The sequence below is a fragment of the Rhinoderma darwinii genome, chromosome 5, assembly GCF_050947455.1.
Source record: "Rhinoderma darwinii isolate aRhiDar2 chromosome 5, aRhiDar2.hap1, whole genome shotgun sequence".
Classification (NCBI taxonomy): Eukaryota; Metazoa; Chordata; class Amphibia; order Anura; family Rhinodermatidae; genus Rhinoderma; species Rhinoderma darwinii.
This window is the reverse complement of record NC_134691.1, coordinates 158,061,270-158,197,604: the sequence shown is the minus strand read 5'-3', so window position 1 is coordinate 158,197,604 and position 136,335 is coordinate 158,061,270. Positions and strand designations below refer to the sequence as shown.

Sequence of the window (136,335 nt, the reverse complement as noted above, 5' to 3'; positions counted from 1 at the left end):
CGAGCATTTTTGGCCAAGTTATGACCATTTTTGTAGTTATGCAAATGAGGCTTGCAAAAGTCCAAGTGGGTGTGTTTAAAAGTACAAGTCCAAGTGGGTGTGTATTATGTGCGTACATCGGGGCGTTTTTAATACTTTCACTAGCTGGGCGCTCTGATGAGAAGTAACATCCTCTTCTCTTCAGAACGCCCAGCTTGTGACAGTGCAGATCTGTGACGTCACTCACAGGTCCTGCATCGTGACGGCCACATCGGCACCAGAGGCTACAGTTGATTCTGCAGCAGCATCAGCGTTTGCAGGTAAGTCGATCTTACCTGCAAACGCTGATGCTGCTGCAGAATCAACTGTAGCCTCTGCTGCCGATGTGGCCGTCACGATGCAGGACCTGTGAGTGACGTCACAGATCTGCACTGTCACAAGCTGGGCGTTCTGAAGAGAAGAGGATGTTACTTCTCATCAGAGCGCCCAGCTAGTGAAAGTATTAAAAACGCCCCGATGTACGCACATAATACACACCCACTTGGACTTGTACTTTTAAACACACCCACTTGGACTTTTGCAAGCCTCATTTGCATAATTACAAAATGGTCATAACTTGGCCAAAAATGCTCGTTTTTTAAAAATAAAAACGTTACTGTAATCTACATTGCAGCGCCTATCTGCTGCAATAGCAGATAGGGGTTGCAAAATCTGGTGACAGAGCCTCTTTAAGGTAGGGGTGACCACACAAACTTCTTTCACAGGAGCCTTTTGCTGTCAGTGTCCACCCCTGATAGTGGCACATGTGCAGCCAACTTTCTTGTCCACTCCTCTTAGTTCCAACATGCATAGAAGGGAAACTAAATGCCCAGCAGGCAGACCTCCATGATATACTTGGTCAAGTGACAGCTGTTTTGTTTTTTTTCCATAGGTGAGAGTCAAAGAAGTAGTGCCCGCACATATCTTGCATGGACATGCCATAAACGTTAAACATTATGCCTGCTGAGATTCTTAAGACCGTGACTACTCACCTTTCCCTTAGCACAAATTCCTCTGGGGGTTTTGTGATTGCACAGTAAGGGCTCGTCCACATGTAGCGGAATTGATGTGAATTTTCCGTCCGGAATTGCAGAAGGGAAATACGCAGCAGAATACATTCGCAGCAAAGTGGGTGAGATTTAACAAATCTCATACACAAGCCGCGTCAAAATTCTGAGCAGAAATTGACCTGCGCTGTGTATTTTTCGGACCACAGCATGTAAATTCCTGCTACGGAAAGTGGACTGAATTGCTGCGTTTTTAAGAGGAGATGTCTCCGTCTCCCAGCATTGAGAAAAACGCAGCAAAATACGCACCAGATTTTTTGCAGTAAAAGATGCAGGAAATGGTGTGTTTTTTTTCCGCAGCAGAAAGTCTGCTACTATCAACGGAATTGCTGCAGAAATTTTCTGCAGCACTTCAGTTGCGTGTGGACAAGTCCCAAAAGAGAAGACCGTGTCCTTGAACCTCTTTATTAGATTAGTAACCGGTACTAGATTCAGACAACTAAATTGTTGTAACTCCTGTGTTGACCGTGCTTAGTCACACACCACTCAGATCCTACTTGGGAGGCTACCACCTACCGCGTGGGCTACCAGAGCTGTAGGGCGTGATGCACTGTGTGACTAGCTTTCGTTTGGGCCATCAGTCTGCTAAATGGCAGTAGGAAGTGTATATTTAGTAGCAATCGCTGCTAAATTATTGTTTGATTGTGGAGCATCTGCAGATCGCAATACCATCGATATTAGCACAGTAATTTAGGGTGGTATTAAGATAATTTAACAGCATAAGCTCAGGCAGACACAGAAGGAAGTTGGGGGGGGGGGGGGAGCAAAACAAGTGTGGACAGGAGGCCACCTTCACATGGAGAGGGATAGGACACCACTGCTGCATATTGTTCTAATACCGGAGGTCGGCTGGCTGAACACTGCCGTCAGAGGGGGACTGTGTAGTCGGATGCAACTGCTTCAGTCTCGTCTTCCCTGCGGGGCAGGTTATATCATTCATCGTGCGAGGAACAGGCTCTGCCCCCATCACATCCAGGTGTTACCAGTCACTCACAAGCTCCGGTTCTCTGCAGTCCTCAGAGGCTGGGCAGAAAGGCTTGTCTTGAGGGGCAAAGGTGCAAGGCTGCCCGATCCTACCTTCCCACAACATTTGCCATCGGGGAGTGTCGAACACCCCCATACACATTAAATGGTCGGCCGGTCCCGCCAAAATCGACTGGTTCGGTTGACACATCTAATGTGCATGGGCACCTTTTAGTTTCTAGGTATTCAGAGCTTCCGCAGTAAGCATCTGATATCAGAAAAAGCAACTTAAAAATACCATTGAGCCGTTAAAGAAATTTCTCTTCTTTTTTTCTGTAAAAACAGGCAGACACAGCAATGTAGAGAAAAATAGCATTATACACAAACCCAAAGTCTAAATTCAAACCGCAAAGGCAAAATTCCACAGCAGAAAATGTTCTGCAAAACGTGTAATTTTTTTCAATGGGTTATGCTATAGGTTTTAGCCATTGCATTCAGAACCAGATATTTACCTAGCCACACCTTAATTCATGTATGTCTTCATACATGTTTGTCTTATTTGTGGTTTGCTTCTCACAACATTTTAGTACCCTTTGTAGACTTTATATATGTCTTCCTTTCAGCAGGGTAGATTAAGGGTACAATGAGCCCTGTCTGTAGAGTGTGGAGGCCTCTTAACCAGAGCCAGCCTAAGGCGGGATTCACACGACCGGGTCCCGCCCGAGCCGGTTTGCATAAAGTTTTGCATCCGGGCCGGGCAGATCTGGACAGTGACATCAGCGGCAACTCCTGAAGGGGAATCCCCATGTGTTCGGGGATTCCGCTTCAGGAGTTTCCCCTGATTTCACTGCCCAGATATGGACAGAGACATCAAGCGCTCTGTCCAGGAGCGGAATCACGGGGATTCCGTTCCTTCAAGGAGCTAAAGTGGGGCTAGCACATAGCAGAGCGTGGAGATGCCTCCCTGCTCTGCTATAGTGGCATCGCTACAGTAGTAGTAGCAGCAGCTGCTAGCGGCGCCATGGAAGGTGTCGCCGGGCCAGGGCGCTTTTAAAACAAGCAGGGGAAGGGAGCCAGCGCAGCGCTCCCTCCACCTGCTGTACACCCCGTCCCTGCCACACAGTGTACAGCGCACAGCCATTCGTCCGAATGGCATCAACTCCTCCTCACATGCACTCTGCGCTGTGAGGAGGAGGAGATAGAGCGCAAGTGACGGAAAACCCGGCCATCACTCGGGACACATTCCGGTGATGGCCGTGCATTACCCGGCCCCATAGACTTCTGCTGACCCGGCCGAAAATAGAGCATGTCCTATTTTTTGATGGCCGGTTCGTGTGAATAGCCCCATTAGGGATCTATTATTCCTAATGCAGCCGGGTGGCGGACGATTTATGAACGGGCGGCACCCGGCCGGGAAACCCTGTCGTGTGAATGAGGCCTAAGTGGTGCGCGACCTGTGCGGTGGTACAATGAAGGGGTTGCAGGCTTCCCTGCAGGTCCCATCTGCTTTCATTCATCCCTCTACATATTCTCCTAGGTGTGCTGCACTGAAAGTGGCCACATATAATTCTCAGGGGCAATCCAAACATGCAACAAACTTCCATTGTTTCATGTACATTGCATAGAACCTCCCACCTCAGTGTATTGAGAAAGGAGTTCCCCACCACATGGAGTGGTCAGAAGCATTCAGCAGATGGCTCCTAAATGCATTAAAGTTATGCCCAAGTATTGACATGCCTACCAAGCGGGTGGATGTCAGTGTTTGTGTAACTATGGGTATGTTCACACGGGCTATTTTCAGTCGTTTTTCGGGTCGTAAACGTTCCAAAAAACGGCTGAAAAATCGAAAGCAGATCGCCTACAAACATGTGCCCATTGATTTCAATGGGAAATACGGCGTTCTGTTTCGACAGGTGTTTTTTTTTTTTTTTTTACCCCTTTTCGAAAAACGGTGCATAAAAAGTGCATGTCACTTGAGCCGTTTTTCATTGACTCAATCGAAAAACAACTCCAAAAATGGCCGCAAAAAAACGCTAGTTAATAAAAAAAAACGGCTGAAAATCAGGAGCGGTTTTCCCTTGAAAACCGCTCCGTATTTTGTTAAAGAGGCACTGTCACCACATTATAAGTGCCCTATCTCCTACATAATCTGATCGGCGCTGTATTGTAGATAACAGTGGTTTTCATTTTGAAAAACGATCATTTTTGAGCAACTTATGAGCAATTTTAGATTTATGCTTATTAGTTTCTTAATAGACAACTGGGTGTTTAACTTTTTACCAACTGGGCGTTGTAAAGAGGAGTGTATGACACTGATCAATCAGCGGCATACACTTCTCTCCGTTCATGCCCATTTGTACTCAGCACAGCGTGATCTCGCAAGATCACGCTGTGCTGTCACATACACCCACATTAACTTTACTGATGTGTATTGAAGGTGAATAGACATTGCCTCCAGCCAGGATGTGATCTCGCTGTGCTGTGTGATTAAGTCCCACACAACTTTACTGAAGTGTCGGGAGTGTGAATAGACATCGCGTCCTAGCTGGAGGCAATGTCTATTCACTCTCAAGACACCTCAGTAATGTGAGATCACGCTGTGCTGAGTACAAATGGGAATGAATGGAGAGAAGTGTATGACGCTCATTGGTCAGTGTCATACACTTCTCTTTACAACGCCCACTTGGTAAAAAGGTAAAAAACGCCAAATTGTCTATTAGCTCCGCAGCCATTTTTCAGATTTTCACTTTTGTTTTTTCCTCCCTACCTTCCAAAAGCCATAACTTTTTTATTTTTCCATCAATATTGCTGTATGAGGGCTTGTTTTTTGCGGGATGAGTTGTAGATTTTCACAGCACCATTTGTACCATATAATGTATTGGGAAACGAGAAAAAATATGTATGTGGGGTGGAATAGGAAAAAAACAGATTCCTCAACATTTTGGGTGGTTTTGTTTTTACGGCATTCACCGTACGGTAAAAATGGGATGTTAACTTTATTCTGCGGGTCAATACGATTACAGCGATACCAAATTTATATTTTCTTAGTTTTACTACTTTTACAAGGAAAAATTTGAGTTTTGTCGCCACATTCTGAGAGCCATATCTTTTTTTTATTTTTCTGTCGATTTAGCGGTGTGAGGGCTTATTTTATGCGGGGCGATCTGTAGTTTATATTGGTACCGTTTTGGGTTATGTGAGACTTTTTTTTTAATAAATTCTTTTATTTTGGTTTTTAAAGCATAAAGAAAAACAGACAATACACTCCGTACACACCAAGTCGGTATTGACATCGGCCTCAGGCCAGTAACTTGCATAATAAAAGTGCGTAACATTACAATGAAAGGCAGTATACTGCTCGTAATATTATCGAAAGAAAGGCAAGTATGCACCGTGAACCTGCAGCGATGCATAGTACTCCGTACTTGAGCAGAGATAACAGTATGAGAAAGAAAGAACAGGGACAAAGGGGGAGAGGGACAGGGACAGGGAGAGGGAGAGGAACGCACCTGACATAATTGGGCCTATAGAAGAGGTCAAGAGGCCATGATGGCCTTGTATTCCACTGAGGTTTGAAACTGGATCCATTCACGCCAGGTTCTGAGGAAGGCTGCATGGGACCCTTTCATTGAAGCCGTGAGGTCCTCCATTCTCATAATCTCCTGGATCTTGCCAAACCACATGCCCACGGATGGGGGACAGGTTTGTCTCCACAACGTGGGAATACATGCTCTGGCCGCATTCACCAGGTGGCGAACAACTGAGCGCCTATACATGGACAACGGCATCTCACACAGGTGGAGCAGGAAAAGGTCTGGCGATCTCGGGAGGGGGAAATCTGTGAATTTAGAGGAAATGCTCCACACCTCGGACCAGAAATCAGCCAGGAGGGGGCAGTCCCAAAAAATATGCAGGATTGTACCCACTTGGTCTCCACATCTCCAGCACAGAGGTGAAACCGCCGGAATCATTGCATGCAATCTGGAAGGCACCCTATACCAACGAGACAGAATCTTGAACCCTGCCTCCTGATATCTACTGGCCATTGAGGACTTATGTGTCATGGTAAACAAACGCTCTCGTTGTTCGGGGGTGAATGATAGACCCAAATCCCTTTCCCAACTGAGCAGATAAGATGGGGAGGGCAGGTTAGAGGGCGAGATCAGAAGAGCACAGAGTTTAGACAGTGAATGGCGCACCGTGCCTGTGCATAACAGTTCAAATGGGGAGCTCTCCAGCGAGTACGCCGCCGGATTAGCTATGGACGCCAGGTAATGTAGCTGGGTGGCCTGCCATGCAGAAAAGGGGACAGGGTCTGACAGACTGTAACTGTGCCCCCGACATCCATCTCTCCTCCTGCAGAAAGTGTACCGCACGTCCCTTACCTGCCCTCAACCAAAGCAGGAAAGGACCACCTTCCTGCCCTGGTGGAAATGCAGGGTTGCCCAAAATCGGGTACAGAGGGGAGGGGGATGGGGAGATCTCCGTTCTAGGAAAGAGCCGTGCCGCCACTGCCAGGGTGGGCCCGATCGTCGGGTGTGACCGCGCAGCCAAGGGAGTATGTCTACCCAACCACGATAAGGCCTGCAGAGGGACTGCCAGAAAAGCCTGTTCCATGGACACCCACTCCTTAATCTCGCTGTGTCTAAACCAGTCTAGAATTCGTGTCAAGTGGGAGGCATGGTGGTACGAAACAAAGTCCGGGAGACCAATACCCCCTTCGCACGAAAAAGCATGGAACGGGCAATACGCGCAGGTTTCCCCGCCCAGATGAATTTGTGTAGAAGAGACAGCAGAGATTGAAAGGATATTCATTTTAAATGTGGCGCACCTTCCAAACCAGGTGAAGGTACCGGACGTCCAAGAATCCAAGTCGCTCTTTACACGCTGAAGAAGCGAAGGGAAGTTCACCGCGTAAAGGCGAGAGAGATCACCGGGAAGCCGCACCCCCAAGTATTTAAGCGAGTCCCTCGCCCATTTAAATGGAAAGGACTCGGATAGGTCATCGACCAGGGTCTGTGGCAATGAGATGTTAAGTGTCTCAGACTTCTGGTAGTTGATCTTGAAGTTGGATAATTTCGAGTATCTACTCAACTCCGCCATCAGGTTGGGCAAGGAAATCCTGGGAGCCGTGAGAAAAAAAGAGCAAATCATCCGCGTAGGCAGCGACCTTATGGACCCTACCGCCCAGGGTTATGCCCGCAATGTCTGGATTGGAGCGAATGTGGCATAGGAAGGGCTCCAGACATAAAATGAAAATTAATGGGGACAAGGAGCAGCCTTGCCTTGTGCCATTGGTGATTGCAAATGAGGGCGAATAGTGCTCATTGACCTTAACCTGCGCCGATGGAGAGGAGTAGAGACCCGAAATCCAATTCATCATGTGAGCCCCCAGGCCCACTTGCCGCAAGGTTGCCTGCATGAAGTCCCAGTTGACTCAGTCGAAGGCCTTCTCTGCGTCCGTCGACAGAAAGCAAGTGGGAGGGGTCGCAATAGCTGCTTGGTACATTAAGTTAATCGCTCGTGTAGTATTGTCACGAGCCTCACGCGATGGCATAAAGCCCACCTGGTCGTTGTGTATCACGTTGTGTAGAAGTGGAGTCATCCTCTGTGCCAGGATCTTGGCAAATAGCTTTAAATCCACGTTAAGTAGAGAAATGGGACGGTAATTCTGGCACAAGGATGAGTCCTTCCCCTCCTTGGGTATGACCGTGATATGGGCACTTAAGGTGTCTCGGGGGATGGGGTTCCCCTCAGTAATAGAGTTGAATGCCTGGAGGAAGTGGGGCGTGAGCAAGTCCGGATAGGCCTTGTAGTATTGCAGGGGCAGACCATCTGGGCCCGGTGCCTTACCCGTGGGTGAGTCCTTCAGTGCCCATGACAGTTCTTCCGGGGAAATGGGTGCCTCCAAGGTCGCTATAGCCTCAGGAGGGATACATTTCATCCCTGATGACCGAAGATACTGCTTGATCTTCTCCAGGTGACCCCCGCCTTCCGAAGAAGAATGGGGTGCCCATGGAAGACTATAGAGAGTGTGGTAATAGGCACGGAAGGCTTCTGAGACATCCTGTGGAAGTTGGAGGCGGTTGTTGTGTGAACCCAGGGCATAGGGGACATAGGTACGTGAGCGGGTCTTCCTAAGTGCTCGGGCTAAGGTCCTTCAGGTTTATTACTAAATTCATAGAAGTGTCGTTTGCATTTGACTAGGGAGGCCCTCACCTTTGCAAGGCAGAGTGAACGCACCTGTTCTCTCAATTGTCCCAGCTCCGCCTCCACTACCTGATCCTGAGAAGCCTTATGCGACTGTTTCAGGCGATGTATCCGAGTCAGTAAGTCCCGGAGGTGTGCCGACCGTTCTTTTTTAAGTTTGGTGCCCACGCGGATAAAGGCGCCGCGCACCACACATTTGTGTGCCTCCCAGATACAGAAGGGGTCTACCCCTGGTGTGGCATTTATTGCAAAGTACTCCACTAGATCTCTGCGTATTTCAGAGATCACCGTCGGATCCTGTAGGAGCGATTCATTCAATCTCCAAAAATCGGAACGCCTCCTCCAGATCGTCTGGGGACCGGACCGCAAAGGATTGTCCCTTTCTGCGAAGAATAATGTGAAAGGGATGGCCCCATCTGTAGGTTGCGCCTGACGCCTTCGTCGCTTCCAGTAAGCGGCGGACAATTCTGCGCATAGAGAGTGTCAATCTCGAAACATCTGGCAAGACTGTGATCTCGGCTCCATTGAAGGGAACAGACCCCTTCTCCCAGGCTCTCCGAGCAATCTCTTCTTTCTGTTTGTAGAAGTGCACTCTACATATCACATCTCTGGGACGGTTGCCATCTCTATTGCGGGGGCCCACCAATCTGTGAACTCTGTCCATCTCAATGGGCATATCACGCGGTCGGTCCAGGAGCTTATTAAAAATGTGTGTCACAGCCTCATAAAGTCCATCTGGGGGTATGGACTCTGGTAAACCTCTCAGCTTCAGGTTGTTACATCTCCCCCTGTTTTCAACATCATCCAGGTGTAAGGAGAAGTCCCGTAATTGCGTAGCTTGGGTGACCAAGGACTGTGAGAGGTCCGAGATATCTACTGAGGATATGGAGTGCTGGCATTCCAGGGTTTCCACCCTCGTGGCTAGCGCACGCACCTCCTGTGTGACCGCGCCTATGGTCCTGTCGTGTTTCTCCTCTAGCCGGGCAAGATGGATATCCAAGTCGGATTTTGTGGGCAATACTTTGACCATCTCCCAGAGTTCTGCCAGGGTCCGCTCCATTGATAGTGGGGGGCCCGGGGATTGGCCTGTCTGTTGTTCCCCTGAGTGTGTCGACGTGACCATAGACCCCCTGAAGATGGCCGGCGTGTCCTGGCTCAGCACACATGGCTGTGGTGGGAAGCGCTGGCGCACGGCCGCTGAGAATGGCGCTTCTAGTGTCACATGGCCGGGTGCTACCTGGGGTAGAATAGGGGGGAAGGCCTCAGCCTGGGGTGGGCGGGCCGACCCTAGAAAGGCCTGCCACACACTGACCTCCCTCCTGAGACGACATCTCCCCTCCAGGGGCACGAAAGCAGCAGCCGAGCAGCGCCTGACGAGCGAGAGGGGGAGGCGGCGAGGTCCCACGAGGCGATGAAGGTTGGGTGCGGCCTACAGGAGGTGAGGAGGAAGAGCGCGGCGGTGTGCCGTCCAAGGAGGACCGAAGATACCGGCCGATGGATGGAGTGCCCGAGGCGTCCGGAAGGTTCCTGCGGCTTCTCCCCTTAGTCATGCTGCGTCGGGGATCAGTAAGTGAGCCCTTAACGGGCGATTTCTGCGGGGTGAGTCCGGAGCTCCGAGCGAACACGTCCTCACACCGCCATGTCCAAGCCACGCCCCATGTGAGGCTTTTTTGATCACTTTTTATTCTATTTTTTTTGTAGGAGATGAAGGGACCAAAAAACAGCAATTCTGATGTTTTAAATTTTTTATTTTTTAAGACGTTCACCGTGCGGACTAAATAATGATATATTGTAATAGTTCAGACTTTTACAGACACGTCTATACCAGTTATGTTAGCTTTTTTTTTTTTTTTTTTACATTGTGCTTGAGGGAAAATGGGAAAAGATTTTTTTTTTTTAGCTTTCATTTAAGTTTTTTTTTTATTTGTTAAAGAAAACTTTATTTTACATTTTTTTACTTGTTTTTGACTTGTCCCCCTAGGGGACTTTTAACCAGCGATCATTAGATCGCTTGCACAATATACTGGAATACTAGTGTATTGCAGTATATTGTGATTCTGACCGTCCCCTATGAAGCCCTGCATAGGAGTACAAAGATGGCGGACCTGGGGGACTTCGTCAGGCCCCCAGGCTGTCATGCCAACCAATTGCACCCCCTGATCGAATTTAAATCGCTATTGAACGCGGCATTTAACGGGTTAAACAAGCGGGATCGCGCTTGAACGGCATCCCGCTTGTTAACCCTGAAGTGTCGGCTGTAACACACAGCCGACCATCTAGCTCTATGGTGCGGGCTCAGCCCGTGAGCCCGCTCCATATTCCCCCACCCGGCGTGCGCCGTATATATATGGCGGATGTGGCGAAGGGGTTAAGAAACTAATTAGCATAAATCTAAAATTGCTCATAACTTGCTCAAAAATTTATCGTTTTTCAAAATAAAAACCACTGCTGTTATCTACATTACAATCTGGTGACAGAGCCTCTTTAACCGTGTGAACATACCCTATATGTCTGTAGAGCTATCTTTAAATATTACTATAATATAGTTGTTCTCCATTGTTATAAATGCATTTATAGAAAGGTGGGGCAAACTACTGTTAGGGTATGTTCACACGGCCTATTTACGGACGTAATTCGGGCGTTTTTGCCCCGAATTACGTCTGAAAATAGCGCCTCAATAGCGCTGACAAACATCTGCCCATTGAAAGCAATGGGCAGACGTTTGTCTGTTCACACGAGGCGTATATTTACGCGCCGCTGTCAATTGACGGCGCGTAAATAGACGCCCGCGTAGAAGAAGTGACCTGTCACTTCTTTGGCCGTAATTGGAGCCGCTATTCATTGACTCCAATGAATAGCAGCGCTAATTACGGCCGTAATTGACGCGGCGTTCAAGCGCCTGCACATGCCGGTACGGCTGAAATTACGGGGATGTTTTCAGGCTGAAACATCCCCGTAATTTCAGCCGTTACGGACCCCCGCCGTGTGAACATACCCTTACTGTTTTGTTTTTTGTTTTTTCAATCAGGGATGATCACACGTACAAAAGGAAGTGGCTGACAATTACGGGGCTGTTTTCAAGGTGCTTTTTGAAGCTGAAAATGAAGGTTTTTTTTTTTTATTTGAAGCTTATTTTGATGCTTTTGCGGAGACTAGTGTCAATGGAAAACCAGCTCCAAAAACACCAAGAAGTGACATGCTTCTTTTTAGAAAGATTTTTTTTTTTACGAGGCGTTTTTGAATTCAGCAGCGTAAAAATGCACCTCATGTGAACAGCACAGTGTATTTCCCATTGAAATCAATGGGAAACTGTTTGCAGGCTTATTTCAAGTATATTTTGGAGCGTAATACAAGCCTTTAGGCTGGGTTCACACGACCTATTTGCAGACGTAAACGAGGCGTATTATGCCTCGTTTTACGTCTGAAAATAGGGCTACAATACGTCGGCAAACATCTGCCCATTCATTTGAATGGGTTTGCCGACGTAGTGTGCAGACGACCTGTTATTTACGCGTCGTCGTTTGACAGCTGTAAGGGTATGTTCACACGCTGAGAGGCAGTTACGTGTGAAAAGACAGACTGTTAACAGCTGCCTCGTTTCACACGTAAAAGCTCCTCCTCGTAATTTACGAGGCGTCTGAGACGCTCGTAAACCTTGAGCCGTGCTTCATTGATTTCAATGAAGAACGGCTCAAATTACGTGGCAAAGAAGTGCCCTGCACTTCTTTGCCGAGGCAGTATATTTACGCGTCGTCGTTTGACAGCTGTCAAACGACGACGCGTAAATTACAGGTCGTCTGCACAGTACGTCGGCAAACCCATTCAAATGAATGGGCAGATGTTTGCCGACGTATTGCAGCCCTATTTTCAGACGTAAAACGAGGCATAAAACGCCTCGTATACGTCTGAAATTTGGCCGTGTGAACATACCCTCAAACGACGACGCGTAAAAATACAGCCTCGTCAAAAGAAGTGCAGGACACTTCTTTGGACGTTTTTGGAGCTGTTTTCTCATAGACTCCAATGAAAACAGCTCCAAAAACGGACGTAAAAAACGCCGCGAAAACGGCGCGAAAAACGTCACGAAAAATGCGAGTTGGTCAAAAAACGTCTGAAAAGCAGGGTCTATTTTCCCTTGAAAACAGCTCTGGATTTTCAGACGTTTTTGGTCACTACGTGTGCACATACCCTTAGGGTATGTTCACACGGCCTATTTACGGACGTAATTCGGGTGTTTTTGCCCCGAATTACGTCTGAAAATAGCGCCTCAATAGCGCTGACAAACATCTGCCCATTGAAAGCAATGGGCAGACGTTTGTCTGTTCACACGAGGCGTATATTTACGCGCCGCTGTCAAATGACGGCGCGTAAATAGACGCCCGCGTCAAAGAAGTGACCTGTCACTTCTTTGGTCGTAATTGGAGCCGTTATTCATTGACTCCAATGAATAGCAGCGCTAATTACGGCCGTAATCGACGTGGCGTTCAAGCGCCTGCACATGCCGGTACGGCTGAAATTACGGGGATGTTTTCAGGCTGAAACATCCACGTAATTTCAGCCGTAACGGACGCCCTCGTGTGAACATACCCTTAGGGTATGTTCACACGGCCAAATTTCAGACGTATACGAGGCGTATTTTGCCTCGTTTTACGTCTGGAAATACGTCTCAAATACGTCGTCAAACATCTGCCCATTACTTTCTATGGGTAGAACGCTGTATTGTCCACACGACGCGTAATTTTACGCGTCGTACGGCAATTACGACGCGTAAAATTATGCCTCGTAAAAAGAAGTGCAGGACACTTCTTTGGACGTTTTTGGAGCTGTTTTCTCATAGACTCCAATGAAAACAGCTCCAAAAACGGACGTAAAAAACGCCGCGAAAACGGCGTGAAAACGCAGCGAAAAATGCGAGTTGGTAAAAAAACGTCTGAAAAGCAGGGTCTGTTTTCCCTTGAAAACAGCTCTGGATTTTCAGACGTTTTTGTTGACTACGTGTGAACATACCCTTAGGGTATGTTCACACGGCCAAATTTCAGACTATACGAGGCGTATTTTGCCTTGTTTTACGTCTGAAAATAGGGCTACAATACGTCGGCAAACATCTGCCCATTCATTTGAATGGGTTTGCCGACGTACTGTGCAGACGACCTGTTATTTACGCGTCGTCGTTTGACAGCTGTCAAACGACGACGCGTAAAAATACAGCCTCGTCAAAAGAAGTGCAGGACACTTCTTTGGACGTTTTTGGAGCTGTTTTCTCATAGACTCCAATGAAAACAGCTCCAAAAACGGACGTAAAAAACGCAGCGAAAACGGCGCGAAAAACGTCACGAAAAATGCGAGTTGGTCAAAAAACGTCTGAAAAGCAGGGTCTGTTTTCCCTTGAAAACAGCTCTGGATTTTCAGACGTTTTTGTTGACTACGTGTGAACATACCCTTAGGGTATGTTCACACGGCCTATTTACGGACGTAATTCGGGCGTTTTTGCCCCGAATTACGTCTGAAAATAGCGCCTCAATAGCGCTGACAAACATCTGCCCATTGAAAGCAATGGGCAGACGTTTGTCTGTTCACACGAGGCGTATATTTACGCGCCGCTGTCAAATGACGGCGCGTAAATAGACGCCCGCGTAGAAGAAGTGACCTGTCACTTCTTTGGCCGTAATTGGAGCCACTATTCATTGACTCCAATGAATAGCAGCGCTAATTACGGCCGTAATTGACGCGGCGTTCAAGCGCCTGCACATGCCGGTATGGCTGAATTTACGGGGATGTTTTCAGGCTGAAACATCCCCGTAATTTCAGCCGTTACGGACCCCCGCCGTGTGAACATACCCTTAAGGGTATGTGCACACGTAGTGACCAAAAACGTCTGAAAATCCAGAGCTGTTTTCAAGGGAAAACAGACCCTGCTTTTCAGACGTTTTTTGACCAACTCGCATTATTCGCGGCGTTTGTCGCGCCGTTTTCGCGGCTTTTTTTTACGTCCGTTTTTGGAGCTGTTTTCATTGGAGTCTATGAGAAAACAGCTCCAAAAACGTCCAAAGGGTATGTTCACACGTAGTCAACAAAAACGTCTGAAAATCCAGAGCTGTTTTCAAGGGAAAACAGACCCTGCTTTTCAGACGTTTTTTTACCAACTCGCATTTTTCGCTGCGTTTTCACGCCGTTTTCGCGGCATTTTTTAAGTCCGTTTTTGGAGCTGTTTTCATTGGAGTCTATGAGAAAACAGCTCCAAAAACGTCCAAAGAAGTGACCTGCACTTCTTTTGCCGAGGCTGTATTTTTACGCGTCGTCGTTTGACAGCTGTCAAACGACGATGCGTAAATAACAGGTCGTCTGCACAGTACGTCGGCAAACCCATTCAAATGAATGGGCAGATGTTTGCCGACGTATTCTAGCCCTATTTTCAGACGTAAAACGAGGCATAATACGCCTCGTTTACGTCTGAAATTTGGCCGTGTGAACATACCCAAAGAAGTGTCCTGCACTTCTTTTGACGAGGCGTATTATGCCTCGTTTTACGTCTGAAAATAGGGCTAGAATACGTCGGCAATACGTCGGCTGTCAAACGACGACGCGTAAATAACAGGTCGTCTGCACAGTACGTCGGCAAACCCATTCAAATGAATGGGCAGATGTTTGCCGACGTATTGTAGCCCTATTTTCAGACGTAAAACGAGGCATAATACGCCTCATTTACGTCTGAAAATAGGTCGTGTGAACCCAGCCTTAGATGGGGTTCACACAGTGTAAATACTGCGGATTTTCCCCAAAAGATTTTGTTGCGGAAAATCCGTAGCATAATGCAGTAGCAGCCGAGTGGATTAGATTTGAACAAAACACATCCACATGTTGTGTAAATAAGCGGAAAAAAACACTCAGAAATTAACCTGCAGATCGGTTTTTAATGCGCAGCATGTCAATTGTATTTGCGTAATCGCTGCTTTTTTGTTGCGATTGTTGCGCCGGAAAAGCTGAGATTCAGCCGCAAAAATCGCAACTTAGAATACTTACCCAGAACTCTGCTTCTTCGTCCAGGCCAGCCTCCTGGGATGATGTTTCATCCCATGTGACTTGCAACCAATCACAGGCTGCAGCGGTCACGTAAAATGAGACATCATCCCAGGGGGCTGGGCTGCAGGATGGTCGCCATGGCTAAGGGATATTCCGGCAGAAAAACTGCACCACAGTTTGGTGCGGTCTTTCGGCCGGAATTTCCTACGGCGACCAGGGCGAATATTTGAAGTGCTTTTACGCAGCGTATCTGCTCTGTGTGACAATACTCTTACGCTCCAAATTAAGTCTGCAAATAAGCCGTGTAAATAAACACTTAAATTTGGATTGATTTTCTGTATAGAAGCGCTTAAAGGGGTTTTCCACCTTCTGACAACTGATGACCTGTCCACCAGAGCGGCAATAAAGCTACTCGGCCGCTATTCCGTGGCTGGAGCCAACTGCTTCCGGCATGTACGTCCGGTACACAAAGGCACTGGACCAGCTGATCTGTGCGGGGTCCAGGGGTCGGGCTCCCATAGATCATGTACTGATGACCTATCCGGTCATCAGTTGTCAGAAGGTGGAAAAACCCTTTAAAGAATGTATATCTATAAACTATGTGAATTGAGGTTTTCATTGCTACCATTGGGGTACATAAGACTTTTCGATCATTTTTTTTTATTGGGAGGAGGGATGAACAGAAAATTGTTCCTTGTGCGTGATAAATATCATGATTATTTTGTAGTTCCGATCATTACAGACGTGGAGATACCAATTATGTGTACATGTTTTGTTTTTTTTCATAAATCAGCACTTAGAAGGGGAGAAAAATGAGTTTCTTATTTTTTTTAATTTTGTTTTAACCTAGGGTTTTTTTTTTCATAAACTTTTTTTTTTTTTTATTCCCATACAGTTCCACACTCAGACAGCATGAGGACGAGACCGAAGCTTTTCTGGTTAGGGCCTAACATTTTTGTACTATATAGTACACTATTTGGGCACTGTACAGCGGTATTATGTTTGGTGTTATAATTTCAGTACTATGTGGCACAGTGGATGTGTGAATTATTTGGGTCCAGTATGCCATATTATTTTTGGCACTGTATACTGTTATGTTTGGATATGGTATGTACGGTATTATTTAATATTTAGACACTGTATAACATATTATTTGGGTACATTACAGCAAAAAAACAGTAAAAGCTACTTTTTTAGCAAAAAAATATGGTGAAAGCCCTGGAAATACTGCATGAGTTAATCTATGTTGTCTCGATGTGTTTTTCCAAAGCATCTGTGGTGCGCTTTGTGCTAGTCTCTGAATACGCAGCATGTTCCAACTGTTCTGTATGGGTACCCTTTGTAGCCTATAGAGGTCAATGGGTTGAATTAAAAAATTCATCTACCCTGTTTGCGTATTTTACATGTGCGTATCTATTCCTTTTTTTTGTCATCCGTATTTCTGCAATATTACACAACATTACAAAAACCAGGAAAAAAAAATAGTTGAAGGGTACAGTTGTTTCAGCAAACTTTTTTTATTTATTTTTATTTTTTTACGGCGTCCACTATGCGGTTTAAATAAAGTGATCATTTTATAGTTTGTCGTTACAGACGTGGCGATATCAATTATATACATTTTTTCTTTATATTTTTTATACATAATAAAGAATTTTCTATGTGGAAAAAGTTTTTTTCATGAACTTAGATGTAATCGTTATTAGCTGGATCCAGCCTTCACCGGAACAGTCAGTTCAGCTGACCTGATGGAATCGGCTTTGACGGTGGGAAACCGCTCCTGTGAACACAGGATACATAGACAGGGGCGTAGATAAAGGCTCATGGGCTCTGGTGCAAGAATTCAGCTTGGGGCCCCCAACCCCTTCCCAACAGCACCAGACCCCTGCCCACGCCCAGCCGCCTTTCCCGACAGACCCCAAAAATGCCTCCACAGTATAATTCTCCTCATAGCTGACCCCACAGTATAATGCCCCTCATGGCTGCCCATACAGTATAATGCCCCCTGATATCTGTCCCCACAGTATATTGCCACCCATAACTGCCCAATACAGTATAATGCACTCCATACAATATAATGCCCCCATACAGTATAAAGCCCCCATATCTGTCCCATACAGTACAATGCCTCCGTAGCTGCCACATACAGTAAGGCCCTACATAGCTGCCGCATACAGTATAATGCTCCATACAGTATAATGCCCCCCATAGCTGTCCCACACAGTATAATGCCCCCATAGCTGCCCCATACAATATAATGCCCCCCATAGCTGTCCCACACAATATAATTCCCCCCATAGCTGTCCCATACAGTATAATGCCCCTATAGCTGCCCCATGCAGTAAAATGCCCTCCATAGCTGCCACATACAGTGTAATGCCCATACAGTATAATGCCCCCATACAGTATTATGCCCCATAGCTGTCCCATACAGTATAATGCACCCCATACAGTATAAAGCCCCCCATAGCTGTCCCATACAGTATAAACCCCCCTATACAGTATAAAGCCCCCCATACACTATAATGCCCCCCTCAGCTGTCTTATACAATATAATGCCCTCAATATAGTATAATGCTCCCTCAGCAGCTACCATATGAGCCCCCCTCCAATACCCAGTATAATTCCCCCATATGTACGTACCTAATAGAAAAATAACATAATAGTTACCGATCGCCGTTCCCATGACGGGTTGAGAATCTTATTCCTCCGGTCGCCTGCCTGCTCCAAGCCGCTCGCCCTGAGGACGCAAATACAGTTGGAAGCGTGGACAGCCCTGTGTGGCAATTGGCGCCCGGTCGCAACTGCGACCGTTGCGACACCTATAGCTACGCCACTGTACATAGATGCTGTATCTTTAAAAGTTGTCTGAATTTGGTTCAAATGTGTGCCGTTAAGGCTATGTTTAAGGCAAATGAGACAGATTTCGTCAGATTTTTTTTTAAACAATATCTGCTCGAATCTCCATCAAAATCTATGTTTTGGAGTATGTTGTGGATTTCATTGCGGATTTACAGGAGGATTTTCTGCATAAAATCCACCCAAAGTGAGCAGAACCTAAAGAATTGCCCCCACCATGACAGCAGCTAAAGCTTTATGTATTACCAATGGGCTATTGCAATAGTTTGGTGCTATAGTGGAAGAGTTCTGTCACTGCTATGTCTAGAACACACTTAATATTTTTAGTGAATTTCTTGTATTGGCGTATGCGTTGGGAAAGCTCCCGACCAGGGCCGCACCTGCCATGAGGCGAGGTGAGGCTGCCTCTTCAGGTGGCACCACGGGGATAAAAACAGGGGGCGGCATCTTGTGGATACGGGCAGGGCCAGGGGACACGTGTGAGGATGGCAGGAGAGAGTACTTTATCTAGCAGACGTGCGGCACGACAGGCGCACGACTGCTAGTACACTCCCCCTCTGACGCTGCACGCGCCGCCAGAGAGGAGCATAGAGAAGCTGGAGATCTGCAGGAGGAGCGGCCGAACGCTCTCCCCTGAAGAAAAGAAGAGAGCGGCAGGTAAGTAATGAGGTGAAGGCAGGAGGCTTGGTCGTTGTTAAAGACTATAGAGGCAGAGTGCTGCTTACTGCGCTCAGCCTCCAGCCCTCACTAATTTAAAAGTGATGGGCAGACGCTGTGTGTGTGCCCCCCTCTCTCTCATAGCTATCTATCTTATAGCTATCTATCTATCTATCTATCTATCTATCTATCTATCTATCTATCTATCTATCTATCTATCTATCTATCTATCTATCTATCTCATATCTATCTAGCTATCTATCTCATATCTATCTATCTAGCTATCTCATGCCTGTCTGTCTCTCTCATATATATTGAATATAGTCAGTACCAGGCTGGGGCTACACGACGACTTTGGCCACGACCATGGCCAAAAATCGCTTTGTCCAGTAGCCTACATCGCAAGTTAATGACTGCTACCATATTCATTGTCATTACTTGCCATGTAGGCTATGGAACATAGTGATCTTTGTCTGTGCGACCTATGTCGCCATGTAGCCCCAGTTTAAAACTATACTATATATCAATATATATGAGATAGATAGATATGAAATAGATAGATATTAGATGGATAGGATGGATATATGATAGATCGATAGATATATGATAGACAGATTGATAGATCGATAGATATATGATAGACAGATTGATAGATAGATAGATAGATAGATAGATAGATAGATAGATAGATAGATAGATAGATAGATAGATAGATAGATGATAGACAGGAAAACTTTCCAAAACAAAAAAAGTTAATAAAAGCTAATCAATAAATTACATGTACCCCAAAATGGTACTCTACAAAAATACAACTTGTCCCGCAAAAAACAAGTCCTAATACAGCTATGTTGACGCAAAAATGAAGAAGAAAAAAAATAACAATAAATAAAAGTTCTAGGTCTTTGAATGAGACTATTGAAAAACATAAAAAATAGCTTGGTTTTTAAGGCCTAAAATGGGCTGGTGATTAAGGGGTTAATGTGATTCAGAGTAGTGAATAGGAGCTAGGAAAGGAGAGAGGGACTGATGTGGCTAGAATTTTCCAAAGGCCTAAATGCACGGTAGAATTGTAAGCAAACAACTGCTACAACAATGAGTGAGGCAATGAACATGCTGTTTTTTAGGAAAATAGATAAAATGTTACATGTAATACTTATAATATTTGCAAATTTGTTTGTTTAGTCCACATAGCTTACCTGTCTCATGCCATGTATAACTGCCAGGACACTTTGCCAATATGACACCAACGATGACTTCGGCCCTCATGCCACCCCTGCACGAGTGCATTCTCCTTAGGAAAAAAAGGAAGAAATGATCCAGCGCTGAGTCGTGCTTAAAGTTAAAAAGGAAACGATATTCCCACCTTTATTGGAGTATAGAGGTTAAAAATTTGTGGGGACACGCCGTCCCAGAACGAGTGTGAGTAGTAGGCAGTTGTGCCTTGGCCTACGCGTTTCGAGCACCTCCTGTGCTCTTACTCATGGCAAAAGAATGTGAGGACACTTGCTACCTTGCCTGCTTAATATATGTGGATAATGAGTGCAGAAAATACAGGTGAGTCATTAACCCCGAGTGCTGATTACCACCGCAGGTGAAATATATTTGCGGGAAGAAACGGCATGTCTAAATATAATCAGTAGGTTATATGCTGTATACTGGGAATTACATAAATCTATCTATTCCGTATAACAGACATTGACTACATTTGAGTAAAACTATTCAAAAAGATAGTATTTGCATTAGATAATCCATATAGCAGGCAGAGTGGTATTGTCCTCACAATACATACACAAAATATATATATCACGGGTGTTATATATGTGACATAGGGAATTAAAAACAACATCGTATGACATATAGTACATAGTCTGGCTTGATTCTGATTGCTACATATACGGGTTGATATACAGGAGTGTTTATAATATACGACACCAATATGCATACAAATCAGAAATAAATTTAAAAAACAATATAAGAAACATAATGATTGTTCTTAGTATAAAAAATAAAGTTTAAATATACATGTATGACCAGGGGAACACTGTGTAGACTGTGAATATGTAATGGTTATATATCATGAAAACGCCCGAATTTATCATAGAATCACAAAGGATTGAATGCTGAGCCGTAAGTGCTTAGTTGAAAATGGTTAGGGAAACTTAAAATTTGGACATGTCTGAATGAGGGTGTATAAGGTTCATGCGACTATCCCGAATGTATAAGGGATTTAACTTGATGTTTTCTATATTTATTCTTTCATCATTTTAGAGAGAAAAGCCATTCTTACAGTATATCTCCATATTTTATATATTTGTTCAGATTTATGACTCAATACATTATTTGAGATTCTTTTTTTGATAATTTGAGCTTTTCCCATAATCTCAATTGGTTGATGGAATCTGCTAAATAATGTAAACATTTATTGTGAAGATTGTTATTTGACGTGTTGTAATATAAACAATAAGGTGGATGGTTGTCAAGTAATTTATTCATTATTACTATCCGAATGTACGAACTTCATTCCGTCTCGGGATATGTAGGCTGCTGACAGCAGTGTGTTACTGGAGATGTAGAACCTGTCGAGTGGAAGAAATTCGTATGAATGATATCTGCCTTAAGACCAATCTCCTATTAGGTGACTGGAGTATAACTCCCAATCTGCTGGATCCGACTTATGAGTTAGATATATACCCCTAGTTGTTGACGGCACTGTCCACGGTGCTGAATGTGTTCAAGACTAAGGCGTTCGATCAACATGTGTTAAAGGCATACCTCAAATTGTTGACAGCGCTGTCCACAGTGAGTAGTACTGAATGTATTTATACCTATAGTGTTTAATCCCCAAATGTTGCATATTAAAGGCTTTCCTCAAATTTTTAGCGGTGTTACCATTGTTGTATAACGTGCAAATTTCAGACTATAACATGTAGTGCCCTTTAGAAGTGGTTGCCTCAGTATCTAGTTGGAAAAAACCCCATGAATGCTGTTCATAGTAAGTTGGACTAAATATGCTAAAACCTATAACAATCCGTGTCATTGGTGGTGAATAATTTTAAATTGAAACTTGAGGGATAAAATCCCCTTCTATCGGTATATCTCCCTGAAACAGTGTTGGTATGGTTTGTTACGGTAACTCGATCTTATGTGGGGAATGACCCAGTACTGCTTCACATTCTTATTATTGCTGTCCATAGTGAGTGGTGCTGAAAATACTGCAACTTGTCACGTTCAATACTGTATTAGGTGGATACTTTTGAAGTCTGACCCCCAAAATGAGTCTCCCCTGATTGGAACAACTCTGCTGCCTAAAATAATATTCCCATTCCCAATCATTCTAATAAAAAATGTATATAGAATGTTTGAGAAAATGTAACCTTTGACTCAAAGCTCTGTCCACACTGAATGGTGCTAAATGTGTCGGTGGACTATAATGAGCAGTACACTATGTGGAAAAATTTTTAGGGAATATTAATGATAATCGATTAGTGTTCCAAAGTAGGCAAAATTGGCTGTGTGTGTATATCCCTTGGTTCAGTAATGGAACATGAGTTCCTTCCTGATATTAAGACCCAGCGGAAAGCGAGTTTCCAGGTTATAGATCCAAAAAGCCTCTCTCGTTAAAAGACGGTGTCTGATGTTGCCCCCTCTTATGGTACCCCTGACCTTCTCCACTGCATAACAGCAAAATGTATTGGTGCATCGATTGTGTTGAGAGATGAAATGTCTAGCTATGTTAGAGATGTTCACAATGTTGGGGTTCCTGATGTAACCCAGATGTTCTAAGACTCGAAGTTTGAATTTTCTTATTGTGCAACCGACATATTTTAGATTGCATGTCGTGCATTCGATGACATAAACTACATTGTTGCTGTTACAGTTGATGTATGATTTAATTGGAAAATTAATGTTTCCTATGGAGTTTGAGAACTCTTTGGTGATCTTGGAGAAACTGCAAACTTTACACGGTTGTGTTCCGCACTTGTAATACCCTTTGTGGGTTAACCATGTGGGTTTGGGGAGACCGATTGTTAATAACGAGGGGGCTAGCATGTTTCCAAGAGTGGGAGCTCTCCGTGACACCACTCTACATCCGTTACTAAGAACCTCTTCCAATTTAGCATCTTCATATAACAGAGGGATGTATTTGAGTACCATATTTCTAATGAGATTAAATTGATTGCTATACTGCAGTACCAGTGTAGGTGTATTAGGGTCCGTTGCACCGTATTTGATGGTGTCTGCCTGGTGTTCGGTGGACAGGAGAGAATCTCTATCTTTGTTTTTAACAATGGTTTTGGCCCTCTCAAGAGTCCACTTCCTATACACACGGGTCGCAAGTCTATGGCATATTCTAGATTCCTCTCTGGTATAACCTGACTCGGTGCTACAATTCCTCTTAGCTCTCGTCAGCTCGCCCACAGGTATTGCCGAAATTGTGTGCTTGGGATGACAACTAGTAGCGTGTAGTAAAGTGTTGCCTGATATGGGTTTGTGGTAGATCTCAGTGCAAACCCTAGATCCAATTTCGGAGCTGAACTTGATATCCAAGAAATTCATGGTTGTGTTACTGTAGTTATACGTGAACCTGAGGTTTAAATCGTTGTCATTGATGAAGGCCATGAATTCTGGTATGACAGATACATCGCCCTCCCATATGAATAAGAGGTCGTCGATGTATCTGCCATACCAGTGGACATGGTCAGCATATGGGTTGGCGGTCGAGAACAAGGTGGATTCCTCCCACCAGGCCATGACCAGATTGGCCAAGGACGGAGAAAACTTAGCCCCCATGGACACCCCTCTCTGCTGGAGATAAAAGGTGCCCGCAAAATTAAAATAGTTGTGTGCCATGAGAAAATTCGTTACATTGACTATAAAATTTTGCAATATTAGATCATATCCACTGTATTTGCGTAAATGGTGGATAAGGGCTTTATTAGCAACCGAGTGTGGAATGCTAGTGTAGAGAGAGACCACATCGGAACTCAGCCATGTGTGGTCTCGACTCCAGATTTTATTCTGAAAGATGGAAAGCACGTCCTTCGTATCCCTCAAATGGCCGGGCACCCTCAGGACGAGTGGCTGTAAATGGCAATCAAGCCATTCAGAGATTCTCTCCGTCAGGGACCCTATACCGGATACTATGGGCCGCATCGGGGGAGGGGTAATGCCCTTATGTGTTTTCGGTAGGGCATGCATTATTGGTACCACCGGAAATTCCACATATAAATAGTCATACTGTTTTTTGCTCAATAGGCCCTGATCCAAACCCTCATCTAGAATATGTTTTAATGCATTGGAGAAATCTTTAGTAGGATTATCACACAATTTCACATAGGTGTTAGTATCATCTAATAGGAGGTAAATTTGACCCATGTACATATCCTTATTCATAATTGTGATGGAACCTCCCTTATCCGCCATTCGAATTACAATTTCCTCATTATTTCTCAAGGACATTATGGCCTGTTTTTCTGTTGTGGATAGGTTTTGGATGGTTTTGTCGGGTCCCATTTGGTTTTTGATTTTATGTAATTCTCTTTCTATGATCGATTGGAAAGTGTCCATGGATTCAGTCCGAGACTGTGTTGGATAAAACCTCGGATTCTTTGTTGTGAATTTGGGCACTTGGCTGGACTTTGACTGTTGTGTTTGTTCATCAGCGAGATCTTCTAGGCAGAGCAATGTCCTTTGTTCCTGGAACATAAGTGTTCTGTAGTTGTTACTATTGATTGTGGGATCTGGTGTGCGTTCATCAGTTACTGCTTCAGAGATCAGAAAGTGCCTTTTCACCGTAAGATTGCGGATGAACTTGTTAATGTCAAGTAGGGTGGAAAAAACGTCGAAATTTTGATTAGGTACAAAATTGAGTCCTCGTGATAAGACCTTAAGTTGTATAGGGGAGAGAGGTGTGGACGACAGATTGATCACATCTAAGTTCTTCTGAGGTTCCTCAACCTTCTGGGTTGGATGGTATCCATTTGGTTTGTGCTTCCTGCCCCCCCTCTTCCCCCGTTTTTTGGAAAGTCCCGCTTGTTGTCATAATGGGACTTGAATGTACGTGTCCCTTGTGTTGTTTCGGGATCCGATTCTCCCTCCGCTCCATCAGTTGTTTCGGGTTCAGTCGAACTAAAACTGACCCTGTGTGGACTGGAGTTGGATTTATATGAGGTGTTCCGTTTTCTTAAGATGGATCTAGTACCTCGTCGGTTAAAATTCCCGTTATTCCATGTATAAATTTCGTTGTTCTTATAATCTTGACTGTCCCGCATGAATTTCGTTTTCTTGGTGTCTGCAATGGATTTCTCCAGTTTTTCTAAATGGTCATCCATTCTTCTCTGCAGCATATCGTAATCTGGTGAGCTGGTTGACAAGCTAATTTCCTCCCTAATTTTAGTTAGGTCCGTTTGAAGCTCTGTGAGCTTAATCTCCTCATGTTTGGTGATGAGTGTCATTAAATTTATAGAACAATCTGACAAAATCTTGTTCCAATCTGTCAGGAATTCCTCCGAATATTTGTGTGTCGGTACTTTGCATTCTCCTTAGGCCGGATTCACATGAGCGTGTGCGTTTTGAGCACGCAAAAAACGCGGCGTTTTGCGTGCGCAAAAGGCACTTGACAGCTCCGTGTGTCAACACCATATGATGCGCGACTTTTGCGCAGCCGCCATCATTATGACACTCCGTTTAGATGTTTGTAAACAGAAAAGCACGTGGTGTTTTTCTGTTTTCATACATGCTTTTCAGTGCTGTTGCGCGAATCACGCGCGTCCCACGGAAGTGCTTCCGTGTGGTGCGCGTGATTTTCACTCACCCATTGACTTCAATGGGTGCGTGATGCGTGCGAAATACGCACAAAGAATGGACATGTGACTTTTACGCAGTGGACTCACGCTGCGTAAAAATCACGCAACTGTCTGCACGGCCCCATAGAATAATATAGGTCCGTGCGACGCGCGTGAAAATCACGCGCGTTGCACGGACGTATATCACGTCCGTCTGAATAAGCCCTTATGCTACAACTAAATTTATAGGGGAGCTCAGATCTAGGCCAAATTAAGCTCGCTCAGATATTAATCAAATAAACGAGGACTGCATGCATGACCATTTAAACCAGGGGACTCAAGCACGCGGGCCGCATTCGGCCCCTGAGTATGTCATCTGCGGCCTGCGGGACACAGAGCCGCTAAAACAGGCTCCGCTCCAGGTCTCTGTGGAATTCCCGGACATCGCTGTCCATATATGGACAGTGTTGTCAGGGTCTTCCCCAGAGCGGAGTCCCGGGCAGAGCGCTAGTATATGCTCTGCTCTAAGATTCTGTGGAATTCCCTGACGTCGCTGTCCATATATGGACAGTGTTGTCGGGGTCTTCCCCAGAGCGGAGTCCCGGGCAGAGCGCTAGTATATGCTCTGCTCCGGGACCCTGTGGAATTTCCTGACATCGTTGTCCAGATATGGACAGTATTGTCAGGGTCTTCCTCAGAGCCGGATCCCGGGAAGAGCGCTAGTATAGGCTCTGCCCCGGGACTCTGTGGAATCCCCTGACATCGCTGTCCACATGGACAGTGATGTCAGGAGCACAGCTGGAGTCCCAGGCAGAGTGCTAGAAGCGGCTCTGCTCCGGGACTCCAGCTCTGGCCAAGCCCCTGACATCACTGTCCATATATGGCACTGTGGCAGCATCTACAGAGGGCACTGTGGCAGCATCTACAGAGGGCACTGTGGCAGCATCTAAAGAGGGCAGAGTGGCAGCATCTACAGAGGGCAGTGTGGCAGCATCTACAGAGTGCACTGTGGCAGCATCTACAGATGGCACTGGCAGAATCTACAGAGGGCACTGTGGCAGCATCTACAGAGGACACTGGCAGCATCTACAGAGGGCACTGTGGCAGTATCTGCAGAGGGCACTGTGGCATTATCTGTGGGTGGGTGTGTGGCAGCATCTACAGAGGGCGCTGTGGCAGCATCTACAGAGGGCACTGTGGCAGAATCTACAGAGGGCACGGTGGCATTATCTATGGGTGTGTGTGTGGCAGTATCTACCAAGGGCACTGTGACAGTATCTACAGTGGGCACTGTGGCAGTATCTACTGAGGGCAGAGTGCTAGTATATGCTCTGCTCCGGGACTCTGTGGAATTCCCTGACATCGCTGTCCATATATGGACAGTGTTGTCAGGGTCTTCACCAGAGCCGGAGTCCCGGGAAGAGCGCTAGTATAGGCTCTGCTCCGGGACTCTGTGGAATCCCCTGACATCGCTGTCCACATATTGGCTTACCCAGAGCTGGTCAGTGATGTCAGGAGCACAGCTGGAGTCCCAGGCAGAGTGCTAGAAGCGGCTCTGCTCCGGGACTCCAGCTCTGGGCAAGCCCCTGACATCACTGTCCATATATGGCACTGTGGCAGCATCTACAGCGGGCACTGTGGCAGTATCTACAGAGGGCACTGTAGCATTATCTATGGGTGGGTGTGTGGCAGCATCTACAGAGGGCACAGTGGCAGCATCTACAGAGGGCACGGTGGCATTATATACAGAGGGCTCTGTGGCACTATCTTAAAAGGGGCTGCCCAATCTTGACATTTGTGTGTCTGCCAAACGCTACGCACTGAGCTGCTGGACTGCATTTAGCGACACTTAAACTAGAAAACTGGATTGTTGAAATGCGGCCCGTCAACTTCTCATTTTTCTATATGTGGCCCACTTACCCGGCCGAGTTTGAGACCCCTGATATAAACCATCTATATTTTGCTAGGGATAAAGTACCTTAATATAACTTGACACAGGACAGCATAGATCTGGGGTCGGCCACAGCTTTTATTATTAATTTAAAAGTTAAAATGTAAACATATAAATAACTTTAGGTAAACACCCGTATGCCAGCCTACAAACATCTGTGGGAAACCTCCCTGACTTATTTGGGAATCCAGCTCACTCCCTCTTATACATCGGTTTACAAGGCTAATTTCCCTTCTCTGTTTGCTGAATTGCGTAGACTTATGGCCAGGTGGGATCCTCTCCCCATGTCCTTTTTTGGACGCATTTCTGTGGTCAAAATGACCCTGCTCCCTAAATTATTGTACTTCTTTGAGACCCTACCAGTGGCAGTACCTATGAGGGAATTACGGGCTATGCAGTCTTCCATCCTCAGGTTCATATGGCATTCCGGCAGACATCGAATCCCGAAATCGGTTTTATTGTCTGGTCGATCTGCGGGAGGGTTGTCTGTTAGTGAAGTACTACTGGGCGGCCCATCTCTGCCGCTTACCTTGTTGGGTGTCCCTACGGGCATACAATAAGTGGACTGAAATAGAGAAGTTGTGGATGGCCCTGGTTCACCCAAACTCTTTGTTATGGGGCGACCCGATGGTTTTGCCGTCTTCATCTCTGTTGGGTCCCATGCGCTTTCAACAGGAGGTATGGGAAACCTGTAAACAACGCTTTCATTTGGCGTCGGGTTGCCCGCCCTTGACCTCGGTACTCTACACTCCCACTATCCCGGGCGGTACTGCCTCCCGGGTGGTCCGATTGTGGACGGGGATAGAGGTATTCCATTTGGCCAATATGGTTGATCCTCACACACTAGAGCTTCACCCGTTTTCATATTTCCAACGGCATCATAACATCCCCTCTTCTACATTTTTCCACTATCTTCAGATCAGACATTACATGCAACAAACTTTCGGATCCACGCGGGTCACTACACCTACAAGCTTTGAAAGGTTGTGTCGGCACACTACCACTAATAAAGGGCTTATATCCGCTATTTATGCCACCTGGGCATAGATATATGTTAAAATGGGAGATCCTGTTGAATAAACCTATCCCTCTCTCATTGTGGCAGATTATCTGGTCACAAGCAGCTAAAACTGCCATCTGCACTGCATATAAAGAAAATCAATACAAAATTCTTATGTTTTTGTACCATACCCCTGCCTTTCTGCATGGCTTCAATCCGGGTATTCCTTTGGATTGTTGGCGATGCAGAGATCAGAGAGGAGACCTATTCCATATTTTTTGGAGCTGCTTACAGGTGCAACAGTTTTGGCTGGAGGTTAGGAATTCGGCGAAGGCGGTGTTACAGCATATATTCCTCTAGACCCTCTTCATTATCTCCTGAATGTCCCTCCTAGGTCATTGGAGAAGCCTCTAGCTCGACTTTTTCGACACTTTCTCACTGCCGCTAAGACTTTGATAGCTTGGAAATGGAGACAGACTGTCCCTCCTCACATCGACTTACTGACTAGAATTAGGGAAATTCACACTATGGAGCATATGACGAACTCAATTGACAATACGCTGGACAGGTTCAAAGTGGTGTGGGATCCGTGGGATAAGTATTGGCTACCGATATCTCAGGGTTAGGCCGTAGATTGATCTCTGATTGTCCTTCCCCCCCTCCCCTTTTGTTTTGTCCGTTTGGATTTACTGCTATGTCAAATGTGTTGTATGGCCTGCCCATTCGTCCTGATGTTATGTGTGTATTTTGAAAACTCTCAATAAAAATACAGTTGAAACCAAACATCTGTGGGCATGTAGGTAATCCGCCTTATACAACCGCCAGCTGTGACAAATAACAATACCACAAAATGTACATGCATAAACAAAAACAGCCCGTGGGCACTAATGAGCAAAGCGTAACAACTTAAGAAATCACATGCACATAGCACACATAAATTAACGTTCATTACCAGGTACCTCCAAATTTGTGCGTGTTCGGTATCCCTTTTATTTTTTATTTTTTATATTATTGTATTTGAAAAGCGCTTATGTAATTGTACTTGAAAACAAACCAGGCGGGAGGGACAGAGGTTTCGGCCAAAGAGGAGGAAGCGCAGGAATCCATTCGTTTTAACAAAGGGGAAAGAGGGGGGGGGGCTTAATGACCGCCCATAGAGGGTATACAGGCCAATAACTACGGCCTATGTTTTAACCTACGACAACCTGGGTTTTACAAAAAAACACTGACACTCATTTATCGCACACTTGTGAGCACTTAGTTCGCCACTCCCCTCAAGACTAGTGGGAGGGGCTATCACTATTTAATGCACCCTCCTTCTGCAGCATTTTTTGACCTGTCTGCGTCCTGCTGGGAACGGGTTTTCACCCACTTACGCACTTAGTTAGTATGGCCTTTTTTGTGGTTTTACAAAAAAACTTGACCCCTAGCTAAACCTTACTAAATTTAACCCCTTGCTGACTGCTACAGTCCCAGACCCAGCGGCTATATGCCTACGGGTCTACAAACACATGAGGCGCAAATACTATGCAGAGATAAACAAACAAACCAACTGGTTTGGTGGGATTATAAAACATATCAAACAGCTTGACAAATTTTATAGAGATAACAGGCGAGGAGGAACACGGGAAAACAGAATTATATACCATCAAATAAACTTGCAGTGTAAAAAATGAAGTTTCAGCAGAGAGACTGGTTGCCGCTTTCTTGTGACGTGCTTCTTATCGGGATGGCTTATGGATTGAAATCTGAAGGGAGTGGAAAAAAACACAAAAGGGAGTGGAAAAAAACACAAACAATGATACCACACACTATCTCTCACATAAGTAAAAAAACATGTGGCAGGGGAGGCATCAAACCTCAAATCAGACTTGTAAATTAATTCAGGCCTCAGACAGACTGTAAGGCTGGGTTCACACAACCTATTTTCAGGCGTAAACGAGGCGTTTTACGCCTCGAATTACACCTGAAAAGACGGCTCCAATACGTCGGCAAACATCTGCCCATTGCTTTCAATGCCTTTGCCGATGTACTGTGCCGACGACCTGTCATTTTATGCGTCGCTGTCAAAAGACGGCGCGTAAAATAACAGCCTCGTCAAAGAAGTGCAGGACACTTCTTGGGACGTAATTGGAGACGTTTCTCATTGATTCTAATGAAGAACTGCTCCATATTACATCCGTAAATGACGCCTCGCAAAACGCGAGTACGAGCAATTACGTCTGAAATGCAGGAGCTGTTTTCTCCTGAAAACAGCTCCGTAATTTCAGCCGTAATTGTCGATATCGTGTGCACATACCCTAAGAGTCTATGGTAGATATAAATGCAATGAGATGAATTTGTAAAATGCAACAGAGTGAAATTTTTTATTTGAAACAATTCATTGCGATGTCACAATGTGCCATCTCTGGTAATAAATTCAGCTCTGCTTCATATACATGCACCTATAATGGACATTCTGTTCTTTAATTGTGTCTATCCAAAATACCACACAGAATGCCCATCATAGGCAGATGTAGCAGAGCTAAATTTGTTACCATAGATGGCGCATTGTGATCTCACTATATCATTGACCGCACATCTGATATCGATACTAAACCTGGCAGCCATACCACAGTTTACACATAGGGCACCTGCGCCTGCCTTCCATTAGCAGTAAAGAAATTATGAGCATAGAGGAGACAGGGGGCCAATAGGAGAGATTAAAAAAAATGCTCCCCACGTGGTGCAGGGTCGTGCCACCACACATCTTTAGTCAAAAAGATGGGGAGTTGTGGAGGTATGGCCCAGCATTCCCCTTTCCATCTTATAGGGCATATTCAAACGTAGCGGTCAAGTCATGTTTTTTTCACGCAACTACTGCAAAATTGGGTCAAAACGCTGCGTTTTTTCTCGGATTTTGGAAAAAGCATGTTGTTGTGCAGTGATTTTTTAGTATTTCTGGCAAGGGCCGCTACATCTGAAAATAACTTTATGTGACATTAAAACTACTGGATCCTTGCACCACTTCTTCACTTTCTTGTTAGGTAGCATTGTGGTGCCCCACCTTAACCACGTATGAATAAGGGGCCTAGGGTTTATGCTGCTGCAGATCACATCCTAAATGGTTAGGGTATGTTCACACGGCAGCGTCCGTAACGGCTGAATTTACGGTGATGTTTTCAGGAGAAAACATCCCCTTAATTTCAGCCGTAACGGCATGTGCAGGCGCTTGAACGCCGCCTCCATTACGGATGTAATTGGTGCTGCTTTTCATTGGAGTCAATGAATAACGGCTCCAATTACGCCCCAAGAAGTGACAGGTCACTTCTTTGACGCGGGCGTCTATTTACATGCCGTCATTTGACAGCGTTGCGTAAATATACGCCTCGTGTGAACAGACAAACGTCAGCCCATTGCTTTCAATGGGCATATGTTTGTCAACGCTTTCAAGCCGCATTTTTCGGACGTAATCCGGGGCAAAAACGCCCGAATTACGTCCGTAATTAGTGTGTGTGAACATACCCTGATACTTATACACCAGCCTTATGTACATCTGCCTATCCAGAAGGCAAGAAGCGGGACTGAGCTTACATAGCAGGGAAACAATCATCAGAAGAAAGTTTCTTACCGAGTTTAGCTATCTCTTGTGATTTTACAGCCACCTCTCTGCTCTCTTTGCAGCTCGCTGAGGCTGAGCTGCATCTGCCCACTCGTCGCTTAGTTCACTGCTGGCACCGAGCAAGATGTAGAACGTCACACATGACGTTAGTGAGACCCCTTCTCCATCATTTTACAGGCCCTGTGCACTAGAAACAACACTACATACTGTCTACACACAGGGCCGTATTTAGAGTTTGTGGTGCCCTAGGCACTTTTAGGGCAGACGCAGGCGATAACGCAGCTTTTCCGCCGCAAAAAATGTGCTAATTGTTGCAGCTTTTACCACCCCATTCAACTCAATAGGGAAAACTTGCAACAGAAAACCAGCGATTCCACAACATAAATTCACATGCTGCGGATTAAAAAAAACGCACCGCAGGTCAATTTATGATTTTTTTTTCGGTGGGTTATTTACGCAGCGTTTGGATGAGATTTGTTCAAATATCATCCACTCTACTGCTACTGTATTATGCGGCGGATTTTACGCATTGTTTTTGGGCTTTCCCAGCCTAATAATACGAGCCTGTTGCCACCCCAGTGCCCGACCATCACTTCAGATGGTCAGGTACTGGATTGTACCCGGCTCTTCCCGACACCCCTGGTGGCAGTGGGTACTGGGGTAATAATAGAAGGTTAGTGTTAGCCTCGGCACCAGCTTACACTATGCCCCACCTTAGTAATGGACGCCGTCTATCAGACAGCCACTATTACTAAGGCAGTAATAATATAGTTTAAAAAAAAAAAACAGACACAGAAAAAATATTTTATTGAAATAAAAACCCCTACACAACCCTCTTTAATCAATTTATTGAAAATAAAAAACGCCATCATAGAAGTAGTCCTCGAATCCAAGAGAGTCCAACGACCGAACCTGTAAAAAAAAAACAAAAAAAAACAAAACATTAGTAACATTAATAAGTACAAAAGCAAAACCATTATTATACTTGCCTTCCTGGGTCTGTGACATCAAAGGTGATCCTGTGTCACTTACAAAGCTTAGTAAACTAAGCAGTGACAGCTCTAAGCTGTCATTGATTCATTTACATCATGTGGTCCCAGGTTACCTCAGTTCAATGGCCTACTTTTAAAAGTAGGCCAATCAACTTAGGTAACCGGCCACCACATGATGTAAACTAACCAATGACAGCTTAGAGCTGTCACTGCTTAGTTTACTAAGCTTTGTAAGTGACACAGGATCACCCGAGATGCGCCAGAATTTTGGCGAATCTCGGGTGCGTGTGCCACTATAAACCTAGAGCGGGGACTCCTTCAGATACAAAGGAATCCTCGCACTAGGAGTTACTAGCGTCGGCGGGGCTCAGCAATAAAGGCTCCGTTGATGCAATGACATCGCATCGCCTGTGCCACAAGAAAGCGTCAAATGATGAGGAAGGGAACTAATGGTTCCCTTGCTTCACCTGCACTTTTAACTGTATCCGCTTCCTAAGGACGCGGATAAAATTTAAGTAAGTACATTACATTAGGGTTGTCACGATACCAGAATTTGGACTTCAATACCGATACTTTGTGTAGTATTGCGATTCTCGATACCAAAACGATACTTTGCCAACAATAATAAAAAAGTTCTTCCATTTTCTGATGTGACGCACGTGGTGTAATGAATTTTGAACCTCCGTGTGCCTAACAGTAATAGTAATTAACCCCATCGTGTTTCTCAGTCATAATGGACAACATTGGGTTAATGTGTGAGGTACATGATGGGGCTAATTACTATTAATGAGAGGCACATGGAGGTTCAAAATTCATAATACCTCGTGCCTCACATTAATAAGTGAAAGAAAGCAGTTTTTATTTAATTTTTTTATACTGTACACATCATAAATGACACAATAAATTTGTTGTGTAGGTTATTACGGTCGCGACAATACTGAATGTGTGTATGTTTTATGTATTGAGCCCATTATTTTATGGTTTATTGTAAAAAATGGGCGTGTGTATTTTTTTAAATTGTTTTTATTGAACATTACTTTCTTTTTACTTTTTTATTTTTAAGCTTTAAAGGGGTATTCCAGTTACAACAAGTTACTCCCTATGCCGTCCGTAAGCCACATCTTCACCAAAAGAAGGAAAATGACAGTCAGGGACAAGTATATACTTCCTATACTCTTAGAGTCCAGGAGAAGTGTATGCGAACATAAAATAAGAATAAATATAACCAATAATACTGGCATATAGTGCCATATCCGTAGGGTAAGGGGTAACTTGCTGATCGGTGGGTGTCAGACAGCTGGGACCCCCACCGTTTACGAGAACGGGCGTCCCATAACCCTTGTTTGAACCAAGCGGCAGGTCGCTCATGCGCACTGCCACTCCATTCGTTCTCTATGGGAGCGCTGGAGATAGGCGAGTACAGCGTTTGGCTATTTTCGTCGCTGCCATAGAGAATGACGTGATTCAAGGGGCATCCCCCTTTGGATTTTCGCCTTGAATGCTGCGCTCAGCTTTGATCGCAGCATTCAGGGGAATAGCGGCAGAGATGAGAGGTTTCTCTGATCTCCGCCGTTAGAGCAGCGCTGTGGCTGTGTGATACAGCCATTGTGACGATGTGACCAGTGCTGTACTAATGAGTGGCGTTGCTGGCCCTGAAGACAGAGAACATAGGGGTTTTTCAGTGCGCCCACCATATTCGCTGACTTCAGTGCCAGCATTCATTTTGTGCAGCGCCGGCCGCATCACCTCATGCTGACCACGCGCACACACTTGTCAGGAGCAGGGCAATGACTGTATTACACAGCCGCAGCCCCGCTCACTACATTCATGTATAATAATACTAAGCTGTGCGGCTTACTATCGCAATACATTAACGGTATTGAACCGTTTGAGGGTGCACGGCATTGAAACAGTATCGATGCACCGTGCTAACCAACCCAACACTACATTACACTAAGAATAATTAGACGAAAAAGTCTCACAGGACACATAAATATCAGGGTGGGAAGCAGAAGTCTCAACCACCCACTACATTTATTAGAGATAAGGACTCCAAAAAATGGTATATAGAAACTAGAGAAAAGGAGTCCAGAAATATTAATATTGAAAAAATTTGAAATCTTTATTATTAACCAAACATTGAGAATCTAAAACAAGTCTATTACTGGATCAGAATAAATGTACACTTTGTCAGAAATATGTACAAACAGTATATGGCATGAGAAGTCACATATTTGTTATATCCCAGATCAGGGATATATACATATAGGTAGGCATATGTCAGGACAGGAAGAAGAAAACAAGTGAAGAGCTCAGATGAGAGCTTGCGCCTGATAAATGTAACCAGTGCAATAAATATATATAGGACCCGACAGAACCTCAATAGTATGCTTACCCATGCTCAGTAGCGTGGTTGCGTGATCCAGAGGATAAAGTGACACCCCGACGCGCGTTTTCGCGTGTAGCTTTTTCAAGGGGTAAGCACACTATTGAGGTTCTGTCGGGTCCTATATATATATTTATTGCACTGGTTACATTTATCAGGCACAAGCTCTCATCTGAGCTCTTCACTTGTTTTCTTCTTCCTGTCCTGACATATACCTACCTATATGTATATATCCCTGATCTGGGATATAACAAATATGTGACTTCTCATGCCATATACTGTTTGTACATTTTTCTGACAAAGTGTACATTTATTCTGATCCAGTAATAGACTTGTTTTAGATTCTCAATGTTTGGTTAATAATAAAGATTTTCTATTTTTTCAATATTGATATTTCTGGACTCCTTTTCTCTAGTTTCTATATTACACTAAGAATGTAGCAATACTTACCTGACTTGCTGCGGTGCCCTCCTGTCCTGCTCTGTCGTCCGTTCCCCCTGCAGCGCTTCTTAGATTGAGTCTAAGACATGCCCACAGCTGCCCTGGCCAATCCATTAACAGTGGGCATGTCTTACAGACTAAGGCCTCATGCATACGACTGTATTTTTGTCCACCCGTAAAAACTGGCGTAAATACGGGTCCTTGGTCACACGTATTCGACCCGTATTGCACCAGTATGTACGGACCCGTGCCCGTATATACGGGTCCGGTGTCACCCGTATTCCACCCGTATTTACGGGCAGGTTTTTGGCTGCAAAATTGCACTGCAGTAATCGGCAGCCCTTCTCTCTATCAGTGCAGGATAGAGAGAAGGGACAGCGCTTTCTGCAATAAAAGTAAAAGAAATTCATACTTACCCGGCCGTTGTCTTGGTGACGCGTCCCTCTCTTGACATCCAGTCCGACCTCCCTGGATGACGCGGCAGTCCATGTGACCGCTGCAGCCAGTGATTGGCCTGTGATTTGCTGCAGCGGTCACATGGGCTGTAACGTCATCCCAGGAGGCCGGACTGGAGGAAGAAGCAGGGAGTTCTGGGTAAGTATGAACGTCTTTTTTTTTTTTTTTTACATCTTTATCTATATTCTGATCGGTATTCACTGACCAGGGTGCTGAAACAGTTACTGCCGATCGTTTAACTCTTTCAGCACCCTGGATAGTGAATATTTACTTACGTCGCCTATCAACGCTCCCGTAATTACGGGTGCACACACACGTAGTCACCCGTAATTACGGGAGCCCCATAGACTTCTATGGGCTGCCCGTGCCGTAATTACAGCCTTAAACAGAACATGTTCTATCTTTTTCAACGGCACGGGCACCTTCCCGTAAGCATATGGGGAGGTACCCGTGGCCAATAGAAGTCTATGGGCCCGTAATTACGTGCCCTAATTAAGGCCCGTAATTATGGGAGTTTTTACGGTCGTGTGCATGGGGCCTAAGGAGCGCTGGTAAAGCGCACACCCACCCCACCCCTGCCGCCCTGTGAGTGACCTGACCACTAACCGGTCAGGTCATGAGTTACATTTTTAATTTTAAAAAAATGATCCCCCTGCCCCCTTCCCTGTTGAACGCCCTAGGAGCTGCACCCCCGGGGCTAGTGCCTAGTGGTAAATATGGCCCTATCTACACACACTACACAAGCATTTGAAAATATGTAAGTCACATCTTCACCAAAAGAAGGTAAATGACAGTCAGGGACAAATATATACTTCCTATGCTCTTAGAGTCCGGGAGAAGTGTATGCGAACATAAAACAAGGATAAATATAACCAATAATACTGCCATATAGTGACCATATAGTGGTCAATTACCAGTCCTACACATCTGCTCTGCAGAGTATCATCACGCTGCGGACTACACAAGAGAATACAGCACTGATCAGACAGTCACAGACACTGGTGACATGTTCTCTGACCGTTGATCTCTCTTCTTTTCTTCTTCACCTGGCCCAGGCTGCGATAACAACTTCTCTGGACGGCTGTAGAGTTTGTTGCCCAGTCATCTGTGGTCTCTCGCTTCTGCAGCCCATCCTCACCTTTATGCTACATAATCCCTCCCATTCTGCTGTTCCCTTTAAAGAGGCTCTGTCACCACATTATAAGTGGCCTATCTTCTACATAATGTGATCGGCGCTGTAATGTAGATTACAGCAGTGTTTTTTATTTAGAAAAATTATCATTGTTGACGGAGTTATGACCTATATTAGCTTTATGCTAATGATTTTCTTAATGCCCAACTGGGCGTGTTTTACTTTTTGACCAAGTGGGCATTGTAGAGAGAAGTGTATGACGCTAACCAATCAGCGTCATACACTTCTCTCCATTAATTTATTCTTCACATAGTGTTCTTATTAGATCACTATGTGCAGCCACATACACACACACTAACGTTACTCAAGGGTCCTGACAGTGAATAGACATTACCTCCAGCCAGGACGGGATGTGTATTCAGAATCCTGAGACTTTGCTAACGTTTGTGGTTGATTTACATCACAGCAGGCGTAGTATCGCGAGATTACGCTGTAAGCTGTCATTTACAGCAAGACTATTTTTTAGTTAGGCCAATGTTTAGCTAGAATATTGGAAACATCACCACTAAAGACACTGTATGTGGAGATTAAGGGAATTTATTTCGGTGTAGCCCATTTAGATTTATCAAAGAGTTCCTCCCTTGGTATATATTTAACCTTCTTTCTGTGTGACTATCAATCGTTTAGGATAGCCCCTCTGTAAAATATTCGAAGTCATTGTCTCAAGTGATCGGTCCAAATCCGATTGATCATCGACTATACGTTTCACCCTGATCATCTGACTATAAGGCAGTGATCGTATAGTGTTTTTTGGATGACAACTTTCAAACCTTAAAAGAGCATTTCAATCTGTGTCCTTTTGTATGTAGTTTAGTCTTAAATTTATTGTAATCGATCATAACCGTGACATCTAAAAATTGGATAGTTTCCATGGAATAAACCACGGTGAATTGTATATCATCATTTAATGTATTAAGGTATTGATGAAAAGATACCAAAGATGTCTCAGTATCTGTCCAGATGAGGAAGATGTCGTCTATGTATCGCCACCACCTCAGAACATGTGAGATGTGGTGGGATACATAGATCGACATCTCCTCTATCATATCCATAAAAATATTGGCACATGACGGCGCCATGTTGGACCCCATGGCTGTCCCAATGAGCTGTAAGTAGTATCTATTTTCAAAAGTGAAATAATTAGAGGTCAAGATCAATTCCACAAGTGATATAATAAACTCACAAACTCTCAAAATTTGTAGTTGAGCATCAGATAATATACGTGACGATATAAGGTCAGAAGACCCCATACAACAACAGCAAAAAGAACTTCCACAAACAGAGGTAAATATATCTTTACATATATTATCTCATGCTCAACTACAAATTTTCTGTGGGACTTAATAACAGCACAGCGTGATCTCGCGAGATCACGCTGTGAATGATATAATAAACTCACAAGCTGGTACTGTATAATCAGAAGTGTACAGTCTACACCTGACTGCTTCCATGCCTTTGCTATAACTAATAGAAGTATACAGGGATACCACATCGAAGGACACCAAAACGGACCCCCGAGGTGGTATCAAGACCAAGGACATGTATTATGTGTATTAGTACAAACATAACAATTACTGTATTAAATCAAAGGTTCGAATTGATGTCCTTCAACAACTTGACAGTGTCCTAAGCGAACGTAAAACGTGTCGATAACGTTATTTATAACATCTGGTGTGATTGAATTCGAAACGTTCACTATTCTTTCCCACTGCTCGTCTAAGTTTGCGATCCTAGTCTCAGACTTTACTTTTTAAATACCCCCAGTAAAACAAGTCTAATGGGGTCAGATCTGGCGATCTCGGTGGCCATTCTATCGGGCCGGTATCACTTGGTTTCTTAGCAAATTGCAGTCATTTTCTGCATTTATGTTTCCTTCAATGAAAAACAGTCTTACAATATGATTGAGCAATATTCCGGCCCAAATGTTAACCTTCTGAGAATACTGGGTATGACTGTCTCACATCCAATGTGGATTTTCATCTGCCCAATACCTCATGTTCTGTCGATTTACAGAAGCGTTTAGTTCAAATGTAGCTTCATCCGAAAAACCGGTCCAGTTGAAAATCTGATGATCATCAAATCGTGTCATCATTGTATCGCACAATTCCACTCTTCTGTCATAATCATCTTCGGATAGCTCCTGAACTAGACGTATTTTATAAGGATGATAATGATGCCTCTTAAAAATTTGACGGACTGATGTGGCGCTGATATCATTTTGTTATGCTCCACTCGAGACAGATGTATGAAGATTATCATGTACAGTGAGCGGAACATCTAAAGCTTTTTCATCATTACAAGCATGTTTGGGTCTTCCGGATCTTGGTGCGTCTTTAATTGGACCGGTTATTTCGAAACGATGAACAGTTCTTTTAACCGTTGATAATGAAATTGGATCACGGGAAGGATAAGTGGCATTGAATAAAGCCACTACTTCTCGATAGGATCTTATTTTTTCTTCGCCATACCCTCTCATAATCAATAAAGTGATCCTTTCCATTTCGGTCAAATGCATTTTGTGATATGACAATAGAAATGTACAAAAATGAAAATGACTCTCTGAATTAGCGCTCTCTGAAATTCACAAGCAACTACCGAAATGTGTACACATGACATGTTACAATCGTAGACAAGGTGCATTTTGTATCGCCGAGGCCGGTTGCAATAATACGTAATTTAAAGTCACCTTAATGTGACATTCCCAAGCTCACACATACACACGCACACGCGCCCACACACCATTAGAATTTTCCCCCCGCGCGATACATCTTGGGTAATGCCAACAACGGCGGTAGCCGATAATGAAGATGATAACTTTAAAGTTAAATATCTCAAAATCGATTGCGGCACTGTTTTCGTATTGAAAAGAGCTTTCAAATGAGCCCCCACTCGACCCCCTCCCCGTGCCCTTTAAGATTTAGGTGACCCCTGGTGGGGGTGTTTTTTTGTTGGCGTTAACTGGTAGTTTTTAGGACCTCATTAAATCCCACCAAGTTTCAAATCTCTACCTCGAGCCGTTCAAAAGTTATGAGGGTGTGGGGGCGTGGCTTAGATGCCGAACAGAGCGGTCGCATCTCCTTGAGCTCCGCTCTGAGATCTCCGAGCTACGACCTTAGCGACATATAATACCCACCGGATTGCCAGTCCTACTATTCCCGACAACACGGTAACATGATGACCCGGACGAAGTCATCGAAAACGGGGCCCAAGCGTCTCACCGACTTCTTCTCCGCGAAGGAGAACAAATATGGCGGCGAGGCGTCGTCCACGGCCGGAGTCCCGCTCGCCTCTCCTTCCTCGTCCGGGGGAGATCTGGATGATGACACGTCCAGGAGGACAGCCGAGGGTGAGTCTGTGCCCTGTGGGGACGGGGATTCAGAAACGCCAAGCACAGCTTCCATGGGGAAGGGACGCTCTGTTGCAATAACAGCTATCCCCATATCTAAAATGGCGTCCTCCCCTCAGGTATCAGAGGTGTCTCCTCCCCCCAGCCCTGCAGGCCTTACAGTAACACAGGTTCCCAGTATTGAAGATACGTTTCCACACATTGTGGCCTTAGAAGATATACCATCATCAGAACAAGCTGCTTCAGAAGCTTTTATAAAAAATGTGGTATTAGCCCTCAGAGGTTCTTTTCACAGCGATTTATTGGGGTTCTCCACGAAGCTTTCTAATGCTATTGACGACTTGGGAGACAGAGTGGACCACGTGGAGTCTAAAAGGAATGAACTCACTAATGCACATAACGATATAGTGGATGCTCATGGGTCTTTGGAGGAAGAAATGCAAACTTTAAAATACAAGTTGGCTGACTTAGAAGATCGCAATAGGCGGAATAATATCAAATTTAGAGGAATCCCGGAGGCGGTCCAACCTTCCAATCTAACCGCATACTTGCAGCAACTTATCAAGGATGTGCTACCCACTTCCAAACCTGAGGATCTTATAATAGACAGAGCCCATAGGCTTCCTAAACCTAAATCTATCTCTGCTGAATTACCAAGGGATGTGATTGCAAGGATCCACTTTTTTCATACCAAAGATTCCCTCATGTCTGTTACACGACGAATGCCGGCTCTTCCTGCACCTTACGAGAAGATACACATATATGCGGACCTTTCCCAAGTAACGCTGCAAGGAGGAAATTTCTGCCTCTTACATTGGCGTTGAGGAAAAACGACGTGGGAGACAGATGGGGATTTCCTACCAAATTACTGGTGTACAGGAATGGAGTCCTGCACACTATGGCGGATGTAGAGGAAGGAGCTGCCCTACTTCATAAATGGGGACTCGCACCTATATCGCCCTCCACGGCCCCTACTAGAAGGTCCCCTTCGAGACTTTCGCCGGAGTGGATTGGGAAATCTCGACCTTGATCATTTCCGGGGTATTGGCCGCTAATTGGAGATCGGGATGGTGTCCAAGTAGACTCTTTCCCCACTTGTCTTAGGTGACTCTCAGCCTGGTCGTTTGGCGTAGTCACTTTCTCACTAAGTGATGTTTATCTTGCTACAGTTTTTCAGTTTCTCTTTTCCTTCCCTGTCCTCCTCCCTTGAAATTGCTGCTCTAAGGCTGGATTCACACGAACGTTGCGTTTTTGCGCGCGTGAAAAACGCGCCGTTTCGGTTGCGTTGGAGTTGCGTGTGGCATCCGTTTGGGCAGCGTGATAGCGTATTTAACGCGCGTATGGCATGCGTTTTTTACGCGCGTCAAAACAACGGAGGATGGAGTAATGGAGAGGGCAGCCTACAAAAAGACACCTTCTCCAACACCTGCTTGCTGTGAGCACATGTTCGCATCAAGATTTCACGTTACCTCACACTTTGGCCCGTGTTTGTTGTTTTTGGGTGGTTTTACAGGTTAAAAAACTACTATTGCTGCAGATGTCAGTTTAAACTGTGCGCATGTGCTCAGAAAGTGAAAAGCCACTTCCTGGTTTGTAGTTGTTTTGTCTAGTCTGCTCAACTCATTTACATAGACTTAACAAGTGTTGCGTGAAAAACGCTGTGCGTACGGAGGTGCTTCCGTGTGCCCTGCGTTGTTTTCACGCACCCATTGACTTCAATGGGTGCGTGATGCGTTGAAAACGCTGAATCAACGGACATGTCGTGCCTTTTTGGCAGCGGAGCAACGCTGCGCAAAAACCACGCACATGTCTGCACGGCCCCATAGACTTATATAGGTCCGGGCAACGCGAGTGAAAATCACGCGCGTTGCACGCGCGTATTTTACGTTCGTCTGAATAAAGCCTAAGATTATTGTTATTTATGTCCGTCACGATATGTTCATATACGAGCAAGGCTCTAATACCGTTTTTGTTACATATAGCATACTTTATATGTATTATGCAAGGCATATGACCGAAAAGAGAAAAGATGCAAGACAAGAACATATGAGAAAATAGAAAAGTACTTTAATGAAAATTGCACATAAATACACAATAATAAAAAGAATCCATCAACCAACAGGTTAAAAAAGACATGCACGCCATGCACTATACAAGATAAGTAACGTCTAAAGTAGACAAGAAGTATAATCTGGTAATGAGGGTACGTCGGTACATAAATATAAATGAATGCAAAATGACTACAAATGTATGCCAGATGAAATGGTCAAAGGAGAAGTACTCAAAGATATAAAGAGAATACCATAAATGGATAACATCAATATATGAACAAATATGAACAGCATATGATGATAGAACACGTACCCATTAAACATCCAGGTGAGTGCACGGCAATGTGTCTGCCCCAACGCGCGTTTCGGCGCAACTGCCTTCGTCTGGGGCCAGTGTTCTATCATCATATGCTGTTCATATTTGTTCATATATTGATGTTATCCATTTATGGTATTATCTTTATACCTTTGAGTACTTCTCCTTTGACCATTTCATCTGGCATACATTTGTAGTCATTTTGCATTCATTTATATTTATGTACCGACGTACCCTCATTACCAGATTATACTTCTTGTCTACTTTAGACGTTACTTATCTTGTATAGTGCATGGCGTGCATGTCTTTTTTAACCTGTTGGTTGATGGATTCTTTTTATTATTGTGTATTTATGTGCAATTTTCATTAAAGTACTTTTCTATTTTCTCATATGTTCTTGTCTTGCATCTTTTCTCTTTTCGGCCATATGCAATGCTTTAGGATGCTTTATGGGTATACACCCCAGGATCTGGTTCATAATTGAATACATGCTTGCTGACGGCTGCATCTTTACTCTATCTGAACCATTTTAGATCCATGCTGTGCTTTTCGGTTATATTATATTATGCATGGCGGTTAAACTTATGTCTCTGAACACCAGGGGGCTTAATTCTCCCTTTAAGAGAACATCGGTATGGAAGGATGCTTTGACTTCTAAATCTGACATTGTATGTCTACAGGAGACACATTTTGCCAAGTCCCATTGTCCTAAATTTACCCATCACAAATTTCCGGTAATCTACACATCTAATGCAGAAAAGAAAAGGGCGGGAGTGCTGATAGCCTTTAAAGGAACAGTGTCATCACAAATAATTTTTTTATATGTTAAAGATGTTAGTGCTTTAATAAAAACGTTTATATTCATTTGTGTGTTTGTGTTTTACTGTTTCTTATTTTTACACTTTTTCTTCCCTATGGGGGCTGCCATTTTTTGTTCCATTTCTGTGTGTGTCGATTAACGACACACACAGACATGGAATACGGCAGCCACAGTCCCATAGGGACTGCGAACGGCTCCCGTCCCATTGACTGCCGTGTACGGCGTCTGTGTGGGAACTGCGCATGCGCCGCTCCCACACAGTCCTATTCGAAATTGGCGCCGTCCGGCGCCATTTTCCTGTGGACCGGAAGTCGCGGCCGGACAGTAATATTACTACTTCCGGTCGCGGCTTCCGGACTTGTGCACATGGAACAGCGGCAGCAAACGGAGCGGACGGGCCGGAGGGAGCCGCGGCGGCAGGAGCAGGTAAGAGATTTCAATGTATGTTAGTGTTTGTGTGTGTTTACTACTGTATGTAAACCTACTACACTGTGGGTTACCTCAAAAAATGGCGACACACAGTGTAGGTGGTTAAACCTTTCAAACCCCTCGTTTATCCCGGCACTAGCCAGGATAAAGGAGGGGGGGATGCTGAGAGCTCACTAGAGCGAGGGCTTTTAACCCAATGTTGCAATGCTGCAATTTTGGGAACTAGCTCCATCTAGTGACCAAAAATGGGTAGTATTATAAATTAGAAAAAATTTATAATATTTCCTGACTCGCGAAAAAAATAAAAAAAATTTGAACAATGTTTAATCACCCACACACTAAATGTTTAATTTTTAAAAAAAAAACATGTTTTTCTGGCAACACATTCCCTTTAAGGACACAGTGTCCTTTCAAATGCAGTCTTCTCTTATTGATGAGCGGGGGAGATTTTTAGTCCTGGTGGGTTTGCTCAACAACTGTCCCGTCACTATTGCTAATATATATGCTCCTAATGCATCCCAAATACGCTTCCTCAACAAAACCATGCGCAAAATCCGCAGAATTATGCAAGAGAATCTTATAGTTTGTGGAGATTTCAACATAATCCCTGACGCCAAATGGGACTCTACTAACCAGGACAGAAGGTCTCCCCCAACTCTAACCTCTTGGTTACTTAAGGTAGAGTTATATGACACATTTAGATGCTTGAACTCATCTTCTAGAGAATTCACCTTTTATTCCACAAGACACCGATCATTTTCCAGAATAGACCTTTTTTTAGTGGATAGGAACTCTATATCAGGGATTAAAGCTTCTGAGATTGGGCAAATAACTTGGTCAGATCACGCTCCCGCATATCTCCTTTTCTCTTTAGGACCTACCCTCTCGCCAAGAGTTTCATGGCGGATCAATAATTTTCTTATCAGTCTTCCCGAGTATAGGGAGAAAATCTCCTCTCAATTGCAGGAATATTTTCTTTTGAATGAATCCTCAGATCTAAGCCCATTCACTTTATGGAATGCACATAAAGCGGTTATGCGGGGGGTTTTTGATACAACAGGGGGCAAGATACAAAAAAATTGAAAATGGCCGCCTTGGCATCTTTACTGTCTAATTTGCGTTCTGTGGAACAAGAACTCCAACAAACTCAGTCTCCCTCCCTGCATGAGAAACTCATGTCCCTTAGAAGGAATTTGAAAGCTCTCCTCATAGATGAATTCGATAAAAAGATTGCTGCCTTAAGAATAAACTACTATACTTCCTACAATAAATCTAGTAAACTAATGGCTCGTAGAATGAAACAACGCCAACTAAAAACTAAAACCACACATCTAGTCTCACTAACAGATGGGTCAAAGATCACCAACCCCCAAACTATAGCGGACCAATTCAGCTCTTACTATTCTAAATTATATAATTTAAAGACTGATTCCCAAACTCCACAACCCTCGGATAAAGATATTCAAACCTTTTTAGAGTCGGTTCAGTTGCCTTCTATATCTCAGGACCAATTATCTAGTTTAAACGCCCCTATTTCTCTTTTAGAAGTGTCCAAAATAATTAATTTATCTAAAACCAATAAATCTCCTGGCCCAGATGGGTTCTCCAACGAATACTACAGAACCTTTAACCCCATTCTGGTTCCCTATCTCACGACAGTCTTTAATAAAGCAATGACGGAGGGAAGTTTACCCCAGGAAATGCTGGAAGCCACGATAGTAACGATCCCTAAACCTGGAAAATCCCCTACAACCCCGGCCAATTTCAGACCCATCTCCCTTCTTAACTGTGATACTAAACTTTACGCCAAACTTCTAGCTACCCGATTATTAGACAATCTGCCCACAATAGTCCACACTGATCAAGTTGGTTTCACGAAAGCGAGGCAAGCTCCTGACGGTACTAGACGAATAATTGATCTCATAACTAAGGCAGGCCAATCGCAAGCGACTTCTCTCCTCCTTACCCTGGATGCAGAGAAGGCGTTCGATAGAATACACTGGGGGTTTGCATTTTCGACTTTGACGAAGTTTGGATTCGTGGGTAACATACTTAAAGGAACAGTGTCATCACAAATTATTTTTTTATATGTTAAAGATGTTAGTGCTTTATTAAAAACGTTTATATTCATTTGTGTGTTTGTGTTTAACTTTTTCTTATTTTTACACTTTTTCTTCCCTATGGGGGCTGCCATTTTTTGTTCCATTTCTGTCTGTGTCGATTAACGACACATACAGACATGGAATACGGCAGCCACAGTCCCATAGGGACTGTGAACGGCTCCCGTCCCATTGACTTCCGTGTACGGCGTCTGTGTGGGAACTGCGCATGCGCCGCTCCCACACAGTCCAATTCGAAATTGGCGCCGTCCGGCGCCATTTTCCTGTGGACCGGAAGTCGCGGCCGGACAGTAATATTACTACTTCCGGTCGCGGCTTCCGGATTTGTGCACTTGGACCAGCGGCAGCAAACGGAGCGGACGGGCCGGAGGGAGCCGCGGCGGCAGGAGCAGGTAAGAGCTTTCAATGTATGTTCGTGTTTGTGTGTTTACTACTGTATGTAAACCTACTACGCTGTGTGTTAGCTCAAAAAATGGCGACACACAGTGTAGGAGGTTACACCGTTCAAACCCCTCATTTATCCCGGCACTAGCCAGGATAAAGGAGGGGGGGATGCTGAGAGCTCACTAGAGCGAGGGCTTTTAACCCAATGTTGCAATGCTGCAATTTTGGGAACTAGCTCCATCTAGTGACCAAAAATGGGTAGTATTATAAATTAGAAATAATTTATAATATTTCCTGACTCGCGAAAAAAATAAAAAAAATTTGAACAATGTTTAATCACCCACACACTAAATGTTTAATTTTTTAAAAAAAAACATGTTTTTCTGGCAACACCATGCCTTTAAGGCTATACAAGCGTTATATACTCATCCTACTGCTAAAGTTCTTTCTAATGGTTTCCTGTCTACCCCCTTCCATATTACCAATGGCACCAGGCAGGGATGCCCATTGTCCCCCTTGTTATTTAATCTGGTTATGGAACCTCTAGCAGAATCGATAAGATCTAACTTGCTGATTCGTGGTATTCCAGTGGGGTTTAGACAACATAAGATTGGTTTGTTCGCGGATGACATTATTTTGACTATTACTGACCCATTGCCCTCCCTAAGGGAAATTTCTCAACTTATTTCTAGCTTTGGATTAGTATCCTATTATAAGGTGAATGCAGCTAAATCTCAAATTCTAGGGCTCTTTATCACCCCGTCCCTGAAACAATCTATACTAACTGAGTTCCCATATCAATGGGAAAACTCTTCCATTCCTTATCTGGGAATCCAAATAGGTTATCCTTTGTCCCGACTTCCCAAAATAAATTTTGAACCTCTTCTAACTTCCCTACAGAAAGAATTGGATCAAATTGCTTCACACGAACCCTCATGGCTAGGACGCAATGTGTGTTACAAGATGTTCATATTGCCCAAAGTATTATATTACCTGCGTACGCTGCCAATCCCTATACCGCACATATGGCTTTTTAAGTTCCAGAAGCAACTTCAGAATTTCCTGTGGGGAGGAAGGAAACCTCGGATTGCAGTGTCCCTCCTGATGAAGAGGAAGCATAGAGGGGGGCTGGGAGTCCCTAATCTCTTATCCTACCAGAAAGCAGTAGTAATTAAACAATCTGAAAAATTGTTTACTTCCTCTACGGGAGTTAGCTGGCCATCGATTGAACACCATTTAATAGGGGGTCAACCTTTATCTAATGTACTATTGGCCCATGCCTTAAAACCTGACCTTCCTCTTCCCAATATCCCCACCGTTAAGGTCGCAGTGCAATGCTGGCTTCAATTCATCGCACAGTCCACTGGAGCTCCTGGGAGCAGAAAGATACAGATACCGATAGGGGTGCTAGAAATAATGATTCCCAATTTAGGAATCAAACATTGGCCGTTGACAGGCATCCACTTTGTCTCTGACCTATTCTCGGGGAAAGATATTAAGCCCTTTGCCATCATTCAGGAACAGTATCAGGTCTCAGATAGAGATATTTATAAGTATACTCAGATTAAATCTTACTTAGCGGCTTCACCTCTGACAGAGCTTCAAATGCCCCTATCTACTAGTGCACTTTTCTCCGGGTCTGGTTGGGGGGTTGGGAACCTTACGGCCAGAATATATGATGTACTGAATGGGGATGTGGAGACTTCTAGGCGAGCTCATTTCTTAAACTGGGAGAGAGACATGGGTAAATCTTTCTCTCTGGCACAATGGGAAACAGCAATTAAATGGACTTTGAAATCATCAGTTTGTATGAACCTTTTGGAAGTTTTCCATAAGGTTCTGTTGAGGTGGTATTACACTCCGTCCAAATTGGCTAAGATATATCCTCAAACTTCCAACCTATGTTGGCGTAATTGTGGCCATGAAGGCTCGATATATCATATATTTTGGGAATGTCCCCGCCTGGTAGACTTTTGGACCAACATTTTTAGGTTACTTTCAGAGGTTATGGGGATTCCGTTTCTCCCAGATCCAGGGCTAGCATTGCTATCTTTAGAAATAGAGAGGATCCCGCCTGTTTATCAACGCCTAGTGTGTCATGTTTTGCTTACAGCTAAACTACTAATAGCTAAGGCCTGGAAGTCTCCAAGATCACCCACATGGGAAGAGGTGGTGGCCAAGGTGTCAACACATTGTGTATACGAACGCATTTTCTATCTTAGACAAAATAGATACGCTTCTTATACTGCCTTTTGGAATCCCTGGATAATATTTCATAAAGTGGAGGTGGAGATAACACAGATTTCGGCAATTTCCTCCCCCCCATGCCTTCCTTCCTGATCCCTTCCTTTATTGTTTTTTTTTTGTTCTTTGTTGATATGTTATGTGAACGGAATAGATCACTGATGTTAACATTGTTGTAATACTAGTGTATGTAACAATACACCTTTATGTCAAATGTTGTTTATATGGAAATCTCAATAAAAATTTATTGTTTAAAAAAAAAAAAAAAAAAGTTATGAGGGTGTTCCGGAACTTTTGGTGGGCACTGTATAGAAAAGCTCAATGGATGGTTGACAGTTTTGCAGAAGCTGTTGGCAATGTGCTAAATAAAAGTAGCCGGCACACTTCTCTGTAAAATCATTTTCCATTGGTGGAGCCATAATACAGATAATAAAGTCCTTAATCTATTTTCTTTGTGTTTATAGACACCAGAAGAGGAGAAGGTTGTACAGAGCAGAACAGACATCTAAGGGCGGATTTACACAAGCGTGTGAGTTTTGCACACGCAAAAAACGCTGCGTTTTGCGTGCGCAAAAGGCACTTAACAGCTCCGTGTGTCATGTTCATATGGTGTGCGGCTGAGTGCTTTTCACGCAGCCGCCATCATTATGACACTCCGTTTGGATGTTTGTAAACAGAAAAGCACGTGGTGCTTTTCTGTTTACATTCATTTTTTTACTGCTGTTGCGCGAATAACAAGAGCAAGGGCCAGGATTGCTCCCATCATGCATCGAATTTTTGGTTTAAATCAGTAGCATGTTATATTGTATGTCCCTATTTCACTTTACAAGTAAAGTAAGATCACAGGTTATCATAAAAAATAAAATTAAAATAAATTATATATATTGTGAAAGTGATTAGAAAATGTTTAAAAGATAACATTTTGCATGGACTCCATTTTGTATGGTGGCATCCATTTTGGATCGCTGGAATCCATCTTTTGGCCTGAAGGAGCCATTTTGAGATTAAAGAGGCTCTGTCACCAGATTTTGCAACCCCTATCTGCTATTGCAGCAGATAGGCGCTGCAATGTAGATTACAGTAACGTTTTTATTTTTAAAAAACGAGCATTTTTGGCCAAGTTATGACCATTTTTGTAATTATGCAAATGAGGCTTGCAAAAGTCCAAGTGGGTGTGTTTAAAAGTAAAAGTCCAAGTGGGCGTGTATTCGGTGCGTACATCGGGGCGTTTTTAATACTTTTACTAGCTGGGCGCTGTGAAGAGAAGTAACATCCTCTTCTCTTCAGAACGCCCAGCTTGTGACAGTGCAGATCTGTGACGTCACTCACAGGTCCTGCATCGTGACGGCCACATCGGCAGCAGAGGCTACAGTTGATTCTGCAGCAGCATCAGCGTTTGCAGGTAAGATCGACTTACCTGCAAACGCTGATGCTGCTGCAGAATCAGCTGTAGCCTCTGGTGCCGATGTGGCCGTCACGATGCAGGACCTGTGAGTGACGTCACAGATCTGCACTGTCACAAGCTGGGCGTTCTGAAGAGAAGAGGATGTTACTTCTCATCAGAGCGCCCAGCTAGTGAAAGTATTAAAAACGCCCCGATGTACGCACATAATACACACCCACTTGGACTTGTACTTTTAAACACACCCACTTGGACTTTTGCAAGCCTCATTTGCATAACTACAAAAATGGTCATAACTTGGCCAAAAATGCTCGTTTTTTTAAAATAAAAACGTTACTGTAATCTACATTGCAGCGCCTATCTGCTGCAATAGCAGATAGGGGTTGCAAAATCTGGTGACAGAGCCTCTTTAATAAGTAAAAAGTAAATGTCAGCAGATGTCTTGAAGCAATTCTATGTTATGTGTTCTTGAATTGAATGTTTTATTACTCTTGTAAGGAGCAGATCAAATAGCCTTGGCCGAATGAACAATGACATTGTTTACCATGAGGGAAGGGGATTCAGCCCTCTGTTTAAATGATTTAAACTTATCTGCAGTCTCCATTCTCTAGTGAGATAAGAAGTAGAGACAAATTTTACTTGTGTCTCTGAAATGTGTGTCTTCCCATGGGACAAGGGTGAAGAATTATTATAATGCATTGAAATATTCTGATTGACTGAATCAGAGTCATTATCATAATGTAGATGATCGTCTGAAACCAAAGCCTACACCTTTCCTGTCATTATACTTATATACTTGTTTGGATCAATAAAGATCAGAGAAGGATTTTGAGCATACAAGCATGGTCTCTTGTGTCATCTTTTCTCTCAGATATATATATATCTATCACCTATGATTTGGAAGCTGGATAAATCACTGGAGGGCGGGTATCGGTTGACATACCCATTACAAATTTCAGTCTAATATATTTTGGCCCATGATTGCGTTAACAGTTTTTGGTGCCGAAAACGCGGGAGATTGCTCGTCTGATACGCTGTCGCTGGAGGCCTGACGGCAGTTGCATCAGTGAATATCAAAAACCGGCCGGTACGTAAGAAGCTTATTGTTACAAACATGGTTCACTCATTCATTGCCGAGGCCGGAATTAGCGGTCATGACGTCACATCTCCTGATACGCAGTGTTTATCCAGCAGGTATGTTGAACGCTTTTAGGCCTCATTTACACGAGCGTGTGCGTTTTGCGCACGCAAAAAACGCAGCGTTTTGCGTGCGCAAAAGGCACTTGACAGCTCCGTGTGTCATCAGTGTATGATGCGCGGCTGCGTGATTTTCGCGCAGCCGCCATCATAGAGATGAGGCTAGTCGACGTCAGTCACTGTCCAGGGTGCTGAAAGAGTTAACTGATCGGCAGTAACTCTTTCAGCACCCTCGACAGTGAATTTCGATCACAATATACAGCAACCTGTGAATAAAAAAAAAAAGACGTTCATACTTACCAAGAACTTCCTGCTTCCTCCAGTCCGGTCTCCCGACCGTTGCCTTGGTGACGCATCCCTCTCTTGACATCCGGCCCCACCTCCCTGGATGACGCGGCAGTCCATGTGACCGCTGCAGCCTGTGATTGGCTGCAGCCTGTGCTTGGCTGCAGCTGTCACTTGGACTGAATTGTCATCCCGGGAGGTCAGACTGGAGGAAGAAGCCGGGAGTTATCGGTAAGTCAGAACTTCTTTTTTTTTTTACACGTTCATGTATATTGTGATCGGAAGTCACTGTCCAGGGTGCTGAACCAGTTTAACTCTTTCAGCACCCTGGACGGTGACTGTCTCCTGACGTCGCGTACGGGAACATTTTTTGCCGGGTTCGGTCAAAACGAGTTCGGCCGAACCCGGTGAAGTTCGGTTCGCTCATCTCTAAGACACTCCGTTTGGATGTTTGTAAACAGAAAAGCACGTGGTGCTTTTCTGTTTACATTCAGAGTTTGGCAGCTCTTGCGCGAATCACGCAGTTCGCACGGAAGTGCTTCCGTGCGACCTTCGAGGTTTTCACGCACCCATTGACTTCAATGGGTGCGTGATGTGCGAAAACGCAGAAATTTAGAACATGTCGTGAGTTTTTTTCAGCGCACTCACGCTGAGCAAAACTCACGGACTGTCTGCATGCCCCCATAGACTTGTATAGGTCCGTGCGACCCGCGTGAAAAGCACGCACGTCGCACAGACGTATATCACGTTCGTGTAAATGAGGCCTTAGTGTGATGAATGATTGCAGATACGTACGTTATCTTGAGTTGTTGTACAGATGTGTGAATCTTGGAGGTTCATGGTATGGGAGAATTTTTGCCGGCATTGAACATTGAAATTGTTAAGATTGAGAACAGAAGCTGTGAGGAGTGAGAGCATGACCCCCTCCTGTGAAATGTGATGACGTAGGAAAAAAAGAGAGAAACTTGTGTAGAAGTAGTGTGAATTCATGGCGTATATCTGTCTGTGTAAGACGAGGAAGCTGAATGCTGTGTAGTGAACCTGCAATGAACTGTGAATTGTTATAGGTCTGTTGAAAATTGTATTTATTATTTGGCTGTTGTGTAGAAACTGTTAAGGATCAAATGGGAATGTTTTCCTGTTGCCTGGTTGTTCTGAGGGAGCCGAGTATCAGGGACGCCTGACTTGGCAACTGTCCGAATAGACAGACTGCGCGTTTATAGCAGAGAGTTGCGAACATCGACAGACTGCGCGAGTATAGCAGAGAGTCTGGGACAGAAAAGTTGGATATTCAGAGGTGATATCCAGTAGTATCATTAGGACTTCTTCGGTTAAGTCCTGATAATGGAGAACTTGGAGCAACAGGGGAAGCTCCGTAGTTTGACGTACAGCCAAAGATTATTGTGACAAACAGGGTAAGACGCTATAACAACTAAAAGGGGTTCTGTAATAATCAGGTTCTTTGTAATAATAGGTTCTTTGTCAGGATTGTAGTAGTCAAATGAATATATATGAAAGTGCATGTGAGACGTGTGATAAGGGTGTATGTACCAGTACCCAGTGCAATAGGGAAAACTTTGAATGTTGTTTTGAATGATCATTGATACATTTTAAGCACACACTGCCAGCTTGTAATATTATGTGTAAGGGTCCTTAACAACAACAAGTTGTATGCATTGTCAGACTGGCATAAGGTGGGGATCAGTACCAGTGGCGGATTAAGTAGACCATGGGCCCTGGGCTGTTACCCAAACTTGGGCCCCCCTTCCTCACCGCGCCGTAACTATTTTTAACACGACCTTTTTGGGCAAGCATTAACAGTGTTACGATTTCCCTTGTCACAGCACGGTGTCCCTACATACTGACAGGATCACACTGTGCAGGGACACAACCTCCTGACAAGGGGAATTGTCTATCAGTCCTGGACTGCAGAAAGACTTTTTGTGAAATACAAGGATTTCCTATAATAAACATGTCAGGAGAGGTGACAGATTCTCTATAAATCTAGTGACTCACAGGTGACGACGTCTCAGATTCTAGTAGTTTTTTTCCTCTTTTCTTCTCCATCCGGTCCAGCGCTCATGACGACTTCTCCCGGCCATGACTCATTTCTGCAGAATTTGCCACTTAGACGTCTCCTCACTTTTCCAACATTTCCACACCTATAAACGAAAATAAAGTTATCATGGTGCCACATAGTGTACCCCTAAATATAATAGCACCAAACACTGCACGCCTGAATATAATAATACCACACACTGTAAAACACCACATACACACAGCCCCCTGTACATAGTGCCACACACAGCCCCCTGTACATAGTGCCACACACAGCCCCTGTAGATATTACACACCCTCATAGATATCGCCATACACAGCCCCCGCTATATATCACACATCCCCCTCGTAGAGAGCGTTACACACAGCCCCCTATAGATAGTGCCATACAGCCCCCCTGTAGAGAGCGCCACACAGCCCTCCCCCTCTTGTAAATAGCACGAAAAAGCCCCCCCTATAAAGAGCGCCACACACATACCACTGTGGATAGCACTACACAGCCCCCCCTTGTATATAGTGCCACACAGTGCTCCCCCTTGTATATAGTGCCACAATGTTATGTACACATTTAAAAACTTTATATTATAATTATATATATATATATATATATATATATATATATATATATATAGCAGAAGAAAATTTGCAGCACTCCAACATGAAAAAAATGGTGGTTTATTCAATCCAAACTAACAGCAACGTTTCAATCCTACAATAGGATCTTTATAAGCCTATCAGGCTTGATAAAGATCCTATTGTAGGATTGAAACGTTGCTGTTAGTTTGGATTGAATAAACCACCATTTTTTTCATGTTGGAGTGCTGCAAATTTTCTTCTGCTATATATCATTATACGTCCTAGGATCGGGACGTTTTGCTGGGCACCTGGTCGATTATTCATTAGTGAGTGCTGCTGTCTTCTTGTGTGCTATATATATATATATATATATATATATATATGGTATGTCTGTGTATCAGTGTGATTGATTGATTTTATTAAAAAATATTTTTACTTTTTGAGATACAGCTGCTTTGTATCCTGTATCCGTCAGGTCAGCAGGACTGACAGGATCAGTGACACGCAGGATCCACCTCAAATCTATCACATCTAAGATTATAATTTAGCGCAGGGCCCGTTTCACTGATCCCGTCAGTCCTGCTGACCTGACGGATACAGGATACAAAGCAGCTATATCTCAAAAAGTGAAAATATTTTTTAATAAAACGTAATTACAAAGTTGCCCCAAACACACATTTTTATTAAAAAAAATATAAAACCGACGTGATTTTTGCGAAGTTTTTTCCGTAGACAATGCAGGTTTCGTTTTTTTAGCGTTTTTATACACACCTTTTTTTCTATTTTAGAATTTTTATTCATAAAGTTTGAAAATAATAGTAAAAAAATAAGCTTTTTTACGTTTCAGCTATTTTTTTTGGGTAATAACATTGTTTTACCCTAAAATAGACCTTTTATTTGTGATCGTCATTGTCTACCGTAAATTTTAATATATTACATGTCTATATTAGGGTAATTGGGTCAGCGCTAGCGTTACAACAATGATTGGCGGGGGGGTGGACGTTTTTTTTGGGGTGGGTATTATATGTGTATTTATTATTTAATTTTTTTTTGCACTTTACTATTTTTTATTACTATGGTCTGATCCTCAAAGGTCAAAAAAGACTTTTGGGGAACTTTATATATTATTTTTCTTTGTTTTACACCATGTTTTTCCACTGTAACTGGAGCTGCACAGCAGCCCCAGTTACAGGGGAAATCAGCCCTCTCATAGTGACGATTGTCACTAATAGGGCTGTGCTGGGTCTAGTAAGACCCAGCAACAGTCTGCCACTAACGGCACCCGGCGATCATGTGACCAGTCACATGATCACCGGGAGGAATAGAGACAGCGCCGCTGCTGCTGTCTCTATTCCTTTACACAGCGTTCATTGAGCGCTGTGTAAAAGAGATCAGAGAAGACAGAAGCAGCGAAAGCTGCTCCTATCTTCTCCTCAGGGTCCCCGGCAGTCACTGACAGCCGGAGACCCGACATTCAGCTGCCTGATCGCACGGGCAGAAAGTTAAAACCCGAGCCGTAGAAAGTCTATGGCTCGGGTTTTAAGGACCCGTCCCTGACCGCTGGCCGTAAAAATACAGCCAGCGGTCGGGAACCAGTTGGGCAGGAGGATAAGCTTGTACTGACCTCAGCGCCAGTGACCGCCCGCCCGGCTCTTGTCTTGCTGCTTTGGAGTAACAGAACAGCCGTCCGTCGCTGTTCTGTTACTCAATGGCGGCGGCCCGCACTTGTCAGGGAGGCGTGTCCTACCTATTTCCCGGCCAATTCCCTGCTCCTCCTCATCTTCGGCCGTTAGCAGCGCTAGCGCGCTGAATAGATTTAGGAGATGATGTGCGTTTCGGGCTGCCATGGGCCCCCTGGGAGCCTCGGGCCCCGGGCGGCCGCCCGAAACGCCCATATGATAATCCGCCACTGATCAGTACAGACTGATTTCTAGCACGCATTTGATAATCTGGCATGGACTTTTGATGTAGTATAACATCCAAGTCAGTCAGTCTGTATTAATATAACTCTAGTGGAAATGTATACCATTGTAACATAACAATCTGTGTTCAAAGCAAAGAATGACACACCCAGAGTGAATGGCTGAGTGGGGAGGATGAGATAAAAGTCAAATGAGTTGATTTTTCAAAAATATAGGTGGATGTTAATAAATGGCTGTTTGTGAATAGACAGAGACAGAAAATTAATCTGGAGTGCTGCATATAAGGAATTGATGATGATGATGACTAATATAGATTGTGATGGGGAGGGGGGCTGTGTGATGTAACATGTGTGTGATGTAACATGTGTGTGATATAACATGTGCAGTGTGAAGTCTGAAAAGCAGACTGATATAAGCTTATATATAGAGCATGGACTGATGAGACAAGTAATTACAATATTGCACTGATTTTAGATCTATATTGTATGTTCTCATTTTTAATAGCAGTACTGTGTAAAAGTTTTAGTGTTTTGTGTATAGGGTTAAATTGGAGTCATTTTAGAAAAGCATTGGCCTGAAGAAAAGGGGGGTTATATGTGTGACAGGAGAAGGCCGCTCGCTGGTTGCAGTGGTTAGGAATGTTTCTTATCTTTGCGCATGCGCTGTTGTCCATAAGTACCGAGTGTGTAAAATATTATGTCAGAATTTGTCTGCATAAAAGATAAAAGTTACGCTGCATATTTATGTGTTATGATGTGATAAGATTTAATGTCGTAATGTTTTTAACTTAATTCAAATGAATTAAAATACAGATATTGTGAGACATGGGGTCTTGAAGATGTATGTACCCCTACTGTTCCCTACTCTCACATAGAGTTTATTGGTTTGCAGTAATTAATATTAGCAGATATATTATTTTCTGTTTTATTGGATAAAGAATTATAGTCGTTTTTGTTTTTACATATGCATAGGAAGTGCTATAGTACTGACTAAATGTCATTTTTGAAAATGTATGAGGTTTTAAAAGTAAATGGTTGCAAGGTATCTAAAAGAACATGCGGTTTTGCCAGGAGAAAGTCACTTTTGTTTTAGGCTATTGAGTATTATAGGGGGCCAAACGAGTGCCGCACAGATAGAGTGCCCAACCTTATTATGTTGAGATGTAGTTTTGAACCCTGCTACATTACTTTCGCAAAGTCCAAAAAGGAGGGAGTAGTGAGGGGACTGATCAGGTACAATTTTATTTTGTTTGGAATTAATGAATTTGGTTTGAGGAGGTCTACAAAATGTGTATGAGACCCCAATGAGTAATCCACATTAAATGTGTATAAGAGTAACCTAAATGTTGAGGTTTTTGTGTGTAGATTTTTCCAGAGTGGTAAATATGGCACTGGGTATGCTGTGCTGTAGTCTCCACTCAATATGAGGTATTGTGTAAGAGACCATGTGTCTTTACAGATTTAGTTGGGAAGGAGGAGAAAATTATCTGAACATTGTTAATTTTATGCCAGATTTTTAGTAAAAATATTTTTATTGTGGTATTAATCAGGTATCTATAGGATCTGATGGGGGTGAGATTCTCAAGTCTGCTAGGTTATCAGATGAGTGTGGAGAAGTGTATAATATTTGTTTTTATTTTTGAGAATGAAGATGCCACCCCTTTGAAATGTTCTATCTATATGTGACATGGGTTTTTTTTAATGTAAATTTGTAATGTAGAAATACTTGATCATATACAGTATGTACAAGACAGGATACGAGGCACGAGGTAAATTATCCAGAAATTACTCTCATCTTCTTGTTCATCTCAAGGAGCGGAGCTGGAGGTGCTCGCTGAGGCTTGTAACCTGGCAGAAGGTAAGATGACCGACATTTACACTGACTCTAGGTACGCTTTTGGCATCGCCCACAATTATGGGCCCATTGGTAGTAGGAACTTTATTGGATCATCGGGTAAACCAATTGAGAGCGTAAGAGATGACAGACCTGGCAAATAGAGTATGTGCAGCCAGGTGTCAGTAAATTGGCTTGTCCCTGGATACAATAATGCCACCACTAGGTTTGTAGCAGCCGGCATGATGTGCGCACGGCATGACATAGGTAAAACAGCAAAGGTACCTGTGAAAAGTGCAGCACGGCCAGATTACCCGTCCCAGCGACTGCAGAACATACAACTACCCGAGGTAGAAGTGTATGACGCGGTACTCGTGTGTGTAGACCTGTTCTCAGGGGGGCCTGAAGCCCGGCCTGTATCTTCCCCACTGCAGAAGTTGTGTGTAGTGACAGGGGAATCGTTTTCATCCCAAGTATTGAAGTGGTGTTTGTACAATAAGATATCAGCAGTTCTCTAGATGTTATTCCAAATTTAGTTTGTTTAATAAGGGTATTCAAGTAGTGTTGTGGGAATATTAAATACTGAGGTTAAGTTTTATGTAAAGTTCTGGACCAGCGTGCCTTAAAATTGGACTATTGGAGGCGTCAGTATTATGTTTGTGTAAATGATAACTTCTCAGTGCAAGTAGATTCCCATTTGAAAATATTTTTGTTGTGAAAGGAAAATTTTAGAGCAGAGAATTCTGTGCAGTATATAGATATATAAATAAAAAGAAGAAGAATCAGTTTGTATGTATCAGTTTTACTTACTGCCCAGTGTGAACGTTTAACATAAATATGTAATTGTTGATCAGATAATTCAATTGAAGAAAAATATTAAGATCAATTAATGATTATGCAGTGAAACAGAATGTGGACGGAAAGAGGAAGGTGAACCGGTAGCACCCAAGGCACTCTTGATGGCACTTGTATTGATGGTGTATGACCTCACATATGCCCCAAGACTGCAAGGATCGACGTGGTAAGATCTAATTGGTATGTCCCAGGCTTTACAGCTGTTGCTGCTAAATTCTGTTAGAGCTGTTTGATTTGCCTACAGAACAGTCCTGGCAGACCGATGCCAACCTTATCATACCCGCCTCCCACAAAGAGAAGAGACCTGGAGAGGCCTTCCCAGGTAGAACAAACCAGAGTAGGAAAAAATTGGTTTGAGACACTTGTCAGATAAAACGTATGGTATCTGTGAATATTTCTGTGAGTTGGAGCTGTTAAAGGTAATCAGCTGAGAATAAGGTATAAATCCTGCTGAAAAGAGTAACACCAAGTGCAAATGCAATGTACCCAGTAAATACATATTTTCTAGGTGCACTGTCCAGTGGAACAGAGAAGTTTTTCTTACATAAAGGTATTTGTTTGATGTACTTTAAGGGCATGACATTGTTATTGTATGTACATATGTGATGTTATCACCAGATCAAGCATTTATTTTAACAATTGACAAGGGTTGGGGGTCCCCAGCAACTGCCAGTAAATAGGAACTATTTTATATGATGAACTCCATCACTGATATGCGGCAGGAGCAGCCTGAGCCAATACAACGTGCCTGTCCTGAACTGACGGCAGTGTCACAATTCTAAGCAGCCGTGCAGGCAAGTAACTTACCGGAGGAAGAGGAGAGATGCGGAGGGTTTGTGGTAGTCACAATAAAACTCCACTAATCCGTCTACGTGGGAACTCACCCCAGGCTCACAGCATGAGGTGCTATGTACAGCCCGGTGACGTATACTAAAAGAGACGGTGTCAGACAGATGAGAAGGACCAAACCAAGTCCTGATGATATCAGCAAAGTTCAAAGTAAAGATCAAAGACCTGAGTGAATCCGTCAGCAGTAGCAGAAGACAGAAGAAGAAGAGGACGATGATGTACAGGACTTGCAATGAACTGATGGGACCCAAAACCTGAAGGGTGATAGGATGAGATTGGTGATAGCATAATATTATTAATTGAGGCCCTATTGTTTATATTGTCTGAGGTTTATAATTATAATGTATGTAAACATGCCACGGTATTGTGAATAACAACCTGAGAAAGTTTATGTGGAGTTATGAGGTGAAGGTCACTGGTTGTTGTCACTCATATGTAAGAAGTACATGGCAGCAATGAGAGCCCTGAGGTCATGTGACCTGGTTGTCTTTAGGTTTGAGGAAGATGCTGCCCATGACCTGTTATATCTGCAGGGGTAAAAGTCCCATTAGGACAGTAAGTGACCGTGCGACAATTATGACCAATACAAGTACCGTAGAGGAGAAGTTTGGATTATTGCCAATATTAGAAGATTTAACAGTAAAAAATGCTCATAATATAGAGAAAGTAGCCGACAGATTGGACACAGTTACAGATTATGTGTTTGATGTTTTGAATGCTGCCCAAGGGGGTATGTGCATGTGCCAAGTAGTTGATACAGCCTGTTGCCATTATATAGACCCGACTGGCATTATGCAGGACAAGTATGACCGTAGATAAATCTGAGAAAATAAAGGAAGAGTTCAGGAAAGCCAATTCTAAAGATAATTGGAACCTGGAGTGGCCGGATTGGTTGTCATGACTCAGAGTGTCCTGCAGGTTGTGTTATTATGTATTACATTATATTTGCTTCTGAGGCTCATATTTTGAGGCCTGACAAAACACTTGCAATGCTTCCCAGCAAAGGTTAAAATGATTACCCAGCATCCTGGATCTTTTGATTAAGTGTACCCTATGAGTGAAACAATTATGGGAAGGAATTTTGTTGACATGCCCAGGGGATGAGTTGAAACGGTTAGGTAAGTCCTCAAGGGGAGAATAAGCCCTCCTTTAAGTACCTGGCGTGGATGCAAAATATCCTCATATAAACAAAAGGAGGGAAATGTGAAAGTGATTAGAATATGTTTAAAAGATAACATTTTGCATGGACTCCATTTTGTATGGTAGGCGTCCTTTTTGGATCGTTGGAATCCATCTTTTGGCCTGAAGGAGCCATCTTGAGATTAATAAGTAAATGTCAGCAGATGTCTTGAAGCAATTCTATGTTATGTGTTCTTGAATTGAATGTTTTATTACTCTTGTAAGGAGCAGATCAAATAGCCTTGGCCGAATGAACAATGACATTGTTTACCATGAGGGAAGGGGATTCAGCCCTCTGTTTAAATGATTTAAACTTATCTGCAGTCTCCATTCTCTAGTGAGATAAGAAGTAGAGACAAATTTTACTTGTGTCTCTGAAATGTGTGTCTTCCCATGGGACAAGGTTCAAGCCACCTGGGGCTTGGAGGGTGAAGAATTATTATAATGCATTGAAATATTCTGATTGGCTGAATCAGAGTCATTATCATAATGTAGATGATTGTCTGAAACCAAAGCCTACACCTTTCCTGTCATTATATTGATCCAAACAAGTATATAAGTAAAGATCAGAGAAGGATTTTGAGCATACAAGCATGGTCTTGTGTCATCTTTTCTCTCAGATAGATATATATATATATATATCACCTATGATTTGGAAGCTGGATAAATCACTGGAGGGCGGGTATCGGTTGACATACACATTACAAATTTCAGTCTAATATATTTTGGCACATGATTGCGTTAACAATATACATACATACACATATATATACACAGGCACACAACATTTTTAAGATAGAAATAAAATATATTCTGTATATATAACATAAAGGGCCCTCATCCAGTGTCATCACTACAGTGAACCAGGGATTAGCCGATCGCCAATACTTGGGGTCAGGAAGGAACTTTTTTTTTAATGTTTCGCCTTCCTCTGGTTCACACCGTTTATTCAGTAAATCTTTCATTCAGTAAGAATGACCGTTTATTCAGTAAAAATGTCCTGGATCGTAAAATTAGCATAGGTAATAATTGTTAGTAATAAAAACAATTTAATTCTATTCATTCCGTCTGTTTCTTCTTTTATGAAACCTCCTGAACACTGATAATAAATGCTGTATTAGTGTGGTCTCTTATTTTACACATGTAACATAGAAACAACTACAATACAATTCCTTCAACCTGTCACAGAATGCTCCACAAAACCAGTTAATCCGGTGTCCAATATTTTCTTTTCAGCATGCGCCCCTCCCCCAGGGCCTATAATGGGCACAGGACTACTGTGTCTATAGGTAAATTTTGTCCTGGAAGCATCTTCGACATGGTGAGAGGTTCATTTGGTGTGATAACTCAACACACAGGAAGGAAGTTTTACACAACTTATTAATATGAGATGCACAAAGATTTTCAAGAGTTTGATACAGATGTAGCAGAAAAGTGACGTTCTAGGACATTAGGCTGTTAGACAGGTGTGTAGCTCTCTTGAACAGAAAGTTATGATGTCATAAATTAAAAACGAACACATTTCCATAATAGTGCTAGTCTGACTGTAACCACAACTATAATAAGGGTCCTGTATAAAGACTGCCAGATGGACAGAGTTATGCTAGCCTGGGAAGGAACGTAGTGAGGGCTAAATTCCAAAATACTATGTAAGCATGTTCTGGAATACAGCCCTCACTACTGGACCATACCGTCTCACCCGGCTTTATTCACTGCAACTGCCGACGGAGTGAAGAACACAGTAAATAAGTCACATTGTTTTTTACTGACACCTATTTTCTTTATATAGACTCAGCACCTTTTTCTTTCAATACAATATGCTCCTCAAATTATATTACTAATCACAGATCCTAAATAAATTGATTTAAAATAAAGTTTTATATCAAATCACAAAATGTTCACAACATTTTTTTTTTCAATTCTGTCTATACACTATCTGGCCAAAAGTATGTGGACACCCGACCACCAGACCTACACTCCTCAACATTGAAATTGCAACACAGAGAAGAGCACGCCGTAAGGTTAATCAAATTGAGGAAGTAGCAGGTGTCGCTAAGATCTGCAAATGATAAAATTTTCAAGCAGCTAGCTCCAATCTGTGCCACGTGGGAGGAGCATGAAAAAGTTTTTGGGCCACATGAAACTTCAAAAATCAGATCATGTGGTGTGGGATGATTGTGCGATGCCTCATGTTCGTCGTGCCAGTTATCGCCACTTGTCGTAAACTAAGAGGACAGAATCCTTTAACTGAGACACCTTGGTTTATCACTGCAGCATATAGCTACGCGCCAAGGCCAAGATGTTAGCAGTGATTAACATTGAGTGTCCCAAAGGTTGGGAGAACAACAAAGAACAGGAATGACAGTAAGAGGTGCACGGAGGTGACCTCTGCATCGACGGATTGTCTGATTGGAAGAATGGCGCGTAGTGATCCATTCTGTACTGCAAGTGAAATTGGAAGTCAAATCCCAAGCCTAGGGCGGCAACCAGTGTTGATACAAACCATCAGAAGGCATTTGAATGACATTGGGCTACGAGCCAGGCATCCAGCTACTGGTGTTCCATTGACCACACGCCACTGCTCTCAAAGGCTATCATGGTGCACAGCAAGACCAAAATGGAGGCTGGAATGGAGGTCTATCCTCTTCACCAATAGGTACCGCTTTTGTCTCTGGCGCAATAATAGCTGGAGATTGGTCTAGAGACCATGTGGGCAACGCCATATAGAACAATCCCTATATATATATATATATATATATATATATATATATAGAGAGATTACCATATAAATCCTACAATAACATATTAGTACATCATAGGTACCATGCAAAAATATTTTTATTATATCTAATCACAAATAGTAAAAACAATCGCCAACACAACCTAAAAATTACAAACAAGTTTAAAACAACATGGTGGTGGTGGTGGGGGACTACAACATACAGAGCAGCTTATCACACCAGTATAGTACAAAAAAATAGCACAAAATAGCAAAGAGTATCACATGACATGGCAATACATATTGCACAAGGAGACAAGAAGTGTATACACTCAATACATTACTGTTTGTCAGTGCTGTCTCAAGGAATGAAAAAAAATGTATAAAACATGGATATCACTAGGTTAAGATACCAACCACTGTGCTGCAGTGAGCCCCAAATATCACCAAACCACCACCACAGAACCCCGACACGCGTTTCGCCGTCAGCTTTTTCATGGGGTGTTGTGTGGTGGGATGGATAAATCTTTTATAGGATGTATCTGATAGGGAGGAGCTATTATTGGTCAGAACACTGATATAGGAAGGAGCTGTTATTGGTCAGAACACACATGTAATATAATGACCTCTGACTTGAATGCTAGCTAAAGCTAAAATTATTCACCCACCTGAGTCTAATATATTCAAGACACCGCTGTCTACATGGCGCCTGTCAATGGCGGACACATGACATGCACAATGGCGCCTGCATGACACGCACAACTGGAAATAGAGGAGCTGGGATGGTGCATGCGCCATACACAGGCACACCCTGGCCGCCATTTTAGTTCAGGGAAAAGGGGAAAAATTGAGCCCATACGGCAAAAATACGACATATCAAGCAAACAAAATAATAAATAAATAGGGAAAACACATAATCAGTTCATGATATCGAAGCCTTTACAATGGAACGTCACTCCGTTCTTACTCCTGGGATTATGGTGTGGCATAATATACGGTAGCCGGCCCCCTCTAGTCTTCATTTCAGGTACACTAACAGCTCAGCGTTACATTGATTTGGTCGTGGAACCAGTAGTACGGCCATTTCTCCAAAGTGACCCAGAAGCCGTCTTTCAACAGGACAACGTCAGACTGCATGTTGCTCGAGCTACTATGAGCAGCCGGAGTGGCCTAAACGTGCTACCACGGCCTGCAGAGTCTCTGGACCTGTGTCCTATCGAGGACATCTGGGACATCATTGGTCGGCAATTGCAAAGGGAGCTGCCAGCAGACAATCTTGAAGATTTGTGTGCCCCGTGCATTTAGCAATGCATAACATTCCCCAGACAACCATTAATAACGTCATTGATAGCATGCCAAGACATGTAAGTGCGGGTATTTCTGCGCATGGCGCTCATACTCTATACTGAATAAATCAAGATGTTTGGAATATTTTGTTTCCATTTTTTTATCATTTGGATATCATTAACATGTCTATAGTTCCTGTGATTTCCACAATTCCAAAACTTTTCCCTCTTGGTGTTGCAATTTCAATGTTGTGGAGTGTATGTAAGCTTGTTAGTCATCGCACTCCCAAACTATGGGAGTTGATATTGAGTTGAGCCCCCTACTGCATCTATAACAGCCACTCCTCTTCTGGGAAGACTTTCCACAAGATTTTGGGGTATGTCTGCAGGAATTTACGCCCATTCAGCCAAAAGAGCATTTTTGAGGCCAGACACTGATGTTGGATGAGGTCTATCTCGCAATCGGCATTTGAATTCAGCCCTAAGGCAGGGGCATGTGCCCTAGGCGCAAATAGAATGTAGGAATGGGGGGGCGCCACTGGGACAGCTGCCGCTGACATAGGTCCTAACCGCCGGATAGTCCAGGTTTCTTACCGCTGTCCAGGGGCAACTGAAAAATGTTCTGCTGTGCTTCCTGTCGCCAGCCAGCCACTGCCCCATGAGCTGCCTGCGCACAGCGGGACCACGTCACTAGGACGCTGGGCATAACAGCGTTCTGAGTGGAGCGACGGAGCAGGGCGTTAAGCACCACGACACCAAGCGGAGCAAAGTAAACACAGTGGTGAGTATAAAGTAAAAGCAATTTAGTGCCTGGGAACACTAGTGTTTCTAAAATCATAAAATAAATGACATTTTATGATTTTAGAAACGCTAGTTAAAAGGGGTTGTCCCACAACCACATGCATCCCCCATCCACTGTATAGGGGATACATCATACAGTGGTCAGACCGCCAGCGAGGAGAACAAGGGACCGAAATTCCCCTGAATGAGAATTCTTTCATTTATTTTTATTGAGCTGCAGGAGACAGTTGTCCCATGGAAATGAATTGAGCGCTGGCTACTTCAGGGGAAATTCAGTCCTTAATTCTCATCGCTGGGGGCGCCAGCAATCACACATGTGCAGGGGCGTAGCTAGGCGGGGCAGGCGGGGAATGTGCCCGGGCGCAACTAAGAGGGAAGGTGGGGGGCACCAGAAACGCACCGTCCATAACGGCGGCCGCTCTGAATCCACCACCCCCTTCTGCACTGTAGGCGATAAATGGCCGGGGACGTTCCATGCCTTGCCATTAAGCCCCTTTCAACTACTCAAGCAGCGCGATTACTTCTTTTTCCGCCGCTTGCGTCTTTGAAAGGCGCTGATTGACAGGGCAAGTCATAGTGTCCTGCCAATCAGCGCCTAAGGCGCAAGCGGCGCGATGACGGCATCGCGCCTTAGTCTATGAAAGGTGCTGATTGGCAGAGCAGAATGACTTGCCCAGTCAATCAGTGCTTTTCAACGATGCAAGCGGTGCGAGGACGTCATCGCGTAGCTTGCGTCGTTTAACCCCAGCAGACCTGCTCAGAAGAGAGCAGGTCTGCATTGCCACCGGATGGCGCGGGAACAGGATTAAGGGGAGTATGTAAAGTTTTGTTTTTTTGTACCCTAATGAAAATGTGAGTGATATTATCTAGAGGGGAGGCTCTAGCTACAGTGGGGGCTATATACAGGGGGGCTCTATCTACAGAGGTCAGCTCTATCTACGTGGGGGCTATATACAGAGGTCGACTCCTTCTACAAGGGGGGGCTATATACAGGGGTGGGCTTTAGTGGAGCACTATATGGGGAGCTATATGTGAGGCACTATATACAGGGGTTGGCTATATGTTGGACACGGTCTACAGGGCTGTGCCATATGTGGAGCACTATCTACAGGTGTGGCTATATGTGGGACCCTATCTACAGGGGAGGCTATATGTGGGACCCTATCTACAGGGGTGGCTATATGTGGGCACTATCTACAGGGGGCTGTATGTGGAGCACTATCTACAGGGGCTATACGGGGGTCACCATCTACAGGGGGATCTATGTAGGCCACTATCCACAAGGGGCTCTATGGGGGGCACTATCTACAGGGGGCATGGGTGTGTGTGTGTGTGTGTGTGTAACACAGTGTATGGTGCTATTATAATTAGAGGTGCAGTGTATGGTGGTATTGTATTTAGGTGTGCAGTGACTGGCTCCATGATAACTATCTTTGTTTATAGGTGCAGAAATGTTTGAACAGTGAGAAGCTGAAGACATCTGAGTTGCAAACTGCAGAAATGGGCTGTGGCCAGAAGTCATCATAGAGGTCTGGACCGGATGGAGAAAAAGAACAACAAGAATCTGAGATCGTCACAGGTGAGTCACTTAACGTAAAAGGTTTATTCTGCCTCTAATCAGCACTGAAGTAATTATATGATCTGCAGGATGAGGGGTGGTATGATTTTTATTTTTTTGTGAAACAGCAACTCCCAGCATATCCTTATCATTGTTTGGGCCATGCTGGGAGCTGTATACAATTTAGTGCAACCCTATACTATACGAGTTGCACTAAATTGAGATGTATTTGTGCTGGTGTTTTATTTATGTACTGAGCTTGGTTCTGGCACTGTATGTATGTACTGAGCTTGGTTCAGGTTTTGTATATATGTACTGATCTTGATTCTGGAGCTGTATATATGTACTGAGCTTGGTTCTGTAATGAGCTGTGTTCTGGTGTTATATATATATATATATATATATATATATGTACTGAGCTTTGTTCTGGTGCTGTGTATATGTAATGAGCTTGGTTCTGGTGTTTTATATAGAACTATATTGCTTGCAAAATGTAGAAATGGTTTTATGCTTGGGTTACATAAAAAAAAAAATTGGAAAAAAAATATATGACACCTCATTGATTGTTAGGGAAAACAAACTTGGCGAGGGAACTAAATCTTTGCCCCGGGTGCTGGAGAACCTAGCTACGCCTCTGCCTAAGGTGTTTGGTGGGGTTGAGGTCAGTGCTCTGTCAGGTTACTCAAGTTCCTCCACACCAAACTTGTCAGGCCAGGTCTTTATGGTCCTCGGTTTGTGCACGCTTAGCCGATTGCCATTATTCATGGTGATCTTAGCCTTTTGACCATGGAAACCTATTTACCTGAGCTGAAGTCACTTCCAGAGGCAGTTGGGAACTCGGTAATGGGCGATGCAATTTACAGGTGATTTTTTACGTGCTTCAGTATTCGGTGGCCCGGCTCTGAGTTTGCATGGTTTAGTGCTTTGTGGCTGACCTATGGTCACTTTCACGTCACAATAATAGTACGTACAGTTGACCAGGGCAAATCTAGACCATAAGAAATTTCACAAACGGACGTGACAAAGATGGCATCCTAAAGCAGTGAGACATTTAAAGTCATTGAGCTCTTCAGTAGGACCCATACTACTACTACTACCACCAATGTTTGCCTATGTAGATTACATGACTGTGTGCTTGATTTTATGCACCCGTTTGCAAAGTGTGTGACAAACACCTGAACTCAAGAATTCAGAGGGTAATGCATTAGTGTGACATCAATGTGATATGGTGTGAATTACATAATTTTGCGTGCAGTGTTAGTCAGAGGCGTAGCTAGGTTCTCCTGCACCCGGGGCAAAGATTCAGATTGGAGCCCCCCCCAATATCCCGACATCTCCTTCCCCCTCGCCATGTTTTCTTTCCCTACCAATCAATGGTGTCATTTTTTTAATGTAACTCGAGTATAAAAGCAATTCTACATTTTACAAGCGATGTAGTTCTATAATGTAATTAACATAAAAATAAATTAAGAAAATAAATTAAAGAGGCCACACACACACAGCCCCCTGTAGATAGCGCCACACAGCCCCCCTTGAAGATAGTGCCACACACAGCCCGCTGCCCCTTTGTAAATAGCACCACATTCCCCCCATTGTACTTAGCACCACACTGTGAACAGAGCGGTAGCCTACCGCTACCACTCTCCGCTCTGCCTGGTGTGACTTACCAGAGGAGCCGAGGAGGTCATTCGGCGCAAGCAGTGACAGAGTTCCTCCTGGCTAGGGTTGGTCACAGCCAGTTCCGGCCTTAGCTTGGATGGCGCCCTGTGCGGGACTCTTTTGCCGCCCCCTACACAAACCAAAAATTAACCACATATATGGACACGCAGGAACATATATACTGTACATACATAAAGATAGATATTTAGACATACAGGCAAATATATATATATATATATATATACACACACACACACATATACATACATACATACATACACACACACACACGTAAATATATAGACGTACAGACACACATACATACATACATACATACATATACACACACACAGATAAATATACAGACAGGAACATATACAAATACATAAAAGGCACAAATATACAAGCACAAAGACACATTCACAAACAGACCCATATATACACACACACAGACAGGCACATATATACACAGCACAGATAATGTAGCAGATGTTACCTGCAGTCCTATGTAACACCACAGATAACAGTGATAACTCTGAGTACAGATAATGTAGTAGATGTTACCTGCACTCATATGTAACATCACAGATAACAGTGATTGCTCTCTGATTACAGATAATGTGGTAGATGTTGCCTGCAGTCCTATGTAACACCACAGATAACACAGCGATAACTCTGTACAGTACAGATAATGTAAGAGACAACACATGCAGAGACACAGACAGACACACACTAACATATACACATACAAACACAGAGACACACACTGTATACACACTACACACACACAAACTCACCATGTCTCCTTGCTGACAGCATCACAGGTCAGGACGGGCTGTGGGCGGAGCTTAGTCGCTGCTTCTCAGCATGTGTAACTTCAGAGCTGGAAGGCTGCAGCACGGGAGTGGACCTGTCCCCTGACCACGTCACTGATGTGAGGTCAGGTGACAAGTCAAGTGACTGGACGGGTCCACTCCCTGGCCGTCACAGACCCCAGTCAGAACGCCGTAATTTCCTGGCTCTTCCTAAAGCTGCTGCAGGTGTCCGACATACGGGGCGCCTGTCAGCAGCGATCAGCTGCTCTTCGGCGACCCCCCCACCTTCCCTATCCTCCGGGTTGCGCCCGGGACACATGCCCCGCCTGGCCCCCCCCCCCTAGCTACGCCCCTGTGTTAGTGACAGTCTAAATGACATTGCAGTTTTTGTTGCATTACTGCGTTTGTGTATCGGATGTATTGAGAATAATAATAGATAACATATTCAACAAAGTAGGTAAGGTATGGTTTTTTGTTTTTTTTTTTAACAGGCAAGAATAAAAGAGCATGAACAGATCCGCTTACAAAACGTGCTCTAAAGAGGCTGATTAAATCACAGACACACACAATGTATCAGTTATGAATGATATTCAAGTGTTAAGTATGCATGACATATTATAAATATAGTGTTGATAAGGTCTTAGACAGCACCTAGAAAAGTTCATTAAATGTACAACTAGTAATCAATAGTAGGAGCCAATAACTCAGTAATAACCCTTTAGTCTCATTTGCAGGGCCCTGACTTCAGAACCACTTGCTCTCTAAACTTGACTGAGTAGCACTACAGTATATCGCGACTGAAAGTACTATTTATATTGGCACAATCTGTACACATTATTTTTTAAGCCATTGTATGACATAACAATATTATTTTAGGACTGTGCTCCTATTTTGGTTTTGTATAGGAGAATTATAATAGCACAGTATAGCAGTACTGTTATTTTTAAGAAACAGAACAAGCCAGGCAAACCAGCCATAAAAACGTGTGTGTGGTGGTTCATTAAGCTACACTAATAGGCCAAAAGTATGTGGAAACACTTCTTAATTATTGAGTTCAGGGGTTTCAACCACACCCATTGCAAATCAAGCACACAGCATCAATATCCCGTCATCGATAAGTGTTAGACAGTTAAGGCTGGGTTCACACAACCTATTTTCAGACGTAAACGAGGCGTATTATGCCTCGTTTTACGTCTGAAAATACGGCTACAATACGTCGGCAAATAAGTCATTTGAATGGGTTTGCCGACGTACTGTGCCGACGACCTGTTATTTACGCGTCGTCGTTTGACAGCTGTCAAACGACGACGCGTAAATTGACTGCTTCGGCAAAGAATTAACCATTAAATGCAGAGTTCACAATCGAGCACCGCATTTAGGGGGTTTGTAGCACATCAGCAGCCCCCATGCAATTGTGGGGGCTGCTGATGCTTGTGATGGCACCCGGGGGGCAGACAACGGCCTCCGGGTCTGCCATGTATGGAAGCATATGAAGACCAGCCTCTAGCTGGGCCTCGTAAACTAACTGTCAGAGTGACTGTGACATCACACTGACAGTTGGAATACATTACACTACCTAGGTAGTGTAATGTGTTCTAGCAGCGATCAGACCTGCAGTTAAAAAAAAAAAAAAAAAAAAAAAAAAAGAAGAAAGTGTAAAAAGTAAAGAAGTTAATAAAAAGGTTTCACAAAAGTGTAAAAAGAAGATTTTTTTTTCCCTATAAGTCTTATAGGGAAAAAATGAAAACGTTAAAAAACAGTACACATATTTGCTATCACCACGTTCGTAACGACCCAATCTATAAAACTGTTATTTTTACCACACGGTGAACGCCGTAAAAAAAAACAAACAAAAAAAACACTAGAAAGAATGCCAAAATCACTATTTTTTGGTCACCACCCTTCCCAAAATATAGAATAAAAAGTTTTCAAAAAGTCGCATGTACCCCAAAATAGTACCAATAAAAACTACAAGCCGTCCCAAAAAAAAACAAGCCCTTACACTGCTTTTTTGACTGAAAAAAAAAAAAGTTACGGATCTCAGAATATTGTGACAGAAAATTAATTTTATAAAGAAGTGATTTTATTGTGCAAACGCTGCAAAATATTAAAAAAAAACTGATATACATATGGTATCGGCGTAATCGTACCGACCCGCAAAATAAAAGTAAAATTGTCATTTATAGTGCATTATGAACGCCGTAAGAAATAAATTTAAAAACGCCCAATTCACTGTTTTTTGGTCACCAAAGCTCTAAATAAAAATGTAATAAAAAGTGATCAAAAAGTTATGTACCAAAAAAATCGTACCAATAAAAACTACAGCTCGCCCCGCCAAAAATAAGCCCTCATACCACTCAATCGAGCAAAAAATAAAAAAAAGTTATGGCTCTCATTGTGCGGATACAAAACAATTAATTTGTTTAAATAATTTTTTCTTTGTAAAAGTAGTAAAAAAATAAAAAAATAAAGTGTATATATATATATATATATATATATATATATACATATACATATACACACACACACACACATACATACATACATACAAAATATATACATTTGGTATCACCGTAATTTTATTGACCCGCAGAATTTAAGTTGCCGTTATTACCGTACGGTGAAAGTGGTAAAAATGAAACCCAAAGAGCAATGGAGGAATCAGATTTTTCCAATTTCACCCCGCAAAGAATTTTATTTTTGGTTTCCCAGTACATTATATGGTGCTTTAAATGGTGTCAATAAAAAAAAAGAGGATCAGTCCTGCAAAGGTGAATTAATTTCTATTAAAAAAATAAAATTACCACATGTGGGGTATTGTCATACTCGGGAAATTTAGGGTGACTTTTTCTCCTTTATCTCTTGTGAAATTGAAAAAAATTCAACATTTTAGTGGACAAAAATGTTTATTATTCATTTTCACTGCCTAATTCTACTAAATTCTGCAAAAAACCTGTGTGGTATAAATGCTTACTATACCCCTAGAAAAATTCCTTGAGGGGTGTAGTTTCCCAAATGGGGTCACTTTTGGGATGTTTCCACTGTTTTGTTCCCTCCAGGGCAACAATTGCGACATGGCAGTGAAAACCCATCCAGCAAAATCTGCGCTCCAAAATCCAAATGGCGCTCCTTCCCGTCTGAGCACTGCTGTGAGTCCAAACATCAGTTTATTACCACATATGGGGTATTTCTGTAATCGGGAGAAGATTCTTTACAAATTTTGGGATGCATTTTCTTGTTTATTCCTTGTAAATATTACAAATTTCTATGTTTTTTCAGAAAAAAAAAAAAAAGTAGTAGATTTTCATTTTCACAGACTTGCTATATTTATTGGAGTTAAATACCTGTGGGGTCAAAATGCTAACTATACCCCCTAGATAAATTCCTTGAGGGGTGTAGTTTCCAAAATGGGGTCACTTTTGGGGAGTTTCCACCGTTTTGGCACCACAAGACTTCTTCAAAACCGACATGGTGCCTAAAATATCATCTAAAAATAAGCAGGCCCCAAAATCCTGTAGGTGCTCTTTTGCTTCTAATGCCGGCGTTTCGGTCCATTAGCACACTAGGGTCACATGTGGGATAGTCCTAAAAACTGCAGGACCTGGGCAATAAATGGAGTTGCGTTTCTCTGTTAAAATAAATTCTGTAACACAGAAAGTTTTGTTACAAATGAATTTCAGCAAAAAAATAAAAATAAATAAATTTGTAAGGGTATGTTCACACGGCCTATTTGAGCGTTTACGCAAAACGCCTCCAAACATCTGCCCATTGATTTCAATGGGAAAACAGCGTTCTGTTCCCACGGAGCGTTTTTCGCTGCTTTTTTTACGCGTAAAAAAAACGGCCACGAAGAAGTGCAGGACATGTCTTGGGACGTTTTGGGGGCAGTTTTCCATAGATTATTGAAGAAAGCTAAAAAAAACGGCCGTAAAAAACGCCACGAAAAATGCGGCGAAAATCGTGAGTGGCACAAAAAACGTCTGAAAATCAGGAGCTGTTTTCTCTTGAAACTAGCTCCGTATTTTGAGACTTTTTGACTCTGAATGTGAACATGCCTTGAATTTCCCCTCTACTTTGCTTTATTTCCTGTGAAACGCCTAAAGGGTTAAAAAAACTTTCTGAATGCTGTTTTGAATACTTTTTCGGGGGGGGGGGGGGGCAGTTTTTAAAATGGGTGATTTATTGGGGGATTCTAATATATAAGGCCCTCAAAACCACTTCAGAACTAAACTGGTCCCTGTAAAAATAGCCTTTTGAAATTTTCTTGAAAATTTGAGAAATTGCTGCTAAAGTTCTAAGCCTTGTAACGTCCTAGAAAAATAAAAGGACGTTCAAAAAATGATGAAAACAAAGTACACATGAGAAATGGTAACTAGTGACTATTTTGTGTGGTATTACGATCTGTTTTACAAGATACATTTAAATTTAGAGAAAAAAATTCACATTTTTGCAAACTCAAAATTTTGGTGTATTTCAAGAATAAATATTGAATTTAAAAAAAACAAAAAACACATTTTTCCACTATCAAAGTTCAATAAGTCACGAGAAAAAACTTCAGAATCGTTTGGCTAGGTATAAGCATTCCCAAGTTATTACCACATAAAGTGACACATATCCAATTTGGAAAAAAAAAATAAAAATCGGCTGTGTCACAAGGCCAAAACAGGCTGCGTCCTGAAGGGGTTTAAGTGATACCCGCTACTAAAATATAAACGCAAAAACATACAAACATTTATTTCATATCTCAATGTTTTATTGGAATATATTTTCATAGTAATCAATTTTATGTTTCACTTTTTTAGTGTCTGGATGACAAGTTCAGAAACATTTTACTAACCAGCGAATGAGTCGAAGTGGTTTGCCTGTCTCTGAATGAGTCAAAAGGCTGGAGCTTCAGTAAAGGCTATGACCAATCACATTTACTGTTACTTAGAAGTACATGGGAGGTCACGTGACAGAGCAGTTAGAGAGACCGAAGAGGAAACTGCAAAATTGTGTATTCTAGGAGGGCTAATCAGAGAAAAAAAAACCCTAATGAATACTTATGAGCAGCCTTTTTGATGGATACTCAAATTAAATTCAGGAGAATCGCAGTACATGTTACATGAAAATATAATACTCCCATAGTGCAAAAAGATATATTTATTACAGGATTCAAAAATAGCCATGCACATCAGAGAACTGTCACCAGATCCCTTTGATGCATGCGCTGACAATCTAATGTAACGAATGTTAATGGGACTACAGTGAAAATTTGGGTTACGGAATGCCTTATTGGACTGAAAAGAAACATTACAGATTTGCCTTCCTTTGGAAGAATTGTTTTATAGCGTTGATAGAGTCCTCTGAATTTGCTCTTTTAGCAAGAAGTTCAAACTCCTTATCACAAACAGCATGCAGTTTCTCTTTTCCCTCGGAGCGAATCAGTTGTTTGGACAGGGCCAAGCACTAAAGGAAAATACATTATTAATTAAAATGTTAATTGTTAATGTTCTCAAAATATGACAAATGCAATTTAGATTTAAGTGGCATTAACCATAAGAGTGTGTGAGTATGTGTGTACACAAACAATATTCCAGACATCTTGATTTATCCAGTAGAGTATGAGCGCCACACGCAGAAATACATTGGCATTGTTTTATTTTTTGATACCGTAACTTTTGTTTTACACGTAACCAAATGCGGTTTGTATTTTTGATACTATTGTAATGAGCTTGATTGCTTGTATTTGATGCACACTATATAAACCATGACTGTTGTACACACCATTATGCTTGAAAAAAGTCCTAATGTTGGACTGAAACGTCGCACCTCTGTATGTTGGCTTGAATAAATCAGTTTTTTTCATTCATCCTGTTGGAGTGCTGCAAGATTTTTCACACACATATACATATATATATATATATATATATATATATATATATATATATAAAATCTCAATTTAGATAACCCATGTTATAGTATTGTATGGTTTGCAATATAAAATAGTGACCGGTGACATTATATACACTATTAGGATCCATGCACACGACCGTGCCCGCAATCACGGCCCGCGATTGCGGGCACGGCCGGCCGCTGACTGACAGCCGCATTTTCGGGCCGTGCTCCCATACAAAGTATGGGAGCACGGCCCGCAAAATGCGAAAGAACGGACATGTTCCATAATGCCCGGAACATTTCCACGGCACTGACACCCTTCCGTAGTGCTACGGAAAGGTGTCAGTGTTCAATGAAAGTGAATGGCTCCGTTTTTGCAGACCGCAATTGCGGTCCGCAAAAACGGAGGTTTTTTACGGTCGTGTGCATGGGGCCTTAGTCTGCTGATATTTACAAACACACTTAACTAGTTCTTGTTATTTTAATATTTGCATCGCATCTGAATACATCTAAGAAATAATGCATCACTGGAAATGTTACACATTTGTACGAATAATAATAATTGGATTATTTATACAGTAAGTTATAATTATTTATAACGTTTTTTGTTCACAATGCTCTAATGTAATAACTAATATAATAAACCCATTGCAATAGGCTATAATATGGAGAATGTCCTGCCTGGATGAATTAAACACAGGGATGGGGGCTCTGACAGATGTACCACAGGTTTATTATTGCTGTTGTTCACTCCACAATTCTGTGCTGATTTTATAATGAATCTGAATATAAATTATCTGTGTCTCTGACTTGATCAGTGAAATAAAATTCAGTCTAACATATTAAAGTACATTTATGCAATTGTAATTATGAAATAATAAAACTCCCTATTCTGTAAAAAACATGAAAATCTACCTACATTTTTTGGCAAAGTAGCATAAATGCTCAGCCTGGACCAAACTTCTTTTTGGAAAGTAGCGTCAGGAAAGACTTCAGTGACCAGGCCTACATTACAAGCTTCCCGGGCAGTCAACATCTTGTTGAAAAGAAGAACCTCAGTAGCCTAAATAGTGAATGCATACAAAAGTAAATACTTATATTTTCCTGAACTTGATTAGTCAATTTATTTCATTCTAATTGTGATCTGTTAACATAAAACATTACACATGTACAATTCATGTGAGTTTATATTTAAAACAGATATACAGAATATAGAAGTGGTTTGGCCCACTTACCACTGGATTTCTAGAATAGGAGACTCTAGCCCTATTTCCCCAACTGCGCCCAGTGGATAGGTAAAAATATTTGCAGCTAAAATAACCTTTTAAGGGTATGTTCACACGTAGTGTTTTCAGACGTTTTTCCAGCCGTAAACGTCCTGAAAAATGGCTGAAAAATTGGAAGCAGAACGCCTCCAAACATCTGGCCATTGATTTACATGGGAAAAACGGCGTTCTGTTCCAACGGGGCGTTTTTTACGCAGCCATTTTTCAAAACTGCCGTGTAAAAAAACGGCCACGAAAACGTGCATGTCACTTCTTCAGCCGTTTTTTGGCGCGGTTTTTCGTAGACTCTGGAAAAACAACTCCAAAAACGGCCAATAAAAATGCAGTGAAAAAACGCGACGGATTAAAAAACACGTCTGAAAATCAGGAGCTGTTTTCCCTTGAAAACAGCTCCGTATTTTCAAACGTTTTTAATTTTGTGTGCACATACCCTTACATTTAAAACTTAAATACTTAAGGAGCCTGTGATATCTTCCCACAATGTGCTACTACTAATTCCATGGTATTGAACGGTTTAAATTAGAATCATGTTTTTCTACAACTGGCTACGGTTTTAAGTCATGTTATAGGTTTATTCACAAATACCCTTTTATCGCATGAGAAAAAAAACTGTACCAAATACGCAAAATGTGAATTAGGCCTTACTGAAAATAGGTTTATTACCTTAAAAGAGGTTAAAAAAAAAAAAAAGGGTATCCGTACTTTCAAATTTTTTTTTCATATGTCAGAGACATATATCAGAAGTCTTGATCGGTGTGGGTGAACCCTCACCATCCCTAAAAGAAGGACTCTTAGATGCTGTATATGAGCCTGTCTTCAGCCGGACATGGAGCACCAATGACAGCAGAAACTGCAGAGCGCTCAGCTGGGCACTCCTGAACCTTAATTTCAGAGAGGGTGGGGGTGGGCACCCAGACTTCCACTGCTCAAAACTTCTAAAATATGTGTTTCATGGCCCAACCATAGAACTCAATAGATCAGTTTTTAAACGGACGTTTTTCAGGAATCAATCCTTGTGACAGCCGTTAAAAACAGATCCTGGCCCTCACAAGAGGATCAAAAAGTCACATCTACTCCAAAATGGTACCAGTTGAAACTACAAGTCATCCTGCAAAAAAATAAAAATAAAAAAAAGCCTTCATACGACTGCATCGGCGGAAAGATTTAAAAAAAAAAAAAAAAAAAAAAAAAAAAAAAAAAAAAAAAAAAAAATTGCTCTTCAAATATGGAGACACAAAAAAAAAGTGTTTACTGTGTAAAAGTAGTAAAATGTACAAAAACGAAACAAATGTGGAATGGTTGCAACCCGTTGAAAAAAAGTTAGTGTTATTCATACCACACGGTGAATGGTGTAGATTTAGGACGCAAAAAAAAAAAAGAAGTGACGAAATTTGATTTTTTTACATCCCCCCTGCCAAAAAAAAAAGTTAATAAAAAAGGTTAAATCAATAAATATGTACCCCAAAATTATGCTATTAAAAAATACAACTTGTCCCGCAAAAAAAAAAGACCTTATACAGCTATGTCGATCCAAAAATAAAAGAGTTATAGCTCTTCGAAAGGGACGATGGAAAAACGTAAAAAATGGCTTGGTCATTAGGGCCCAGAATGCAAGCAGGGGGAAGGGGTTAAAGGCTATGTAAACCTTTGAAAGGCAATATACCTTGTTATTAATATATATAAAATCTATCTCTATCCATCTGTGTTGTGTAACTTTGTAAATACTTTATTATAAATTTTCCTTTTTTTTTCTTTTAGATACAGCTGCTCTGTATTCTCTATACAGAGCAGCTGTATCTAGCGCTATTCATTGAATCCATCAGTGCCGCGGACCTGACAGGTTCAGTGTCGGCGGGTCCTCCGTCCTATGTGATAGCTTACAGGTGAATCCTGCAAGTCTCTGCCAACACTGAACCCATCAGGTCCGCGGGACTGACCGACTTGCTAGATACAGCTGCTCTGTATAGAGAATACAGAGCAGCTGTATCTAAAAAAAAAAAAAAAAAAAAAGTAATAATTTTTGATAAAAAAAAGTATACAAAGTTACACAAAACAATTTTGCCTTTCAATGGTTTACATAGCCTTTAAAGTAAATCTCCACCATTTATCATTATATAGTTTAACATTTTTATAGCAGTAAATACGCTTAATCTCCTGAATAGACAGATGTAAAAAAGAGAACATCCCCTATAAAAATATATTCTGAAACAATTTAGAGCAGCATTCTGGGCCTATATGGAATTCATAAAACGAAAAAATAGATTAAGTTTATTTAAATTCCAAGTTTGTTTGTATAAAATGTTACGTTTGTATTAAATTCTAAATACAATTAAACTACAATGAAAGGAAAGCAGAAAATAAAATACAGAAATCTCTTTTTAATTAAATTACTCTATAGGTACAAGTTGGCTGCTTACACCTAAAAACTGGGACTTACCTTTGCCAAACCCATAATCCTAGGGAATGTATAAGAAGAACATCCCTCGGGATGTTGTCCTAACTTGCTAAATGGCGTATTAAATGTGGCCTAAAATCAGAGAAAAAAAGATTAGCAAATGTCCCAAGTGTGATAGTTCTATATGTATACATAAACTAATTGTGCATCAGTGTGATTAGTGCAAGTTCCTATATACATTTTATTAGAAATTCTTTTTACTTTGAGATACAGCTGCTTTGTATCCTGTATACAGAGTAGCTGCATCTTGCACGGATTCCTGTATCTGTCAGGTCCACGGGAGTGACTGGTTCAGCAACAGTGGGTTCTGCGTGTTTGTCACGCAGGATCCACCTGTAAATCAATCACATTCGTTATGAACTTAGATGAGATCATTAACAGCTCAATCCTGCTTGTAAGGCTTCATGGCCACTTCAGTCTTTTCCTTCAGGGTGCTAGCAGTTTTTCTGACGGCTAGCTCCCTGACCCATGCATTTCAATGGGTCCATGCACACTTCAGTTTTTTTGACGGTCCCGTTGCTCCGTTACGCCAAAAGTAGAGCATGTTCTACTTTGGTCCAAGATTCCGTGACCGTGAGGCCTATGCAAGTCAATGGGGCCGTCAGAAAAACTGAAGGCACATGGAAGGCATCTGTGTGCCGTCCGTGTGTGACGGAGCCGTTGCCTGGCAACGGCCGGGCAGAAGTAGATTAGAGAGATTACACTAATCGGCAGCCACTTCTCTATCAGTGCTGGACAGAGAGAAGAGGCTGCTGATAAAAATAAAATAAAAAGCAGTTCATACGTACCCCGGTCGTGGTCTTGGTGACGAGTCCCTCTTCTTCCGCCAGTCCGACATTCCTGTATGACGCGGCAGTCCATGTGGCCGCTGCAGCCTGTGATTAGCTGCAGAGGCGGTCACATGGGATGAAGCATCGGCCTTCTGGCGTCATCCAGTCCAGCCTTCTGTTATGACTTTTATCCTATGTGACCGCCACTATAGCCTGTGATTGACTGCAGCGGTGACATGGGATGAAACGTCATCCGAGGAGGCCGGACAGGAGGAAAAAGCAGGGAGCTCTGGGTAAGTACGAACTTCTTTTTTTATTTTTTATTTCATTAGCATTGTATTTTGTGAACGCCGAGCATGGTCATTCTTCAGCGCTAGTCAGTGTCCAGGGTGCTGAAAGAGTTACTGCCGATCAGTGCAGCCCATTAACTCTTTCGGCACCATATACAGTGACTAGTGCTGAACAACCAGGCTCTTTCAGCACCCTGGACAGTACCATGCTCGGCGCTCGGAAACACGGAGTGCACACGGATAGCAAAACAGGAACACTGATCCGTCAAAAACTGCCACTAAAACGGTGAAGGAAGTGTGCATGAGACCTTAGAGACACACCAGGACCTGCTGACACTGAACCAGTCAGTCCCGCGGACCTGACAGCTCCAGAATTCAGTGCAAGATACAGCTACTCTGTATACAGGATAAAAAAGAAAGCTGTATATCAAAAAGTAAAAATAATTTATAATAAAATGTATTTAGGAAGCTGCACCAATTAAACTGATGAACAATTTTATTTAAATAAAATATAATATATACGTCAAAAGGTGTACATATTCCTTTTACTAAAGTAGTAAAGGGATTGCACAGTCGATTGTTACGCAAACACAAAATCTAGGAATTTGAGCATGAGATAGCTTGACGAATTTAGATCATCATGTACCAAACTTTGACATGAAGAGCAGTCATAATTTGCATTAATGCAGTGGACATATACATTTTCTCCAAAAAAAAAAAAGCTATGTACACGTTTAAAAGCTTTTTTTTTTTTGCATTAAAAATGTGCATCAGTGTGTGAATGTATACAAAATACAAAGTTACACCAAAGTTAAAATCTAAAATGTAATTACAAAGCAGCTGTATCTCAGAGCAGTTGTATCGTGCGCTGAGACCTGAATCTGTCAGGTCAGCGGCACTGACTGGTTCAGTGACTAGGGGTCCTGTGTATCTCCGGCACGCAGTATCCACCAGTTATCGATCACGTATAAGTTATGAATATCTGAAACTGAAATATTGCATTGACCCAAGTATTCAGATCCGTTACTCAGTACTTAGTTGAAGCACCTTTGGCAGCGGTAACAGCCTCCAGTCTTCTTTGGTATGATGCCACAAGATTTGCACACCTGGATTTGGGGATTTTCTACCATTCTTCTCTGCAGAACCTCTCTAGCTCTGTCCGGTTGGATGGGGACAGTTGGTGGATAGCCATTTTCGGGTCTCCCCAGAGATGTTCCATTGGGTTCAAGTCAGGGCTGTGGCTGGGCCACTCAAGGACAATCACAGAGTTGTCCCTAAGCCACTCCTGTGTTGTCTTGGCTGTGTACTTTGGGCCAAAGGTACACCTTCAAACAAGACAATGACCCGGTCTGAGGTCCAGAGCACTATGGATCAGGTTTTCATTAATAATATCTCTACTTTGCGCCATTCATCTTTCCTTCAACCCTGACCAGTCTCCCTGTCCCAGGCACTGAAAAACACCCCCACAGCATGATGCTGCCAGCACTATGCTTCACTGTAGGGATGGTATTGGGCAGGTGATGAGTAGTGCCCGTTTCCTCCAGACAGGACGCTTAGAATTAAGGCTGAAAAGTTCAATCTTGGTTTCATCAGACCACAGAATATAGTTTCTCACAGTACGAGTCCTTTAGGTGCTTTTTTGCAAACTCCAGACGGGCTTTCATGTCTCCTTTACGGCGGAGGGGTTTCTTTCTGGCAACTCTGCCCTAAAGCCCAGATTGGTGGAGTGCTGCAGTGATGGTTGACCTTCTGGAACTTTCTCCCATCTACACACAGGATCTTTGGAGCTCAGCCAGAAAAACCATTGGGATCTTGGTCACCTCCCTTACCAAGGCCCTTCTCCCCTGATTAGTTAGCTTGGTGGAGCGCCCAGCTCTAGTAAGACTCCTGGTTGTTCCAAACTGCTTTCATTTAAGAATTGTGGAGGCCACTGTGCTCTTGGGAACTTTCAGTGCAGAAGAATTTTTTTAGTCTTCTCCATACTTATGTCCGTGTGAAATTTTAGTTTTTTTCATTTTTAATAAAATTATCAAAAATTTCTAAAATTCTAAAAATAGAGTGCAGAATAATGTGGAAAACCTTGAATATTGTTTTATTTTAGCACAAGGCCTCAACATAACAAAATTTGAAAAAAGTTAAGGGTCTGAAGACTTGCCGAATACACACACTAAACAAAAAATGTTTATATATATATATATATATATATATATATATATATATATATAAAAAAAAAATAAAAAAAATATACGAGCGCATGGAAGCAGCACCCAACAAATGCACCGTTTCACTTCCTCAATGGAAGCATTTTCAAGTCAGTGCTGTTTCCATGCTCTTGTCTTTTTGTTATACATCATATGGGGAGAAGTCACTCCTATCATTTGAAGCTTAGCACCGACCAGTTATTTGGGGACACACACCTCAAGATCGATGAAAAAGGGTGGATTCATTTACCTCAAGTGAGCAGCAACGTTTCGGTCCGTTACAGAACCTTTGTTCTGTGACGGACCGAAACGTCGCTGCTTACGAGGTGAATAAATTCGCCCTTTTTCAATCAATCTTGAAGTCCTAGTGCCGTTACTTTATCCTATGGTTTTTGTATATTTCTAGTTGGGGAAGCGATTCATCCTCTGGTAAACGTGCACATAGCCTAATATATAGTTTTTTTTGGAGTGCTGTGTTCATTTGCAATTGGACTATATACACATACATCTATCTATCTATCTATCTCTCTCTCTCTCTCTCCAAAGGAGAGCAGCACTATAAGATTACAAAAAAGTGGGTGCACACCTCAGCCTCCAGTCCTTTTTTAGGTAAACAGTATCCAAAAAGGAATAGGCAGCACTTCATATAGAGAACCAAGTGGAAAAAGTAACGTTTTATTCACCAATCATGAATTAACGTTTCAGCCCCCTCCTTGGAAAAGGCCGAAAATGGGGGCTGAAACATTGCATAATTATGGGTGAATAAAACTTTACTTTTTTCACTTGGATCTATATGGAGTGCTGATATTAATGGATTTGAATATAATTAATATCAAAAAGTTTATTTCAATAATTAAATTCCAAGAGTGACTCACATTATATAGATTCATTACACACAGATTGATCTATTTCCAGCATTTTTTTCTTTTAATGTTTATGATTATGGTAACCGTTAATGAAAACCCAAAATGTAGTCTCAGAAAATTAGAATATTAAATAAGCCCAATTTTAAAAATAATTTTTAATACCACAATGTTGGCCTACTGAAAAGTATGTTCAGTATATGCACTCAATACTTGCTCTGGGCTCCTTCTGCATGAATTACTGCATTAATGCGGCGTGGCATGGGGGTGATCAGCCTGTGGCACTGCTGAGGTGTTATGGAAGCCCAGGTTGCTTTGATAGCGGCCTTCAGCTCGTCTACATTGTTGGGTCTGGTGTCTCATATTCCTCTTGACATTACCACAGATTCTCCATGATGTTTAGGTCAGGCGAGTTTGCTGGCCAATAAAGCACAGTGATACTGTGGTTATTAAACCAGGTATGGGTGCTTTTGGCAGTGTGGGCAGGTGCCAAGTCCTGCTGGATAATGAAATCAGCATCTACATAAAACTTGTCAGCAGAAGAAAGCATGAAGTGCTCTAAAATGGTAGACAGATGCGTTGACTCTGGACTTGATATAATACAGTGGACCAACACCAGCAGATGACATGGCTCCCCAAACCATCACTGACTGGAAACTTCACACTGGACCACAAGCAACAAGGATTGAGTGCCTCTCCAGTCTTCCTCCAGACTCTGGGACCTTGATTTCCACATTAAAATGCAAAATTGACATTCATCTGAAAACAGGACTTTGGACCACTGAGCAACAGACCGGTCCTTTTTCTCCTTAGCCCAGAAAGATGCTTCGGACGTGGTCTCAAGGAATACGACAGTTGCAGCCCATGTCCTGGATACGTCTGTGTGTGGTGGCTCTTGAAGCATTGACTCCAGCCGCAGTCCACTCCTTGTGAATTTCCCCCAGATTCCTGAGTTGCCTTTTCTTGACAATCCTTTCAAGGCAGCGGTTATCCCTGTTGCTTGTGCACCTTTTACTACCACACTTTTTCCTTCCTCTCAACTTTCCATTAATATGCTTGGATACAGCACTCTGAACAGCCAGCTTGTTTAGCAATGTCCTTTTGTGGCTTACCCTCCTTGGAGAGGGCGTCAATGACTGTCTTCTGGACAACTGTCAAATAAGCAGTCTTCCCCGTGATTGTGTATAGCCTACTGAACCAGACTGTTAAACCATTTAAAGGCTTAGGAAACCTTTGCAGGTGTTGTGTTGATTAGCTGATTAGAGTGCGATACCCTGAGCATACAATCTTCAACTTTTACCCAATAGACTAAATTTTGGGTTCTCATTAAGGGTATGTTCACACGCACTATTTAGGGACGTAATTCAGGCGTTTCACGCCTGGAATTATGGCCGAAAATACTGCTTGAAAGCGTCGCAAACATCTGCCCATTCATTTGAATGGGTTTTACGATGTACTGTGCAGACTGTCATTTTTTTACGCGCCGCTGTCAAAAGACGGCGCGTAAAAAAGATGCCCGCGTCAAACTACAGGTCACTTCTTGGGATGTAACTGGAGCAGTTTTCCATTGACTCCATAGAAAAACAGCTCCAATTACGTCCGTAATGGACGCTGCGAAAAAAGCCTGCACTTGCCATTACGTCTGAAATTCAGGAGCTGTTTTTGCCTGAAAACAGCTCCGTAATTTCAGCCGAAACAGACGTGCACGTGTGAACATACTCTGTTAACCCGAATCAACATTAAAAATAAAAAAATAAATAAATGCTGGAAATAGATCACTGTGTGTAATGAATCTATAGAATATAGGAGTTTCCCTTTTTGAATTTAATTACTGAGATAAAATTAACTTTTTGATATTATAAATCATTGAGAAGGACTAGTACACACACACCACCATGATCTGAGTCAGAAGAGAGTTCTGATTATTATGGTCCTAACTCAGCACTGTGTTGCGGCTTACCTTCTTTGCGACACCCCTCCCTAACTCCAGGGATGGCGGGAGCCGCTTTATGCAGGGGCTCTGCACTTTGACTAATAGATGGGCAAGAGGGGCTCCCCTCTATTATGTCGATATGATCTTAGAGAACGCGGATAGGGGGGTGTCCTAATAGTACAAATTCTTTAAACATAAATATAGCAGAAGTGAATACACTAGTACAATAATGGTTACACTTGGGAAACCATAATGGCAATATTTTAAATTAGTTTCTGCATGGATACACACTGCATGTTGTCACCTTTCAGATCATACAGATTACCTTGTCAGAAGCATACACAAGGTCAAACAGACCAAGAATAGTTGTGGCAATCCCAATGGCAGGCCCATTTACCATAGCGACAAGAGGTTTTGGAAAATCAATGACTTTACACACCAAATTCCTATTAAGACCAAGAATATAGTAATGTTCAAAAATCAGACAAAAAAATAAATATATCTTTATACATACAAAGCGATTCAAAATTATGCTAAACGGTACACACCTGCAAACTAAATCATCATGTATGGCTTATCAGGCATTATGGAGTCATAGTATGGAAAGTAAAATACCTCACTAACCCGGTGGTGTCTTTCACCATTTCTTCAAGGCTTCCGGTGTAATTTCGAAGATAATTATTTAAGTCATTGCCACTGCTAAAGTAGTCACCTTGTCCTGTACAAAAACGGAAAACGAAGATGCTTACAAATCGACATTAAACAGGATCATAATGAGTTTTATTTTTTGGGAAAATATTATGTCCAGTTACTCAAGTGAAGATGCAGAGCTGGGATAACGCCTAAAATATTTTCAAGAGAAAAAAAGAAAAACCATATCAATGAAATAGTCAAACTAGTGTGCAAGCATGGTTTATCTCATGAATATATTTTAATCAAAATGTGAATCAATGTTAAAAAACAAAATAGCATTAAACACTTCCCACTTTGGACCTTCCTGACAGAGCCTCATTTTTCTATGTAGTGTAATGTATTAGATCTGTCAGTCATTCACCGACAGCAAGCCGATTAGGCTTCGCCTCTGAGCAGGGCCTAATTCGGCTTCCATAATGGCAGAGCAGGAGGCCATTGTTAGGCCTCCTATTGCCATAGCAGCAGTCGGCAGCCTTGCAATTGCATGGCAAGGCTGCCGATCTGCTACCAACCTCTAGGATGCAGCGATCACTTCATCTAAGGGGTTAATGGCAGGAATCGGTGCTAGCTCTCGTTCCTGCCATTACAGGTGGAGGTCAGCTGTAACATACAGCTGACATCCAGCGCGGAGGACGCCGGCTCAGCTCCTGAGCCGGCACCATCTTGCCAGCGGCTACGGTAGCCTTTTAGGCCCACATCCAGGCAGGGCCTGAAAGGCTTCCGTACTGTGCATACCGGAAGGCTAGTGTTAGGCCTTCAGTTGCCTTTGCAGCCACTGGCACCCCGGCAATTTCATTGCTGGGGTGCCGATGAGCTGCCAACCCCTTAAATGTAGTGATTGCTTTTGACCGCTGCATTTAAAGGGGTTAATGGCCGGGGATCGGAGCAAACTTCGGTCCCGCCATTACCCCTGGGTGTCAGCTGTAACATACAACCGACACCCAGGGATGGTGTCCACCATTTGTCGTATGGATACGGAAAAGTGCGGGAAGCACTAGCTTTCCATGACATATCCATACGACAAATGTCGGGAAGGAGTTATCCAGGCTTTTCAATCAGTGCACTATCCTTAGCAGAACCCAGACCCTCAACGATCCTCCGAGTGAAGCAGTACCTTTGTTGTTTATGCAGGTAGAGCACCATACATACAAATGTGGTTGTGCCCGGTACTGAAGCTCAACCCATTGAATTGAGCGGTTAAAGTCCTTGGCATTGGACCCCCACCGATTCTAAGGATAGGCCATCAATTAAAAATATTGAACAACGCCTTTAAGAACGTGGCCTATTTTGGCCTTCAGAACCGCATTCCGAGAGCCATAACCTTTGTATTTTTCATGTCCTTATAGCTGTATAAGGCCACCATATATTTATTTACACTGTTCATTGTATGGTATAAATAACATTGATTTTAGTCTACGGGTCATCACGTTTAGGCCGATACCAGATTTGTATCGGTTTAAAAATAAAATATATATATTTTTTTTTTTACTACTTTTAACCCCTTAATGATGCGCCTAGTTTGGGCCTTAAGGCACAGAGTCCATTTTTCAAATCTGGCATGTGTCAAGTTTTGTGATAATAACTTTGGAATGCCTTTATTAATCCAAGCGATTCCAAGATTGTTTTCTCTTGACACATTGTACTTTAGGTTAGTGGTAAAATTTGTTTATTTGTGGGAAAAAAAGCTAAAATGCTGAGAAAAATTTCAAAAAGTAGAATTTTTCTAAATCTAAATGTATATGCTTGTAAGACCGGATGTTCATTAGCAACTATTTTGTGTGGTATTCCCATTTCTCATGTCTACTTTATGTCAGCATCGTTTTTTTAACTTTTTTTTCTAGGATGTTTCAAGGCTTAGAACTTTAGCAACAATTTCTCACATTTTCAAGAAATTTTCAAAAGCCTTTTTCTTTTTAGGGGCCAGTTCAGTTCTGAAGTGTCTTTAAGGGGTCTATATATTAGAAACCCGTATAAGATCACCCAATTTTAAAAACTGCACCCCTGACAGTATTCAAAACAGCATTTAGTAAGTGTCTTAACCCTGTAGGCGTTTCACAGGGATTAAAGCAAGGTGGAAGTGAAATTTACAAATTTTGGCTTTTATTCCATTTTTTTTCTGTAACACAGGTTTATTACCAGAGACACACAACTCAATATTTATTACCTAGATTCTGCAGTTTTTAGAAATATGCCACATGTAGCCCTAGATGAACTTAAGCACATATCACAGAAGAAAAAAAAAAAAAAAAAAAAAAAAGAGAAAAAAAACACACCAACATTTGAAAAGCAATTTCTCCTGATTAGGTAAATACCCATATGTGGTCATAAACTGCTGTTTGGCACACGGCAGGGCTCAAAAGAGAAGGAGCACCATTTGCTTTTGGAGCTCAAATTTAGCTAGAATGGTTTTCGGGTGCGATGTCACATTTGCAATGTCCTTGAGGGACCAAAACAGTGGAAACCACCCAAAAGTGACCCCATTTAGCAAACTACACCCCTTAAGGAATCTATCTAGGGGTATAGTGAGCATTAAGACCCCACGGGTCTTTTGCAGAATTTATTGGAATTAGGCCGGGAGAATGAATATCAAATTTTTTTACCATAAAATGTTGAATTTCTCATTTTTACAAGAGATAAAGGAGAAAAAGCACCCCAAAATGTGTAATTTAATTTCTCCCGAGTATGACAATACCCCATATGTTGTCTAAAACTGCTTGTTGCAATTTGGCATGTAGATTTTGTTGGATTGGTTTCTGGGTTGCATGTCGCATTTGCATAGCTTCTGAGGTACCAGTACAGGGGAAACCTGTAAAAATGAACTCCAATTTGGAAACTACACCCCTAGAGGAATTTATTTAGGGGTATAGTGAGCATTTTCCCCACAGGTTTTTCATATATTTTATTAGAATTAAAGTAGTGAAAATGAAAAATGTTATCTTTTCCAAAAACAGGTCGTGTTAGCTCCCAATTTTTCCATTTTCACATGGAATAATATGAGAAAAACCACACAATTTGTTACTCGATTTCTTGCGAGTACAGCAATACCGATATGTGTCCCTAAACTTCTGTTTGAGCACTTGGCAGGGCTCAGAAGGTAAAGGAGCGCCATTTGGCTTTTGAAGCCAGATTTTGCTGAATTGGTGTTCGGGAATCATGTCGCATTTACAAAGCCCCTGAGGTACCAGAGTCCAGTGGAAAACCCCCAAAAGTGACCCAATTTTGTAAACTACATCTCTAAAGGCATTTATCTTTATCCTGGACACACCCCAGAGCTCAAGAGTGAAAGAGCACCATGCGACATGGCCTATTTCGGTGATTTTCACAGCATTGACACACAATTGCAGGGCTCTGACGTCAAATAGTAAAACAAACCCACAGTGAGTATTTGACCCAAAAGGTGTTTTTTTTTTACTAGAAAATAATGCAAAGTGGATTTTCCACTGATACGCCATTTTCGTGCACATTATTGGCTTGTGCCACTGATGACCAATATGTCAAACGGTTAAGCGAGTTGTCCCTGGTTATGGGAATGCCATATACATGGATGTAAACTGCTGTTTGGGCACAGTGTAGTGCTCAGAAGGGAGGGAGCGCCACTTGGCTTTTGGAGAGCAGATAATAATGGGGTAAATAAATAATCCACAGATGTGGCCAGTGTCGCACTAATAAATGGTACCAGATCTTATCAGCTTTTGGAACACATTCTGCACATTGTGTCGCCATACTTTTTCCACTGAGCTGTGTAAGGGATAATTTTTTGCGGGGCAATCTGTATTTTTCATTGGTACTAATTTAAGTTACATGCAACTTTTGATCAGTTTTTATTCTATTTTTGAAGAGGCGTGGTGACTAAAAAACAGCAATTCTACTATAGTTTATAAAAAAATTTTTTACAGCGTACGCCGTGCGCTATAAATTACATTTACTTTATTGTGCAGGTCGATGCAATAACAAATGTTTCGGTTTTTTTCTGTTTTATGGCATTTGCACAATAAAATACCTTAAAATAAATTTTCTTCTTGTGTTGTCATATTCTAAGAGCCATAACTTTATATTTCCATCAAGAAAACTGTGAGAGCTTTATTTTTGCGGAACGAGCTGTAGTTTTAGTTTTGATTAGTATTATATTTGGGGACTTTATCTCTTTTTATTCCATTTTTTGGGAGAAGTGAACAAAAAAAAAAAAAAAAAAAAAAAAGCCATTCCAGTATGGTTTCTTTTTTTTACGATGTTCACCGCGTGGGATAAATAAAATACTTTATAGTTCAGGCTGTTACGGACGTGGCGATACTAATTATGTATAGTTTATTTAAAATTTTTAATAAAGGACTGGATAAGGGAAAAACGGCAATTTATACTTTTAGAACTTTAATTTTTAGACAACTTTCTTTGCGTTTTTTTTTGTCCCACTAGGGGACTTGAAGGCATGAAGTCCCGATTTCTATTCTTACACATTGCACTGCATACATAGTGCAGTGTATTAGAGCTGTCAGTTACTCATTGACAGCAAGCCTAGTGTGTCCTGCCTTAGGCGGGACCTAGTAAGCTTCCGTAGATGGCAGACCCAGAAGCCATTGTAGAAGATTGTATACTAATGGGGTAAATAAATAATCCGCAGATATGTGGCCAGTGTCGCACTGATCGTGCCAGATCTTATCCCCTTTTGGATAAGAAAAAAAAATATATATGTCTTTGTATTGCCACAGCTTTTTTTATTTTTCATTCAATGTAGCTGTATGAGGCTTTGTTTTTTTTTACGATAAAAGTTATGATTTTCAATTCTGCAATAGTAGATTAAATAGATGTTACGTTTTTTTTTTTTGGGGGGGGGGGGGATATAAAAAAATAAAAATAAAAAAGTTCTGTCAAAGTTTTTTCTGATTTTTTTTTTTTACATTGTGGGTGTAATTAACAGTTTAGATACATGTAGATTGTTTTTACATATTTTGTATCCACGTACACTGCACCTGGTATATGAAAGTACGATGGTACTTATGCACTTTGAACTGTTCCATAATATGGGTTGAAAGTTAAGTATACACTTGATTTTTGCAAATTGTACATCAATTGGTTTTATGTTAATTATTGGATGTACCTCCTATTTATATCGGACAATGTGTGTAGGGTTGTACAGCTGGAGAAAGGTTCGGTGACAAACTGAAACGTCGCTGCTCGCTGGAGGTGAATAAATCCACCCTATTTTCATCTATCTGGAAGTCCTGGTGGCGTTATTTTGTCCTATGGTTTCTATAATAATAATATATACACTACCGTTCAAAAGTTTAGGGTCACTTAGACATTTCCTTATTTTTGAAAGAAAAGCAGTTTTTTTTCAATGAAGATAACATTAAATTAATCAGAAATACACTCTATACATTGTTAATGTGCTAAATGACTATTCTAGCTGCAAACGTCTGGTTTTTAATGCACTAATAGGTGTATGGAGGCCCATTTCCAGCAACCATCACTCCAGTGTTCTAATGGTACATTGTGATTCCTAACTATGTTAGAAGGCTAGTGGATGATTAGAAAACACTTGAAAACCCTTGTGCAATTATGTTAGCACCGCTGTAAACAGTTTTGCTGTTTAGAGGAGCTATAAAACTGACCTTCCTTTGAGCTAGTTGAGAATCTGGAGCATTACATTTGTGGGTTTGATTAAACTCTCAAAATGGCTAGAAAAAAAGAGCTTTCATGTGAAACTCGACAGTCTATTCTTGTTCTTAGAAATGAAGGCTATTCCATGCGAGAAACTGCCAAGAAACTGAAGATTTCCTACAACGGTGTGTACTACTCCCTTCAGAGGATGGCACAAACAGGCTCTAACCAGAGTAGAAAGAAGTGGGAGGCCCCGCTGCCCAACAAGACAAGTACATTAGAGTCTAGTTTGAGAAATAGACGCCTCACAGGTCCTCAACTGGCAGCTTCATTAAATAGTACCCGCAGAACACCAGTGTCAATGTCTACAGTGAACAGGCAACTCCGGGATGCTGGCCTTCAGGGCAGAGTTGCAAAGCAAAAAAGCCATATCTGAGACTGGCTAATAAAAGGAAAATATTAATATGGGCAAAAGCACACAGACATTGGACAGAGGAAGATTGGAAAAAAGTGTTATGGACAGACGAATCGAAGTTTGAATCACACAGAAGAACATTTGTGAGACGCAGAACAACTGAAAAGATGCTGGAAGAGTGCCTGACGCCATCTGTCAAGCATGGTGGAGGTAATGTGATGGTCTGGGGTTGCTTTGGTGCTGGTAAAGTGGGAGATTTGTACAAGGTAAAAGGGATTTTGAATAAGGAAGGCTATCACTCCATTTTGCAACGCCACGCCATACCCTGTGGACAGCACTTGATTGGAGCCAATTTCATCCTACAACAGGACAATGACCCAAAGCACACCTCCAAATTATGCAAGAACTATTTAGGGAAGAAGCAGGCAGCTGGTATTCTATCTGTAATGGAGTGGCCAGCACAGTCACCAGATCTCAACCCCATAGAGCTGTTGTGGGAGCAGCTTGATCGTATGGTACGCAAGAAGTGCCCATCAAGCCAATCCAACTTGTGGGAGGGCCTTCTGGAAGCATGGGGTGAAATTTCTCCCGATTACCTCAGCAAATTAACAGCTAGAATGCCAAAGGTCTGCAATGCTGTGATTGCTGCAAATGGAGCATTCTTTGACGAAAGCAAAGTTTGAAGGAGAAAATTATTTCAGATAAAAATCATTATTTCTAACCTTGTCAATGTCTTGACTATATTTTCTAGTCATTTTGCAACTCATTTGATAAATATAAGTGTGAGTTTTCATGGAAAACACAAAATTGTTTGGGTGACCCCAAACTTTTGAACGGTAGTGTGTGTGTGTATATATATATATATACACATACATACACAGTGAAGGAAATAAGTATTTCATCCCTTGCTGATTTTGTAAGTTTGCCCACTGTCAAAGACATGAACAGTCTAGAATTTTTATTATATAGCACCTTATGGTATGCTAAGAAACAACGAAAGTGCAATACCTGTTACTACTGTTAATACGGAATCATCTTGTCCAGCGTCATCCAGGGCAGAAACAGTTTCTTTGTACATCTGCAATTAGAGACAGTTTATGGTTTGTGCCCTATGTACAAAGTTCAGAATTCCTAAAAAGATGTGCTTGATATTTCAATCCACCTTCCAGTTACAGTTGGCAATTGAAGGTCATGATTTGTATCCTATATTAGTTTTATTCTAGTCTGATTAATAATAATCACATATACAAGAAGTCTGATATGGAAGCTGCTATAGGTAGTGCTGCTGATAATGTGATGGCCGGTGTGAAGAAGAGTGGTAAGGGGGTTAAAAAGAGTGAATATGTCAAGTTACATTGGTTAAAGAGGCTCTGTCACCAGATTTTGAAACCCCTATCTGCTATTGCAGCAGATAGGCGCTGCAATGTAGATTACAGTAACGTTTTTATTTTTAAAAAACGAGCATTTTTGGCCAAGTTATGGCCATTTTTGTATTTATGCAAATGAGGCTTGCAAAAGTACAACTGGGCGTGTTGAAAAGTAAAAGTACAACTGGGCGTGTATTATGTGCGTACATTGGGGCGTGTTTACTACTTTTACTAGCTGGGCGTTCTGATGAGAAGTATCATCCACTTCTCTTCAGAACGCCCAGCTTCTGGCAGTGCAGATCTGTGACGTCAGTCACAGGTCCTGCATCGTATCGGCACCAGAGGCTACAGTTGATTCTGCAGCAGCATCAGCAGGTAAATCGATGTAGCTACTTACCTGCAAACGCTGATGCTGCTGCAGAATCAACTGTAGCCTCTGGTGCCGATGTGGCCGACACGATGCAGGACCTGTGAGTGACGTCACAGATCTGCACTGCCAGAAGCTGGGCGTTCTGAAGAGAAGTGGATGATACTTCTCATCAGAACGCCCAGCTAGTAAAAGTAGTAAACACGCCCCGATGTACGCACATAACACACGCCCAGTTGTACTTTTACTTTTCAACACGCCCAGTTGTACTTTTGCAAGCCTCATTTGCATAAATACAAAAATGGCCATAACTTGGCCAAAAATGCTCGTTTTTTAAAAATAAAAACGTTACTGTAATCTACATTGCAGCGCCGATCTGCTGCAATAGCAGATAGGGGTTGCAAAATCTGGTGACAGAGCCTCTTTAAGATGTTTTAGGTACAATAGGGTTAGGTTTTTTTTTTTTTACATCTTATCTCTTTTTGTGGTCTCCTTTGTTTGGGACACTTGAATTATAACGCCTCATGCACAAGACAGTGTGCGCCGGCAGAGTCCAGCCAGTGATCCGTGGAAAGATAGGACATGTCCTATCTTTCCACGGATCGGAGAATCGGGTCAGTTTTCATGGACCCGATTCACCTGCTAGAGTGAATGGGTCCGTGAAGGATCGGGTGTCACTCGGATGCCGTTAAAAACGTGACACATTGGTTGTGTGCAACTGGCATTAGGGTGCAGTCACACGTGGCAGATTTTGTTGACAAATTTTTCCGTGACTGAAAATCCGTTCCATGCATCTGAATGGGGCTGTTTTTGCAGCAGGTACATGGATTTCTGCAAATTTCATTCAGATATATAATACACCGCAGATTGCTCCTCTTTGCCACTGCAAGCCCAGTATCTACTGCCAAAATTATACTCTAACTTCACCTAGTACAGTAATTTTATTTACCCTGGAAATCTACAGAGGCTGCCTCCATTAGAGAATTAGTCGCTGAATCAATATTATAATGCATACAGAAACTGATCTACATTTCTGTGCCTGCGACACTGTTGAATGGAGTACAGAGTTGAATTTGCAAATTGGCTTGAAAATAACACCCATGGATAGGTTAATAAGAAGCAAGCACACCGCAAAAGGCAACATCCCCTTCCAGCCTGTCCCCTTTTCCACCTGCTCTTCTCTTGTCTTCTCCTCCTCATTCCTCTCTGATGATTTTAAGCTTACTCCTTTTCTTTACCTATGAAGTTCTTACATTATTTTGTTGGTGCTGGCTGGTTCACATCATTTATGTGCTTATAGATTTGAGATAGATAGAAAAAAAAAAAAAAAAAAAAGAGATGTCAGTCACCATCTATTCTGGTTATGTATAATGCTATTACATTGTTGCAATCTCTTTTTTGTAGTTCAGTTTCTTGAAAACTTCAATTAAAGTCAGAAGATCGAAAAAAAAATATAAAAAAAAATGGGATGTGTACATAGTGTTATAATACTGCATAAATGTGGTTAGGTTAAACACTAGCTGTAGGATCATCATCATTATTATGAATATGGATATTGCAGTAGCTGGAAGAACAATACATTACCTGAAAGCTAAAAGCATTTTTTTTCTCTGGCCGTTTCAGTATTATTTTGGTGATGTTATCTAGGTAGACAACTTCAATAGTTTCATATTTTGAATGACTGTTTTTCCTTGATTGTTTGGTAGGATCAGAAGACGCCATACATGGTACCAGGTGGATATCCTGTTTTTCCTAAAATACAAAACAAACAAAAACGGAATCCAATCCTTATGAATTAACAAGAAACAAAGGCCGCAGTTAAATCACATAAAGCACATTGCTTACTATAGAGGAAAATGGTAAGTACAGCTGGTTGCAGGGACACCTCTGAATGTAGAAGAACAAATATTAATTGAATTCAAATGATGTGGAGTTGCCACAGCTACAGGGCCGGCCTTAGGGTAGATGGCGCCCCATGCGAAATTATCTTTAGGCGCCCCACGCCATTATAAAAAAATACCTCATAAAAAAAAGCATAATTCCTCCCCACAGTATAATGCCCTATATAGCGCCCCCACACAGTGTAATGCCCCTTTAGTGCCCCACAGTGTAATAATATAATATATTATAACGCCTTCAAGGACACAGTATTTTGTCCTCTAATTGTGCCCACACAGTGTTATGCCCCCTAAGGGCCACACACATTATATTGCCCCCTGTAGTGCCCCTACACAGTATGATGTCCGCTTAGTGGCCTCCACAGAGTATAATGCCCCCACAGCCCCCCCCTTGTAGAAAGTGCCCCCTGTAGATTGTGCTGTACAGCCTCCCTGTAGACAGTGCCATGATCCCCCACCTCCTCCTTGTAGACAGTGCCATACAGCCCCCACCTCCCTCGTACAGTGCCCCCCACCTCCCCCTTGTAGACAATGTCATACGGCCCCCATCCCCCCCTTGGAGTGCCATACTGCCCCCCACCTCCTTGTAGACAGTGCCATATAGCCCCCACCTCCTTGTAAAACGACCATCAGCCCGCCACTCACAGATGCCCCCTGTAGATAGTGCCACACAGCCCACTTGTAGGTCCTGCCACACAGCCCCTTTGTAGGTAGTAGGGATGTCACGATACCTGAATTTGGACTTTGAATTTGAAGTTCTTCCATTTTCTGATGTGAGGCGCATGGTGTGATGCTGAATCTAACATCCATTTGCCTCACATTAATAAGTGAAAGAAGTTGTTTGTTTTTTTACAGCGTACACAAAAAAAAATTGTTGTGCAGGTTATTACGCCCGCGCCAATACCGAATAGGTGTATGTTTTATGTATTGAGACTTATTTTAATGTTTATTGTAAAAAAAAAAAAAAAAAAAAGGCGAATGTGTATTTTTTAAAATGTATTACTTTATGTTTTTACTTTATTTTTAAACTTTAATATATATATATATATATATATATATATATCAGATATGTGCCAGTACATTAGCCGGTGTATGTATAGTACACAGGCAGTTGTTAGGACATACCCAAGTATGCCCCAACAGGAAATATGGTAAGACAGCCCTGGGGTCCTTCAATAGACCCTGGGCTGTTTGCCCATATATGGTATGGCCCTCGATCGCATCACAGGAATGCCCTGTGACGCGATCCAGGGGCATCCCCCCCATCTCACTTTCCCCTGAATGCTGCAGTCAGCTTTAATCGTAGCATTCAGGAGAATAGCGGAGGAGATAAGCGGTTTCTCTGATCTCCGCCGTTATAGAGCGGGGCTGCGGATGTGTAATACAGTCATTGCCCCGCTCCTGACATTAAGTGCGCGCGCGGTCAGCATGAGGTGATGCTGCCGGCGCTGCACTAATGAGCTGCAGCGCAGGCACGAAGACAGAACACGGGGGTGTTTTGCAGTGCGGCCACCATGGTCTGTCTTCAGTACCGCCGCTCATTAGTGCAGCGTCGGCCGCATCGCATCATCCTGGCGGCACGCACATTTCAGGACTCAGGAGCGGGGCAATGGCGGTATTACACAGCCGCAGCCCCGCTCTCATACATTCATGTATCACTATACTTCGCTGAGCGGCCGCACAGCTTAGTATCGAAATACATTAAACAGTATCGAACCATTTGGGGATGCACAGTATCAAAGTTTCGATGCATTGTGCATCCCTAGTAAGTAGTGCCACAAATACCCCCCCTTGCCGCACAGCCCCCTTGTAGGTAGTACCACACAGATCCCTTGTACTGCCACACAGGCCCCGCGTAGGTAGTACTCCCTTCCTGTAGATAGTGCCACTTTAGCTCCCTGTGGCTGGGGATTCCACTCCTGGACAGAGTGCATTATGTGTGTCCATATATGAACAGTGACATCAGAGGCAACCAACTCCTGAAGCGGAATCCCTGTCCACAGCGTTGCCGATTCCGTGGCCGGGGATTCCACTCCAGGAGAAACCCCTGACTTCTCTGTGCATTTAGTTGGGGGGGGGGGGGGGGGAGGGTGCTATCTACAGGGGTTCTGTAAAAAAAAAAAAAAAAAAAAACTCCCCCTCCTCCTCACATCCACTTCGCGCTATGAGGAGGGGAGAAAGCACGTCCGTGGCAGTTGTCCAGAGGAGTGTCGCGGCACCCCTGGAGGGTTTTCATGGGAACTTCATGTTGGGAACCACCAGCCTAGTAGATCGCAGAGCAGGGAGATACCTCTCGGCGCTGCTATAGTGTTCAATAGTATCTGCGTCTTTAGCAGGGCCGTATTTACAACTCACGCTGCCCTAGGCACTAAGCGTGAATATACCCCCATTAAAGGCCTATTTAGTTTAGCCAATCATCATGATTTGCTAGTTTCTGACCAATTATAATGACATTTGGTCAGTGTTAAAGGAGATCAATGATAAAAGCTTTGCTTATCGTTAATCTCAAATGAGAAAAAATAAAATAAAAATTAATACACCCGGCCGAAGTCATAGCGATGCGTATTCTGTTCTGAGTGTAGCCCGGCCTCCAGGGATGACGATTCATCCCATGTGACAGCTGAAGCCAATAAAAGGCTGCAACAGTCACATGGACTACAGCATCATCGCAGGAGGCCTGGCTACAGAGACACACAGAGACACACACAGAGACAGAGACAGAGACAGAGACAGAGACAGAGACAGAGACAGAGACAGAGACAGAGACAGAGACAGAGACAGAGACAGAGACAGAGACAGAGACAGAGACAGAGACAGAGACAGAGACAGACAGAGACAGAGACAGAGACAGAGACAGAGACAGAGACAGAGACAGAGACAGAGACAGAGACAGAGACAGAGACAGAGACAGAGACAGAGACAGAGACAGGCTACGGTTGGGAGTATTAGCTTTTTTAAAAAAAAATTCTGCAGCCTTTCCGCCCAAAAAAACTGCACCAAAATTTGGTGCCGTTTATCAGGTGAAATTTCCTGCGGTTCTCAGGACGTATACACTGTGTAGTTTTACGTATCCACCCTGTGTGTAACTTGTAATTTGCAAAATCATGCGGCCATAAAGGGTGTATTAATTAATGGCCGCACGATTTTGCAGATAAAAGGGACGGTTTACCCGCGTTAACGTGCGGCCATGAATTAATACACCCTTTATGGCCGCACGATTTTGCAAACAACAACAACTTACCCCCTATTCATTCTCTATGGGAGCGCCGGAAAAAGCCGAACACTGCACTCTGCTATCTCCGGCGCTCCCTTAGAGAATGAATGGTGCGGTAGTGCGCATGCGAATGTAAGCGGAATACCCCTTAACGAGGTATTTGACAGCCACTCCTACATAGTGCCAGCGCGGTTGTTGGCCGCGTTGCGACAGTGTGAGGGCCGCTCCGTGTGGCCGTACCTTAAAGAATCCTCTCTCACACAACGCCAAGTTCCCCTCCCCATGATTCATAATAAGCTCCTACACCACAAAATATACAGAAGTCCCCCTCCCCACAAAATACATTTATAAAGAATCCCCCCCATACTCCTATAGCATTTAGGGCAATGTCCCCTCACCTTCAAAATCGATCTGTAAAGAATCCACACACAAAAGCACCTATAACCTAGTCTCTCCTCCCCCACAAAATCGATCTTTGCAAAAAAACAAAAAACACATCACTTAAAGGAACAGTGTCACGAAATTATTTTTTTTTACATCAGTTTGGTTTTAGTGTTTTATTAAAATCTTTTATATTTGTGTGTTTGCGTTTTACTTTTTTTTTGATTTTTACACTTATTCTTCCCTATGGGGGCTGCCATTTTTTTTTCCATTTCTGTATGTGTCGATTAACGACACATACAGACATGGAATACGGCAGCTACAGTCCCATAGTGAATGCGAACGGGGCCCGTTCCATTCACTATGCTGTACGCCGTCTGTGTGGGAACGGCGCATGCGCCGCTCCCACACAGTCCAAGTTGAACTGCGCGCCGTCCGGCGCCATTTTCCTGTAGACCGGACTTGTGTACTTGGAGCGGCGGTAGCGGACGGACCGGAGGGAGTGGCGGCGACTGGAGCAGGTAAGTTATTACTATGTATGTTCTTGTTTTACTGTGTGTTTACTACTGTATGTTAACCTACTACACTGTGTGTTAGCTCAAAAAATGGCGACACACAGTGTAGGAGGTTTGACCGTTCAATCCCCTCGTTTCTCCCGGCACTAGCCAGGATAAAGGAGAGGGGGAATCTTAGAGCGAGTGAGTTTTCCCAAATTTTGCAGCATAAAGCAATGTGGTTGCTTTACCACATGCAATGCTGCAATTTTGGAAATTGCTCCATCTAGTGACCAGCACTGGGAAATATTATAAATTAGAATCTAATTTATAATATTTCCTGACTAGTGAAAAAAAAAGGTAAAAAATTAGAACACTGTTTAATCATCTTTACACTAACTGTTCAATTAAAAAAAAAAACAAAAAAAAAAAACCTCGCAACACATTCCCTTTAAAGCTCCCTCTTTCCTCCTCCCTCACACAGCACATAAATAAACATGGATTAACCTAAAGCTGCTGCTCTTACCGGACTCCGGAGCTCCGTGGAGGAGTCTTCACTGTTGCAGCAGCACAGCAGGAAGGAGCTGCGGGAGGCTCTGAGTCTCGGACTGTGCAATACAGGCTGTGCTGATTGGTGGAGCAGACAGAGGACCCTGCTGCTCCTCCAATCAGCACTCACTTCACACAGCAGTGGAGAGGAAGGGACATTTCTCCTCTCTGATGTGCGGCTCGTACCCGCTGGTGCCCCCCTTACAGCATGGCGCCCGGCGCCCTGTGCGACCACACGTGTCGCACATAGCTAAGGCCAGCCATGCACAGCTAAACCACTATTTGGAAGAAATTGATCAATTTCAGGCTACTTTTAACTCCTTAAAGGGCAATTATAATGTGGTGACAGAGCCTCTATCTCCTATATAAGGAGATCGGCGCTGTAATGTAGGTGACCGTAATGCTTTTCATTTAGAAAAACAATCTATTTTAAACTACTATGAGCGATTTTTAGCTTTATGCTAATGAGTTTCTTAATGCTCAAGTGGGCGTGTTTTTACTTTAGACCAAGTGGGAGTTGTACCAGAGGAGTGTATGACGCTGACCAATCACCGTCATGCACTTCTCTCCATTCATTTACACTGCACTAGCGATATAGATAGTTATGTGCAGCTACATACACAAACATTACTGCAGTGTCCTGATAATGAACAAATATTACCTCCAGCCAGGACGTGATGTTTATTCAGAATCCTGACACTTCTGAATCTTTTCTGTGAGATTCCAGCAAGGCAAGCGTAATCTCGCAAGATTACGATGTAACCTGTCATTTCAAACGAGATTACGCTTGCCTTGCTGGAATCTCACAGAAAAGATTCAGAAGTGTCAGGATTCTGAATAATCACGTCCAGGCTGGTAGTGATGTATATTCATTATCAGGACACTGCAGTAATGTTAGTGTATGTAGCTGCACATAACTATATTGCTAGTGCAGTGTAAATGAATGGAGAGAAGTGTATGACACCGATTGGTCAGCGTCATACACTCCTCTGTACAATGCCCACTTGGTCTAAAGTAAACACGCCCACTTGGGCATTAAGAAACTCGTTAGCATAAAGCTAAAAATCGCTCATAAAGTGCTTTAAAATAGATCGTTTTTCGAAATAAAAAGTATTAGTCACCTACATTATAGCGCCGATCTTCTTATATACGAGATAGGGCACTTATGTGGTGACAGAGCCTCATTAAGCTTACACGACGAACACGTACATAAAAGGGTGTTGCAGAAGCTGTGCCAGTGCGATCAACAGCAGGCGCCCGGCAAAGATTGACAGCCGGGCTTCTGCTGTAACAGCCGGTATCAGAGAAACCACTGATCCAAGCCACTAACCCCTTAAATGCCGTGGTCAATAGTGACCGTGGAATCTAAAAGAGCTTCACTGGGAAAGAGGGCCATCAGTCAGAAAGCTTTAAAAAAATAAATAAATTGCTTGGTCCTGAAAGCCCAAAAATAGGCGTGTACTTAGAGGGTTACAGCATATCACACCTGAACAAATGTAACCTAGGTAGTAAAATTGAGATTACTTGAGCAAAGGTTTGCATTTTAAACTAAAAAAAGAAAAACACAATTCCAGTACATACACACTGAGATGCAAAAATAAAAATTACATTTATTATACATATTTTTTTTAATACAAAAATTTTATAGATACGATTGCCCTGGTTAATACCATAAGGCTGGGTTCACACGACCTATTTTCAGGCGTAAACGAGGCGTATTATGCCTCGTTTTACGCCTGAAAATAGGGCTACACTACGTCGGCAAACATCTGCCCATTCATTTGAATGGGTTTGCCGACGTATTGTGCAGACGACCTGTAATTTACGCGTCGTCGTTTGACAGCTGTTAAACGACGACGCGTAAATGGACTGCCTCGGCAAAGAAGTGCAGGACACTTCTTTGCCACGTAATTTGAGCTGTTCTTCATTGAACTCAATGAAGCACAGCTCAAGATTTACGAGCGTCTCAGACGGCTCGCAAAATGCGAGGAGGAGCATTTACGTGTGAAACGAGGCAGCTGTTAACAGTCTGTCTTTTCACACGTAAATGCCTCTCATCGTGTGCACATACCCTAAATCAGTCACACAAAAACTGTGCATTAAAAAATACCAGCCAAATCACCTGGCCGGGCTATCAAGAAATTGCTAGAACCACAAATTATAAATGGTGAGAAGAAGGAGATAACATCCTTCAGGATAAGCAGCATTATGTTATAGGACCCAAATTATACACACACTAATAAATCCAGGAATCTAACATACGACATTATAGTATAGACCCTGAATGATGGAAGTTCGAGAAAAAAAAAAAAAAAAAAAGAGAAAAATCCAAAACCACCACATCTATTCATGAAGCATATGTGCCTAAACGTATCCAAATTAGTACTTTTTGGGCGAATAAGGTGCCAGCCCTCGGCTTAAGACCGTTTACAACTGCGTCAAAACGTTCAGTTGTTCTGCTCCATCATAGGAGTAGAACAATGAAAAAACAGAGCCACCGGATCGGACCCATGACGGAACCTTGACAAAAGCCATTGACTTTAATGGGTTCTGTTAGGTTTCCGTTACAGAGTCCGTCGTTTTGCCGGACAATATAGCGCAGCAAAGTGAATGATCAGAAGAGAAATCTAAATCAAGTCAATATTTGGTGTGACAACCCTTTGCCTTCAAAACAGCATAAATTCTTCCAGGTACACTAGCACAAATTCATGGATTTTGTAGGATTATAGTCAGGTGTATGATTAACCAGGTAATCAAACAGGTAATATTGATTATCATTTTCATATGTAGGTTGAAACAGTCATTAACTGTAACAGAATCAGCCGTGTAGGAGGCTTACACAACTGGGTGAGGAACAGCCAAACTCTGCTACAAAGATGATGTTGTGGAAGACAGTTTCAGGTCATAGCTCCACCATGGCAAGACCCATCACAGCAACAAGAAACAGGCTAATTATACTGCAACAGCAAGGTCTCTCCCAGGCAAAGATTTCAAAGCAGGCTGGAGTTTCAAGATGTGCTGTTCATGATCTTTTGAAGCACAAAGAACTGGGCAATGTGGCGGGCCATAGACACCATGGTTGGCCAAGGAAGCTTAGTGCAGCAGATCAAAGACACATCATGCTTACTTCCCTTCAAAATAGAAAGATGCCCAGCAGTGTCATCAGCTCAGAACTGGCAGAAACCAGTGGGACTCAGGCAGCGGAGGGCAGCTGAGGGCTGGGGGCGTCCCTGCTCTGCCAGGTGAGATCGATATTAGTATCGATCTCACCCGTTTAACCCCTCAGATGCGGTGTACAATAGTGTGCACCGCATCCGAGTGGTTTTGGAGAGAGGGAGGGAGCTCCCTCTCTCTCCCTCCCTCCCACCGACACGATCGCCGAGTGTGTGTCTCCCACGGCAGCCGGGGGCCTAATAAAAGGCCCCCAGGTCTGCCTGTTGTGAATGCCTGCTAGATCATGCCGCAGGCATGACCTAGCAGATGCCTGTCCGTTTTAAACGGACAGGCAGTATTACACTGCAATACAAAAGTATTGCAGTGTATTATAAATGCGATCGCAGAATCGCATATTATAGTCCCCTAGTGGGACTAGTAAAAAACAAAAAAAAAAAAAGTTTAATAAAGTTTATTTTTAAAAAAACAAAAAAAAAAAAAACAGCTTTTCCCCTTACAAAATGCTTTACTATTAAAAAAAAACAAAATAAAGTTAAAAAGTTGAACATATTTAGTATCGCCGCGTCCGTAACGACCCGGGACTATAAATCTATAACATTATTTAACCCGGACGGTGAACGCCGTAAAAAATTTAATAAAAAAAAAACTATGGAAAAGTTGCTGTTTTCTGTGAATCCTGAATTTAAAAAAAAAATGTGATAAAAAGTGATCAAAGAGTCGCATCTACTCCAAAATGGTACCAATAAAAACTACAAGTCTTCCCGCAAAAAAGCGTTTAAAGTAGTAAAACATACAAAAACTATACAAATTTGGTATCGTTGCAATCGTAACAACCGCAGAATAAAGTTAGTGTTATTTATATCACACGGTAAACGGCGTAGATTTAAGACGCGAAAAAGTGGCAAAATTTCAGGTTCTCTATTTCCCCCCAAATAAAAGTTAATCAATAAATAATATGTCCCCCAAAATGGTGCTATTAAAAAATACAACTTGTCCCGCAAAAAACAAGACCTTATACAGCTATGTCGAGGCAAAAATAAAAAGGTTATAGCTCTTGGAATGAGACGATGGAAAAACTTAAAAAATGGCTTTGTCATTAAGGTTTAAAATAGGTTGGTCAGTAAGGGGTTAAGGAAGCTTACCTCCACAGAAGATCTGTGGTTAGTTCTCCAAGGTGTTTGGAACAACCTCCCTGCAGAGTTCCTTCTAAAACTGTGTGCAGGTTTTGACAGCGGCGCGTAAAAAAAAAAAAAAATTACCGTCGTAAGACCCATTCTAATGAATGGGCAGATGTTTGCCGACGCTTATGAGCCGCATTTTCGGACGTAGTTCGGGGCTAAAACGCCCGAATTACGTCCGTAAATAGTGTGTGAACCCAGCCTTACGCATTCGATATCATGTACCACGAAGGCAGTAGTGTACTACGCAACATGCCCATGCCCTAAAATATATGTTGGTCTCACCTCTAGGGAATTAAAGGTACGTGTAAGAGAGCATATGTCTGACATTAGACGAGCAGCCAATGAGGAAGTTATGGAAACTCTAAAACTAATACCACGACACTTTAAGACACATCTCTGCGATCCAACCAAATTAAAGGTGAGAGGGATTGATCATATTGTAACCAAATGTGAGAGGAGGAAATATTAAACAAAAATTAGCGCAATGTGAAGCTCGGTGGATTTTGACCCTTGGGACAATGCATCCATTTGGTCTGAACGAATCTTTGAATTTTGCTCCATTCCTCTAACCACAGACTCCTTGCGGGTCCATACACACACACCTTTTATATTGGTAACTACCCTCCCTTGTTTTTCTTCTTTACAAGGTTTAGATATCCAGTCATCTTTACTATTAGGGTATGTTCACACGACAGCGTCCGTAACGGCTGAAATTACGGGGATGTTTTCAGGAGGAAACATCCCCGTAATTTCAGCCGTAACGGCATGTGCAGGCGCTTGAACGCCGCGTCCATTACGGACGTAATTGGCGCTGCTGTTCATTGGAGTCAATGAATAACGGCTCCAATTACGCCCCAAGAAGTGACCGGTCACTTTTGACGCGGGCGTCTATTTACGCACCGTCATTTGACAGCGGCGTGTAAATATACGCCTCGTGTGAACAGACAAACGTCTGCCCATTGCTTTCAATGGGCAGATGTTTGTCAACGCTATCGAGGCGCATTTTTCGGACGTAATTCGGGGCAAAAACGCCCGAATTACATCCGTAATTAGTGTGTGCGCGCACATACCCTTAGTCGTCAGGTTATATATGGACGGCGTGGGAAGATACAGAAGTGAAGAAACTGGACTGATCTATATCTCGTCCTATTACACTATGAATATGTATGTGTTTGCATTATATGGGGATTAATGCAGACTTATATGTGTAGCTACTGTTCTTGACATGTGTGTTCCTGTGACTGTGTGCATGCGGTTTTCGCGTGTGCGCTTTCACACCTGCACTTGATTTTGGTTATTTGTCCATATACGTTTGTTCTGCCTTCTAGATATATATGTTTATATTTTGTTGACACATGCATGTACACCACATAATGCTTCAGTATATTGCATTATTACTCTTTATATTCACCATTTTCCTTTCCCCCCATTCACTTTCACCTTTGTTTGTTTTTTGTTTCCCCCCCCCCCCCACACCTTTTTACATTATACATCGGTACCCTACTTATTTAGGACCGTCCTATTTGTTTATTTAAGCATCACCTTTATTTATCCTATCATATATTAATAGTTTTTATTACATATCCTTGGCTGCCATTATTTCAGTAATACATCGTATTTTGCATTTCCCCACTTGTTCTAATAATGTACACCGATACACATACCGTGACATCGGTTATAAAAAATATATGCTGCATTTTCAGGCACGAATGCGGGTCCCGCGAGAGGGATGGTGCGCTGGTGAGAAGGGGGGGGGGGGGGGTTGAGTGGCTCACGCACCTTTCGGCCACTGTCTCCAATCGGGGTTGGATGTGGCAGGAGCCATCTGTACCCCCGGCCTGTCGCCGACATTCATCTCCTGCTGGCCCCGCATGATTGGATTATTTTCCAAACACACTTAATAGAAAAGGGAGGGTCCTGCTGGGCAGACGCCACCCCCGAACGAAGGCATCCGCCGAAACGCGCGTCGGGTCTGGCGTCTCCCCTATGTGGTGATCATGAACCTGGGTATGTACTTTTATCTATCCATCTAGACATTTGTTTGTCATCTTTCTGGATCTAGGTTGCATCTTTTTGCTTCCGAGTCCGGATTACTTGTTGCTCATGCCCTGCATACGTTACACTTTTATACCAAATAATGTTGTTCCATATATAGGAAGCACCTTATATTGCACACAAGCACTTTATATATGCACTGATTCATTACTGCATGCTAGGTGCAATGAGTGTGTATATATATATATATATATAAAAATTATGTATTTACCTCATGTCTTTAATACATTTGTTCATACCTTGTTAGTATTACAAATATATCCTGCATAGGTGGATGCAATTTTAACATTGCATGACTGAATTTTTAATTGTATTTGTATCTGTGTTAATAAAAATGAATTTCTATTACTCATTACGTCTGGGTTAATATTTGACCACTTCCTCTATAGGTTTCTTCGTATGTCTTTGGTCAAAGTACCAAGCTATACTTGGTTTATATATGGCTATCCTTTAATGGTATACAACCGTTACTTAAATCTACGTATTTGATACTATATACTGGTATAGATACACTACCGTTCAAAAGTTTGGGGTCACTTATATTTATCAAATGAGTTGCAAAATGACTAGAATATAGTCAAGACATTGACAAGGTTAGAAATAATGATTTTTATTTGAAATAATAATTTTCTCCTTCAAACTTTGCTTTCGTCAAAGAATGCTCCATTTGCAGCAAATACAGCATTGCAGACCTTTGGCATTCTAGCTGTTAATTTGCTGAGGTAATCGGGAGAAATTTCACCCCATGCTTCCAGAAGCCCCTCCCACAAGTTGGATTGGCTTGATGGGCACTGCTTGCGTACCATACGGTCAAGCTGCTCCCACAACAGCTCTATGGGGTTTAGATCTGGTGACTGCGCTGGCCACTCCATTACAGATAGAATACCAGCTGCCCGCTTCTTCCCTAAATAGTTCTTGCATAATTTGGAGGTGTGCTTTGGGTCATTGTCCTGTTGTAGGATGAAATTGGCTCCAATCAAGCGCCGTCCACAGGGTATGGCATGGCGTTGCAAAATGGTGTGATAGCCTTCCTTATTCAAAATCCCTTTTACAAATCTCCCACTTTACCAGCACCAAAGCAACCCCAGACCATCACATTACCTCCACCATGCTTGACAGATGGCGTCAGGCACTCTTCCAGCATCTTTTCAGTTGTTCTGCGTCTCACAAATGTTCTTCTGTGTGATCCAAACACCTCAAACTTCGATTCGTCTGTCCATAACACTTTTTTCCAATCTTCCTCTGTCCAATGTCTGTGTGCTTTTGCCCATATTAATCTTTTCCTTTTATTAGCCAGTCTCAGATATGGCTTTTTCTTTGCCATTCTGCCCTGAAGGCCAGCATCCCGGAGTCGCCTCTTCACTGAAGACATTGAGACTGGCGTTCTGCGGGTACTATTTAATGAAGCTGCCAGTTGAGGACCTGTGAGGCGTCTATTTCTCAAACTAGAGACTCTAATGTACTTGTCTTGTTGCTCAGTTGTGCAGCGGGGCTTCCCACTTCTCTTTCTGCTCTGGTTAGAGCCGGTTTGTGCTGTCCTCTGAAGGGAGTAGTACACACTGTTGTAGGAAATCTTCAGTTTCTCGGCAATTACTCACATGGAATAGCCTTCATTTCTAAGAACAAGAATAGACTGTCCAGTTTCACATGAAAGCGCTCTTTTTCTAGCCCTTTGGAGAGTTTAATCGAACCCACAAAGGTCAGTTTTATAGCTCCTCTAAACAGCAAAACCGTTTACAGCGGTGCTAACATAATTGCACAAGGGTTTTCAAGTGTTTTCTAATTATCCATTAGCCTTCTAACACAGTTAGCAAACACAATGTACCATTAGCACACTGGAGTGATGGTTGCTGGAAATGGGCCTCTCTACACCTATGTAGATATTGCATTAAAAACCAGACATTTGCAGCTAGAATAGTAATTTAGCACATTAACAATGTATAGAGTGTATTTCTGATTAATTTAATGTTATCTTCATTGAAAAAAAACTGCTTTTCTTTCAAAAATAAGGAAATTTCTAAGTGACCCTAAACTTTTGAACGGTAGTGTATATCCATTTCCATTTATTGAAATAGCGCATTAGTACATATTGGTGATATATACAGAAACAAAGGCATATCATTAAAAACATTTCATTTAGGGTATGATCACAAAATTTCTGCAACTTCAAAATCTGTTCCATACATCTGAATGGGTTTGTTTGTGTCCTATTCAAATGAATGGGACCTGTTGCAGAAATTCCTGAGAGTTAATGTACTCTTAAACTGTATTTACCTCCTTAGTGAACTAGTCTCACCTTTGAAAAATTATCTATGGACTCCTTTAGTGTGCGCTCAAATTCCATCATTCCTGTGGGAGTGGTTTAATGCTGGCTCTTTAGTGTCCTGTACTCAGAGAAATCAGATATTAACAAATGCTGTGGACAGAAGCTCAGGTTTCACAAACATTGAACATAGGTTAAAGTTTACAGCTATTCCACATGTAATATTTAACTTAAACAGAATATGCTCTAATAATGCCGTAACGTTCTGGCTATAGATGCTGCTGGACTCAGCCCGTGTCAATATTGTTTCAGCATCATCTGTAGTTTGTAGTGTTGGTCAGTAGTACTGTCCAACTCAAAATTGTTCTTGGCTGTCTCAGGCCGGAGGGCGTATCTACAGGATGTGCAGCAGCAGAAGTCCCACCTGGGCCCTGCTTCCATAGGGGGCTAAAAGCATCTCTGCCACATAAAGATACATGGTATGTGGGGTGCCTAGATACACTCCTCATTCTGCAAAATTTGAATTATACATAAACCACCAGTTTTACGGGTCATCGGGACCTATAGTACAAAAGCTCAGATGTGCCAAGAGCAGTTTTTGTGCAAAACAAGCATAAGCCAAAATGTACAACTCTCCCCCCCCCCCCCACTAGGAAAAAAAAAACCCAAACTGTCTGAAATGGCATAATGAATCTCCCCCATTGTATAACATCTTCTATAATGGAGATTACACAAGACAAAGCATGTAATATTTCTTTGCTGTAAAATAAAAGTATAATTTGGTTTGAAATGCTGCCTTTGTAAAATTTTATTTTGCAATCTATTAATTATTGTCATGGCTATGGGGCATGTGGACCCACTGGGCCACTCCGCCGTAGTGGGAGTAGCAGCTGGTCAAAAAAAATGTCAATGACCGTCACCAAGGAGAAAGTAACTGGGTTGCTGGATCATCAGAAGCAAGCTAGCACCTGCCTATTGGAAGTTGGCTTGTGCCGGACTATCTAAACTAGTCTCAGATACTGGACTTGAACACAGAAGTTGTTTTGGACAATGGACTTGATACAGAAACTGGACTCAGATACGGGATGCAGCAAGGGAACCATTTGCATTACAAACACTGGGAAGACTACATTGCTCATTGTGCAAATGGTCCCCTAGTGTTTTCCAGTTCCCAGTGTTCCCATTCCTGATACCTCTATCCTATATCCCATGCTACCTTGTTCCTGTGCCATAGAGAGTTGGAGTAGTGTTGTGCCGTATGCTACGCCTGTTGTGTTACACCACGCCTGGTGTCTGCCTGCTGCCAAGATCCCATCCGAGCTAACCATTATTACGGTCTGTATTACCACAGGTACCCTTATTCAAACTATAGACTTGGTATCCTGTTTGATAGATTATTCGTGGTGTTGTATATCCCCCACCTGGATTATTGTAAATTCACTTCTCCGTAGTATCAGAATAAAGAAAGAGTAGATCCGGAGTACTAAAATATAACTTTTACTGGTATAGGTAAAAAATAATGAACAAACATGTAAAATAACATGAGGATCCTATCTGCCAATACTGCATACAGATATTTATTTTCCATCATTTCGGAATATTGTCAAGATTTCTATTGACAGCGATAAACAGCAATAAATCAGTCCGCCTTTTGTATGGTTTCCTAATATGAATGGTGCTTGATTTTTGGATCACGTGGAAAAAATGTAAAAAAAAAACAAAAACAAAAAAAAACAGTGGGGCAATTGCCCTCCTACCCCGTATTTGGTTGGTAGTCCTCCACGTAAATGTGTCCAGCGAAATATATTGTATCCTCTCTTGGATGGTGGAAAACGACAGGTAATTCTCCCTACGCGTTTCCTGCTGACCAGGCAATTCCTCAGGGGAGATTGGACATTACTGCTTCATCGACCTAAGTCAGGGCTTGCTGCTTGAAATGTAGCTGTCAATCTTAATGGAGAGGAGTGCTCAATAATTTAGAGCATGTTGAATCAGAGAAGCAGTTGTTTTCAATGTGCTGCTCGGCTGTCATTTCTTGCACGAGGGAAAGCTCGATTGGAGCAAGTTTGCAGTGGCAAAAGGAATCCTTAAGTTAGAACAATCTTGCAGTGGCAACGATTATATCCTTCCTGGTAGGAGGTAAACAAAGAACGCCTGTCCCTGGCGTGTGCCGTCAGTGTACTGAGGGAATCCCTGCTTTTTATGCTAGATTATTTCCCCTGGCCCGTCCCACCCAACACACCCCCTTGTGACGTAACAAGGGAGGTGTGTGTTTGATGTGACAGATCTCTCCTCCCCGCGACTGAACGCACGCCGGGCATGAAAATCATGCCACGGCTGTGCGAGCAGCCGCGCCGAGAACGTTTGTTGTAAATTGACAGCTACATTTCAAGCAGCAAGCCCTGACTTTGGACATTACTGCTTCATCGACCTATCTCCCCTGAGGAATTGCCTGGTCAGCAGGAAACGCGTAGGGAGAATTACCTGTCGTTTTCCACCATCCAAGAGAGGATACAATATATTTCGCTGGACACATTTACGTGGAGGACTACCAACCAAATACGGGGTAGGAGGGCAATTGCCCCACAGTTTTTTTTTTTTTGTTTTTTTCCACATGTGATCCAAAAATCAAGCACCATTCATATTAGGAAACCATACAAAAGGCGGACTGATTTATTGCTGTTTATCGCGGTCAATAGAAATCTTGACAATATTCCGAAATTATGGAAAATAAATAAATATCTGTATGCAGTATTGGCAGATAGGATCCTCATGTTATTTTACAGGTTTGTTCATTATTTTTTACCTATACCAGTAAAAGTTATATTTTAGTACTTTGGTATCCTGTTTGGCCAGCTGCTATCCCACTACGGCCCAGTGAGTCCACACACCCGCCGTGACACTGATAAACCCCCTCTCGAGGTTCTCCTTGACATATGCCAACATGTCCTAGGTTTCTGGCAAGGAGAGAGGATAAACCCGTCCACAAGGAGGTGAAGCTTCAGGGAGCAATTTAATTGGACAATTGTAGGGACGATGGGGAGGAAGAACCTCAGCCTTGTAACGTCCACAGCGGCGGACTATCGTTATAACTTGTTTTGTATTTCCACAGCGTAAAGCTTTACAATGTAAGCCTATGGGAAAAATATTCCGTAACGCAATAAATTGAGAAATCTGTCTTGCAGGAATATTTTTTCCATTGAACAGTTCTCCGCAGCAGAGATTTACAAGGCAAATACGCCTTGTGAGACTGCACCCTAAGGGTAAGTGCACATATAAAATAAAAAAACAAACATCTGAAAATACGGAGCGGTTTTCAAAGGAAAACAGCGCTTGATTTTCAGTAGTTTTTTTAATCAAACTCGCGTTTTTTCACTGTGATTTTGATGGCCGTTTTTCTAGATATTTTTCTTTGGAGTAAATGAAAAATAGCTCAAGAAGTGATCTGCACTTTTTCGCAGCAGTTTTTTTACACGGCTGTTTGAAAAAAGGCTACGTAAAAAAAATGCCCTGTCGGAACAGAACCCCGTTCACACTGAGGTTTTTTTTACTAGTTTAACTTAGAAACCGCATCTGAAAACGTGCTAAAAATGGACGAAAATGCCTCCCATTGGTTTGAATGGGAGGCGTAGGAGTTTTTTCCCGCAAGCGGAAAAACCATCTCGTGGGAGAAAGGAGGGACATGCCCTATCCTCGATAGTTTACGCCTCGGACCTCCCATTGACATGAATGGGAGGCAGAGAAAGCGTATTTCGCAGCGTCTTTTGCCCGTGGCTTTCAATGGCAGCGGGTGAAAAATGCCACGAAAAACGCAGCGAAAAGCGGCGTGCATGCAGAGAAAAATCTGCCTCAAAATTCCAAACAATATTTTGAGGCAGATTTTCCTCCTGCAAAAAAAAACTGTGTGAACCCAGCCAAAAAGGGGTTTGAAATGCTGCTACCTATATTGAGTAGCTCCAAGTGTATTTATCTGAAGTGCTTACAGGAAATTAATTTTAAAATTTGCTACAGAAAGGTTCTCTGTACTAATTTTAAAATAATATAATTACATTTATGTTTATTTTATTACTTCTATTCTGGAAAGTCTTTCTCCATTAATATTTGAAATTAAATAATGTGCAATGTTCAGCAGTGGAAGATTAATAAAAATGTGTCCCTCATCTAATACTTGTGGGTTGCAGACTTCTTTATATATTAAAAAAACATTATGTGATAGAAAATGGGAAGTATTTCCCCTTGTATTGCTTTTTTATCCCTTTCAGGACCGAGCTCATTTTAGCCTTCAGGACCAGCCCCATTTTTTTTTAAATCTGACGTGTCATGTTATGTGGTAATAACTATGGAATGCTTTTGCCTATCCAAACGATTGTTTTCTCGTGACATATTGTACTTTATGTTAACGGAAAAATGTGGTCAATAAATTCATTGTTTATTTGTGAAAAACACCAAAATGTAAAGAAAACGTGCAAAAATTATGATTTTTCAAATTTTGGATCTGCTTGTAAAACAGATAGTACCATACAAAATAGTTACTATTTCACATATTCCATATGTCTACTTAATAATTTGCATTGTTTTTTTGAACATTATTTTGTTTTTCTAGGAAGTTACAAGGCTTAGAATTTTAGCAGAAATTTCCCACATTTTCAAGAAAATTTAAAAAGGCTATTTTTCAAGGACCAGTTCAGTTCTTAAGTGGCTTTGAGGGCCTTATGTACTAGATAGACCCCATAAATCACCCCGTTTTAAAAAAAACGGCACCGCTCAAAGTATTCAAAACAGCATTCAGAAAGTTGCTTAACCCTTTAGGCGTTTCACAGGAATTAAATCAAAGTAGTATTTTTTTGGGCAAAATTCATTTGTAATACATTCTTTTTCTCTAACACAGAAGGTTTTACAAGAGAAACGCAACTCAATCTTTATTGCCCAGATTCTGCATTTTTCAGAAATATCCCACATCTGGCCCTAGTGTGGTAATGGACTGAAACACAGGCCTCAGAATCAAAAAGGAGCACCTCGTGGATTTTGGGGCCTCCTTTTTTTAGAATATATTTTAGGCACTATGTCAGGTTTGAAGAGGTCTTGTGGTGCCACAACAGTGGAAACTCCCCAAAAGTGACACAGTTTTGGAAACTACATACCTCAAGGAATTTATCTAGGGGTATAGTTAGCATCTTGACCCCACAGGTATTTTGCTATATTTATTGGAGTTTGTCTGTGAAAGTGAAAATCTACTTTTTTTCGGAAAAAATATAAATTTTTTGTTCAACTTTTTACAAGGAATAAAGAATAAAAAGCACCCCACACCTTAGAGCTATTTCTCCTGATTACGGCCATACCCCATATATGGTAATAAAATGCTGTTTGGACCCATGGCAGAGCTCAGACGGAAAGGGGCGCCATTTGAATTTGAGCGCAGATTTTGCTGGATTGGTTTTCAGCGCTAGGTCACGTTTGCCACGCCCTGAAGGGACCAGAACAGTGGAAACACCCCACAAGTGACCCCATTTTGGAAAGTACACCTCTCAAGGAATTTTTCTAGGGGTATAGTTTGCATATTGACCCCACTTCTTTTTGCTGAATTAAGCGGAACTAGACTGAAAATGAAAATCTTTATTTTTTTTTATTTTTTTAAAAACATAGAAATGTTTAAATTTTTACAATGAATAAATTCAAAAAAAATCACCCCAAATTTTGTAAAGCAATTTCTCCTAATTATAGCAATATGCCATATGTGGTAATAAACGGCTGTTTGGACCCACAGCAGGACTCAGAAGGGAAGGAGCAATATTTGGCTTTTGGAGCTCAAATTTAGCTGGAATAGTTTTTGGCTGTCATGTCGCATTTGCAAAGCCCCTGAAGTACCAAAATAGTGGAAACACCCTAAGGGCGGATTTACACGAGCGTGTGCATTTTGCGCACGCAAAAAACGCAGCATTTTGCGTGCGCAAAAGGCACTTAACAGCTCCGTGTGTCATGATCATATGGTGCGCAGCTGCGTGATTTTCACGCAGCCACAATCATTATGACAGTCTGTTTGTAAACAGAAAAGCACGTGGTGCTTTTCTGTTTGCAATCATAGTTTGACTGCTGTTGTGCGAATCACGCACGTCCCACGGAGGTGCCTCCTTGTGGCATGTGTAATTTGCACGCACCCATTGACTTCAATGGGTGCGTGATGCGCGAAAAACACAGAAATATAGGACCTGTCGTGAGTTTTACGCAGCAGACTCATGCTGCGAAAAAAATCACTGACAGTCTGCACTGCCCCATAGACTAGCATAGGTCCGTGCAACGCGCGTAAATAGCACGGGCGTTGCACGGACGCATTACACGTTCGTGTAAATCTGCCCTAAAACTGACCCCCATTTGGAAAACTACACCCCTTAAGGAATAGATCTAGGGGTATAGTGAGCATTTAGACCCCACAGGTCTTTTGCAGAATTTATTAGAATTACGCCGTGAAAATGAATATCAACATTTTTACCACAAAAATGTTTAATTTTTTCATTTATCATTTTCACAAAAGGATAAAACGAGAAAAAGCACCCAGACATTTGTAAAGCAATTTCTCCCAAGTACGGCAATACCCCACGAGGTCATAAATGGTTTTATATTATAAATTAATTAACTCTTTCAGGACTGATCCATTCTTTGCTTTTTCCTTTTAGTTTTTCCCTTCCCGCTTTCCATGAGCCATAACTTTTTTTTATTTTTCTGTCAATAGAGCGGTGTGAGGGCTTATTTTTTGCAGGAGAAGTTGTAGTTTCTAGTGACACCATTTTAAGTACTGGGCAGCTGAAAATAAAATTCTTCACGGGCTGAAATTGGAAAAAAGCTGCGATTCCTCCATTGTTTTTTGGGTTTAATTTTTACAGCTTTTACCGTGCGGTAAAAAACGACAGCTTTTTTCTGAGACTTAATACGATTAAGGGGATACCAAAATTTATATTTATATTTGACTACTTTTACAAAGTAAAAACTAACAATGTTAAAAAAAAAAAACAAAAAAAAAAAAAAAAAAAAACACTGTTTCACCACATTCCAAGAGCCATAACTTTTTTAATCGATTGAGTGGCGTGCGGGCTTATTTTTTGCGTGACACGCTGTCGTTTTTATTGGTACCATTTTTTGGTACATATAACTTATTGATCACTTTTTATTAAATGCTAAGGTGACTAAAAAACAGCGATTTTGGTGTTTTCAATTCTTTATTTTTTACGGCGTCCCCCATGCAAGTTAAATAATGGTATATTGTAATAGCTTAGACTTCTACGGATTCAGCAATACCAATTTTGTTTATTGGTTACATTACTTTAGAGGAAAAATGGGAAAGGTTTTATTTTTTTGACTTTAAATAGATTTTTTTTTTCACAAATAACTTTATTTACTTTTGTTTTTACACATTTTATTTGTCCCCCTAGGGGACCTAAACCAGCGATCATTAGATCGCTGGTACAATACACTGCAATACTAATGTATTGCAGTATAATGTCATTTTTACAGGCTCTAGTAACAGCGCGATCGCTGTTCCTGTCCATTAGTCCCGGGTGTCAGCCGTAATACATAGCTGACACCTGCAGCATATGGAGCGGGCTCAGCGCATGAGCCCGCTCCGTATATAACCCCCCCCCCGCACCACGACAGGCTATTAAGTCGCGGTGCATGAAGGGGTTAATGCGCAGCAGATGGTGCAAAGTGAAAATTAACATTTTCCACTTATATGCCATTTTAATGCACAATATGTTGTGCCCAGTTTGTGCCACTTAAGACAAGTACCTCATACAATGATGAGCGGGTTCTCTCGGCTATAAAATGTCATGTGGACGTAAGCTGCTGTTTGGGCACGTTGAAGGGCTCAGAAGTGAGGCAGCGCCATTTGGCTTTTGGAGCGCAGATTTTGATTGGTAATAGTTCTGTTTGGGGTTTTGCTGGTATTTCATTTTATAATGTGGGGGCATATGTAAATTGGGCAGAGTACATCAGGGCATAAGAGGGTATAATAATGCAGTAAATAATAATTTATAGATATGAGGCCAGTGTCGCACTGATAAATGGTGCCCATACTTTTGGAATGCTCTGCACAATTTCTGTCGCTATATTCTGAGAGCCAGAACTTTTTTATTTTTTCTCCACCAGAGCTGTGTGAGGGCTTATTTGTTGCGGACAATCTGTAGTTTTCATTGGTACATGTGAGTTTTTGATCACTTCTTATTTGATTTTTTTGGCAAGCAAGGTGACAATGTTTTTTTATCTTTTTTTTTTTACAGTGTTCACCGTGCGCTATAAATGACACTTAACTTTATTCTGCGAGTCGATACGATACTTTTTTTTATGCTGTATTGTGGCATTTGCGCAATAAAATCTTATATATATATATATATACTCTTTTCTATAAAATAAATTTTTTGTGTCATCATATTCTGAAAGCCATAAAGTTTTTTTCTTCAGTTAAAAAAAAAAAAAAAAAAAAGCTGTGTAAGGCCGGATTTACAGGAGCGTGTGCGTTTTGAGCGCGCAAAAAACGCAGCGTAACGGGCGCACAAAAGGCACTTAACAGCTCCATGTGTCATCACCATATGATGCGCGGCTGCGTGATTTTTCCGCAGCCGCCATCATTATGACACTCTGTATGCACGTGGTGCTTTTCTGTTTTCAATCATACTTTTTACTGCTGTTGCGCGAATCACGCGCGTCCCACGGAAGTGCTTCTGTGTGGTGCGCGTGATTTTCACGCACCCATTGACTTCAATGGGTGCGTGAGGCGCGAACAACGCACAAATATAGGACATCATGCGTTTCACGCAGCGTACACACGCTGCGTGAAAGTCACAGACTGTCTGCACGGCCCCATAGACTAACCTAGGTCCGTGCGACGCGCGTAAAAATCACGCGCGTTGCACGGACGTATTACACATTTGTGTGAATCCGCCCTAAGGACTTGTTTGTTGCGTAACGGGTTGTAGTTTTTATTGGTATTATTTTGGGGTACATACGAGTATATTTTGGAAGGGGTGGTGAACAAAAAAAATATATAGCGATTCTGGCATGGTTTTTTGATTTTAAATGATTTTTTTTGCGAGGTTCACTGTGCGGTAAAAATGATATTATATTTTTATAGATTGGGTCGTCACGAACCTGGTGATACCAAATGTGTACTTTAACATTTTTATTTTTTTCCTATGATAAAAGACTTCCTATAGGAAATTTTTTTTTTTATTGTTACATACATTTTTACACTTTTATAAAACATTTTATTACTTTTCACTGTTTTACTTGAAGACCTGCAGCACTGATAGGTAATGTAATGTATTATATACGGTCAGTGTGACGGTGAGGTTATGTTCACACGACCTATTTTCGGGCCGTAAATGCCCATCGGAAGCAGAATGCCTCCAAACATCTGCACATTGATTTCAATGGGAAAACGGCGTTCTGGTCCGACTGAGCATTTTTCGCAGCGTTTTTTTACGCGTAAAAAAAAAAAAAAAAAACGGCCGCGCAAAAGTGCAGGACACTTCTTGGGACATTTTGGGAGCAGTTTTCCATAGACTTGTGAAAAAAAAAAGCTAAAAAAAAAAAAAAATGTCCGCGAAAAACTGCGAAAATCGCGAGTGGCATAATAAACGACTGAAAATCAGGAGCTGTTTTCTCTTGAAAACAGCTCAGTTTTTTTTAGACGTTTTGGACTCTGCGTGTGAACATACCCTGAGAGTCACACTGACAGGAAGCCTATGAGGACCAGCCTCTTGCTGGTCCTCACAGGCTTCCATGCATGACAGACCCAGCACCCGCAATCGGTCCCCGGGAAAGTTTGTTGTAGCAACAAACTTTCCCTGCGATCACATGATTGGGACCTGAACCGATCAGGTATCCGGGACCAGAGGCAGTGGTTAACAGCACGATCCGGGTGTCAGCGCTACTCTGAGACTCCTGATCGCGCTTTTAACACCCACCATGAATTCACGTCGGCGCTGCACAGAGCCCAGCAAGTGCCGACGTGAATTTACTGTGTGCGGTCGGGAAGCGTTTAAAGGCATATATCAATGTCTAACAAACACTATATGGACCCAAAAAATTGCCAAACCTACACATTACACCTACAGGAGCTTTTATGACATCTCATTCTAAATCCACAGGTATTAATATGGAGTTGTTCCCCACTTTGCAGCTAAAACAGCTTACACTCTTCTGGGAATACTTTTTACAAGATTTTGGAGCGTGTGTTGGATCTTTTACCCAGAAGAGCATTTTTGCTCTTGCAAGAAGATTCATCCAGAAGAGCATTTTTGAGGTCAGACACTGATGTTGGATGAGAGGGCCTGGCTCACAATCTCTGTTCTAGTTTATCTCAAAGGTGTTCGATAGGTTTGAGGTCAGGGCTCTGTGCGAGCCAGTCAAGTTCATCCACACCGAACTCACAAACCATGTCTTTATTGACCTTGCTTTGTGCACTGTGGCACAGTCATGCAGTAACAGAAAAGTTGGAAGCATAAAATTATCCAAAATAACTTGGTATGCTGAAGAATTAAGATTTCCCTTCACTGGAACTAGAGGTCCTAGGCCAACCACAGAATAAAAATTCCATAGCATTATCCCTACCCCACCAAACTTGGCACAATGCAGTCAGGCAGGTAGCGTTGATTCGTCACTCCACAGAACACGTTTCCACTGCTCCAGAGTCCAGTGGCTGCGTTCTTTACAACACTCTATCCACGCTTGGCATTATGCATGGTGACGCAAGACTTGCATGCAGCAGCTCGGCCATGGAAACCCATGCTATGAAGCTCCCAGCACACAGTGTTTGTGCTGATTTTAATGCCAGAGGAGGTTTAGAATTGCAGTTATTGAGGCAGCAGAGCGTTGGTGACTATTATACACCATGAACATCAGCACTCGGTGACCCCAGTCTGTAACCTTATGTGGTCTGCTACTTCAGGGCTAAATTGCGGTCGTTTCTAGACATTTTCCCGTTGTGATAATAGCAGGCACAGTGGATCGTGGAATATCTAGGAGGAAAGAAATTTCACGAACTGACTTGTTGCAGTGGTGGCACCCTGTTACAGTACCACACTGGAATTTAGTGAGCTCTTGAGAACGATCCATTCCTTCACAAATATTTGTAAAGACAGGCTGCATGGCTAGGTGCTGGATTTTATACACCTGTGGCAATGGGTGTGTCCCAATACTTTTGTCCATGTAGTTTATATACAAGTATTATGCTATGGAAACTATTAGGACATGCCCACATGCTAATCCCGTATTCTTTGCTGCTGAATTCTTCTGCACGTTTCCTATGTTAAACCATCAGTTTTATGTCCTAGCCTTAAATATTATGATTGTCTACTCTAGAAGGTATTATTTAGTGCATGTTATGCTTTTAGGTTGCATCAAATATTTTTATATTACACAAATACAAATCTAATTTATATGCAGCATATACGTGACTCAATGGTTAGTAGAAATCCATCTAATTGACCAAACTACCAGTCTAGAATTGCTATATCTCATAGGTAATGCCGCTCTTGCAATGGCATTGACTGAACTAGTTAGAGACAAGATCTGAACTTTAACACAACTCCCCGCCTGAGTGTTAATCAGAAGGATCAGAGACAAAACTCTTTTGACAATGCAGTGTAGAGCTCAGCATGAAACTAGCAATTCTTATAAATAGCACAGTACACCAGCATAAATACATCCATTTTTATCAGCAAAAAAGCAAAAATGTAGTTTGCAGTTATAATTGTTTCTTACCTATCAAATGCTTTGCTGTGTGAGCAGTATATAGTGATCTATTTGCCTTGTACTTGAGCCCCAAGGAGTTGAGATGGGAGGAGATGTTTTCAGTGTTTAAGTAGGCAGAACCGCCTTCTTTTTTTTTTTTTTTTTTTTTAAAGGGGAAAGGCATGGATTAAGAAAAATGTAGCATGCTATATCACAAGATATAATAGTTACTATCAAAAACCTTACCTTACCACAAGCTACTATGAAAAAAATTATTAACGTATTAATGTAAGATACTTATTTGTATATACAAAACTAATTTAAGAACGACTGCATTAGGCGTTTTTTACATCTGCAGTGCTATTTCCGTTTTTCTGTTCAATTACAGGAACAGAAAAACGTAAATAACAGTGGTGCCGGATCCGTCAATAACTTTATTGGGTTCCCAACATGTTACGGTGTATGTGACTTAACCGGAAAAAATAGCGCTGCATGCTACGTTTTTGGTCTGGCAAATATGACGGAATCTGCAATAGAGGCTCCTGACAGACTTTTACACAGATCTGAACATAACTTCAAACATACAAAAACCACAAAGTTAAAATCAACATCATATTGTCTATGGGTTAAAAATGAAAGGGGTAATTAAAGGCAGATGGGTATGAAATGCCTATATATACCATGATAATTGGGATGGGGTGGAGAAAAATTAATCTTCTATTCACAATCTAGAATCTGGACTAAAAATCGGTTAAGGGGTTATTCCCAAGTTGAGTCAAATTATTATTTTTTTGACATTCTAAGCTGGAATGAAATAATAAAACATTTGCTGTGAAAATTTTTAAAAAAGTAATTCCCTAACTAGCTTTTTTTTTTAAAACTTGATAACTCAGCTAATGCTGGTTATCTTTTCTAAAAAGGGGCGTGAGCGGCTCGATGTAAAACAAGCCGCTCTTCATTGTGCGCGCTCCCGACGTTGCTAGATACTGTATTTCTAGCAGCATCGGGAGAATGTTCGTCTCAATCAGGCATGGTAAGCCTGGTTGAGCCGAACACACCGTGAAGTTCAACAACACGCAACCATTCCATGCAACACTCTATTCACCCCGTTTCGGCAAGCCACTTCTCCCCTTGCAGCTAAGCTGCACCCCCCTATGTAATATATTTAGTCGCCGCACCGGTCCTGCATCAGCACACGGCGAACAACATAAAAGATAAAAAAACTCACCTAAGACGTTCCTACGGAGATCTGAATGGTTCCGTCACTATTCTTCTTAGGGTATGTTCACGCAGCAATGCTTAATATGTCTGAAATTACGGAGCTGTAACGTTTTTACAAGTGCACGCGTTTTTCGCGGCGTCTTTTATGAACGTAATTGGAGCTGGTTTTCATTGGAGTCAATGAACAAACGGCTCCAATTACGTCCCAAGAAGTGTCCTGCACTTCTTTGATGCAGCCGTAATTTTACGCGCCGTCTTTTGACAGCGACGCGTAAAATGACAGTTCATCTGCACAGAACATCGTAAGACCCATTGCAAGCAATGGGCAGATGTTTGCTGACGTATTGGAGCCGTCTCTTCAGGCGTAATTCGAGGCATAAAACGCCTCCATTACGTCTGAAAAGCGGTCGTGTGCAAATACCCTTACTGCTACTTGCCGCCGCTAGCATTCACAGTAGCAATGCGTTGTGGCGAAGGTGACGTAATCATATCACACTCACGTGATTACGTCATCTGCGCCCACAGCTTTGTTATTGTGAGGGTATGTGCACACACACTAATTACGTCCGTAATTGACGGACGTATTTCGGCCGCAAGTCCCGGACCGAACTCAGTGCAGGGAGCCGGGCTCCTAGCATCATACTTATGTACGATGCTAGGAGTCCCTGCCTCGCTGCAGGACAACTGTCCCGTACTGTAATCATGATTACAGTACGGGACAGTTGTCCTGCAGAGAGGCAGGGACTCCTAGCATCGTATATAACTATGATGCTAGGAGCCCGGCTCCCTGCACTGTGTTCGGTCCGGTACTTGCGGCCGAAATACGTCCATAAATTACGGACGTAATTAGTGTGTGTGCACATACCCTGAATGGGAGCAGTAAGAAGAAAAGTGACGGGACCGTTCAGATCTCTGTAGGAACGTCTTATGTGAGTTTTTATTTTTTATTTTCATTGGAGCGAAGTCACCAAACCTGGGAGCATGGACAACGGAATAACTACTATATGGGGTCATGTATGTATGTATATGTGTGTGTTTTTGGCCCCTCTCAGCCTCATAATACCAGCCTGCGGCCGCCCCAGTGCTCGACCGTCACAACAGATGGTCGGGTACTGGATCGTACCAAGCTCTTTCCGGCACCCCTGGTGGTGGTGAGTACCGGGGTAATAATAGGTGGTTAGGGCTAGCCTCTGCACCAGCTAACACTAAGCCCCGCCTTAATAATGGACGCTGTCAATCAGCCAACTGCCATTAACTAGGCACTAATAAAGTTTAAAAAAAAAACACAAATACAATTTTTTTTATTGAAATAAAAAATCCCCTACAAAACCCTCGTTAACCAATTTATTAACATTTTAGAAAACGTAGATCTACGCAGTAGTCCAACAAATCAAAGATGTAGTCGAATCGGTACGGCAAAATCTGCAACAAAATAAAAATAAAGTTATCAATGTGAACAATACCAATACTTATACTCACCTACACACATATATACACGCACACACAAACACCCACACACACACACACACACACATATATATACATATACACAAACACACATATACATATACACAAACACACACACATAAACACAAACACACATATACAAACAAAAACACACAAACACACACACACACACACACACACACACACACACAAACGCACACATATACACACAAGCACACATATACACACAAACACACACATATACAAACAAAAACACACATACACACAAACACACATATACAAACAAAAACACACAAACATACACAAACACACACATACACAAACGCACACATATATACACACAAACACACATATACATACACAAACACATATACACACAAACACACAAACACACACATATAAACAAACACAAACATACACACAAACACACACACAAAAACACACAAACACACATACACAAACATACACACACATACACACACATACACACAAACACACACATAAACAAACACACACAAACACATATACGCAAACACACACACACATATATACGCAAACACACACATATATACACAAACACACACACATATACACACAAACACACACATATACACAAACACACACACAAATAAACAGAAACACACACATACACACACAAACATTTAAACAAACACACACATACACACAAACACATACACACACATATATACACACAAACACACATATACACAAACACACACACATATACCAACAAACACACACACATATACACACAAACTCACAGACATATACACAAACACACACGCACATATACACACAAACACATACACACAAACACACACATACCCACATATACACAAACACACACATATACACACACACATACACACACACAAATTACCTTCAGCGGACCGCAGACTTCTCACAACTGGTGCCTTGCCCTGCATCTACTGCGCATGCGCCGATATGCGCGTTCATGTGATAAATGACATCCTCTACTAAGGACGGAGAGGATATCATTGCGCATGCGCGGCCACCACTAAAGGTAAATAGCGGTGGCCGGATCCCTAGAGAACGAGCTACAAATAAAGAGGGACTGACAGCGACTTCAATCAAGAATAGCAAGAAAACGACATCACTGGGCTACAGACAGGTAATTAGAAAAATTATTAACTTAACCTCTTCACGACCAGCCCACGTAGATTAACGGGCTGCAGTGCTGGGCTTTTGTCCTGCAGCCCGTTAATCTACGTGCTGTCAGAACAGAGTGCACAGCGCTCTCACTATGCTCTGAATCTCTCAGCACACGCTGCTACTAGCAGCCTTAGGGCATGCCCACACGTGGCGGATTTTCTCCGCAACTGTCCGCATCAATGCCGCACAGAATCTGCGTTGCAGATTCTGCGGCGGATCTGCCCAAAATGTGCAGTAAATTGATGCGGACTAGCTGCTGCGGACTGCGGTAAAAGTGCTTCCCTTCTCCCTATCAGTGCAGGATAGAGAGAAGGGACAGCACTTTCCCTAGTGAAAGTAAACGAATTTCATACTTACCGGCCGTTGTCTTGGTGACACGTCCCTCTTTCGGCATCCAGCCCGACCTCCCTGGATGACGCGGCAGTCCATGTGACCGCTGCAGCCTGTGATTGGCTGCAGCCGTCACTTAGACTGAAACGTCATCCTGGGAAGCCGGACTGGAGAAAGAAGCAGGGAGTTCTCGGTAAGTATGAACTTCTATTTTTTTTACAGGTTGCTGTATATTGGGATCGGTAGTCACTGTCCAGGGTGCAGAAACAGTTACTGCCGATCGCTTAACTCTTTCAGCACCCTGGACAGTGACTATTTACTGACGTCTCCTAGCAACGCTCCCGTAATTACGGGAGCCCCATTGACTTCCTCAGTCTGGCTGTAGACCTAGAAATACATAGGTCCAGCCAGAATGAAGAAATATCATGTGCATGTGCATGTGCATGACAGCTGCGGACTTCATTGCGGAATTTAGAATCTCCATTGAAGTCAATGGAGAAATTCCGCCATGAGTCCGCAACCAGTCCGCCACATCTCCGCAACAGCCATTGCATGCTGCGGACACCAAATTCCGCACCGCAGCCTATGCTCCGCAGCGGAATTTTCCGCATCGTCTAAACGAACCCTACTAAATAGAAGTGGAAGTCAATGGAGAAACGGCTCCGCTGCGGATTAACGCTGCGGAGTGTCCGCAGCGGAATTCAAGAGCAATTCCGCCACGTGTGGCTTTGCCCTAAGGGTATGTTCACACGGCTTATTTACGGACGTAATTCGGGCGTTTTACCCCTCGATTTACGTCCGAAAATGCGGCTCGATAGCGTTAGCAAACATCTGCCCATTCATTAGAATGGGTCTTACGATGTTCTGTGCACACGGTCATTTTTTTTACGCCCCGCTGTCAAAAGGCGGGGCGTAAAAAAGACGCCCGCGTCAAAAAAGTGCCTGTCACTTCTTCAGACGTAAATGGAGCCGTTTTCCATGGACTTCATGGAAAACCAGCTCCATTTAACGTCCGTAATGGACGCAGCAAAAAGCGCCTCAACATGCCATTACGGAGCTGTTTTCTCCTAAAAACAGCCCTGTAATTTCAGCCGTTACGGACGCTGCCGTGTGAACATACCCTAAGGTTATGTTCACAAGGCTTATTTACGGACGTAATTCGGGCGTTTTACGCCTCGATTTACGTCCGAAAATACGCCTCGATAGCGTTGGCAAACATCTGCCCATTCATTGGAATGGGTCTTACGATGTTCTGTGCACACGGTCATTTTTTTTACGCGCCGCTGTCAAAAGGCGGCGCGTAAAAAAGACGCCCGCGTCAAAGAAGGGCCTGTCACTTCTTCAGACGTAATTTGAGCCGTTTTCCATTGACGATGGAAAAGCAGCTCCAATTACGTCCGTAATGGACGCAGCGAAATAGCGCCTCAACATGCCATTACGGCTGAAATTACGGAGCTGTTTTCTCCTGAAAACAGCCCCGTAATTTCAGCCGTTATGGACGCTGCCGTGTGAACATACCCTAAGTGCTGAGAGAAGACATCAGGACCGGATTGGTGTCGGTCCTGGTGACGTGATCCCCATGATAAATCTATCATGGTGTTCACAGCAAAGTTTGTTGCAGCAACAAACTTTCGTGCTGTTTGTTACAATGTTTCTCCTCCCTCCCTGTCAGATCGTTCTGAGACAGTGGGGGAGAAGAAGCACTGTGCCGAGCAGCTGCTGTGTGTCTCCTATAAAGACACAATGACTGTGAAAAACACACACAAACACCTCCACATAGATAGTTTAGTGTAGGCAGCCACTGGCGTAGCTATAGGGGTCGCAGCGGTCGCAATTGCGACCGGGCCCCGAAGCCAGGGGGGCCCACGGCCCCCCGCACCACATCAATAAAAAGTTACTATAGTAACTCGGGCCGCGGGCCCCTGTTACTATAGTAACATACTTTACTTACCTTCCTGGTTCCGGATCGCAGCGGAGGTCCTGACGTCAAGCGCTGTGCGCAGCGCATGACGTCACAGCGCTATGCCGCCGCGCACAGCATCGAGACTACAGAACTCCCGCCGCGGCCGAAGAGGAAGGTAAGGTTAGCCCTGACTGGCGGGGTCTGACTCCCGGGACCCGCCAATCAGCTGTTTTGAAGGGGCCGCAGCACTCGTACGAGAGCTGCTCCCCTTCATTCCTGTCACTTCATTCCGGTCACACTGTGAATCGGTGTCGGCGATTCACAGTGTGGGCGAGTAGTGAAATGAAGGGGAAGCAGCTCTCGTACGAGTGCTGCGGCCCCTTCAAAACAGCTGATTTGCGGGTCCCGGGCGACACATCAGCTATTGATGGCCTATCCTGTGGATAGGCCATCAATGTTTAGGGACTGCACAACCCCTAAGCCTACGATGTAGCAGGCTTAGGGGGCCCATGAGACAGGATCACAGATTGTGTGATCCTGTCTGCTGGGCCCTGTATCTAAGCCAATCACATGGTAGGCTTAGATACATGGCCCATGCGTGATCCTGTCTGCTGGGCCCTGTATCTAAGCCTACCACACTGTAGGTTTAGATACAGGGCCCCAGCACACAGTAATCTTATACTGTATAAGATTACTGTCTGCTGGACCCTGTATCTAAGCCTACCTTGTGGTAGGCTTAGATACAGGGTCCCACAGACAGTATCACACATGGGCCCTGTATCTAAGCCTTAGGGTATGTGCACAGACACTAATTACGTCCGTAATTGACGGACGTATTTCGGCCGCAAGTCCCGGACCGAACACAGTGCAGGGAGCCGGGCTCCTAGCATTATAGTTATGTACGATGCTAGGAGTCCCTGGCTCGCTGCAGGACAACTGTCCCATACTGTAAACATGTTTTCAGTACGGGACAGTTGTCCGGCAGCGAGGCAGGGACTCCTAGCATCGTACATAAGTATGACGCTAGGAGCCCGGCTCCCTGCACTGTGTTCGGTACGGTACTTGCGGCCGAAATACGTCCGTCAATTACGGACGTAATTAGTGTGTGTGCACATACCCTAACACATGTGTTACTAATCATTTTTTGTGTGTTTTCTTACAGGTTCGGTCGTTGGACTACGGCGGATTCCAGGACTACTTCGATGACAGCTTTTTTTTTAATTAATAAAATGGTTAATGAGGGTTGTGTGTTTTTTTTTTTTATTTCAATAAAATATTTTTTCTATGTCTTTGTGTTTTTTTTTTAAACTATATTACTACCGCCTTAGTGATTGACAGCATCCATTACTAAGTCGGGGCTTAGTGTTAGCCGGGGCAGAGGCTACACTAACCCCCTTTATTACCCCGGTACCCACCGCCACCAGGGGTGCTGGGAAGAGCCGGGTACGATCCAGTACCTGACCATCTGTAGTGATAGTCGGCCACTGGGGTGGCCGCAGGCTGGTATTATCAGGAGGGGAAAGGCCAAAAACAGTGGCCCTTCCCATCCTGGTAATGCTGCCTGCTGCTGCTTTATTGTATCTGGCTGGTTATGAAAATGGGGGGGACCCCACGTCATTTAAAAAAAATAAAAAATAATTGGAAAGAACGATGTCGGGTCCCCCCCAATTTTCATAACCAGCCAGATACAACACAGCAGCAGCAGGCAGCATTACAAGGGTGGGAAGGGCCACTGTTTTTGGCCTTCCCCAGCCTAATACTACCAGCCTGCGGCCACCCCGGTGCCTGCCCGTCACTACAGATGGTCGGGTACTGGTTCGTACCCGGCTCTTCCCAGTACTCCTGGTGGCGGTGGGTACCGGGGTAATAATGGGGGTTAGTGTAGCCTCTGCACCGGCTAACATTAAGCCTCGCCTTAGTAATGGAGGTTGTCAATCAGCCAGCGGCCATTACTAAGGCGGTGATAATAAAGTTTAAAAAGATACAAGCACATAGAAAAAATATTTTATTGAAATAAAAAAACACAACCCTCATTAACCATTTTATTGAGAATAAAAAAAACGCAGTCATTGAAGTCCTCGTATCCGAAGTCCAACAACCGAACCTGTAAAAAAAAACACAAACACAAAAATAATCAGTAACATATAAAGAAGCAAAATTATTATTCTTACCTATCCTGGGTCCAGCGCTGGAGCCGCAATGTCAGCGAGCTGGGCCCTGTATCTAATCCTATCATGTGTGATACAGTCTGCTGAGCTGTGTATCTAATCCAATCATGTATGATACTGTCTGCTGGGCCCTATATCTAATCCGATCATGTGTGATACTGTCTGCTGAGCCACTGTATCTAATCCTATCATGTGTGATACTGTCTGCTGAGCCACTGTATCTAATCCTATCATGTGTGGTACTGTCTGCTGAGCCACTGTATCTAATCCTATCATGTGTGATACTGTCTGCTGAGCCACTGTATCTAATCCTATCATGTGTGGTACTGTCTGCTGAGCCACTGTATCTAATCCTATCATGTGTGGTACTGTCTGCTGAGCCACTGTATCTAATCCTATCATGTGTGATACTGTCTGCTGGGCCACTGTATCTAATCCTATCATGTGTGATACTGTCTGCTGAGCTGTGTATCTAATCCTATCATGTGTGATACTGCCTTCTGAGCCACTGTATTTAATCCTATCATGTGTGATACTGTCTGCTGAGCCACTGTATCTAATCCTATCCATAGTTTATAGGGTCGTAGTGCTATAGATATGCTATGCTGTCTCCTATACACACATGTTTTTGGGCGGACACATGTATTGGGGCTATTTCCCGGACATTTTAAGCCCTGAGGGTATGTTCACACGGCAGCGTCTGTTACGGCTGAAATTACTGTGCTGTTTTCAGGAGAAAACAGCACCGTAATTTCAGCCGTAATGGCATGTGCAGGCGTCTTTTGCAGCGTCCATTACGGAAGTAACTGAAGCTGGTTTTCCATGGAGTCCATGGAAAACGGCTCCATTTACGTCTGAAGAAGTGACAGGCACTTTTTTACGCGCCGCCTTTTGACAGCAACGCGTAAAAAAAAATGACCGTCGGCACAGAACATCGTAAGACCCATTCAAATGAATGGGCAGATGTTTGCCGACGCTTTTGAGCCGCATTTTCGGACGTAATTCAATGCTAAAACGCCCGAATTACGTCCGTAAATAGTGTGTGTGAACCCAGCCTTAGTGACGCCCCCGGCTGCTAGTGCTGCATTGTTGGGTCACTTAGGAGACCCAGCGATGCAGCTGAAAGCGGACCGTCGGCCATGAGAAGTTTTTGGGGGGGGGGGGGGGCCCAGTAAGAATTTTTGCATCGGGGCCCATGAGCCTCTAGCTACGCCCCTGTAGGCAGCTAGTTATAGTTCAGGTAGTCTGTTAGGTAGATAGCACTCAGACTAGGACAATTAATGTGTGTGTGTGTGTGTGTGTGTACATATATATATATATGATTTTAAATTCTTGATTCATTGTTAGGCTGTGTTCACACTGAGTTTTTTGCAGGAGGAAGATTCCTCCTGCAAAAACTGCTCCAGACGTTTTTTGCACAGTGGTTTGACAAAAACGCGTCAAAACGCTCGTCAAGGTGTTTTTTTTTACCCTTCTGACTGATTGAAATGGGGTTTTGGAGGCGGAAACCGCCTCAAGATAGGGCTTGTCGCTTCTTTTTACCGCAATGCATTTTTTTTGCTCACGGTAAAAAAGCTCGTCCAACTCCCATTGAAATCAATGGGAGACATTTTCGGGCGGTTTTTGACGAGTTTTGCGGAGCGGTTTCAGCGCCGAAAAACTCGTAAAAAAACTCAGTGTGAACAGGGCCTTAGGGTTGTTCATAAATTTATTGATCAATGGATTAGTGGACTTTTTCTTTGTTACTTTTATTAAAACTGTTACAAAAAATAAGTAAAAAAAAAATACGTAAAAAAATGTCACGCAAGTTATATACCACTGAAGAGGCATTTGCTCTCTTGGATTCTGATAGTGAATGGGGTCACTTTTGGGGGGTTTTCGCTGTTTTGGTCCCTCCAAGGCGTTGCAAATGGGACATGGTACCGAAAACCATTATAGCAAAATTTGAGCTCCAAAATCCAAATGGAGCTCCTTCCCTTCTGAGGACTGTAATGTGTTCAAATATAAGTTTATGACCACATATGGGGTATTGCCTTAATCAGGATAAATTTCTTTACAAATGTTGGGGTGCTTTTTCTCCTTTATTCCTTGCAAAAATTAAAAATGTCTATGTTTCTTCAGAAGAAAAAAAGTAGATTTTCATTTTCACAGACTAACGCCAATAAATTCAGCAAAAAACCTGTGGGGTTAAAATGCTCACTATAAAACTAGATAAATTCCTTGAGGGGTGTAGTTTCCAAAATGGGGTCACTTTTTGGGGGTTTCCACAAGACCTCTTCAAACCAGACATGGAGCCTAAAATATATTGTAATAAAAAGGAGGCTTCAAAATCCACTTGGTGCTCCTTTGCTTCTGCGGCCTGTGTTTCAGTCCATTACCGCACTAGGGCCACATGCGGGACATTTCTAAAAACTGCATAATCTGGGCAATAAATATTGAGTTGCGTTTCTCGGGTAAAACCTTCTGTGTTACAGAAATGTTTCTATTACAAATGAATTTCTGCAAAAAAAATGACATTTGTAAATTAAACCTCTACTTTGCCTTAATTCCTGTGAAACGCCTAAAGGGTTAAGAAACTTTCGGAATGCTGTTTTGAATACTTTAAGGGGTGAAGTTTTTAAAATGGGGTGATTTATGGGGACTTTCTAATATATAAGGCCCTCAAAGCCACTTCAGAAATGAACTGGTCCATGAAAAAATAGGTTTTGGAAATCTCTTGAAAATGCGAGAAATTGCAGCTAAAGTTCTAAGTCTTGTAACGTCCTAGAAAAATAAAAGGACGTTCAAAAAACGATGCAAACGTAAAATAGACATATGGGAAATGTTAACTAGTGACTATTGTGTGTCGTATTATATCTCTTTTACAAGCAGATACATTCAAATTTAGAAAAATGCAATTTTTTGCAAATTTTCTCTAAATTTCGGTGTTTTTCACAAATAAATACTGAATTTATCGACCAAATTTTTTCACAGACGTAAAGTACAATATGTCACGAGAAAACAATCTCAGAATCGCTTGGATAGGTAAAAGCATTCCCAAGCTATTACCACATAAACTAACACATGTCAGATTTGAAAAAATCGCCTGCGTCCACAAGGCCAAAACAGGCTGTGTCCTGAAGGGGTTAAGAAGGGTGAGCTTAATAGCTAGATTTATGAAGATGGGAATAACCCTTTAATATCAGGATCTATGAACTACTAAAAAAGTGCAGCGCAGGTACTGTATAAATTGAAAGAGGCCTATTATAAAGAAATGTCACCAGCGGTGATAATAAATGAGATAATATACTCACTACTGTAAATTATAGAAATATCACAAGTCACCAAGAAGTTTATTAAGGGTAGGAGGTTTATTATTTCTTATAGACCTCAACTGCTGCAGAACCTCTTTTTGAAGGCCAAGTGCACACGATGCATATTATGCAGTGGCGTAACTACCGCTATTGCAGCCGTAGCAGCTGCTACGGAGCCCGCAGCATGAGGGGGCCCGTGCCACCCGCCGGCACGGCCCCCCCCATGGCCGGAGGCTACGCTAGCCATTGAAGGGGTTGTTCCTACAAAAGACATGCATCCCCTATCCACAGGATAGGGGATGCATGTATGATCGCTGGGACGCCCAGCGATAAGGAGAACGGGGGACCGAAAGTCCCCCGAAGTTCTCCATGACAAACCTCGGACTTCCGGGGTCTGTCTGCAGCTCCATAGAAATTAATTGTGCACTGGTCACGCTTGTGCGCATGCGTGACCAGCGCTCCTTTCATTTTTATTGAACTGCGCAGACTCTGGAAGTCTGAGGTTAGTCATGGAGAACTTGGGGGGACTTTCGGTCCCCCGTTCTCCTTATCGCTGCTAGCGATCACACATGTATTCCCTATCCTGTGGATAGGGGATACATTTCTTTTGTAGGACAAACTATAGGCCATTTTTTTTTGGGGGGGGGGGGGCTATATGGTGTTATCTACAGGGGGAGTTTGTATGGCGTTATCTACAGGGGGGGTTCTGTATGGTGTTATCTACAGGGGGGTCTGTATGGCGTTAGGGGGGGGGGGTTCTGTATGGTGTTATAGCTTGCACACGACTGAGTTCGGGCTGCAGTACAGGTGAACGGGACTCCTGCCATCATAAACATTTATGATGGTAGGAGTGTCGGACTCCCCACGGAACAGCTGTTCTACGCGTACTATATCATTTTGTTCAGTACGGAGCAGCAGTTATGTAGGGAGTCCGAGACTCCTAGCATCATAAAATGTCTATGACACCAGGAGTTCCGTTCACCTGTACCGTGGTCGGGCCGGGAAATGCGTCCGACACGCGGACCATTTTTCACGACCCGAACTCGGTCGTGTGCAAGAGGTGTTATAATTAATTTCAATGCATAACAGTACGCAGTAGGCTACCATGCTCGCCCTTTTGGTGGTTGCAGGAAACAAGCATGTTCTGTTTCAATAATTTTTACATGCAGGGGATTTGGCGCTCTGTATTAGAAAAATGGAACTCTGACCACTACACCACACTCAAGTCGAATAACTTATTCCAGCTCCAATAGAAGTAAATAGAAAAAAGTTGCACAACAAGTCTATGTCACTTCTAATAAAACCAAAAGTTGATATTGCATTAAAGATGCAACTTCTTTGTATCTCCTTGTTGCAGAAGCCTGTTTTATTTCTTATGAATGTCTCGACTGCATGCAACAGTTGCACAACTAAAGTTAGGGGAAACATTTTCTAGTGTAGCAAATGTTGCAATTTGCAGCATTTTTTTTTAGGACCTTTGCACTTTACGCCACTCACTGCACTTTTAAAAAAGCGGGGCTTAACTATAGGGGGCAGGGACACCCACGGCTCCACAAATTTACTATAATTAATGCCAGAAATTGGCGTAAATTAAAGGGGAAATCTATGCCAGCTCGTAGCTGGCGTAGATTTTACTTTGTGGTGCACGGACAGCACAAGATGCAACAAATTTATTAAGAGATTTTTGCCTTCTAATACATTTTTTGCACTTTATTCCTGCGGGCATGAGACTAAGCATGAAACGCCAGTCTTATTAACTCTACCTGAACATATAGCCCAAGGATAAACCGTACATCAGTCAATAAGCACATTCATCTGGGAACAGAGCAAACATGCATCATGTTGCATTAGCTACCTACATCCCAAATGAACGTCAAAATGAAGAGAAAGTGAAGAAGCACTCAGAAAAAAATGGATTTATTTATCCAACATCCACTACAACATTTCACCTTCTCTATGAAGGCATTTTCAAGCCTTCATAGAGAAGGTGAAACGTTGTAGTGGATGTTGGATAAATTCATTTTTTTCTGAGTGCTGCTTTACTTTCTCTTCATTTTGACATTCAGTATACAAGGAGAGGTCACTCCTTTGTTTGAAGCATAGCACCGGCCTAGTTAGGCATATAACCACAGTGCTGCTCCAATCCTCTGTTTTTTGTCTACATCCCAAATTATATGTTTCAAGTTTTTTCATCCTTTTACACTACATGCTTTATTAATGATCAATCAATCAATCAATCAATCAATCAATCAATCAATCAATCAATCAATCAATCAAATCGGCACTAACTTTTCAACAAACTTTCCATAAATCAATAGTACAAGTGAATATAAGAAACTTTGTAACATATCTTATTAGAGCACAATGCCTCATTCTTGCCCCCTTAGGGTATGTGCACACACAAAATCAAAAACATCTGAAAATACAGAGCTGTTTTCAAGAGAAAACAGCACCTGATTTTCAGAAGTTTTTTAATCAAACTCGCGTTCTTCGCAGCGTTTTTTACGTCTGTTTTTGGAGCTGTTTCTTTATAGTCACTGAAAAATGGCTCCAAAAACGGCCCAAGAAATGACATGCACTTCTTTTTCGCAGATGTCTTTTCTAAGGCATTTTTGGAAGACGAGGCGCAAAAAACACCCCGTCGGAACAGAACACTGTATTTTCCATTGAAATCAATGGGCAGATGTTTGTAGGCATTCTGCTTCCGCTTTTTCCGGCGTTTTTTTGAGGAAGTAAACGCCCCTGAAATACGTTTGAAAAGACTCCGTGTGAACATACACAAACTGTTCACTCTGAATTTACAGCTTTTTCCACCTCCTCTAAACAAGTTGAACTATCAGCTCACTGAAGGATAAGGTCACATGCTGCCCATATAAGTCTATGAGAGGGGAGCGCAGGAGCAGAGAGAGATATAGATGATGCAGCAACTTTTGGTGTATATCTCATCCCAGTACTAAACACAAAACTACACTGCTCATTACTACTATATAATCTACTCTATGCTGCTGCTACTTCTATATATGTGATAGAGATAAGAGAGCAGGATTTCCTCTTCTATATGTGCAGTATAGAAGACATGATAGAAGTTAGGCTGGGTTCACACGACCTATTTTCAGGCGTAAACGAGGCGTATTATGCCTCGTTTTACGCCTGAAAATAGGGCTACAATACGTCGGCAAACATCTGCCCATTCATTTGAATGGGTTTGCCGACGTACTGTGCAGACGACCTGTAATTTACGCGTCGTCGTTTGACAGCTGTCAAACGACGACACGTAAATTGACTGCCTCGGCAAAGAAGTGCAGGACACTTCTTTGCAACGTAATTTGAGCCGTTCTTCATTGAACTCAATGAAGAGCAGCTCAAGATTTACGAGCGTCTCAGACGCCTCGCATAATACGAGGAGGAGCTT

At 42.6% G+C, this 136,335-nt stretch overlaps 1 protein-coding gene and 1 long non-coding RNA gene across 2 annotated transcripts; both read right to left on the bottom strand.

Annotated features, from left to right (window-relative positions):
* Positions 1-32,961: 32,961 nt before the first annotated feature.
* LOC142652786 (uncharacterized) lies at positions 32,962-70,371 on the bottom strand. The gene is made up of 3 exons (XR_012847926.1): positions 70,282-70,371; positions 69,493-69,614; positions 32,962-33,040 (listed from the first exon to the last, which is right to left on the bottom strand). It is a non-coding gene; the product is annotated as an uncharacterized LOC142652786 (long non-coding RNA).
* A 4,739-nt stretch (positions 70,372-75,110) lies between these two features.
* Positions 75,111-121,433, bottom strand: LOC142652785 (enoyl-CoA delta isomerase 2-like). Its single transcript, XM_075828463.1, has 9 exons — positions 121,378-121,433; positions 109,657-109,744; positions 95,999-96,166; positions 93,689-93,758; positions 86,590-86,692; positions 86,300-86,420; positions 79,900-79,989; positions 77,096-77,239; positions 75,111-75,747 (listed from the first exon to the last, which is right to left on the bottom strand). Exons 2-9 carry the CDS (start codon positions 109,705-109,707, stop codon positions 75,592-75,594), a joined length of 903 nt encoding a protein of 300 aa, XP_075684578.1. The 5' UTR covers positions 109,708-109,744; positions 121,378-121,433; the 3' UTR covers positions 75,111-75,591.
* Positions 121,434-136,335: the final 14,902 nt, after the last annotated feature.

Coding starts and splice junctions, on each gene's coding strand:
- LOC142652785 (XM_075828463.1), bottom strand. CDS start 109,707: ATGATGGAATTTGAGCGCACACTAAAGGAGTCCATAGATAATTTTTCA. Junction 96,167..109,656: donor CCATAGATAATTTTTCAAAG/GTGAGACTAGTT, acceptor TTTGTATTTTAG/GAAAAACAGGATATCCACCT. Junction 75,748..77,095: donor ATGCTACTTTGCCAAAAAAT/GTAGGTAGATTT, acceptor ATTTTCCTTTAG/TGCTTGGCCCTGTCCAAACA.